This window comes from Stegodyphus dumicola, chromosome X2 (genome assembly GCF_044657685.1).
Source record: "Stegodyphus dumicola isolate Sdum_Otavi_A_Nest chromosome X2, ASM4465768v1".
Classification (NCBI taxonomy): Eukaryota; Metazoa; Arthropoda; class Arachnida; order Araneae; family Eresidae; genus Stegodyphus; species Stegodyphus dumicola.
Genome location: NC_140781.1, coordinates 202644255 through 202788433, shown reverse-complemented (window position 1 = coordinate 202788433; position 144179 = coordinate 202644255).

The following is a 144179-nucleotide window of genomic DNA, read 5'->3' as shown; positions in this document are numbered from 1 at the left end:
ACACGCACACACTCTCACACACACTCACACAGTCTCACACACACACTCACGCACACACACACTCTCACACACACTCACACACTCTCACACATTCTCACACACACTCTCACACACACTCACACACTCTCACACACACTCACACACTCTAACACATACTCACACACTCTCACACACAGTCACACACTCTCACACACACTCACACACTCACAAACACACGCTCTCACACACTCACACACTCTCACACACTCACAAACACACGCTCTCACACACTCACACACACTCTCACACACACTCTCACATACACTCACACACACTCACACACTTTCACACACTTTCACACACTCTCACACACACTCACACACAATAACACACTCTCACACAGACACACACACTCTCACACACACTCACACACTCTCACTCACACTCATTCACACACTCTCACACACACTCACACACACTATCACACTCTCACACACACTCTCACACTCTCTCACACTCTCACACACTCTAACACTCTCAAACAAACTCACACTCTCTCACACACACTCACACTCCCACACTCATTCACACTCTCTCACACACTCTCACACACACTCGCACACTCTCAGACACTCTAACACTCTCACACACTCTAACACTCTCACACACTCTCACACACTCTCACACACAGTCACACACTCTCACACTCTCAGACACACTCACACACTCTCACACACCCTCACACCCACATACTCTCACACACTCTCACACTCTCACACACTCTCACACACTCACACACACTCACACACTCTCACACACACACCCTCTCACCCACACACTCAAACACTCTCACACACACTCACACACTCTCACACACCCACACACTCACACACTCTCACACACACACACTCACACACTCTCACACTCTCACACACTCTCACACACACTCATACACTCTCACACACTCTCACACCCACATACTCACACACCCTCACACACTCTAACACTCTCACACACTCTAACACTTTCACACACATTCACACACACTCATACACACTCACACACACTCTCACACACTCACAGACACTCACACACACACACTCACACACTCTCACACACACTCTCACACACTCACACACAATAACACACTCTCACTCACACTCATTCACACACTCTCACACACACTCACACCCACACACTCTCAAACACACTCTCACACACTCTCACACACACTCACACACTCTTACACACTCTCTCATTCACACTCATTCACACACACTTACACACTCTCACCCCCACATACTCACACACTCTCACACTCTCACACACACTCACACACTCTTACACACTCACACACTCTCTCACACACTCTCACTCACACTCACACACACTCACAAACTCACACATTCTCACACACACTCACACACTCTCACACACACTCACACACTCTCACACACACTCACACAAACTCACACACTCTCACACACACTCACACACTCTCACACACACTCACACACTCTCACACACTCTCACACACACTCACACACTCTCACACACTCTCACACACACTCACACACACTTTCACACTCGCAAACACACTCACACACTCACACACACTCACACACTCTCACACACTCACACACTCTCACAATCTCTCACACTCTCTCACACTCTCACACACTCTCTCACACTCTCACACAAACTCACACTCTCTCACACACACTCACACTCTCACACACACTCACACAATCTCACACACTCTCACACACACTCTCACACACACTCACACACTCTCACACACTCTAACACTCTCACACACACTCACACACTCTCACACACTCAAACACACTCACACACTCACACATACTCACACTCTCTCACACACACTCACACTCTCACACACACTCACACACTCTCACACACACTCTCACACACACTCGCACACTCTCACACACTCTAACACTCTCACACACTCTAACACTCTCACACACTCTCACACACTCTCACACACTCAAACACACTCACACACTCACACATACTCACACACTCTCACACACACTCACACACTCTCACACACTCACACTCTCACACACTCTCACACACACTCATACACTCACACTCTCACACACTCTCACACACACTCTCACACACTCTCACACACACTCTCACACACTCACACACACTCACACACTCTCACACACTCTCACACACACTCTCACACTCTCACACAAACACTCTCTCACTCACACTCATTCACACACACTCACACACTCTCATACACACTCACACTCTCTCACACCCACACACTCACACACTCTCACACACACTCACACAAACTCACACACTCTCTCACACACACTATCTCATTCACAGTCATTCACAAACTCACACACTCTCACACCCACACTCTCACACACTCACACACTCTCACACACTCTCACACACACTCACACACTCTCACACTCTCACACACACTCACACACTCTCACACACACTCACACACACACTCACACACTCTCACACACACTCACACACAATAACACACTCACACACACTCACACACTCTCACACACACTCACACACACACTCTCTCATTCACACTCATTCACACACTCTAACACACTCTCACAGCCACATACTCACACACTCTCACACACTCTCAAACACTCTCACACACACTCACACACTCTCACACATGCTCTTACTCTCTCACACTCTCACATACTTCACACACTCTCACACACATTCACACACTCTCACACACTCTCACACACATTCACACACACTCACACAGTCTCACACATATTCACACACACTCACACACTCTCACACTCTCTCACACACACTCACACACTCTCAAACACACTCACACACTCTCACACACACTCACACACTCACACACACACTCACACACTCTCACACACACTCACACACAATAACACACTCACACACACTCACACACTCTCACACACACTCTCTCTCATTCACACTCATTCACACACTCTAACACACTCTCACAGCCACATACTCACAGACTCTCACACACTCTCAAACACTCTCACACATACTCACACACACTCACACACTCTCACACATGCTCTTACTCTCACACACTTCACACACTCTCAAACACTCTCACACACACTCACACACTCTCACACACATTCACACACTCTCACACTCACACACATTCACACACACTCACACAGTCTCACACATACTCACACACACTCACACACTCTCACACACACTCTCTCATTCACACACTCACACACTCCCACACACTCTCACACCCACACTCTCACACACTCACACACACTCACACACTCTCACACATTCTCACACACTCTCTCTCTCACACACTCACACACACTCTCACACATACTCACACACTCTCGCACACACTCACACACTCTCACACTCTCACACACACTCACACACTCTCACACACTCTCACACACACTCACACACACTCACACACTCTCACACACACTCACACACTCTCACACACACTCTCTCACTCACTCATTCACACACTCTCACACACACTCACACACTCTCACACACTCACACACACTCGCACACTCTCACACACTCTCTTACTCTCACACAATGTCACACACACTCACACACTCTCACACACATTCACACACTCTCAAACTCTCACACACATTCACACACACTCTCACTCTCACACATACTCACACACTCTCACACACTCAGACACTCTCTGACACTCTCACACACTCTCACACACACTCACACATACTCACACACACTCACACACTTTCACACACACTCACACACTTTCACACACACTCACACACTCTCACTCACACTCTCTCACTCACTCATTCACACACACTCTCACACACACTCACACACTCACACCCACATACTCACACACTCTCACACACTCTCACACACACTCACACACACTCACACTCTCACACACTCTCACACTCTCTCACACTCTCACACGATCTCACACACTCTCACACACTCTAACACTCTCACACACTCTCTTACACACACTCTCACTCACACTCATTCACACAAACCCACACACTCTCACACAAACTCACACACACTCACACACACTCACACACTCTCACACACTCACTCTCACACACACTCACACATTCTCACACACTCTAACACACACTCTCTCATTCACACTCTTTCACACACTCACACACTCTCACACCCACATACTCACACAATCTCACACCCACATACTCACACACTCTCTCACACACACACTCTCTCTCACACACACTCTCTCATTCACACTCATTCACACACTCTCACACAGACTCACACACACTCACACACTCACACACTCTCACACACTCTCACACATTCTCACACACACTCTCACACACTCACACACTCTCACACACACTCACACATTCTCACACACACTCACACACTCTCACACACTCTCACACACACACTTTCACTCACACTCATGCACACACACTCACACACACTCTCACACACACTCACACACTCTCACACACACTCACACATTCTCACACACACTCACACACTCTCACACACACTCACACACTCACACACTCTCAAACACTCTCACACACATTCATTCACACACACTCTCACACATACTCACACACTCTCGCACACACTCACACTCTCACACACACTCACACACACTCACACACTCTCACACACTCTCACACACACACTTTCACTCACACTCATGCACACACACTCACACACACTCTCACACACACTCACACACACTCACACATTCTCACACACACTCACACACTCTCACACACACTCACACACTCTCAAACACTCTCACACACATTCATTCACACACACTCACACACTCTCACACACACTCACACACTCTCACACTCACACACTCAAACACTCTCACACACACTCACACACTCTCACACACTCTCACACACACTCACACACACTCACACACTCTCACACACACTCACACACAATAACACACTCACACACTCTCACACACACTCTCTCACTCACTCATTCACACACACTCACACACACTCACACACCCACACACCCACACACGCACACACTCTCACACACACTCACACACTCTCACTCACTCATTCACACACACTCACACACACTCACACACCCACACACCCACACACTCACACACTCTCACACACACTCACACACTCTCACACACTCTCACATACACAGTTTCTCATTCACACACCCTCACACCCACATACTCACACACTCTCACACTCACACTCATTCACACACACTCACACTCTCTCACACACTCTCACACCCACACACTCACACACACTCACACACTCTCACACACACTCACACACTCTCACACACTCACACACACTCGCACACTCTCACACACTCTCTTACTCTCACACACTGTCACACACACTCACACACTCTCACACACATTCACACACTCTCAAACTCTCACACACATTCACACACACTCTCACTCTCACACATACTCACACACTCTCACACACTCACCCACACTCAGACACTCTCTGACACTCTCACACACACTCACACATACTCACACACACTCACACACTTTCACACACTCTCACACACACTCACACACTTTCACACACACTCACACACACTCACACACTCTCACTCACACTCTCTCACTCACTCATTCACACACACTCTCACACACACTCACACACTCTCACACACACTCACACACTCTCACACACTCTCACACACTCTCACACACACTCACACACACTCACACTCTCACACTCTCACACACACTTTCACTCACACTCATGCACACACACTCACACACACTCTCACAAACACTCACACACTCTCACACACTCTCAAACACTCTCACACACACTCTCACACACACTCACATACTCTCACACACACTCACACACACACTCACACACTCTCAAACACTCTCTCACACACTCATTCACACACACTCACACACTCTCACACCCACACACTCACACACTCTCACACACACTCACACACTCTCACACACACTCACACACTCTCTCACACACTCACACACTCTCACACACACTCTCTCATTCACACTCATTCACACACTCACACACTCTCACACACTCACACACACTCACACACTCTCACGCACACTCACACACTCTCACACACACTCTCACACACTCACACACTCACACAATCTCACACACACACTATCTCACTCACACTCATTCACACACACTGTCACACACTCACACACTCACACAATCTCACACACACACTATCTCACTCACACTCATTCACACACACTGTCACACACTCACACACTCTCACACCCACACAGTCACACACTCTCACACACTCACACCCACATACTCACACACTCTCACACACTCTCACACACACTCACACACTCTCACACTCTCTCACACTCTCACACGATCTCACACACTCTAAAAATCTCACACACTCTCACACACTCTCTTACACACACTCTCTCACTCACACTCAATCACACACACTCACACACTCTCACACACACTCACACACACTCACACACTCTCACACACTCTCACACACACTCAAACATTCTCACACACACTCACACACTCTCACACACTCTAACACACACTCACACACTCTCAAACACACTTTCACTCACACTCATGCACACACACTCTCACACACACTCACACACACTCACACACTCTCACACACACTCACACATTCTCACACACACTCACACACTCTCACACACTCTCACACACACTCACACACACATTCACACACTCTCAAACACTCTCACACACACTCATTCACACACACTCAGACACTCTCACACACACTCACACACTCTCACACCCACACACTCACACATACTCACACACTCTCACATACACTCACACACTCTCACACACACTCACACACTCTCTCACACACTCTCACACACACTCTCTCATTCACACTCATTCACACACTCACACACTCTCACACACTCACACACACTCACACACTCTCACACACTCTCACACACACTCACACACACTCTCACACATACTCACACACTCTCACACACACTCACACACTCTCACACACACTCACACACTCTCACACCCACTCACACACACTCACACACTCTCACACACACTCATACACAATAACACACTCACACACTCTCACACACACTCTCACACACTCTCACACACACACTTTCACTCACACTCATGCACACACACTCACACACACTCTCACACACACTCACACACACTCACACATTCTCACACACACTCACACACTCTCACACACACTCACACACTCACACACTCTCAAACACTCTCACACACATTCATTCACACACACTCACACACTCTCACACACACTCACACACTCTCACACTCACACACTCAAACACACTCACACACACTCTCACACATACTCACACACTCTCGCACACACTCACACACTCTCACACTCTCACACACACTCACACACTCTCACACACTCTCACACACACTCACACACACTCACACACTCTCACACACACTCACACACAATAACACACTCACACACTCTCACACACACTCTCTCACTCACTCATTCACACACACTCACACACACTCACACACCCACACACCCACACACGCACACACTCTCACACACACTCACACACTCTCACTCACTCATTCACACACACTCACACACACTCACACACCCACACACCCACACACTCACACACTCTCACACACACTCACACACTCTCACATACACAGTTTCTCATTCACACACCCTCACACCCACATACTCACACACTCTCACACTCACACTCATTCACACACACTCACACTCTCTCACACACTCTCACACCCACACACTCACACACACTCACACACTCTCACACACACTCACACACTCTCACACACTCTCACACACACTCACACACACTCACACACTCTCACACACACTCACACACAATAACACACTCACACACTCTCACACACACTCTCTCACTCACTCATTCACACACACTCACACACACTCACACACCCACACACCCACACACGCACACACTCTCACACACACTCACACACTCTCACTCACTCATTCACACACACTCACACACACTCACACACCCACACACCCACACACTCACACACTCTCACACACACTCACACACTCTCACACACTCTCACATACACAGTTTCTCATTCACACACCCTCACACCCACATACTCACACACTCTCACACTCACACTCATTCACACACACTCACACTCTCTCACACACTCTCACACCCACACACTCACACACACTCACACACTCTCACACACACTCACACACTCTCACACACTCACACACACTCGCACACTCTCACACACTCTCTTACTCTCACACACTGTCACACACACTCACACACTCTCACACACATTCACACACTCTCAAACTCTCACACACATTCACACACACTCTCACTCTCACACATACTCACACACTCTCACACACTCACCCACACTCAGACACTCTCTGACACTCTCACACACTCTCACACACACTCACACATACTCACACACACTCACACACTTTCACACACTCTCACACACACTCACACACTTTCACACACACTCACACACTTTCACACACACTCACACACTCTCACTCACACTCTCTCACTCACTCATTCACACACACTCTCACACACACTCACACACTCTCACACACACTCACACACTCTCACACACTCTCACACACACTCTCACACACTCTCACACACACTCACACACACTCACACTCTCACACTCTCACACACACTTTCACTCACACTCATGCACACACACTCACACACACTCTCACAAACACTCACACACTCTCACACACTCTCAAACACTCTCACACACACTCTCACACACACTCACATACTCTCACACACACTCACACACACACTCACACACTCTCAAACACTCTCACACACACTCATTCACACACACTCACACACTCTCACACCCACACACTCACACACTCTCACACACACTCACACACTCTCACACACACTCACACACTCTCTCACACACTCACACACTCTCACACACACTCTCTCATTCACACTCATTCACACACTCACACACTCTCACACACTCACACACACTCACACACTCTCACGCACACTCACACACTCTCACACACACTCTCACACACTCACACACTCACACAATCTCACACACACTATCTCACTCACACTCATTCACACACACTGTCACACACTCACACACTCTCACACCCACACACTCACACACTCTCACACACTCACACCCACATACTCACACACTCTCACACACTCTCACACACACTCACACACTCTCACACACTCTCACACTCTCTCACACTCTCACACGATCTCACACACTCTAAAAATCTCACACACTCTCACACACTCTCTTACACACACTCTCTCACTCACACTCAATCACACACACTCACACACTCTCACACACACTCACACACACTCACACACTCTCACACACTCTCACACACACTCAAACATTCTCACACACACTCACACACTCTCACACACTCTAACACACACTGACACACTCTCAAACACACTTTCACTCACACTCATGCACACACACTCACACACACTCTCACACACACTCACACACACTCACACACTCTCACACACACTCACACATTCTCACACACACTCACACACTCTCACACACTCTCACACACACTCACACACACATTCACACACTCTCAAACACTCTCACACACACTCATTCACACACACTCAGACACTCTCACACACACTCACACACTCTCACACCCACACACTCACACATACTCACACACTCTCACATACACTCACACACTCTCACACACACTCACACACTCTCTCACACACTCTCACACACACTCTCTCATTCACACTCATTCACACACTCACACACTCTCACACACTCACACACACTCACACACTCTCACACACTCTCACACACACTCACACACACTCTCACACATACTCACACACTCTCACACACACTCACACACTCTCACACACACTCACACACTCTCACACCCACTCACACACACTCACACACTCTCACACACACTCATACACAATAACACACTCACACACTCTCACACACACTCTCACACACTCTCACACACACTCACACACACACTCTCTCATTCACACACTCTAACACACTCTCACACCCACATACTCACACACTCTCACACACTGTCAAACACTCTCACACACACTCACACACTCTCACACACTCTCTTACTCTCTCACACTCTCACACACTTCACACACTCTCACACACTCTCACACACACTCACACACTCTCACACACATTCACACACTCTCCCACTCTCACACACATTCACACACTCTCCCACTCTCACACACATTCACACACTCTCACACATACTCACACACTCTCACACAATCACACACACTCTCATACACACTCACACATACTCACACACTCTCACACACACTCACACACTTTCACACACACTCACACACTTTCACACACACTCAGACACTCTCACACACTCTCATACACACTCACACATACTCACACACTCTCACACACACTCACACACTTTCACACACACTCACACAATTTCACACACACTCACACACTCTCACTCACACTCTCTCACTCACTCATTCACACACACTCACACACTCTCACACACATTCACACACCCACACACCCACACACTCACACACACTCACACACTCTCACACACACTCACACACTCTCACATACACACTTTCTCATTCACACACCCTAACACCCACATACTCACACACTCTCACACACACTCACACACAGTCACACACTCTCACACACACTCACACACTCTTACACACGCTCACACACTCTCACACACACACTCTCTCACTCACACTCATTCACACACACTCACACACACTCACACACTCTCACACCCACACACTCACACACTCTCACACACTCACACCCACATACTCACACACTCTCACACACTCTCACACACACTCACACACACTCACACACTCTCACACACTCTCACACTCTCTCACACTCTCACACGATCTCACACACTCTCACACACTCTAACACTTTCACACACTCTCACACACTCTCTTACACACACTCTTTCACTCACACTCATTCACACACACTCACACACTCTCACACACACTCACACACACTCACACACTCTCACATACACACACATTCTCACACACACTCACACACTCTCACACACTCTAACACACACTCTCTCATTCACACTCTTTCACACACTCACACACCCACATACTCACACACTCTCGCACTCTCACACACTCTCACACACACTCACACACTCTCACACACACTCACACACTCTCACACACACTCACACATTCTCACACACTCTCACACACACACTCAGACACTCACACACACTCACACACTCTCGCACACACTTACACACTCTCACACACTCACACACACACTCACACACTCTCACACACTCTCAAACACTCTCACACACACTCATTCGCACACACTCACACACTCTCACACCCACACACTCACACACACTCACACACTCTCACACACACTCACACACTCTCACACACACTCACACACTCTCTCACACACTCACACACTCTCACACACACTCTCTCATTCACACACTCACACACTCTCACACACTCACACACACTCACACACTCTCACGCACACGCACACACTCTCACACACACTCTCACACACTCTCACACACACTCATACACTCTTACACACTCTCACACACTAACACACACTCTCACAAACTCACACACTCTCACACACACTCACACACTCTTACACTCTCACACACACACTCTCACACGCACACTCTCTCACTCACACTCATTCACACACACTAACACACTCTCACACACACTCACTCACTCACACACACTCTCACACACACACTCACACACTCTCACACACTCTCACACACACTCACAAACACACACTCTCACACACTCACACACACTCTCACACACACTCTCACATACACTCACACACACTCACACACTTTCACACACTCTCACACACTTTCACACACTCTCACACACACTCACACACAATAACACACCCTCACACACACTCTCACTCACACTCATTCACACACTCTCACACACACTCACGCCCACACACCCACACAATCACACACTCTCACACACACTCACACACACTCTCACACTCTCACACACACTCACACGCTCTCACACACTCACACACACTCACACACTCTCACACACACTCACACACTCTCACACTCTCAGACACACTCACACACTCTCACACACACACTCACACACACACTCTCTCACTCACAGTCATTCACACACACTCACACACTCTCATACACACTCACACTCTCTCACACCCACACACTCACACACTCTCACACACACTCAGACACACTCACACACTCTGACACACACTCACACACTCTCTCACACACTCACACACTCACACACACACTCACACACTCTCACACACTCTCACACACACTCTCACACACTCTCACACACACTCACACACACACTCTCAAACACTCTCACACACACTCACACACTCTCTTACTCTCTCACACTCTCACACACTTCACACACTCTCACACACACTCACACACTCTCACACACATTCACACACTCTCACACACATTCACACACACTCACACACTCTCACACATACTCACACACTCTCACACACTCACACACACTCAGACACTCTCACACACTCTCACACACACTCACACATACTCACACACTCTCACACACACTCACACACTCTCACACACTTTCACACACACTCACACACACTCTCACTCACACTCTCTCCCTCACTCATTCACACACTCTCACACACTTTCACACACACTCACACACACTCTCACTCACACTCTCTCACTCACTCATTCACACACACTGACACACTCTCACACACACTCACACATTCTCACACACACTCACACACTCTAACACACACTCTCTCATTCACACTCTTTCACACACTCACACACTCTCACACCCACATACTCACACACTCTCACACCCACATACTCACACACTCTCACACACACTCTCTCATTCACACTCATTCACACACTCTCACACCCACATACTCACACACTCTCGCACTCTCACACACTCTCACACACACTCACACACACTCACACACACTCTCTCATTCACACTCATTCACACACTCTCACACCCACATACTCACACACTCTCGCACTCTCACACACTCTCACACACACTCACACACACTCACACACTCTCACACACACTCACACACTCTCACACACACACTCTCACTCACACTCATGCACACACTCACACACTCTTACACACACTCATACACTCTCACACACTCACACACTCTCACACACACTCACACATTCTCACACACACTCACACACTCTCACACACTCACACACTCACACACACACTCACACACTCTCAAACACTCTCACACACACTCTCACACACTCTCACACACGTTCACACACACTCACACACTCTCACACACTCACACACACTCACACACACTCTCACACACTCTAACACTCTCTCACACTCTCACACACTCTAACACTCTCACACACACTCACACACTCTCACACATACTCACACACTCTCACACACACTCACACACTCTCACACACTCTCTTACTCTCTCACACTCTCACACACTTCACACACTCTCACACACACTCACACACTCTCACACACATTCACACACACTCACACGCTCTCACACATACTCACACACTCTCACAAACTCTCACACACACTCAGACAATCTCAGACACTCTCACACACACTCACACATACTCACACTCTCAAACACACTCACACACTTTCACACACACTCACACACTCTCAATCACACTCTCTCACTCACTCATTCACACACACTCACACACCCACACACTCACACTCATTCACACACACTCACACACTCTCACACACTCTCACACCCACACACTCACACACTCTCACACACTCACACCCACATACTCACACACTATCACACACTCTCACACACACTCACACACTCTCACACACTATCACACTCTCTCACACTCTCACACACTCTCACACTCTCTCACACTCTCACACGACCTCACACACTCTCACACACTCTAACACTCTAACACACTCTCTTACACACACTCTCACTCACACTCATTCACACACACTCACACACTCTCACACACACTCACACACACTCACACACTCTCACACACTCACTCTCACACACACTCACACATTCTCACACACTCTAACACACACTCTCTCATTCACACTCTTTCACACACTCACACACTCTCACACCCACATACTCACACACTCTCACACCCACATATTCACACACTCTCACACACACTCTCACACACTCTCACACACACTCACACACACTCACACACACTCACACACTCACACACTCTCACACACACTCACACTCTCACACACACTCACACACACTCACACAGTCTCACACACACACTCACGCACACACACACTCTCACACACACTCACACACTCTCACACATTCTCACACACACTCTCACACACACTCACACAGTCTCACACACACACTCACGCACACACACACTCTCACACACACTCACACACTCTCACACATTCTCACACACACTCTCACACACACTCACACACTCTCACACACACTCACACACTCTAACACATACTCACACACTCTCACACACAGTCACACACTCTCACACACACTCACACACTCTCAAACACACACTCTCTCACTCACACACACTCACACACTCTCACACACACTCACACCCACACACACACACTCACACACACTCACACACTCTCACACACACACTCTCTCATTCACACTCATTCACACACTCTTACACACTCTCACACCCACATACTCACACACTCTCACACACACTCACACACTCTTACACACTCTCACACACTCACACACACTCTCACAAACTCACACACTCTCACACACACTCACACACACTCTCACAAACTCACACACTCTCACACACACTCACACACTCTCACACACACTCTCACACACACGCTCTCACACACACTCTCTCACTCACGCTCATTCACACACACTAACACACTCTCACACACCCACACACTCACACACACACTCACACACACGCACACACTCTCACACACACTCACACACACTCTCACACACACACTCACACACTCTCACACACTCACAAACACACGCTCTCACACACTCACACACTCTCACACACTCACAAACACACGCTCTCACACACTCACACACACTCTCACACACACTCTCACATACACTCACACACTCACACACACTCACACACTTTCACACACTTTCACACACTCTCACACACACTCACACACAATAACACACTCTCACACACACTCTCACACAGACACACACACTCTCACACACACTCACACACTCTCACTCACACTCATTCACACACTCTCACACACACTCACACACACTATCACACTCTCACACACACTCTCACACTCTCTCACACTCTCACACACTCTAACACTCTCAAACAAACTCACACTCTCTCACACACACTCACACTCCCACACTCATTCACACTCTCTCACACACTCTCACACACACTCGCACACTCTCAGACACTCTAACACTCTCACACACTCTAACACTCTCACACACACTCACACACTCTCACACACTCTCACACACAGTCACACACTCTCACACATACTCATACACTCTCACACACACTCACACTCTCACACACTCTCACACACTCACACACTCTCACACACTCTCACACACACTCTCACACACACTCACACACTCTCACACACACTCACACACTCTCACACTCTCAGGCACACTCACACACTCTCACACACCCTCACACCCACATACTCTCACACACTCTCACACTCTCACACACTCTCACACACTCACACACACTCACACACTCTCACACACACACCCTCTCATCCACACACTCAAACACTCTCACACACACTCACACACTCTCACACACCCACACACTCTCACACACACACACTCACACACTCTCACACTCTCACACACTCTCACACACACTCATACACTCTCACACACTCTCACACCCACATACTCACACACCCTCACACACACTAACACTCTCACACACTCTAACACTTTCACACACATTCACACACACTCATACACACTCACACACACTCTCACACACTCACAGACACTCACACACACACACTCACACACTCTCACACACACTCACAAACACACACTCTCACACACTCACACACAATAACACACTCTCACTCACACTCATTCAAACACTCTCACACACACTCACACCCACACACCCACACAATCACACACTCTCAAACACACTCTCACACACTCTCACACACACTCACACACTCTTACACACTCTCTCATTCACACTCATTCACACACACTTACACACTCTCACCCCCACATACTCACACACTCTCACACTCTCACACACACTCACACACTCTTACACACTCACACACTCTCTCACACACTCTCACTCACACTCACACACACTCACAAACTCACACATTCTCACACACACTCACACACTCTCTCACACACTCACACACTCTCACACACACTCACACAAACTCACACACTCTCACACACACTCACACACTCTCACACACACTCACACACTCTCACACACTCACACACTCTCACACACACTCACACACATATTCACACTCGCAAACACACTCACACACTCACACACACTCACACACTCTCACACACTCACACACTCTCACACTCTCTCACACTCTCACACAGTCTCTCACACTCTCACACAAACTCACACTCTCTCACACACACTCACACTCTCACACACACTCACACAATCTCACACACTCTCACACACACTCTCACACACACTCGCACACTCTCACACACTCTAACACTCTCACACACTCTAACACTCTCACACACTCTCACACACTCAAACACACTCACACACTCACACATACTCACACACTCTCACACACACTCACACACTCTCACACACTCACACTCTCACACACTCTCACACACACTCATACACTCACACTCTCACAAACTCTCACACACACTCTCACACACTCTCACACACACTCTCACACACTCACACACACTCACACACTCTCACACACTCTCACACACACTCTCACACTCTCACACAAACACTCTCTCACTCACACTCATTCACACACACTCACACACTCTCATACACACTCACACTCTCTCACACCCACACTCTCACACACTCACACACTCTCACACACTCTCACACACACTCACACACTCTCACACTCACACACTCTCACACACACTCACACACTCACACACACACTCACACACTCTCACACACTCTCACACACACTCACACACAATAACACACTCACACACACTCACACACTCTCACACACACTCACACACACACTCTCTCATTCACACTCATTCACACACTCTAACACACTCTCACAGCCACATACTCACACACTCTCACACACTCTCAAACACTCTCACACACACTCACACACACTCACACACTCTCACACATGCTCTTACTCTCTCACACTCTCACACACTTCACACACTCTCAAACACTCTCACACACACTCACACACTCTCACACACATTCACACACTCTCACACTCACACACATTCACACACACTCACACAGTCTCACACATACTCACACACTCTCACACACACTCTCTCATTCACACACTCACACACTCTCACACACTCTCACACTCACACACTCTCACACACTCTCACACCCACACTCTCACACACTCACACACACTCACACACTCTCACACATTCTCACACACTCTCTCTCTCACACACTCACACACACTCTCACACATACTCACACACTCTCGCACACACTCACACACTCTCACACACACTCACACACTCTCACACACTCTCACACACACTCACACACACTCACACACTCTCACACACACTCACACACAATAACACACTCACACACTCTCACACACACTCTCTCACTCACTCATTCACACACACTCACACACACTCACACACCCACACACCCACACACTCACACACTCTCACACACTCTCACACACTCTCACTCACTCATTCACACACACTCACACACCCACACACCCACACACTCACACACTCTCACACACACTCACACACTCTCACATACACAGTTTCTCATTCACACACCCTCACACCCACATACTCACACACTCTCACACTCACACTCATTCAAACACACTCTCACACCCACACACTCACACACTCACACACTCTCACACACTCACACCCACATACTCACACACTCTCACACACTCTCACACACACTCACACACACTCACACTCTCACACACTCTCACACTCTCTCACACTCTCACACGATCTCACACACTCTCACACACTCTAACACTCTCACACACTCTCTTACACACACTCTCACTCACACTCATTCACACAAACCCACACACTCTCACACAAACTCACACACACTCACACACACTCACACACTCTCACACACTCACTCTCACACACACTCACACATTCTCACACACTCTAACACACACTCTCTCATTCACACTCTTTCACACACTCACACACTCTCACACCCACATACTCACACACTCTCTCACACACACACTCTCTCTCACACACACTCTCTCATTCACACTCATTCACACACTCTCACACAGACTCACACACACTCACACACTCACACACTCTCACACACTCTCACACATTCTCACACACACTCTCACACACTCACACACTCTCACACACACTCACACATTCTCACACACACTCACACACACTCACACACTCTCACACACTCTCACACACACACTTTCACTCACACTCATGCACACACACTCACACACACTCTCACACACACTCACACACTCTCACACACACTCACACATTCTCACACACACTCACACACTCTCACACACACTCACACACTCTCAAACACTCTCACACACACTCATTCACACACACTCTCACACATACTCACACACTCTCGCACACACTCACACTCTCACACACACTCACACACACTCACACACTCTCACACACTCTCACACACACACTTTCACTCACACTCATGCACACACACTCACACACACTCTCACACACACTCACACACACTCACACACTCTCACACACACTCACACACTCACACACTCTCAAACACTCTCACACACATTCATTCACACACACTCACACACTCTCACACACACTCACACACTCTCACACCCACACACTCAAACACACTCACACACACTCTCACACATACTCACACACTCTCGCACACACTCACACACTCTCACACTCTCACACACACTCACACACTCTCACACACTCTCACACACACTCACACACACTCACACACAATAACACACTCACACACTCTCACACACACTCTCTCACTCACTCATTCACACACACTCACACACACTCACACACCCACACACCCACACACGCACACACTCTCACACACACTCACACACTCTCACTCACTCATTCACACACACTCACACACACTCACACACCCACACACCCACACACTCACACACTCTCACACACACTCACACACTCTCACACACTCTCACATACACAGTTTCTCATTCACACACCCTCACACCCACATACTCACACACTCTCACACTCTCTCACACACTCTCACACCGACACACTCACACACACTCACACACTCTCACACAAACTCACACACTCTCACACACTCACACACACTCGCACACTCTCACACACTCTCTTACTCTCACACACTGTCACACACACTCACACACTCTCACACACATTCACACACTCTCAAACTCTCACACACATTCACACACACTCTCACTCTCACACATACTCACACACTCTCACACACTCACCCACACTCAGACACTCTCTGACACTCTCACACACTCTCACACACACTCACACATACTCACACACACTCACACACTTTCACACACTCTCACACACACTCACACACTTTCACACACACTCACACACTTTCACACACACTCACACACTCTCACTCACACTCTCTCACTCACTCATTCACACACACTCTCACACACACTCACACACTCTCACACACACTCACACACTCTCACACACTCTCACACACACTCTCACACACTCTCACACACACTCACACACACTCACACTCTCACACTCTCACACACACTTTCACTCACACTCATGCACCCACACTCACACACACTCTCACAAACACTCACACACTCTCACACACTCTCAAACACTCTCACACACACTCTCACACACACTCACATACTCTCACACACACTCACACACACACTCACACACTCTCAAACACTCTCACACACACTCATTCACACACACTCACACACTCTCACACCCACACACTCACACACACTCACACACTCTCACACACACTCACACACTCTCACACACACTCACACACTCTCTCACACACTCACACACTCTCACACACACTCTCTCATTCACACACTCACACACTCTCACACACTCACACACACTCACACACTCTCACGCACACTCACACACTCTCACACACAGTCTCACACACTCACACACTCACACAATCTCACACACACACTATCTCACTCACACTCATTCACACACACTGTCACACACTCACACACTCTCACACCCACACACTCACACACTCTCACACACTCACACCCACATACTCACATACTCTCACACACACTCACACACTCTCACACTCTCTCACACTCTCACACGATCTCACACACTCTCACACACTCTAAAAATCTCACACACTCTCACACACTCTCTTACACACACTCTCTCACTCACACTCAATCACACACACTCACACACTCTCACACACACTCACACACACTCACACACTCTCACACACTCTCACACACACTCAAACATTCTCACACACACTCACACACTCTAACACACACTCACACACTCTCAAACACACTTTCACTCACACTCATGCACACACACTCACACACACTCTCACACACACTCACACACACTCACACACTCTCACACACACTCACACATTCTCACACACACTCACACACTCTCACACACTCTCACACACACTCACACACACATTCACACACTCTCAAACACTCTCACACACACTCATTCACACACACTCAGACACTCTCACACACACTCACACACTCTCACACCCACACACTCACACATACTCACACACTCTCACATACACTCACACACACTCACACACTCTCTCACACACTCTCACACACACTCTCTCATTCACACTCATTCACACACTCACACACTCTCACACACTCACACACACTCACACACTCTCACACACACTCACACACACTCTCACACATACTCACACACTCTCACACACACTCACACACTCTCACACACACTCACACACTCTCACACCTACTCACACACACTCACACACTCTCACACACACTCATACACAATAACACACTCACACACTCTCACACACTCTCACACACACTCACACACACACTCTCTCATTCACACACTCTAACACACTCTCACACCCACATACTCACACACTCTCACACACTCTCAAACACTCTCACACACACTCACACACTCTCACACACTCTCTTACTCTCTCACACTCTCACACACTTCACACACTCTCACACACTCTCACACACACTCACACACTCTCACACACATTCACACACTCTCCCACTCTCACACACATTCACACACTCTCCCACTCTCACACATATTCACACACTCTCACACATACTCACACACTCTCACACACTCACACACACTCAGACACTCTCACACACTCTCATACACACTCACACATACTCACACAATCTCACACACACTCACACACTTTCACACACACTCACACACTTTCACACACACTCAGACACTCTCACACACTCTCATACACACTCACACATACTCACACACTCTCACACACACTCACACACTTTCACACACACTCACACAATTTCACACACACTCACACACTCTCACTCACACTCTCTCACTCACTCATTCACACACACTCACACACTCTCACACACATTCACACACCCACACACCCACACACTCACACACACTCACACACTCTCACACACACTCACACACTCTCACATACACACTTTCTCATTCACACACCCTAACACCCACATACTCACACACTCTCACAGACACTCACACACAGTCACACACTCTCACACACACTCACACACTCTTACACACGCTCACACACTCTCACACACACTCTCTCACTCACACTCATTCACACACACTCACACACACTCACACACTCTCACACCCACACACTCACACACTCTCACACACTCACACCCACATACTCACACACTCTCACACACTCTCACACACACTCACACACACTCACACACTCTCACACACTCTCACACTCTCTCACACTCTCACACGATCTCACACACTCTCACACACTCTAACACATTCACACACTCTCACACACTCTCTTACACACACTCTTTCACTCACACTCATTCACACACACTCACACACTCTCACACACACTCACACACACTCACACACTCTCACATACACTCACACATTCTCACACACACTCACACACTCTCACACACTCTAACACACACTCTCTCATTCACACTCTTTCACACACTCACACACCCACATACTCACACACTCTCGCACTCTCACACACTCTCACACAAACTCACACACACTCTCACACTCTCACACAAACTCACACTCTCACACACACTCACACACACTCACACACTCTCACACACACACTCTCACTCACACTCATGCACACACACTCACACACTCTCACACACACTCATACACTCTCACACACTCTCACACACACTCACACACTCTCACACACACTCACACACTCTCACACACATTCACACATTCTCACACACTCTCACACACACACTCAGACACTCACACACACTCACACACTCTCACACACACTTACACACTCTCACACACTCACACACACTCACACACTCTCACACACTCTCAAACACTCTCACACACACTCTCACACACACTCACACACACACTCACACACTCTCAAACACTCTCACACACACTCATTCGCACACACTCACACACTCTCACACCCACACTCTCAAACACTCTCACACACACTCACACACTCTCTTACTCTCTCACACTCTCACACACTTCACACACTCTCACACACACTCACACACTCTCACACACATTCACACACTCTCACACACATTCACACACACTCACACACTCTCACACATACTCACACACTCTCACACACTCACACACACTCAGACACTCTCACACACTCTCACACACACTCACACATACTCACACACTCTCACACACACTCACACACTCTCACACACTTTCACACACACTCACACACACTCTCACTCACACTCTCTCCCTCACTCATTCACACACTCTCACACACTTTCACACACACTCACACACACTCTCACTCACACTCTCTCACTCACTCATTCACACACACTGACACACTCTCACACACACTCACACATTCTCACACACACTCACACACTCTAACACACACTCTCTCATTCACACTCTTTCACACACTCACACACTCTCACACCCACATACTCACACACTCTCACACCCACATACTCACACACTCTCACACACACTCTCTCATTCACACTCATTCACACACTCTCACACCCACATACTCACACACTCTCGCACTCTCACACACTCTCACACACACTCACACACACTCACACACACTCTCTCATTCACACTCATTCACACACTCTCACACCCACATACTCACACACTCTCGCACTCTCACACACTCTCACACACACTCACACACACTCACACACTCTCACACACACTCACACACTCTCACACACACACTCTCACTCACACTCATGCACACACTCACACAGTCTTACACACACTCATACACTCTCACACACACTCTCACACACACTCACACACTCTCACACACACTCACACATTCTCACACACACTCACACACTCTCACACACTCACACACTCACACACACCCTCACACACTCTCAAACACTCTCACACACACTCTCACACACTCTCACACACGTTCACACACACTCACACACTCTCACACACTCACACACACTCACACACACTCTCACACACTCTAACACTCTCTCACACTCTCACACACTCTAACACTCTCACACACACTCACACACTCTCACACATACTCACACACTCTCACACACACTCACACACTCTCACACACTCTCTTACTCTCTCACACTCTCACACACTTCACACACTCTCACACACACTCACACACTCTCACACACATTCACACACCACTCACACGCTCTCACACATACTCACACACTCTCACAAACTCTCACACACACTCAGACAATCTCAGACACTCTCTCACACACACTCACACATACTCACACTCTCAAACACACTCACACACTTTCACACACACTCACACACTCTCTCAATCACACTCTCTCACTCACTCATTCACACACACTCACACACCCACACACTCACACCTCATTCACACACACTCACACACTCTCACACACTCTCACACCCCACACTCACACACTCTCACACACTCACACCCACATACTCACACACTATCACACACTCTCACACACACTCACACACTCTCACACACTCTCACACTCTCTCACACTCTCACACACTCTCACACTCTCTCACACTCTCACACGACCTCACACACTCTCACACACTCTAACACTCTAACACACTCTCTTACACACACTCTCACTCACACTCATTCACACACACTCACACACTCTCACACACACTCACACACACTCACACACTCTCACACACTCACTCTCACACACACTCACACATTCTCACACACTCTAACACACACTCTCTCATTCACACTCTTTCACACACTCACACACTCTCACACCCACATACTCACACACTCTCACACCCACATATTCACACACTCTCACACACACTCTCACACACTCTCACACACACTCACACACACTCACACACACTCACACACTCACACACTCTCACACACACTCACACTCTCACACACACTCACACACACTCACACAGTCTCACACACACACTCACGCACACACACACTCTCACACACACTCACACACTCTCACACATTCTCACACACACTCTCACACACACTCACACAGTCTCACACACACACTCACGCACACACACACTCTCACACACACTCACACACTCTCACACATTCTCACACACACTCTCACACACACTCACACACTCTCACACACACTCACACACTCTAACACATACTCACACACTCTCACACACAGTCACACACTCTCACACACACTCACACACTCTCAAACACACACTCTCTCACTCACACACACTCACACACTCTCACACACACTCACACCCACACACACACACTCACACACACTCACACACTCTCACACACACACTCTCTCATTCACACTCATTCACACACTCTTACACACTCTCACACCCACATACTCACACACTCTCACACACACTCACACACTCTTACACACTCTCACACACTCACACACACTCTCACAAACTCACACACTCTCACACACACTCACACACACTCTCACAAACTCACACACTCTCACACACACTCACACACTCTCACACACACTCTCACACACACGCTCTCACACACACTCTCTCACTCACGCTCATTCACACACACACACTAACACACTCTCACACACCCACACACTCACACACACACTCACACACACGCACACACTCTCACACACACTCACACACACTCTCACACACACACTCACACACTCTCACACACTCACAAACACACGCTCTCACACACTCACACACTCTCACACACTCACAAACACACGCTCTCACACACTCACACACACTCTCACACACACTCTCACATACACTCACACACTCACACACACTCACACACTTTCACACACTCTCACACACACTCACACACAATAACACACTCTCACACACACTCTCACACAGACACACACACTCTCACACACACTCACACACTCTCACTCACACTCATTCACACACTCTCACACACACTCACACACACTATCACACTCTCACACACACTCTCACACTCTCTCACACTCTCACACACTCTAACACTCTCAAACAAAACTCACACTCTCTCACACACACTCACACTCCCACACTCATTCACACTCTCTCACACACTCTCACACACACTCGCACACTCTCAGACACTCTAACACTCTCACACACTCTAACACTCTCACACACACTCACACACTCTCACACACTCTCACACACAGTCACACACTCTCACACATACTCATACACTCTCACACTCTCACACACTCTCACACACTCACACACTCTCACACACTCTCACACACACTCTCACACACACTCACACACTCTCACACACACTCACACACTCTCACACTCTCAGGCACACTCACACACTCTCACACACCCTCACACCCACATACTCTCACACACTCTCACACTCTCACACACTCTCACACACTCACACACACTCACACACTCTCACACACACACCCTCTCATCCACACACTCAAACACTCTCACACACACTCACACACTCTCACACACCCCACACACTCTCACACACACACACTCACACACTCTCACACTCTCACACACTCTCACACACACTCATACACTCTCACACACTCTCACACCCACATACTCACACACCCTCACACACACTAACACTCTCACACACTCTAACACTTTCACACACATTCACACACACTCATACACACTCACACACACTCTCACACACTCACAGACACTCACACACACACACTCACACACTCTCACACACACTCACAAACACACACTCTCACACACTCACACACAATAACACACTCTCACTCACACTCATTCAAACACTCTCACACACACTCACACCCACACACCCACACAATCACACACTCTCAAACACACTCTCACACACTCTCACACACACTCACACACTCTTACACACTCTCTCATTCACACTCATTCACACACACTTACACACTCTCACCCCCACATACTCACACACTCTCACACTCTCACACACACTCACACACTCTTACACACTCACACACTCTCTCACACACTCTCACTCACACTCACACACACTCACAAACTCACACATTCTCACACACACTCACACACTCTCTCACACACTCACACACTCTCACACACACTCACACAAACTCACACACTCTCACACACACTCACACACTCTCACACACACTCACACCACTCTCACACACACTCACACACATATTCACACTCGCAAACACACTCACACACTCACACACACTCACACACTCTCACACACTCACACACTCTCACACTCTCTCACACTCTCACACAGTCTCTCACACTCTCACACAAACTCACACTCTCTCACACACACTCACACTCTCACACACACTCACACAATCTCACACACTCTCACACACACTCGCACACTCTCACACACTCTCACACACTCACACACTCACACACACACTCACACACTCTCAAACACTCTCACACACACTCTCACACACTCTCACACACGTTCACACACACTCACACACTCTCACACACTCACACACACTCACACACACTCTCACACACTCTAACACTCTCTCACACTCTCACACACTCTAACACTCTCACACACACTCACACACACTCTCACACATACTCACACACTCTCACACACACTCACACACTCTCACACACTCTCTTACTCTCTCACACTCTCACACACTTCACACACTCTCACACACACTCACACACTCTCACACACATTCACACACACTCACACGCTCTCACACATACTCACACACTCTCACAAACTCTCACACACACTCAGACAATCTCAGACACTCTCACACACACTCACACATACTCACACTCTCAAACACACTCACACACTTTCACACACACTCACACACTCTCACTCACACTCTCTCACACACTCATTCACACACACTCACACACCCACACACTCACACTCATTCACACACACTCACACACTCTCACACACTCTCACACCCACACACTCACACACTCTCACACACTCACACCCACATACTCACACACTATCACACACTCTCACACACACTCACACACTCTCACACACTCTCACACTCTCTCACACTCTCACACACTCTCACACTCTCTCACACTCTCACACGACCTCACACACTCTCACACACTCTAACACTCTAACACACTCTCTTACACACACTCTCACTCACACTCATTCACACACACTCACACACTCTCACACACACTCACACACACTCACACACTCTCACACACTCACTCTCACACACACTCACACATTCTCACACACTCTAACACACACTCTCTCATTCACACTCTTTCACACACTCACACACTCTCACACCCACATACTCACACACTCTCACACCCACATATTCACACACTCTCACACACACTCTCACACACTCTCACACACACTCACACACACTCACACACACTCACACACTCACACACTCTCACACACACTCACACTCTCACACACACTCACACACACTCACACAGTCTCACACACACACTCACGCACACACACACACTCACACACACTCACACACTCTCACACATTCTCACACACACTCTCACACACACTCACACAGTCTCACACACACACTCACGCACACACACACTCTCACACACACTCACACACTCTCACACATTCTCACACACTCTCACACACACTCACACACTCTCACACACACTCACACACTCTAACACATACTCACACACTCTCACACACAGTCACACACTCTCACACACACTCACACACTCTCAACACACACTCTCTCACTCACACACACTCACACACTCTCACACACACTCACACCCACACACACACACTCACACACACTCACACACTCTCACACACACACTCTCTCATTCACACTCATTCACACACTCTTACACACTCTCACACCCACATACTCACACACTCTCACACACACTCACACACTCTTACACACTCTCACACACTCACACACACTCTCACAAACTCACACACTCTCACACACACTCACACACACTCTCACAAACTCACACACTCTCACACACACTCACACACTCTCACACACACTCTCACACACACGCTCTCACACACACTCTCTCACTCACGCTCATTCACACACACTAACACACTCTCACACACCCACACACTCACACACACACTCACACACACGCACACACTCTCACACACACTCACACACACTCTCACACACACACTCACACACTCTCACACACTCACAAACACACGCTCTCACACACTCACACACTCTCACACACTCACAAACACACGCTCTCACACACTCACACACACTCTCACACACACTCTCACATACACTCACACACTCACACACACTCACACACTTTCACACACTTTCACACACTCTCACACACACTCACACACAATAACACACTCTCACACACACTCTCACACAGACACACACACTCTCACACACACTCACACACTCTCACTCACACTCATTCACACACTCTCACACACACTCACACACACTATCACACTCTCACACACACTCTCACACTCTCTCACACTCTCACACACTCTAACACTCTCAAACAAACTCACACTCTCTCACACACACTCACACTCCCACACTCATTCACACTCTCTCACACACTCTCACACACACTCGCACACTCTCAGACACTCTAACACTCTCACACACTCTAACACTCTCACACACACTCACACACTCTCACACACTCTCACACACAGTCACACACTCTCACACATACTCATACACTCTCACACACACTCACACTCTCACACACTCTCACACACTCACACACTCTCACACACTCTCACACACACTCTCACACACACTCACACACTCTCACACACACTCACACACTCTCACACTCTCAGGCACACTCACACACTCTCACACACCCTCACACCCACATACTCTCACACACTCTCACACTCTCACACACTCTCACACACTCACACACCACTCACACACTCTCACACACACACCCTCTCATCCACACACTCAAACACTCTCACACACACTCACACACTCTCACACACCCACACACTCTCACACACACACACTCACACACTCTCACACTCTCACACACTCTCACACACACTCATACACTCTCACACACTCTCACACCCACATACTCACACACCCTCACACACACTAACACTCTCACACACTCTAACACTTTCACACACATTCACACACACTCATACACACTCACACACACTCTCACACACTCACAGACACTCACACACACACACTCACACACTCTCACACACACTCACAAACACACACTCTCACACACTCACACACAATAACACACTCTCACTCACACTCATTCAAACACTCTCACACACACTCACACCCACACACCCACACAATCACACACTCTCAAACACACTCTCACACACTCTCACACACACTCACACACTCTTACACACTCTCTCATTCACACTCATTCACACACACTTACACACTCTCACCCCCACATACTCACACACACTCACACACTCTTACACACTCACACACTCTCTCACACACTCTCACTCACACTCACACACACTCACAAACTCACACATTCTCACACACACTCACACACTCTCTCACACACTCACACACTCTCACACACACTCACACAAACTCACACACTCTCACACACACTCACACACTCTCACACACACTCACACACTCTCACACACTCACACACTCTCACACACACTCACACACATATTCACACTCGCAAACACACTCACACACTCACACACACTCACACACTCTCACACACTCACACACTCTCACACTCTCTCACACTCTCACACAGTCTCTCACACTCTCACACAAACTCACACTCTCTCACACACACTCACACTCTCACACACACTCACACAATCTCACACACTCTCACACACACTCTCACACACACTCGCACACTCTCACACACTCTAACACTCTCACACACTCTAACACTCTCACACACTCTCACACACTCAAACACACTCACACACTCACACATACTCACACACTCTCACACACACTCACACACTCTCACACACTCACACTCTCACACACTCTCACACACACTCATACACTCACACTCTCACACACTCTCACACACACTCTCACACACTCTCACACACACTCTCACACACTCACACACACTCACACACTCTCACACACTCTCACACACACTCTCACACTCTCACACAAACACTCTCTCACTCACACTCATTCACACACACTCACACACTCTCATACACACTCACACTCTCTCACACCCACACTCTCACACACTCACACACTCTCACACACTCTCACACACACTCACACACTCTCACACTCTCACACACACTCACACACTCTCACACACACTCACACACTCACACACACACTCACACACTCTCACACACTCTCACACACTCTCACACACACTCACACACAATAACACACTCACACACACTCACACACTCTCACACACACTCACACACACACTCTCTCATTCACACTCATTCACACACTCTAACACACTCTCACAGCCACATACTCACACACTCTCACACACTCTCAAACACTCTCACACACACTCACACACACTCACACACTCTCACACATGCTCTTACTCTCTCACACTCTCACACACTTCACACACTCTCAACACTCTCACACACACTCACACACTCTCACACACATTCACACACTCTCACACTCACACACATTCACACACACTCACACAGTCTCACACATACTCACACACTCTCACACACACTCTCTCATTCACACACTCACACACTCTCACACACTCTCACACTCACACACTCTCACACACTCTCACACCCACACTCTCACACACTCACACACACTCACACACTCTCACACATTCTCACACACTCTCTCTCTCACACACTCACACACACTCTCACACATACTCACACACTCTCGCACACACTCACACACTCTCACACTCTCACACACACTCACACACTCTCACACACTCTCACACACACTCACACACACTCACACACTCTCACACACACTCACACACAATAACACACTCACACACTCTCACACACACTCTCTCACTCACTCATTCACACACACTCACACACACTCACACACCCACACACCCACACACTCACACACTCTCACACACTCTCACACACTCTCACTCACTCATTCACACACACTCACACACCCACACACCCACACACTCACACACTCTCACACACACTCACACACTCTCACATACACAGTTTCTCATTCACACACCCTCACACCCACATACTCACACACTCTCACACTCACACTCATTCAAACACACTCTCACACCCACACACTCACACACTCACACACTCTCACACACTCACACCCACATACTCACACACTCTCACACACTCTCACACACACTCACACACACTCACACTCTCACACACTCTCACACTCTCTCACACTCTCACACGATCTCACACACTCTCACACACTCTAACACTCTCACACACTCTCTTACACACACTCTCACTCACACTCATTCACACAAACCCACACACTCTCACACAAACTCACACACACTCACACACACTCACACACTCTCACACACTCACTCTCACACACACTCACACATTCTCACACACTCTAACACACACTCTCTCATTCACACTCTTTCACACACTCACACACTCTCACACCCACATACTCACACACTCTCACACCCACATACTCACACACTCTCTCACACACACACTCTCTCTCACACACACTCTCTCATTCACACTCATTCACACACTCTCACACAGACTCACACACACTCACACACTCACACACTCTCACACACTCTCACACATTCTCACACACACTCTCACACACTCACACACTCTCACACACACTCACACATTCTCACACACACTCACACACACTCACACACTCTCACACACTCTCACACACACACTTTCACTCACACTCATGCACACACACTCACACACACTCTCACACACACTCACACACTCTCACACACACTCACACATTCTCACACACACTCACACACTCTCACACACACTCACACACTCTCAAACACTCTCACACACACTCATTCACACACACTCTCACACATACTCACACACTCTCGCACACACTCACACTCTCACACACACTCACACACACTCACACACTCTCACACACTCTCACACACACACTTTCACTCACACTCATGCACACACACTCACACACACTCTCACACACACTCACACACACTCACACACTCTCACACACACTCACACACTCACACACTCTCAAACACTCTCACACACATTCATTCACACACACTCACACACTCTCACACACACTCACACACTCTCACACCCACACACTCAAACACACTCACACACACTCTCACACATACTCACACACTCTCGCACACACTCACACACTCTCACACTCTCACACACACTCACACACTCTCACACACTCTCACACACACTCACACACACTCACACACAATAACACACTCACACACTCTCACACACACTCTCTCACTCACTCATTCACACACACTCACACACACTCACACACCCACACACCCACACACGCACACACTCTCACACACACTCACACACTCTCACTCACTCATTCACACACACTCACACACACTCACACACCCACACACCCACACACTCACACACTCTCACACACACTCACACACTCTCACACACTCTCACATACACAGTTTCTCATTCACACACCCTCACACCCACATACTCACACACTCTCACACTCTCTCACACACTCTCACACCCACACACTCACACACACTCACACACTCTCACACAAACTCACACACTCTCACACACTCACACACACTCGCACACTCTCACACACTCTCTTACTCTCACACACTGTCACACACACTCACACACTCTCACACACATTCACACACTCTCAAACTCTCACACACATTCACACACACTCTCACTCTCACACATACTCACACACTCTCACACACTCAGACACTCTCTGACACTCTCACACACTCTCACACACACTCACACATACTCACACACACTCACACACTTTCACACACTCTCACACACACTCACACACTTTCACACACACTCACACACTTTCACACACACTCACACACTCTCACTCACACTCTCTCACTCACTCATTCACACACACTCTCACACACTCACACACTCTCACACACACTCACACACTCTCACACACTCTCACACACACTCTCACACACTCTCACACACACTCACACACACTCACACTCTCACACTCTCACACACACTTTCACTCACACTCATGCACCCACACTCACACACACTCTCACAAACACTCACACACTCTCACACACTCTCAAACACTCTCACACACACTCTCACACACACTCACATACTCTCACACACACTCACACACACACTCACACACTCTCAAACACTCTCACACACACTCATTCACACACACTCACACACTCTCACACCCACACACTCACACACACTCACACACTCTCACACACACTCACACACTCTCACACACACTCACACACTCTCTCACACACTCACACACTCTCACACACACTCTCTCATTCACACACTCACACACTCTCACACACTCACACACACTCACACACTCTCACGCACACTCACACACTCTCACACACAGTCTCACACACTCACACACTCACACAATCTCACACACACACTATCTCACTCACACTCATTCACACACACTGTCACACACTCACACACTCTCACACCCACACACTCACACACTCTCACACACTCACACCCACATACTCACACACTCTCACACACACTCACACACTCTCACACTCTCTCACACTCTCACACGATCTCACACACTCTCACACACTCTAAAAATCTCACACACTCTCACACACTCTCTTACACACACTCTCTCACTCACACTCAATCACACACACTCACACACTCTCACACACACTCACACACACTCACACACTCTCACACACTCTCACACACACTCAAACATTCTCACACACACTCACACACTCTAACACACACTCACACACTCTCAAACACACTTTCACTCACACTCATGCACACACACTCACACACACTCTCACACACACTCACACACACTCACACACTCTCACACACACTCACACATTCTCACACACACTCACACACTCTCACACACTCTCACACACACTCACACACACATTCACACACTCTCAAACACTCTCACACACACTCATTCACACACACTCAGACACTCTCACACACACTCACACACTCTCACACCCACACACTCACACATACTCACACACTCTCACATACACTCACACACACTCACACACTCTCTCACACACTCTCACACACACTCTCTCATTCACACTCATTCACACACTCACACACTCTCACACACTCACACACACTCACACACTCTCACACACTCTCACACACACTCACACACACTCTCACACATACTCACACACTCTCACACACACTCACACACTCTCACACACACTCACACACTCTCACACCCACTCACACACACTCACACACTCTCACACACACTCATACACAATAACACACTCACACACTCTCACACACTCTCACACACACTCACACACACACTCTCTCATTCACACACTCTAACACACTCTCACACCCACATACTCACACACTCTCACACACTCTCAAACACTCTCACACACACTCACACACTCTCACACACTCTCTTACTCTCTCACACTCTCACACACTTCACACACTCTCACACACTCTCACACACACTCACACACTCTCACACACATTCACACACTCTCCCACTCTCACACACATTCACACACTCTCCCACTCTCACACACATTCACACACTCTCACACATACTCACACACTCTCACACACTCACACACACTCAGACACTCTCACACACTCTCATACACACTCACACATACTCACACAATCTCACACACACTCACACACTTTCACACACACTCACACACTTTCACACACACTCAGACACTCTCACACACTCTCATACACACTCACACATACTCACACACTCTCACACACACTCACACACTTTCACACACACTCACACAATTTCACACACACTCACACACTCTCACTCACACTCTCTCACTCACTCATTCACACACACTCACACACTCTCACACACATTCACACACCCACACACCCACACACTCACACACACTCACACACTCTCACACACACTCACACACTCTCACATACACACTTTCTCATTCACACACCCTAACACCCACATACTCACACACTCTCACAGACACTCACACACAGTCACACACTCTCACACACACTCACACACTCTTACACACGCTCACACACTCTCACACACACACTCTCTCACTCACACTCATTCACACACACTCACACACACTCACACACTCTCACACCCACACACTCACACACTCTCACACACTCACACCCACATACTCACACACTCTCACACACTCTCACACACACTCACACACACTCACACACTCTCACACACTCTCACACTCTCTCACACTCTCACACGATCTCACACACTCTCACACACTCTAACACATTCACACACTCTCACACACTCTCTTACACACACTCTTTCACTCACACTCATTCACACACACTCACACACTCTCACACACACTCACACACACTCACACACTCTCACATACACTCACACATTCTCACACACACTCACACACTCTCACACACTCTAACACACACTCTCTCATTCACACTCTTTCACACACTCACACACCCACATACTCACACACTCTCGCACTCTCACACACTCTCACACAAACTCACACACACTCTCACACTCTCACACAAACTCACACTCTCACACACACTCACACACACTCACACACTCTCACACACACACTCTCACTCACACTCATGCACACACACTCACACACTCTCACACACACTCATACACTCTCACACACTCTCACACACACTCACACACTCTCACACACACTCACACACTCTCACACACATTCACACATTCTCACACACTCTCACACACACACTCAGACACTCACACACACTCACACACTCTCACACACACTTACACACTCTCACACACTCACACACACACTCACACACTCTCACACACTCTCAAACACTCTCACACACACTCTCACACACACTCACACACACACTCACACACTCTCAAACACTCTCACACACACTCATTCGCACACACTCACACACTCTCACACCCACACACTCACACACACTCACACACTCTCACACATACTCACACACTCTCACACACACTCACACACTCTCTCACACACTCACACACTCTCACACACACTCTCTCATTCACACACTCACACACTCTCACACACTCACACACACTCACACACTCTCACGCACACGCACACACTCTCACACACACTCTCACACACTCTCACACACACTCACACACTCTCACACTCTCACACACACTCACACACTCTCACACACACTCACACACACTCACACACTCTCACACACACTCACACACAATAACACACTCACACACTCTCACACACACTCTCTCACTCACTCATTCACACACACTCACACACACTCACACACCCACACACCCACACACTCACACACTCTCACACACTCTCACACACTCTCACTCACTCATTCACACACACTCACACACCCACACACCCACACACTCACACACTCTCACACACACTCACACACTCTCACATACACAGTTTCTCATTCACACACCCTCACACCCACATACTCACACACTCTCACACTCTCTCACACACTCTCACACCCACACACTCACACACACTCACACACTCTCACACAAACTCACACACTCTCACACACTCACACACACTCGCACACTCTCACACACTCTCTTACTCTCACACACTGTCACACACACTCACACACTCTCACACACATTCACACACTCTCAAACTCTCACACACATTCACACACACTCTCACTCTCACACATACTCACACACTCTCACACACTCAGACACTCTCTGACACTCTCACACACTCTCACACACACTCACACATACTCACACACACTCACACACTTTCACACACTCTCACACACACTCACACACTTTCACACACACTCACACACTTTCACACACACTCACACACTCTCACTCACACTCTCTCACTCACTCATTCACACACACTCTCACACACACTCACACACTCTCACACACACTCACACACTCTCACACACTCTCACACACACTCTCACACACTCTCACACACACTCACACACACTCACACACTCTCACACACACTTACACACTCTCACACACTCACACACACACTCACACACTCTCACACACTCTCAAACACTCTCACACACACTCTCACACACACTCACACACACACTCACACACTCTCAAACACTCTCACACACACTCATTCGCACACACTCACACACTCTCACACCCACACACTCACACACACTCACACACTCTCACACATACTCACACACTCTCACACACACTCACACACTCTCTCACACACTCACACACTCTCACACACACTCTCTCATTCACACACTCACACACTCTCACACACTCACACACACTCACACACTCTCACGCACACGCACACACTCTCACACACACTCTCACACACTCTCACACACACTCACACACTCTCACACTCTCACACACACTCACACACTCTCACACACTCTCACACACACTCACACACACTCACACACTCTCACACACACTCACACACAATAACACACTCACACACTCTCACACACACTCTCTCACTCACTCATTCACACACACTCACACACACTCACACACCCACACACCCACACACTCACACACTCTCACACACTCTCACACACTCTCACTCACTCATTCACACACACTCACACACCCACACACCCACACACTCACACACTCTCACACACACTCACACACTCTCACATACACAGTTTCTCATTCACACACCCTCACACCCACATACTCACACACTCTCACACTCACACTCATTCAAACACACTCTCACACCCACACACTCACACACTCACACACTCTCACACACTCACACCCACATACTCACACACTCTCACACACTCTCACACACACTCACACACACTCACACTCTCACACACTCTCACACTCTCTCACACTCTCACACGATCTCACACACTCTCACACACTCTAACACTCTCACACACTCTCTTACACACACTCTCACTCACACTCATTCACACAAACCCACACACTCTCACACAAACTCACACACACTCACACACACTCACACACTCTCACACACTCACTCTCACACACACTCACACATTCTCACACACTCTAACACACACTCTCTCATTCACACTCTTTCACACACTCACACACTCTCACACCCACATACTCACACACTCTCACACCCACATACTCACACACTCTCTCACACACACACTCTCTCTCACACACACTCTCTCATTCACACTCATTCACACACTCTCACACAGACTCACACACACTCACACACTCACACACTCTCACACACTCTCACACATTCTCACACACACTCTCACACACTCACACACTCTCACACACACTCACACATTCTCACACACACTCACACACACTCACACACTCTCACACACTCTCACACACACACTTTCACTCACACTCATGCACACACACTCACACACACTCTCACACACACTCACACACTCTCACACACACTCACACATTCTCACACACACTCACACACTCTCACACACACTCACACACTCTCAAACACTCTCACACACACTCATTCACACACACTCTCACACATACTCACACACTCTCGCACACACTCACACTCTCACACACACTCACACACACTCACACACTCTCACACACTCTCACACACACACTTTCACTCACACTCATGCACACACACTCACACACACTCTCACACACACTCACACACACTCACACACTCTCACACACACTCACACACTCACACACTCTCAAACACTCTCACACACATTCATTCACACACACTCACACACTCTCACACACACTCACACACTCTCACACCCACACACTCAAACACACTCACACACACTCTCACACATACTCACACACTCTCGCACACACTCACACACTCTCACACTCTCACACACACTCACACACTCTCACACACTCTCACACACACTCACACACACTCACACACAATAACACACTCACACACTCTCACACACACTCTCTCACTCACTCATTCACACACACTCACACACACTCACACACCCACACACCCACACACGCACACACTCTCACACACACTCACACACTCTCACTCACTCATTCACACACACTCACACACACTCACACACCCACACACCCACACACTCACACACTCTCACACACACTCACACACTCTCACACACTCTCACATACACAGTTTCTCATTCACACACCCTCACACCCACATACTCACACACTCTCACACTCTCTCACACACTCTCACACCCACACACTCACACACACTCACACACTCTCACACAAACTCACACACTCTCACACACTCACACACACTCGCACACTCTCACACACTCTCTTACTCTCACACACTGTCACACACACTCACACACTCTCACACACATTCACACACTCTCAAACTCTCACACACATTCACACACACTCTCACTCTCACACATACTCACACACTCTCACACACTCACCCACACTCAGACACTCTCTGACACTCTCACACACTCTCACACACACTCACACATACTCACACACACTCACACACTTTCACACACTCTCACACACACTCACACACTTTCACACACACTCACACACTTTCACACACACTCACACACTCTCACTCACACTCTCTCACTCACTCATTCACACACACTCTCACACACACTCACACACTCTCACACACACTCACACACTCTCACACACTCTCACACACACTCTCACACACTCTCACACACACTCACACACACTCACACTCTCACACTCTCACACACACTTTCACTCACACTCATGCACCCACACTCACACACACTCTTACAAACACTCACACACTCTCACACACTCTCAAACACTCTCACACACACTCTCACACACACTCACATACTCTCACACACACTCACACACACACTCACACACTCTCAAACACTCTCACACACACTCATTCACACACACTCACACACTCTCACACCCACACACTCACACACACTCACACACTCTCACACACACTCACACACTCTCACACACACTCACACACTCTCTCACACACTCACACACTCTCACACACACTCTCTCATTCACACACTCACACACTCTCACACACTCACACACACTCACACACTCTCACGCACACTCACACACTCTCACACACAGTCTCACACACTCACACACTCACACAATCTCACACACACACTATCTCACTCACACTCATTCACACACACTGTCACACACTCACACACTCTCACACCCACACACTCACACACTCTCACACACTCACACCCACATACTCATACACTCTCACACACACTCACACACTCTCACACTCTCTCACACTCTCACACGATCTCACACACTCTAAAAATCTCACACACTCTCACACACTCTCTTACACACACTCTCTCACTCACACTCAATCACACACACTCACACACTCTCACACACACTCACACACACTCACACACTCTCACACACTCTCACACACACTCAAACATTCTCACACACACTCACACACTCTAACACACACTCACACACTCTCAAACACACTTTCACTCACACTCATGCACACACACTCACACACACTCTCACACACACTCACACACACTCACACACTCTCACACACACTCACACATTCTCACACACACTCACACACTCTCACACACTCTCACACACACTCACACACACATTCACACACTCTCAAACACTCTCACACACACTCATTCACACACACTCAGACACTCTCACACACACTCACACACTCTCACACCCACACACTCACACATACTCACACACTCTCACATACACTCACACACACTCACACACTCTCTCACACACTCTCACACACACTCTCTCATTCACACTCATTCACACACTCACACACTCTCACACACTCACACACACTCACACACTCTCACACACTCTCACACACACTCACACACACTCTCACACATACTCACACACTCTCACACACACTCACACACTCTCACACACACTCACACACTCTCACACCCACTCACACACACTCACACACTCTCACACACACTCATACACAATAACACACTCACACACTCTCACACACTCTCACACACACTCACACACACACTCTCTCATTCACACACTCTAACACACTCTCACACCCACATACTCACACACTCTCACACACTCTCAAACACTCTCACACACACTCACACACTCTCACACACTCTCTTACTCTCTCACACTCTCACACACTTCACACACTCTCACACACTCTCACACACACTCACACACTCTCACACACATTCACACACTCTCCCACTCTCACACACATTCACACACTCTCCCACTCTCACACACATTCACACACTCTCACACATACTCACACACTCTCACACACTCACACACACTCAGACACTCTCACACACTCTCATACACACTCACACATACTCACACAATCTCACACACACTCACACACTTTCACACACACTCACACACTTTCACACACACTCAGACACTCTCACACACTCTCATACACACTCACACATACTCACACACTCTCACACACACTCACACACTTTCACACACACTCACACAATTTCACACACACTCACACACTCTCACTCACACTCTCTCACTCACTCATTCACACACACTCACACACTCTCACACACATTCACACACCCACACACCCACACACTCACACACACTCACACACTCTCACACACACTCACACACTCTCACATACACACTTTCTCATTCACACACCCTAACACCCACATACTCACACACTCTCACAGACACTCACACACAGTCACACACTCTCACACACACTCACACACTCTTACACACGCTCACACACTCTCACACACACACTCTCTCACTCACACTCATTCACACACACTCACACACACTCACACACTCTCACACCCACACACTCACACACTCTCACACACTCACACCCACATACTCACACACTCTCACACACTCTCACACACACTCACACACACTCACACACTCTCACACACTCTCACACTCTCTCACACTCTCACACGATCTCACACACTCTCACACACTCTAACACATTCACACACTCTCACACACTCTCTTACACACACTCTTTCACTCACACTCATTCACACACACTCACACACTCTCACACACACTCACACACACTCACACACTCTCACATACACTCACACATTCTCACACACACTCACACACTCTCACACACTCTAACACACACTCTCTCATTCACACTCTTTCACACACTCACACACCCACATACTCACACACTCTCGCACTCTCACACACTCTCACACAAACTCACACACACTCTCACACTCTCACACAAACTCACACTCTCACACACACTCACACACACTCACACACTCTCACACACACACTCTCACTCACACTCATGCACACACACTCACACACTCTCACACACACTCATACACTCTCACACACTCCCACACACACTCACACACTCTCACACACACTCACACACTCTCACACACATTCACACATTCTCACACACTCTCACACACACACTCAGACACTCACACACACTCACACACTCTCACACACACTTACACACTCTCACACACTCACACACACACTCACACACTCTCACACACTCTCAAACACTCTCACACACACTCTCACACACACTCACACACACACTCACACACTCTCAAACACTCTCACACACACTCATTCGCACACACTCACACACTCTCACACCCACACACTCACACACACTCACACACTCTCACACATACTCACACACTCTCACACACACTCACACACTCTCTCACACTCTCACACACACTCTCTCATTCACACACTCACACACTCTCACACACTCACACACACTCACACACTCTCACGCACACGCACACACTCTCACACACACTCTCACACACTCTCACACACACTCATACACTCTTACACACTCTCACACACTAACACACACTCTCACAAACTCACACACTCTCACACACACTGACACACACTCTCACAAACTCACACACTCTCACACACACTCACACACTCTTACACTCTCACACACACACTCTCACACGCACACTCTCTCACTCACACTCATTCACACACACTAACACACTCTCACACACACTCACTCACTCACACACACTCTCACACACACACTCACACACTCTCACACACTCTCACACACACTCACAAACACACACTCTCACACACTCACACACACTCTCACACACACTCTCACATACACTCACACACTCACACACACTCACACACACTCACACACTTTCACACACTCTCACACACTTTCACACACTCTCACACACACTCACACACAATAACACACCCTCACACACACTCTCACTCACACTCATTCACACACTCTCACACACACTCACACCCACACACCCACACAATCACACACTCTCACACACACTCACACACACTCTCACACTCTCACACACACTCACACGCTCTCACACACTCACACACACTCACACACTCTCACACACACTCACACACTCTCACACTCTCAGACACACTCACACACTCTCACACACACACTCACACACACACTCTCTCACTCACAGTCATTCACACACACTCACACACTCTCATACACACTCACACTCTCTCACACCCACACACTCACACACTCTCACACACACTCAGACACACTCACACACTCTCACACACACTCACACACTCTCTCACACACTCACACACACACTCACACACACTTACACACTCTCACACACTCTCACACACACTCTCACACACTCTCACACACACTCACACACACACTATCAAACACTCTCACACACACTCACACACTCTCTTACTCTCTCACACTCTCACACACTTCACACACTCTCACACACACTCACACACTCTCACACACATTCACACACTCTCACACACATTCACACACACTCACACACTCTCACACATACTCACACACTCTCACACACTCACACACACTCAGACACTCTCACACACTCTCACACACACTCACACATACTCACACACTCTCACACACACTCACACACTCTCACACACTTTCACACACACTCACACACACTCTCACTCACACTCTCTCCCTCACTCATTCACACACTCTCACACACTTTCACACACACTCACACACACTCTCACTCACACTCTCTCACTCACTCATTCACACACACTGACACACTCTCACACACACTCACACACCCACACACTCACACACTCTCACACACTCTCACACACTCTCACTCTCACACACTCACACATTCTCACACACACTCACACACTCTAACACACACTCTCTCATTCACACTCTTTCACACACTCACACACTCTCACACCCACATACTCACACACTCTCACACCCACATACTCACACACTCTCACACACACACTCTCTCATTCACACTCATTCACACACTCTCACACCCACATACTCACACACTCTCGCACTCTCACACACTCTCACACACTCACACACTCTCACACACACTCACACTCTCACACACACTCACACACTCTCACAGACAAACTCTCACTCACACTCATGCACACACACTCACACACTCTCACACACACTCACACACTCTCACACACTCTCACACACACTCTCACACACACTCACACACTCACACACACACTCACACACATTCTCACACACACTAAAACACTCTCACACACACTCACACACACTCACACACTCTCACACACACTTACACACTCTCACACACTCTCACACACGCTCTCACACACTCACACACACTCACACACACACTCACACACTCTCACACACTCTCAAACACTCTCATACACACTCTCACACACTCTCACACACACTCACACACACTCACACACTCTCACACACACTCACACACTCTCACACAATAACACACTCTCACACTCTCACACACACTCACACACTCTCACGCACACTCACACACTCTCACACACTCTCACACACTCACACACTCTCACACATGCTCACACTCTCTCACACACTCTCACACACTCTCAAACACACTCACACACACACTCTCACACACACTCACACACACTCTCTCTCATTCAGACTCATTCACACACTCTAACACACTCTCACACCCACATACTCACACACTCTCACACACACTCACACACACTCGCACACTCTCACACACTCTCTTACTCTCACACACTCTCACACACACTCACACACACTCACACTCTCACACACTCACACACTCTCACAGACACACTCTCACTCACACTCATGCACACACTCTCACACACACTCATACACTCTCACACACATTCACACACTCTCACACACATTCACACACACTCACACACTCTCACACATACTCACACACTACTCTCACACACTCACACACACTCAGACACTCTCACACACTCTCACACACTCTCACACACACTCACACATACTCACACACTCTCACACACACTCACACACTCTCACACACACTCACACACTCTCACACACTTTCACACACACTCACACACTTTCACACACACTCTCACTCACACTCTCTCACTCACTCATTCACACACACTGACACACTCTCACACACACTCACACACCCACATACTCACACACTCTCACACACACACTCTCTCATTCACACTCATTCACACACTCTCACACCCACATACTCACACACTCTCGCACTCTCACACACTCTCACACACACTCACACAGTCTCACACACACTCACACTCTCACACACACTCACACACACTCACACACTCTCACACACACACTCACACTCATGCACACAGACTCTACACTCTCACACACACTCACACACTCTCACACACACTCTCACACACACTCACACACTCTCACACACACTCACACACATTCTCACACACACTAACACACTCTCACACACTCACACACTCACACACACTCACACACTCTCACACACACTTACACACTCTCACACACGCTCTCACACACTCACACACTCACACACACTCACACACTCACACACACACTCACACACTCTCACACACTCTCAAACACTCTCATACACACTCTCACACACTCTCACACACACTCACACACACTCACACACTCTCACACACACTCACACACTCTCACACACACTCACACACTCTCACACACACTCACACACTCTCACACACTCTAAAACTCTCTCACACTCTCACACACTCTAACACTCTCACACACACTCACACTCACACAATCTCACACACACTCACACACAATAACACACTCTCACACTCTCACACACTCTCACACTCTCACACATACTCACACACTCTCACACACTCCCACACACTCTCACACACTCTCACACACACTCTCACACACTCTCACACACACTCACACACACACTCTCACACACACTCACACACACACTCTCTCATTCACACTCATTCACACACTCTAACACACTCTCACACCCACATACTCACAACCTCTCACACACTCTCACACACACTCACACACACTCACACACTCTCACACACTCTCTTACTCTCACACACTGTCACACACACTCACACACTCTCACACACATTCACACACTCTCACACACACTCAGACACTCTCTGACACTCTCACACACTCTCACACACACTCACACATACTCACACACACTCACACACTTTCACACACTCTCACACACACTCACACACTTTCACACACACTCACACACTTTCACACACACTCACACACTCTCACTCACACTCTCTCACTCACTCATTCACACACACTCTCACACACACTCACACACTCTCACTCACACTCACAAACTCTCACACACTCTCACACACACTCTCACACACTCTCACACACACTCACACACACTCACACTCTCACACACACTCACACACACTCTCACAAACACTCACACACTCTCACACACTCTCAAACACTCTCACACACACTCTCACACTTTCACACACTCTCACACACACTCACACACTTTCACACAAACTCACACACTTTCACACACACTCACACACTCTCACTCACACTCTCTCACTCACTCATCCACACACACTCTCACACACACTCACACACTCTCACACACACTCACACACTCTCACACACTCTCACACACACTCTCACACACTCTCACACACACTCACACACACTCACACTCTCACACACACTCACACACTCTCACACACACTCACACACTCTCACACACACTTTCACTCACACTCATGCACACACACTCACACACACTCTCACAAACACTCACACACTCTCACACACTCTCAAACACTCTCACACACACTCACATACTCTCACACACACACACACTCACATACTCTCACACACACACACACTCACACACTCTCAAACACTCTCACACACACTCATTCACACACACTCACACACTCTCACACCCACACACTCACACACACTCACACACTCTCACACACACTCACACACTCTCACACACTCTCTCACACACTCACACACTCTCACACACAATCTCTCATTCACACTCATTCACACACTCACACACTTTCACACACTCACACACACTCACACACTCTCACGCACACTCACACACTCTCACACACACTCTCACACACTCACACACACACACACACACACAATCTCTCACACACACACTCTCACACACTCACACACACTCACACTCACACACACACTCACACACTCTCACACACACTCACACACAATAACACACAATAACACACACTAACACACTCTAACACAGACTCACACACTCACACACACACTCACACACTCTCAAACACACACTCTCTCACTCACACACACTCACACACTCTCAAACACACACTCTCTCACTCACACACACTCACACACTCTCACACGCACTCACACACTCTCACACCCATACACACACTCTCACACACACTCACACACACTCTCACACACTCTAACACACACTCTAACACACACACTCTCTCATTCACACTCATTCACACACTCTTACTCACTCTCACACCCACATACTCACACACTCTCACACACACTGACACACTCTTACACACTCTCACACACTCACACACACTCTCACAAACTCACACACTCTCACACACACTGACACACACTCTCACAAACTCACACACTCTCACACACACTCACACACTCTCACACAAACTCTCACACACACACTTACACACACACACTCTCTCACTCACACTCATTCACACACACTAACACTCTCACACCCACATACTCACACACTCTCACACACACTGACACACTCTTACACACTCTCACACACTCACACACACTCTCACAAACTCACACACTCTCACACACACTGACACACACTCTCACAAACTCACACACTCTCACACACACTCTCACACACACACTCTCACACACACACTCTCTCACTCACACTCATTCACACACACTAACACACTCTCACACACACTCACACACACTCACACACACTCTCACACACACACTCACACACTCTCACACACACTCACAAACACACACTCTCACACACTCACACGCACTCTCACACACTCTCACACACACTCTCACATACACTCACACATTCACACACACTCACACACACTCACACACTTTCACACACTCTCACACACACTCACACACAATAACACACTCTCACACACACTCTCACACAGACTCACACACTCTCACACACACTCTCTCACACACACACTCTCACTCACACTCATTCACACACTCTCACACACACTCACACCCACACACCCACACAATCACACACTCTCACACACACTCACACACACTCTCACACTCTCACACACATTCACACACTCTTACAAACTCACACACACTCTCACACACACTCACACACACTCACAAACTCGCACACTCTCACACACACTCACACACTCTCACACAAACTCACACACACTCACACACTCTCACACTCTCACACACACTCACAGACACTCACACACTCTCACACACACTCACACACTTTCACACTCGCACACACACTCACACACTCACACACTCACACACACTCACACAATCTCACACTCTCTCACACTCTCACACACTCTAACACTCTCACACAAACTCACACTCTCTCACACACACTCACACACACACTCGCACACTCTCACACACTCTAACTCTCACACACTCTAACACTCTCACACACACTCACACACTCTCACACACTCACACACACTCACACACTCTCACACACACTCACACACTCTCACACACTCACACACTCTCACACACTCTCACACACTCTCACACACGCTCTCACACACTCACACACACTCACACACTCTCACACACACTCACACACTCTCACACTCTCAGACACACTCACACACTCTCACACACTCTCACACACACCCTCACACACACTCACACACTCTCACACACACTCACACACATTCTCACACACACTAACACACTCTCACACACACTCACACACACTCACACACTCTCACACACTCTCACACACGCTCTCACACACTCACAAACTCACACACACTCACACACTCACACACACACTCACACACTCTCACACACTCTCACACACACTCACACACTCTCACACACACTCACACACACTCACACACACTCACACACTCTCACACACACTCACACACTCTCACACACACTCACACACTCTCACACACACTCACACACTCTCACACACTCTAACACTCTCTCACACTCTCACACACTCTAACACTCTCACACACACTCACACTCACACAATCTCACACACACTCACACACTCACACACACTCACACACAATAACACACTCTCACACTCTTACACACACTCACACACTCTCACGCACACTCACACACTCTCACACACACTCTCTCATTCACACTCTTTCACACACTCACACACTCTCACACCCACATACTCACACACTCTCACACCCACATACTCACACACTCTCACACACACACTCTCTCATTCACACTCATTCACACACTCTCACACCCACATACTCACACACTCTCGCACTCTCACACACTCTCACACACTCACACACTCTCACACACACTCACACTCTCACACACACTCACACACTCTCACAGACAAACTCTCACTCACACTCATGCACACACACTCACACACTCTCACACACACTCACACACTCTCACACACTCTCACACACACTCACACACTCCCACACACACTCACACACTCTCACACACTCTCACACACACCCTCACACACGCTCACACACTCTCACACACACTCACACACATTCTCACACACACTAACACACTCTCACACACACTCACACACTCTCACACACACTTACACACTCTCACACACTCTCACACACGCTCTCACACACTCACAAACTCACACACACTCACACACTCACACACACACTCACACACTCTCACACACTCTCAAACACTCTCATACACACTCTCACACACTCTCACACACACTCACACACACTCACACACTCTCACACACACTCACACACTCTCACACACACTCACACACTCTCACACACACTCACACACTCTCACACACTCTAACACTCTCTCACACTCTAACACTCTCACACACACTCACACTCACACAATCTCACACACACTCACACACTCACACACAATAACACACTCTCACACTCTTACACACACTCACACACTCTCACGCACACTCACACACTCTCACACACACTCTCTCATTCACACTCTTTCACACACTCACACACTCTCACACCCACTCACACACTCTCACACACTCTAACACTCTCTCACACTCTCACACACTCTAACACTCTCACACACACTCACACTCACACAATCTCACAAACACTCACACACTCACACACAATAACACACTCTCACACACACTCACACACTCTCACGCACACTCACACACTCTCACACACTCTCACACACTCACACACTCTCACACATACTCACACATTCTCACACACTCACACACACTCTCACACACTCTCAAACACACTCGCACACTCTCACACACTCTCTTACTCTCACACACTCTCACACACACTCACACACTCTCACACACATTCACACACTCTCACACTCTCACACACACACTCTCTCATTCACACTCATTCACACACTCTCACACCCACATACTCACACACTCTCGCACTCTCACACACTCTCACACACACTCACACACTCTCACAGACACACTCTCACTCACACTCATGCACACACTCTCACACACACTCACACACTCTCACAGGCACACTCTCACTCACACTCATGCACACACTCTCACACACTCTCACACACACTCACACACTCTCACACACATTCACACACTCTCACACACATTCACACACACTCACACACTCTCACACATACTCACACACTCTCACACACTCACACACACTCAGACACTCTCACACACTCTCACACACTCTCACACACACTCACACATACTCACACACTCTCACACACTCTCACACACACTCACACACTCTCACACACTTTCACACACAGTCACACACTTTCTCACACACTCTCACTCACACTCTCTCACTCACTCATTCACACACACTGACACACTCTCACACACACTCACACACCCACACACTCACACACTCTCACACACTCTCACTCTCACACACTCACACATTCTCACACACACTCACACACTCTAACACACACTCTCTCATTCACACTCTTTCACACACTCACACACTCTCACACCCACATACTCACACACTCTCACACCCACATACTCACACATTCTCACACACACACTCTCACTCACACTCATTCACACACTCTCACACACCCACACACCCACACAATCACGCACTCTCACACACACTCTCACACTCTCACACACACTCACACACTCTTACACACACACTCTCTCATTCACACTCATTCACACACTCTCACACCCACATACTCACACACTCTCACACACACTCACACACTCTTACACACTCACACACACTCTCACACACTCTCACACACACTCACACACACTCACAAACTCGCACACTCTCACACACACTCACACACTTTCACACTCGCACACACACTCACACACTCACACACACTCACACAATCTCACACTCTCTCACACACTCTAACACTCTCACACAAACTCACACTCTCTCACACACACTCTCACACACACTCGCACACTCTCACACACTCTCACACACACTCACACACACTCACTCACTCTCACACTCTCTCACACACACACTCACACACTCTCACACACTCTCACACCCACACTCTCACACACTCACACACTCTCACACACTATCTCTCTCACACACACTCACACAATCTCACACATACTCACACACTCTCACACACACTCACACACTCTCACGCACACACTCTCTCACTCACAGTCATTCACACACACTCACACACTCTCATACACACTCACACTCTCTCACACCCACACACTCACACACTCTCACACACTCACACACTCACACACTCTCACACACTCTCACACCCACACTCTCACACACTCACACACTCTCACACACACTCACGCACTCTCACACTCTCACACACACTCATACACTCTCACACACACTCACACACTCACACACACACTCACACACACTCACACACTCTCACACACTCTCACACACTCTCACACACTCTCACACACACTCTCACACACACTCACACACTCTCACACACACTTACACACTCTCACACACTCACACACTCACACACACTCACACACTCACACACACACTCACACACTCTCACACACTCTCAAACACTCTCATACACACTCTCACACACTCTCACACACACTCACACACACTCACACACTCTCACACACACTCACACACTCTCACACACACTCACACACTCTCACACACACTCACACACTCTCACACACTCTAACACTCTCTCACACTCTCACACACTCTAACACTCTCACACACACTCACACTCACACAATCTCACACACACTCACACACAATAACACACTCTCACACTCTCACACACTCACACACTCTCACACATACTCACACACTCTCACACACTCCCACACACTCTCACACACTCTCACACACACTCTCACACACTCTCACACACACTCACACACACACTCTCACACACACTCACACACACACTCTCCCATTCACACTCATTCACACACTCTAACACACTCTCACACCCACATACTCACAACCTCTCACACACTCTCACACACACTCACACACACTCACACACTCTCACACACTCTCTTACTCTCACACACTGTCACACACACTCACACACTCTCACACACATTCACACACTCTCACACTCTCACACACACTCAGACACTCTCTGACACTCTCACACACTCTCACACACACTCACACATACTCACACACTCTCACACACACTCACACACTTTCACACACTTTCACACACACTCACACACTTTCACACACACTCACACACTTTCACACACACTCACACACTCTCACTCACACTCTCTCACTCACTCATTCACACACACTCTCACACACACTCACACACTCTCACTCACACTCACACACTCTCACACACTCTCACACACACTCTCACACACTCTCACACACACTCACACACACTCACACTCTCACACACACTCACACACACTCTCACAAACACTCACACACTCTCACACACTCTCAAACACTCTCACACACACTCTCACACTTTCACACACTCTCACACACACTCACACACTCTCACTCACACTCTCTCACTCACTCATTCACACACACTCTCACACACACTCACACACTCTCACACACACTCACACACTCTCACACACTCTCACACACACTCTCACACACTCTCACACACACTCACACACACTCACACTCTCACACACACTCACACACACTCACACACTCTCAAACACTCTCACACACACTCATTCACACACACTCACACACTCTCACACCCACACACTCACACACACTCACACACTCTCACACACACTCACACACTCTCACACACTCTCTCACACACTCACACACTCTCACACACACTCTCTCATTTACACTCATTCACACACTCACACACTTTCACACACTCACACACACTCACACACTCTCACGCACACTCACACACTCTCACACACACTCTCACACACTCACACACACACACACACACACAATCTCACACACACACACTCTCACACACTCACACACACTCACACTCACACACACACTCACACACTCTCACACACACTCACACACAATAACACACAATAACACACACTAACACACTCTAACACAGACTCACACACTCACACACACACTCACACACTCTCAAACACACACTCTCTCACTCACACACACTCACACACTCTCAAACACACACTCTCTCACTCACACACACTCACACACTCTCACACGCACTCACACACTCTCACACCCATACACACACTCTCACACACACTCACACACACTCTCACACACTCTAACACACACTCTAACACACACACTCTCTCATTCACACTCATTCACACACTCTTACACACTCTCACACCCACATACTCACACACTCTGACACACACTGACACACTCTTACACACTCTAACACACTCACACACACTCTCACAAACTCACACACTCTCACACACACTGACACACACTCTCACAAACTCACACACTCTCACACACACTCACACACTCTCACACACACTCTCACACACACACTCTCACACACACACTCTCTCACTCACACTCATTCACACACACTAACACTCTCCCACCCACATACTCACACACTCTCACACACACTGACACACTCTTACACACTCTCACACACTCACACACACTCTCACAAACTCACACACTCTCACACACACTGACACACACTCTCACAAACTCACACACTCTCACACACACCCACACACTCTCACACACACACTCTCACACACACTCTCTCACTCACACTCATTCACACACACTAACACACTCTCACACACACTCACACACACTCACACACACTCTCACACACACACTCACACACTCTCACACACACTCACAAACACACACTCTCACACACTCACACGCACTCTCACACACTCTCACACACACTCTCACATACACTCACACATTCACACACACTCACACACACTCACACACTTTCACACACTCTCACACACACTCACACACAATAACACACTCTCACACACACTCTCACACAGACTCACACACTCTCACACACACTCTCTCACACACACACTCTCACTCACACTCATTCACACACTCTCACACACACTCACACCCACACACCCACACAATCACACACTCTCACACACACTCACACACACTCTCACACACATTCACACACTCTTACAAACTCACACACACTCTTACACACACTCACACACACTCACAAACTCGCACACTCTCACACACACTCACACACTCTCACACAAACTCACACACACTCACACACTCTCACGCTCTCACACACACTCACAGACACTCACACACTCTCACACACACTCACACACTTTCACACTCGCACACACACTCACACACTCACACACTCACACACACTCACACAATCTCACACTCTCACACACTCTAACACTCTCACACAAACTCACACTCTCTCACACACACTCACACACACACTCGCACACTCTCACACACTCTAACTCTCACACACTCTAACACTCTCACACACACTCACACACTCTCACACACTCACACACACTCACACACTCTCACACACACTCACACACTCTCACACACTCACACACTCTCACACACTCTCACACACGCTCTCACACACTCACACACACTCACACACTCTCACACACACTCACACACTCTCACACTCTCAGACACACTCACACACTCTCACACACTCTCACACACACTCTCACACACACTCACACACTCTCACACACACTCACACACATTCTCACACACACTAACACACTCTCACACACACTCACACACACTCACACACTCTCACACACACTTACACACTCTCACACACTCTCTCACACACTCACAAACTCACACACACTCACACACTCACACACACACTCACACACTCTCACACACTCTCAAACACTCTCATACACACTCTCACACACTCTCACACACACTCACACACACTCACACACTCTCACACACACTCACACACTCTCACATACACTCACACACTCTCACACACACTCACACACTCTCACACACTCTAACACTCTCTCACACTCTCACACACTCTAACACTCTCACACACACTCACACTCACACAATCTCACACACACTCACACACTCACACACACTCACACACAATAACACACTCTCACACTCTCACACACACTCACACACTCTCACGCACACTCACACACTCTCACACACACTCTCTCATTCACACTCTTTCACACACTCACACACTCTCACACCCACATACTCACACACTCTCACGCACACTCACACACTCTCACACACACTCTCTCATTCACACTCTTTCACACACTCACACACTCTCACACCCACATACTCACACACTCTCACACCCACATACTCACACACTCTCACACACACACTCTCTCATTCACACTCATTCACACACTCTCACACCCACATACTCACACACTCTCGCACTCTCACACACTCTCACACACTCACACACTCTCACACACACTCACACTCTCACACACACTCACACACTCTCACAGACAAACTCTCACTCACACTCATGCACACACACTCACACACTCTCACACACACTCACACACTCTCACACACACTCTCACACACACTCCCACACTCCCACACACACTCACACACATTCTCACACACACTAACACACTCTCACACACTCTCACACACACTTACACACTCTCACACACTCTCACACACACTTACACACTCTCACACACTCTCACACACGCTCTCACACACTCACACACTCACACACACTCACACACTCACACACACACTCACACACTCTCACACACTCTCAAACACTCTCATACGCACTCTCACACACTCTCACACACACTCACACACACTCACACACACTCACACACTCTCACACACACTCACACACACTCACACACACTCACACACTCTCACACACTCTAACACTCTCTCACACTCTCACACACTCTAACACTCTCACACACACTCACACTCACACAATCTCACAAACACTCACACACTCACACACAATAACACACTCTCACACACACTCACACACTCTAACGCACACTCACACACTCTCACACACTCTCACACACTCACACACTCTCACACATACTCACACATTCTCACACACTCACACACACTCTCACACACTCTCAAACACACTCACACACACACTCTCACACACACTCACACACACTCGCACACTCTCACACACTCTCTTACTCTCACACACTCTCACACACACTCACACACTCTCACACACATTCACACACTCTCACACCCTCACACACACACTCTCTCATTCACACTCATTCACACACTCTCACACCCACATACTCACACACTTTCGCACTCTCACACACTCTCACACACACTCACACACTCTCACACACACTCACACTCTCACACACACTCACACACACTCACACACTCTCACAGACACACTCTCACTCACACTCATGCACACACTCTCACACACTCTCACACACACTCACACACTCTCACACACATTCACACACTCTCACACACTCTCACACACATTCACACACTCTCACACACATTCACACACACTCACACACTCTCACACACACTCACACACAATAACACACTCTCACACACTCTCACACAGACTCACACACTCTCACACACACTCTCTAACACACACACTCTCACTCACACTCATTCACACACTCTCACACACACTCACACCCACACACCCACACAATCACACACTCTCACACACACTCACACACACTCACACTCTCACACACACTCACACACACTCACACACTCTCACAGACACACTCTCACTCACACTCATGCACACACTCTCACACACTCTCACACACACTCACACACTCTCACACACATTCACACACTCTCACACACATTCACACACACTCACACACTCTCACACACACTCACACACTCTCACACACATTCACACACTCTCACACACATTCACACACACTCACACACTCTCACACACACTCACACACAATAACACACTCTCACACACACTCTCACACAGACTCACACACTCTCACACACACTCTCTCACACACACACTCTCACTCACACTCATTCACACACTCTCACACACACTCACACCCACACACCCACACAATCACACACTCTCACACACACTCACACACACTCACACACTCTCACACACACTTACACACTCTCACACACTCTCACACACGCTCTCACACACTCACAAACTCACACACACTCACACACTCACACACACACTCACACACTCTCACACACTCTCAAACACTCTCATACACACTCTCACACACTCTCACACACACTCACACACACTCACACACTCTCACACACACTCACACACTCTCACACACACTCACACACTCTCACACACACTCACACACTCTCACACACTCTAACACTCTCTCACACTCTCACACACTCTAACACTCTCACACACACTCACACTCACACAATCTCACACACACTCACACACTCACACACACTCACACACAATAACACACTCTCACACTCTCACACACACTCACACACTCTCACGCACACTCACACACTCTCACACACACTCTCTCATTCACACTCTTTCACACACTCACACACTCTCACACCCACATACTCACACACTCTCACACCCACATACTCACACACTCTCACACACACACTCTCTCATTCACACTCATTCACACACTCTCACACCCACATACTCACACATTTTCGCACTCTCACACACTCTCACACACTCACACACTCTCACACACACTCACACTCTCACACACACTCACACACTCTCACAGACAAACTCTCACTCACACTCATGCACACACACTCACACACTCTCTCACACACTCACACACTCTCACACACACTCTCTCATTCACACTCATTCACACACTCACACACTCTCACACACTCTCTCTCTCACACACACTCTCACACATACTCACACACTATCACACACACTCACACACTCTCACACACACTCACACACTCTCACACACACTCACACACACTCACACACTCTCACACACACTCACACAAAATAACACACTCACACACTCTCACACACTCTCACACACACTCACACACACTCTCTCATTCACACACTCTAACACACTCTCACACCCACATACTCACACACTCTCACACACTCTCAAACACTCTCACACACACTCACACACTCAGACACTCTCACACACTCTCACACACACTCACACACATTCACACACTCTCACACACACTCACACTCATTCACACACACTCACACACACTCACACACACTCACACACTCTCACACACACTCACACACACACTCTCTCATTCACACTCATTCACACACTCTAACACACTCTCACACCCACATACTCACACACTCTCAAACACTCTCACACACACTCACACACACACACTCACACACTCTCACACACTCTCACACACACTCACACACAATAACACACACTCACACACTCTCACACAGACTCACACACTCTCACACACACTCACACACTCTCAAACACACACTCTCTCACTCACACACACTCACTCACTCTCACACGCACTCACACACTCTCACACCCACACACACACACTCACACACACTCTCACACACACACTCTCTCATTCACACTCATTCACACACTCTTACACACTCTCACACCCACATACTCACACACTCTCACACACTCTTACACACTCTTACACACTCACACACACTCTCACAAACTCACACACTCTCACACACACTCTCACACACACTCTCACAAACTCACACACTCTCACACACACTCACACACTCTCACACACACTCTCACACACACACTCTCTCACTCACACTCATTCACACACACTAACACACTCTCACACACACTCACACACACTCACACACACAGACTCACACACTCTCACACACTCTCACACACACTCACAAACACACACTCTCACAAACTCACACACACTCTCACACACTCTCACACACACTCTCACATACACTCACACAGTTTCACACACTCTCACACACACTCACACACAATAACACACTCTCACACACACTCTCACACAGACTCACACACTCTCACACACACGCACACACTCTCACACACACACTCTCACTCACACTCATTCACACACTCTCACACACACTCACACCCACACACCCACACAATCACACACTCTCACACACACTCACACACACTCTCACACTCTCACACACACTCACACACTCTTACACACACACTCTCTCATTCACACTCATTCACACACTCTCACACCCACATACTCACACACTCTCACACACATTCACACACTCTTACACACTCACACACACTCTCACACACTCTCACACACACTCACACACACTCACAAACTCGCACACTCTCACACACACTCACACACTTTCACACTCGCACACACACTCACACACTCACACACACTCACACAATCTCACACTCTCTCACACACTCTAACACTCTCACACAAACTCACACTCTCTCACACACACTCTCACACACACTCGCACACTCTCACACACACTCACACACACTCACTCACTCTCACACTCTCTCACACACACACTCACACACTCTCACACACTCTCACACCCACACTCTCACACACTCACACACACTCACACACTCTCACACACTCTCTCTCTCACACACACTCACACAATCTCACACATACTCACACACTCTCACACACACTCACACACTCTCACACACACACTCTCTCACTCACAGTCATTCACACACACTCACACACTCTCATACACACTCACACTCTCTCACACCCACACACTCACACACTCTCACACACTCACACACTCACACACTCTCACACACTCACACACACTCTCACACCCACACTCTCACACACTCACACACTCTCACACACACTCACGCACTCTCACACTCTCACACACTCTCATACACTCTCACACACACTCACACACTCACACACACACTCACACACACTCACACACTCTCACACACTCTCACACACTCTCACACACTCTCACACACACTCTCACACACTCTCACACACACTCACACACACACTCTCTCATTCACACTCATTCACACACTCTAACACACTCTCACACCCACATACTCACACATTCTCAAACACTCTCACACACACTCACACACTCTCACACACTCTCTTACTCTCTCACACTCTCACACACTTCACATATTCTCACACACTCTCACACACACTCACACACTCTCACACACATTCACACACTCTCACACACATTCACACACACTCACACACTCTCACACATACTCACACACTCTCACACACTCACACACACTCAGACACTCTCACACACTCTCACACACTCTCACACACACTCACACATACTCACACACTCTCACACACACTCACACACTCTCACACACTTTCACACACACTCACACACTTTCACACACACTCTCACTCACACTCTCTCACTCACTCATTCACACACACTGACACACTCTCACACACACTCACACACCCACATACTCACACACTCTCACACACACCCTCTCTCATTCACACTCATTCACACACTCTCACACCCACATACTCACACACTCTCGCACTCTCACACACTCTCACGCACACTCACACAGTCTCACACACACTCACACTCTCACACATACTCACACACACTCACACACTCTCACACACACACTCTCACTCACACTCATGCACACACACTCACACACTCTCACACACACTCACACACTCTCACACACACTCTCACACACACTCACACACTCTCACACACACTCACACACATTCTCACACACACTAACACACTCTCACCCACTCACACACTCACACACACTCACACACTCTCACACACACTTACACACTCTCACACAATCTCACACACGCTCTCACACACTCACACACTCACACACACTCACACACTCACACACACACTCACACACTCTCACACACTCTCAAACACTCTCATACACACTCTCACACACTCTCACACACACTCACACACACTCACACACTCTCACACACACTCACACACTCTCACACACACTCACACACTCTCACACACACTCACACACTCTCACACACTCTAACATTCTCTCACACTCTCACAAACTCTAACACTCTCACACACACTCACACTCACACAATCTCACACACACTCACACACAATAACACACTCTCACACTCTCACACACTCACACACTCTCACACATACTCACACACTCTCACACACTCCCACACACTCTCACACACACTCTCACACACTCTCACACACACTCACACACACACTCTCACACACACTCACACACACACTCTCTCATTCACACTCATTCACACACTCTAACACACTCTCACACCCACATACTCACAACCTCTCACACACTCTCACACACACTCACACACACTCACACACTCTCACACACTCTCTTACTCTCACACACTGTCACACACACTCACACACTCTCTGACACTCTCACACACTCTCACACACACTCACACATACTCACACACTCTCACACACACTCACACACTTTCACACACTCTCACACACACTCACACACTTTCACAGACACTCACACACTTTCACACACACTCACACACTCTCACTCACACTCTCTCACTCACTCATTCACACACACTCTCACACACACTCACACACTCTCACTCACACTCACACACTATCACACACTCTCACACACACTCTCACACACTCTCACACACACTCTCACACACTCACACTCTCACACACACTCACACACACTCTCACAAACACTCACACACTCTCACACACTCTCAAACACTCTCACACACACTCTCACATTTTCACACACTCTCACACACACTCACACACTTTCACACACACTCACACACTCTCACTCACACTCTCTCACTCACTCATTCACACACACTCTCACACACACTCACACACTCTCACACACACTCACACACTCTCACACACTCTCACACACACTCTCACACACTCTCACACACTCACACACACTCACACTCTCACACACACTCACACACACTCACACACTCTCACACACTCTCACACACTCTCAAACACTCTCACACACACTCACATACTCTCACACACACTCACACACACACTCACACACTCTCAAACACTCTCACACACACTCATTCACACACACTCACACACTCTCACACCCACACACTCACACACACTCACACACTCTCACACACACTCACACACTCTCACACACTCTCTCACACACTCACACACTCTCACACACACTCTCTCATTCACACTCATTCACACACTCACACACTTTCACACACTCACACACACTCACACACTCTCACGCACACTCACACACTCTCACACACACTCTCACACACTCACACACACACACACACACACAATCTCACACACACACACTCTCACACACTCACACACACTCACACTCACACACACACTCACACACTCTCACACACACTCACACACAATAACACACTCTCACACACACTAACACACTCTAACACAGACTCACACACTCACACACACACTCACACACTCTCAAACACACACTCTCTCACTCACACACTCTCAAACACACACTCTCTCACTCACACACACTCACACACTCTCACACGCACTCACACACTCTCACACCCATACACACACTCTCACACACACTCACACACACTCTCACACACTCACACACTCTCACACACACTGACACACACTCTCACAAACTCACACACTCTCACACACACTCACACACTCTCACACACACTCTCACACACACACTCTCACACACACACTCTCTCACTCACACTCATTCACACACACTAACACACTCTCACACACACTCACACACACTCACACACACTCTCACACACACACTCACACACTCTCACACACACTCACAAACACACACTCTCACACACTCACACGCACTCTCACACACTCTCACACACACTCTCACATACACTCACACATTCACACACACTCACACACACTCACACACTTTCACACACTCTCACACACACTCACACACAATAACACACTCTCACACACACTCTCACACAGACTCACACACTCTCACACACACTCTCTCACACACACACTCTCACTCACACTCATTCACACACTCTCACACACACTGACACATTCTTACACACTCTCACACACTCACACACTCTCACACACACTCACACACTCTCAAACACTCACACACTCTCACACACTCTCACACACTCTCACACACGCTCTCACACACTCACACACACTCACACACTCTCACACACACTCACACACTCTCACACTCTCAGACACACTCACACACTCTCACACACTCTCACACACACCCTCACACACACTCACACACTCTCACACACACTCACACACATTCTCACACACACTAACACACTCTCACACACACTCACACACACTCACACACTCTCACACACACTTACACACTCTCACACACTCTCACACACGCTCTCACACACTCACAAACTCACACACACTCACACACTCACACACACACTCACACACTCTCACACACTCTCAAACACTCTCATACACACTCTCACACACTCTCACACACACTCACACACACTCACACACTCTCACACACACTCACACACTCTCACACACACTCACACACTCTCACACACACTCACACACTCTCACACACTCTAACACTCTCTCACACTCTCACACACTCTAACACTCTCACACACACTCACACTCACACAATCTCACACACACTCACACACTCACACACACTCACACACAATAACACACTCTCACACTCTTACACACACTCACACACTCTCACGCACACTCTCTCATTCACACTCTTTCACACACTCACACACTCTCACACCCACATACTCACACACTCTCACACCCACATACTCACACACTCTCACACTTACACTCTCTCATTCACACTCATTCACACACTCTCACACCCACATACTCACACACTCTCGCACTCTCACACACTCTCACACACTCACACACTCTCACACACACTCACACTCTCACACACACTCACACACTCTCACAGACAAACTCTCACTCACACTCATGCACACACACTCACACACTCTCACACACACTCACACACTCTCACACACTCTCACACACACTCACACACTCCCACACACACTCACACACTCTCACACACTCTCACACACACCCTCACACACGCTCACACACTCTCACACACACTCACACACATTCTCACACACACTAACACACTCTCACACACACTCACACACTCTCACACACACTTACACACTCTCACACACTCTCACACACGCTCTCACACACTCACAAACTCACACACACTCACACACTCACACACACACTCACACACTCTCACACACTCTCAAACACTCTCATACACACTCTCACACACTCTCACACATACTCACACACACTCACACACTCTCACACACACTCACACACTCTCACACACACTCACACACTCTCACACACACTCTCACACACTCTAACACTCTCTCACACTCTCACACACTCTAACACTCTCACACACACTCACACTCACACAATCTCACACACACTCACACACTCACACACACTCACACACAATAACACACTCTCACACTCTTACACACACTCACACACTCTCACGCACACTCACACACTCTCACACACACTCTCTCATTCACACTCTTTCACACACTCACACACTCTCACACCCACATACTCACACACTCTCACACCCACATACTCACACACTCTCACACACACACTCTCTCATTCACACTCATTCACACACTCTCACACCCACATACTCACACACTCTCGCACTCTCACACACTCTCACACACTCACACACTCTCACACACACTCACACTCTCACACACACTCACACACTCTCACAGACAAACTCTCACTCACACTCATGCACACACACTCACACACTCTCACACACACTAACACACTCTCACACACTCTCACACACACTTACACACTCTCACACACTCTCACACACACTTACACACTCTCACACACTCTCACACACGCTCTCACACACTCACACACTCACACACACTCACACACTCACACACACACTCACACACTCTCACACACACTCACACACTCTCACACACTCTAACACTCTCTCCCACTCTCACACACTCTAACACTCTCACACACACTCACACTCACACAATCTCACAAACACTCACACACTCACACGCACACTCACACACTCTCACACACTCTCACACACTCACACACTCTCACACATACTCACACATTCTCACACACTCACACACACTCTCACACACTCTCACACACTCACACACTCTCACACATACTCACACATTCTCACACACTCACACACACTCTCACACACTCTCAAACACACTCGCACACTCTCACACACTCTCTTACTCTCACACACTCTCACACACACTCACACACTCTCACACACATTCACACACTCTCACACTCTCACACACACACTCTCTCATTCACACTCATTCACACACTCTCACACCCACATACTCACACACTCTCGCACTCTCACACACTCTCACACACACTCACACACTCTCACAGACACACTCTCACTCACACTCATGCACACACTCTCACACACACTCACACACTCTCACAGACACACTCTCACTCACACTCATGCACACACTCTCACACACTCTCACACACACTCACACACTCTCACACACATTCACACACTCTCACACACATTCACACACACTCACACACTCTCACACATACTCACACACTCTCACACACTCACACACACTCAGACACTCTCACACACTCTCACACACTCTCACACACACTCACACATACTCACACACTCTCACACACTCTCACACACACTCACACACTCTCACACACTTTCACACACAGTCACACACTTTCTCACACACTCTCACTCACACTCTCTCACTCACTCATTCACACACACTGACACACTCTCACACACACTCACACACCCACACACTCACACACTCTCACACACTCTCACTCTCACACACTCACACATTCTCACACACACTCACACACTCTAACACACACTCTCTCATTCACACTCTTTCACACACTCACACACTCTCACACCCACATACTCACACACTCTCACACCCACATACTCACACATTCTCACACACACACTCTCACTCACACTCATTCACACACTCTCACACACCCACACACCCACACAATCACGCACTCTCACACACACTCTCACACTCTCACACACACTCACACACTCTTACACACACACTCTCTCATTCACACTCATTCACACACTCTCACACCCACATACTCACACACTCTCACACACACTCACACACTCTTACACACTCACACACACTCTCACACACTCTCACACACACTCACACACACTCACAAACTCGCACACTCTCACACACACTCACACACTTTCACACTCGCACACACACTCACACACTCACACACTCACACACACTCACACAATCTCACACTCTCTCACACACTCTAACACTCTCACACAAACTCACACTCTCTCACACACACTCTCACACACACTCGCACACTCTCACACACTCTCACACACACTCACACACACTCACTCACTCTCACACTCTCTCACACACACACTCACACACTCTCACACACTCTCACACCCACACTCTCACACACTCACACACTCTCACACACTATCTCTCTCACACACACTCACACAATCTCACACATACTCACACACTCTCACACACACTCACACACTCTCACGCACACACTCTCTCACTCACAGTCATTCACACACACTCACACACTCTCATACACACTCACACTCTCTCACACCCACACACTCACACACTCTCACACACTCACACACTCACACACTCTCACACACTCTCACACCCACACTCTCACACACTCACACACTCTCACACACACTCACGCACTCTCACACTCTCACACACACTCATACACTCTCACACACACTCACACACTCACACACACACTCACACACACTCACACACTCTCACACACTCTCACACACTCTCACACACTCTCACACACACTCTCACACACTCTCACACACACTCACACACACACTCTCTCATTCACACTCATTCACACACTCTAACACACTCTCACACCCACATACTCACACATTCTCAAACACTCTCACACACACTCACACACTCTCACACACTCTCTTACTCTCTCACACTCTCACACACTTCACATATTCTCACACACTCTCACACACACTCACACACTCTCACACACATTCACACACTCTCACACACATTCACACACACTCACACACTCTCACACATACTCACACACTCTCACACACTCACACACACTCAGACACTCTCACACACTCTCACACACTCTCACACACACTCACACATACTCACACACTCTCACACACACTCACACACTCTCACACACTTTCACACACACTCACAAACTTTCACACACACTCTCACTCACACTCTCTCACTCACTCATTCACACACACTGACACACTCTCACACACACTCACACACCCACATACTCACACACTCTCACACACACACTCTCTCATTCACACTCATTCACACACTCTCACACCCACATACTCACACACTCTCGCACTCTCACACACTCTCACACACACTCACACAGTCTCACACACACTCACACTCTCACACACACTCACACACTCTCACACACACACTCACACTCATGCACACACACTCTACACTCTCACACACACTCACACACTCTCACACACTCTCACACACACTCTCACACACACTCACACACTCTCACACACACTCACACACATTCTCACACACACTAACACACTCTCACACACTCACACACTCACACACACTCACACACTCTCACACACACTTACACACTCTCACACACTCACACACTCACACACACTCACACACTCACACACACACTCACACACTCTCACACACTCTCAAACACTCTCATACACACTCTCACACACTCTCACACACACTCACACACACTCACACACTCTCACACACACTCACACACTCTCACACACACTCACACACTCTCACACACACTCACACACTCTCACACACTCTAACACTCTCTCACACTCTCACACACACTCACACTCACACAATCTCACACACACTCACACACAATAACACACTCTCACACTCTCACACACTCACACACTCTCACACATACTCACACACTCTCACACACTCCCACACACTCTCACACACACTCTCACACACTCTCACACACACTCACACACACACTCTCACACACACTCACACACACACTCTCCCATTCACACTCATTCACACACTCTAACACACTCTCACACCCACATACTCACAACCTCTCACACACTCTCACACACACTCACACACACTCACACACTCTCACACACTCTCTTACTCTCACACACTGTCACACACACTCACACACTCTCACACACATTCACACACTCTCACACTCTCACACACACTCAGACACTCTCTGACACTCTCACACACTCTCACACACACTCACACATACTCACACACTCTCACACACACTCACAAACTTTCACACACTTTCACACACACTCACACACTTTCACACACACTCACACACTTTCACACACACTCACACACTCTCACTCACACTCTCTCACTCACTCATTCACACACACTCTCACACACACTCACACACTCTCACTCACACTCACACACTCTCACACACTCTCACACACACTCTCACACACTCTCACACACACTCACACACACTCACACTCTCACACACACTCACACACACTCTCACAAACACTCACACACTCTCACACACTCTCAAACACTCTCACACACACTCTCACACTTTCACACACTCTCACACACACTCACACACTCTCACTCACACTCTCTCACTCACTCATTCACACACACTCACACACTCTCACACACACTCACACACTCTCACACACTCTCACACACACTCTCACACACTCTCACACACACTCACACACACTCACACTCTCACACACACTCACACACACTCACACACTCTCACACCCACACACTCACACACACTCACACACTCTCACACACACTCACACACTCTCACACACTCTCTCACACACTCACACACTCTCACACACACTCTCTCATTTACACTCATTCACACACTCACACACTTTCACACACTCACACACACTCACACACTCTCACGCACACTCACACACTCTCACACACACTCTCACACACTCACACACACACACACACACACAATCTCACACACACACACTCTCACACACTCACACTCACACACACACTCACACACTCTCACACACACTCACACACAATAACACACAATAACACACACTAACACACTCTAACACAGACTCACACACTCACACACACACTCACACACTCTCAAACACACACTCTCTCACTCACACACACTCACACACTCTCAAACACACACTCTCTCACTCACACACACTCACACACTCTCACACGCACTCACACACTCTCACACCCATACACACACTCTCACACACACTCACACACACTCTCACACACTCTAACACACACTCTAACACACACACTCTCTCATTCACACTCATTCACACACTCTTACACACTCTCACACCCACATACTCACACACTCTGACACACACTGACACACTCTTACACACTCTAACACACTCACACACACTCTCACAAACTCACACACTCTCACACACACTGACACACACTCTCACAAACTCACACACTCTCACACACACTCACACACTCTCACACACACTCTCACACACACACTCTCACACACACACTCTCTCACTCACACTCATTCACACACACTAACACTCTCACACCCACATACTCACACACTCTCACACACACTGACACACTCTTACACACTCTCACACACTCACACACACTCTCACAAACTCACACACTCTCACACACACTGACACACACTCTCACAAACTCACACACTCTCACACACACCCACACACTCTCACACACACACTCTCACACACACTCTCTCACTCACACTCATTCACACACACTAACACACTCTCACACACACTCACACACACTCACACACACTCTCACACACACACTCACACACTCTCACACACACTCACAAACACACACTCTCACACACTCACACGCACTCTCACACACTCTCACACACACTCTCACATACACTCACACATTCACACACACTCACACACACTCACACACTTTCACACACTCTCACACACACTCACACACAATAACACACTCTCACACACACTCTCACACAGACTCACACACTCTCACACACACTCTCTCACACACACACTCTCACTCACACTCATTCACACACTCTCACACACACTCACACCCACACACCCACACAATCACACACTCTCACACACACTCACACACACTCTCACACACATTCACACACTCTTACAAACTCACACACACTCTTACACACACTCACACACACTCACAAACTCGCACACTCTCACACACACTCACACACTCTCACACAAACTCACACACACTCACACACTCTCACGCTCTCACACACACTCACAGACACTCACACACTCTCACACACACTCACACACTTTCACACTCGCACACACACTCACACACTCACACACTCACACACACTCACACAATCTCACACTCTCACACACTCTAACACTCTCACACAAACTCACACTCTCTCACACACACTCACACACACACTCGCACACTCTCACACACTCTAACTCTCACACACTCTAACACTCTCACACACACTCACACACTCTCACACACTCACACACACTCACACACTCTCACACACACTCACACACTCTCACACACTCACACACTCTCACACACTCTCACACACGCTCTCACACACTCACACACACTCACACACTCTCACACACACTCACACACTCTCACACTCTCAGACACACTCACACACTCTCACACACTCTCACACACACTCTCACACACACTCACACACTCTCACACACACTCACACACATTCTCACACACACTAACACACTCTCACACACACTCACACACACTCACACACTCTCACACACACTTACACACTCTCACACACTCTCTCACACACTCACAAACTCACACACACTCACACACTCACACACACACTCACACACTCTCACACACTCTCAAACACTCTCATACACACTCTCACACACTCTCACACACACTCACACACACTCACACACTCTCACACACACTCACACACTCTCACATACACTCACACACTCTCACACACACTCACACACTCTCACACACTCTAACACTCTCTCACACTCTCACACACTCTAACACTCTCACACACACTCACACTCACACAATCTCACACACACTCACACACTCACACACACTCACACACAATAACACACTCTCACACTCTCACACACACTCACACACTCTCACGCACACTCACACACTCTCACACACACTCTCTCATTCACACTCTTTCACACACTCACACACTCTCACACCCACATACTCACACACTCTCACGCACACTCACACACTCTCACACACACTCTCTCATTCACACTCTTTCACACACTCACACACTCTCACACCCACATACTCACACACTCTCACACCCACATACTCACACACTCTCACACACACACTCTCTCATTCACACTCATTCACACACTCTCACACCCACATACTCACACACTCTCGCACTCTCACACACTCTCACACACTCACACACTCTCACACACAGTCACACTCTCACACACACTCACACACTCTCACAGACAAACTCTCACTCACACTCATGCACACACACTCACACACTCTCACACACACTCACACACTCTCACACACACTCTCACACACACTCCCACACTCCCACACACACTCACACACATTCTCACACACACTAACACACTCTCACACACTCTCACACACACTTACACACTCTCACACACTCTCACACACACTTACACACTCTCACACACTCTCACACACGCTCTCACACACTCACACACTCACACACACTCACACACTCACACACACACTCACACACTCTCACACACTCTCAAACACTCTCATACGCACTCTCACACACTCTCACACACACTCACACACACTCACACACACTCACACACTCTCACACACACTCACACACACTCACACACACTCACACACTCTCACACACTCTAACACTCTCTCACACTCTCACACACTCTAACACTCTCACACACACTCACACTCACACAATCTCACAAACACTCACACACTCACACACAATAACACACTCTCACACACACTCACACACTCTCACGCACACTCACACACTCTCACACACTCTCACACACTCACACACTCTCACACATACTCACACATTCTCACACACTCACACACACTCTCACACACTCTCAAACACACTCACACACACACTCTCACACACACTCACACACACTCGCACACTCTCACACACTCTCTTACTCTCACACACTCTCACACACACTCACACACTCTCACACACATTCACACACTCTCACACTCTCACACACACACTCTCTCATTCACACTCATTCACACACTCTCACACCCACATACTCACACACTTTCGCACTCTCACACACTCTCACACACACTCACACACTCTCACACACACTCACACTCTCACACACACTCACACACACTCACACACTCTCACAGACACACTCTCACTCACACTCATGCACACACTCTCACACACTCTCACACACACTCACACACTCTCACACACATTCACACACTCTCACACACTCTCACACACATTCACACACTCTCACACACATTCACACACACTCACACACTCTCACACACACTCACACACAATAACACACTCTCACACACACTCTCACACAGACTCACACACTCTCACACACACTCTCTAACACACACACTCTCACTCACACTCATTCACACACTCTCACACACACTCACACCCACACACCCACACAATCACACACTCTCACACACACTCACACACACTCACACTCTCACACACACTCACACACACTCACACACTCTCACAGACACACTCTCACTCACACTCATGCACACACTCTCACACACTCTCACACACACTCACACACTCTCACACACATTCACACACTCTCACACACATTCACACACACTCACACACTCTCACACACACTCACACACTCTCACACACATTCACACACTCTCACACACATTCACACACACTCACACACTCTCACACACACTCACACACAATAACACACTCTCACACACACTCTCACACAGACTCACACACTCTCACACACACTCTCTCACACACACACTCTCACTCACACTCATTCACACACTCTCACACACACACACACCCACACACCCACACAATCACACACTCTCACACACACTCACACACACTCTCACACTCTCACACACATTCACACACTCTTACAAACTCACACACACTCTCACACAAACTCACACACACTCACAAACTCGCACACTCTCACACACACTCACACACTCTCACACAAACTCACACACACTCACACACTCTCACACTCTCACACACACTCACAGACACTCACACACTCTCACACACACTCACACACTTTCACACTCGCACACACACTCACACACTCACACACTCACACACACTCACACAATCTCACACTCTCTCACACTCTCACACACTCTAACACTCTCACACAAACTCACACTCTCTCACACACACTCACACACACACTCGCACACTCTCACACACTCTAACTCTCACACACTCTAACACTCTCACACACACTCACACACTCTCACACACTCACACACACTCACACACTCTCACACACACTCACACACTCTCACACACTCACACACTCTCACACACTCTCACACACGCTCTCACACACTCACACACTCTCACACACACTCACACACTCTCACACTCTCAGACACACTCACACACTCTCACACACTCTCACACACACTCTCACACACACTCACACACTCTCACACACATTCACACACATTCTCACACACACTAACACACTCTCACACACACTCACACACACTCACACACTCTCACACACACTTACACACTCTCACACACTCTCACACACGCTCTCACACACTCACAAACTCACACACACTCACACACTCACACACACACTCACACACTCTCACACACTCTGAAACACTCTCATACACACTCTCACACACTCTCACACACACTCACACACACTCACACACTCTCACACACACTCACACACTCTCACACACACTCACACACTCTCACACACACTCACACACTCTCACACACTCTAACACTCTCTCACACTCTCACACACTCTAACACTCTCACACACACTCACACTCACACAATCTCACACACACTCACACACTCACACACACTCACACACAATAACACACTCTCACACTCTCACACACACTCACACACTCTCACGCACACTCACACACTCTCACACACACTCTCTCATTCACACTCTTTCACACACTAGCACACTCTCACACCCACATACTCACACACTCTCACACCCACATACTCACACACTCTCACACACACACTCTCTCATTCACACTCATTCACACACTCTCACACCCACATACTCACACATTTTCGCACTCTCACACACTCTCACACACTCACACACTCTCACACACACTCACACTCTCACACACACTCACACACTCTCACAGACAAACTCTCACTCACACTCATGCACACACACTCACACACTCTCTCACACACTCACACACTCTCACACACACTCTCTCATTCACACTCATTCACACACTCACACACTCTCACACACTCTCTCTCTCACACACACTCTCACACATACTCACACACTATCACACACACTCACACACTCTCACACACACTCACACACTCTCACACACACTCACACACACTCACACACTCTCACACACACTCACACAAAATAACACACTCACACACTCTCACACACTCTCACACACACTCACACACACTCTCTCATTCACACACTCTAACACACTCTCACACCCACATACTCACACACTCTCACACACTCTCAAACACTCTCACACACACTCACACACTCAGACACTCTCACACACTCTCACACACACTCACACACATTCACACACTCTCACACACACTCACACTCATTCACACACACTCACACACACTCACACACTCTCACACACACTCTCTCATTCACACACTCACACTCATTCACACACACTCACACACACTCACACACTCTCACACACACTCACACACACACTCTCTCATTCACACTCATTCACACACTCTAACACACTCTCACACCCACATACTCACACACTCTCAAACACTCTCACACACACTCACACACACACACTCACACACTCTCACACACTCTCACACACACTCACACACAATAACACACACTCACACACTCTCACACAGACTCACACACTCTCACACACACTCACACACTCTCAAACACACACTCTCTCACTCACACACACTCACTCACTCTCACACGCACTCACACACTCTCACACCCACACACACACACTCACACACACTCTCACACACACACTCTCTCATTCACACTCATTCACACACTCTTACACACTCTCACACCCACATACTCACACACTCTCACACACTCTTACACACTCTTACACACTCACACACACTCTCACAAACTCACACACTCTCACACACACTCTCACAAACTCACACACTCTCACACACACTCACACACTCTCACACACACTCTCACACACACACTCTCTCACTCACACTCATTCACACACACTAACACACTCTCACACACACTCACACACACTCACACACACAGACTCACACACTCTCACACACTCTCACACACACTCACAAACACACACTCTCACACACTCACACACACTCTCACACACTCTCACACACACTCTCACATACACTCACACAGTTTCACACACTCTCACACACACTCACACACAATAACACACTCTCACACACACTCTCACACAGACTCACACACTCTCACACACACGCACACACTCTCACACACACACTCTCACTCACACTCATTCACACACTCTCACACACACTCACACCCACACACCCACACAATCACACACTCTCAGACACACTCACACACACTCTCACACTCTCACACACACTCACACACTCTTACACACACACTCTCTCATTCACACTCATTCACACACTCTCACACCCACATACTCACACACTCTCACACACATTCACACACTCTTACACACTCACACACACTCTCACACACTCTCACACACACTCACACACACTCACAAACTCGCACACTCTCACACACACTCACACACTTTCACACTCGCACACACACTCACACACTCACACACACTCACACAATCTCACACTCTCTCACACACTCTAACACTCTCACACAAACTCACACTCTCTCACACACACTCACACACTCTCACACACACTCACACACACTCACACACTCTCACACACACTCACACAAAATAACACACTCACACACTCTCACACACTCTCACACACACTCACACACACTCTCTCATTCACACACTCTAACACACTCTCACACCCACATACTCACACACTCTCACACACTCTCAAACACTCTCACACACACTCACACACTCAGACACTCTCACACACTCTCACACACACTCACACACATTCACACACTCTCACACACACTCACACTCATTCACACACACTCACACACACTCACACACTCTCACACACACTCTCTCATTCACACACTCACACTCATTCACACACACTCACACACACTCACACACTCTCACACACACTCACACACACACTCTCTCATTCACACTCATTCACACACTCTAACACACTCTCACACCCACATACTCACACACTCTCAAACACTCTCACACACACTCACACACACACACTCACACACTCTCACACACTCTCACACACACTCACACACAATAACACACACTCACACACTCTCACACAGACTCACACACTCTCACACACACTCACACACTCTCAAACACACACTCTCTCACTCACACACACTCACTCACTCTCACACGCACTCACACACTCTCACACCCACACACACACACTCACACACACTCTCACACACACACTCTCTCATTCACACTCATTCACACACTCTTACACACTCTCACACCCACATACTCACACACTCTCACACACTCTTACACACTCTTACACACTCACACACACTCTCACAAACTCACACACTCTCACACACACTCTCACAAACTCACACACTCTCACACACACTCACACACTCTCACACACACTCTCACACACACACTCTCTCACTCACACTCATTCACACACACTAACACACTCTCACACACACTCACACACACTCACACACACAGACTCACACACTCTCACACACTCTCACACACACTCACAAACACACACTCTCACACACTCACACACACTCTCACACACTCTCACACACACTCTCACATACACTCACACAGTTTCACACACTCTCACACACACTCACACACAATAACACACTCTCACACACACTCTCACACAGACTCACACACTCTCACACACACGCACACACTCTCACACACACACTCTCACTCACACTCATTCACACACTCTCACACACACTCACACCCACACACCCACACAATCACACACTCTCAGACACACTCACACACACTCTCACACTCTCACACACACTCACACACTCTTACACACACACTCTCTCATTCACACTCATTCACACACTCTCACACCCACATACTCACACACTCTCACACACATTCACACACTCTTACACACTCACACACACTCTCACACACTCTCACACACACTCACACACACTCACAAACTCGCACACTCTCACACACACTCACACACTTTCACACTCGCACACACACTCACACACTCACACACACTCACACAATCTCACACTCTCTCACACACTCTAACACTCTCACACAAACTCACACTCTCTCACACACACTCTCACACACACTCGCACACTCTCACACACACTCACACACACTCACTCACTCTCACACTCTCTCACACACACACTCACACACTCTCACACACTCTCACACCCACACTCTCACACACTCACACACACTCACACACTCTCACACACTCTCTCTCTCACACACACTCACACAATCTCACACATACTCACACACTCTCACACACACTCACACACTCTCACACACACACTCTCTCACTCACAGTCATTCACACACACTCACACACTCTCATACACACTCACACTCTCTCACACCCACACACTCACACACTCTCACACACTCACACACTCACACACTCTCACACACTCACACACACTCTCACACCCACACTCTCACACACTCACACACTCTCACACACACTCACGCACTCTCACACTCTCACACACTCTCATACACTCTCACACACACTCACACACTCACACACACACTCACACACACTCACACACTCTCACACACTCTCACACACTCTCACACACTCTCACACACACTCTCACACACTCTCACACACACTCACACACACACTCTCTCATTCACACTCATTCACACACTCTAACACACTCTCACACCCACATACTCACACATTCTCAAACACTCTCACACACACTCACACACTCTCACACACTCTCTTACTCTCTCACACTCTCACACACTTCACATATTCTCACACACTCTCACACACACTCACACACTCTCACACACATTCACACACTCTCACACACATTCACACACACTCACACACTCTCACACATACTCACACACTCTCACACACTCACACACACTCAGACACTCTCACACACTCTCACACACTCTCACACACACTCACACATACTCACACACTCTCACACACACTCACACACTCTCACACACTTTCACACACACTCACACACTTTCACACACACTCTCACTCACACTCTCTCACTCACTCATTCACACACACTGACACACTCTCACACACACTCACACACCCACATACTCACACACTCTCACACACACCCTCTCTCATTCACACTCATTCACACACTCTCACACCCACATACTCACACACTCTCGCACTCTCACACACTCTCACACACACTCACACAGTCTCACACACACTCACACTCTCACACATACTCACACACACTCACACACTCTCACACACACACTCTCACTCACACTCATGCACACACACTCACACACTCTCACACACACTCACACACTCTCACACACACTCTCACACACACTCACACACTCTCACACACACTCACACACATTCTCACACACACTAACACACTCTCACCCACTCACACACTCACACACACTCACACACTCTCACACACACTTACACACTCTCACACAATCTCACACACGCTCTCACACACTCACACACTCACACACACTCACACACTCACACACACACTCACACACTCTCACACACTCTCAAACACTCTCATACACACTCTCACACACTCTCACACACACTCACACACACTCACACACTCTCACACACACTCACACACTCTCACACACACTCACACACTCTCACACACACTCACACACTCTCACACACTCTAACATTCTCTCACACTCTCACAAACTCTAACACTCTCACACACACTCACACTCACACAATCTCACACACACTCACACACAATAACACACTCTCACACTCTCACACACTCACACACTCTCACACATACTCACACACTCTCACACACTCCCACACACTCTCACACACACTCTCACACACTCTCACACACACTCACACACACACTCTCACACACACTCACACACACACTCTCTCATTCACACTCATTCACACACTCTAACACACTCTCACACCCACATACTCACAACCTCTCACACACTCTCACACACACTCACACACACTCACACACTCTCACACACTCTCTTACTCTCACACACTGTCACACACACTCACACACTCTCTGACACTCTCACACACTCTCACACACACTCACACATACTCACACACTCTCACACACACTCACACACTTTCACACACTCTCACACACACTCACACACTTTCACAGACACTCACACACTTTCACACACACTCACACACTCTCACTCACACTCTCTCACTCACTCATTCACACACACTCTCACACACACTCACACACTCTCACTCACACTCACACACTATCACACACTCTCACACACACTCTCACACACTCTCACACACACTCACACACACTCACACTCTCACACACACTCACACACACTCTCACAAACACTCACACACTCTCACACACTCTCAAACACTCTCACACACACTCTCACATTTTCACACACTCTCACACACACTCACACACTTTCACACACACTCACACACTCTCACTCACACTCTCTCACTCACTCATTCACACACACTCTCACACACACTCACACACTCTCACACACACTCACACACTCTCACACACTCTCACACACACTCTCACACACTCTCACACACTCACACACACTCACACTCTCACACACACTCACACACACTCACACACTCTCACACACTCTCACACACTCTCAAACACTCTCACACACACTCACATACTCTCACACACACTCACACACACACTCACACACTCTCAAACACTCTCACACACACTCATTCACACACACTCACACACTCTCACACCCACACACTCACACACACTCACACACTCTCACACACACTCACACACTCTCACACACTCTCTCACACACTCACACACTCTCACACACACTCTCTCATTCACACTCATTCACACACTCACACACTTTCACACACTCACACACACTCACACACTCTCACGCACACTCACACACTCTCACACACACTCTCACACACTCACACACACACACACACACACACAATCTCACACACACACACTCTCACACACTCACACACACTCACACTCACACACACACTCACACACTCTCACACACACTCACACACAATAACACACTCTCACACACACTAACACACTCTAACACAGACTCACACACTCACACACACACTCACACACTCTCAAACACACACTCTCTCACTCACACACTCTCAAACACACACTCTCTCACTCACACACACTCACACACTCTCACACGCACTCACACACTCTCACACCCATACACACACTCTCACACACACTCACACACACTCTCACACACTCACACACTCTCACACACACTGACACACACTCTCACAAACTCACACACTCTCACACACACTCACACACTCTCACACACACTCTCACACACACACTCTCACACACACACTCTCTCACTCACACTCATTCACACACACTAACACACTCTCACACACACTCACACACACTCACACACACTCTCACACACACACTCACACACTCTCACACACACTCACAAACACACACTCTCACACACTCACACGCACTCTCACACACTCTCACACACACTCTCACATACACTCACACATACTCACACACTCTCACACACTCTCACACACACTCACACACTCTCACACACACTCTCTCATTCACACTCATTCACACACTCACACACTCTCACACACTCTCTCTCTCACACACACTCTCACACATACTCACACACTATCACACACACTCACACACTCTCACACACACTCACACACTCTAACACACACTCTCTCATTCACACTCTTTCACACACTCTCACACCCACATACTCACACACTCTCACACCCACATACTCACACATTCTCACACACTCTCACACACACTCACACACAATAACACACTCTCACACACACTCTCACACAGACTCACACACTCTCACACACACTCTCTCACACACACACTCTCACTCACACTCATTCACACACTCTCACACACACTCACACCCACACACCCACACAATCACACACTCTCACACACACTCACACACACTCTCACACTCTCACACACATTCACACACTCTTACAAACTCACACACACTCTCACACACACTCACACACACTCACAAACTCGCACACTCTCACACACACTCACACACTCTCACACAAACTCACACACACTCACACACTCTCACACTCTCACACACACTCACAGACACTCACACACTCTCACACACACTCACACACTTTCACACTCGCACACACACTCACACACTCACACACTCACACACACTCACACAATCTCACACTCTCTCACACTCTCACACACTCTAACACTCTCACACAAACTCACACTCTCTCACACACACTCACACACACACTCGCACACTCTCACACACTCTAACTCTCACACACTCTAACACTCTCACACACACTCACACACTCTCACACACTCACACACACTCACACACTCTCACACACACTCACACACTCTCACACACTCACACACTCTCACACACTCTCACACACGCTCTCACACACTCATACACACTCACACACTCTCACACACACTCACACACTCTCACACTCTCAGACACACTCACACACTCTCACACACTCTCACACACACCCTCACACACACTCACACACTCTCACACACACTCACACACATTCTCACACACACTAACACACTCTCACACACACTCACACACACTCACACACTCTCACACACACTTACACACTCTCACACACTCTCACACACGCTCTCACACACTCACAAACTCACACACACTCACACACTCACACACACACTCACACACTCTCACACACTCTCAAACACTCTCATACACACTCTCACACACTCTCACACACACTCACACACACTCACACACTCTCACACACACTCACACACTCTCACACACACTCACACACTCTCACACACTCTAACACTCTCTCACACTCTCACACACTCTAACACTCTCACACACACTCACACTCACAGAATCTCACACACACTCACACACTCACACACACTCACACACAATAACACACTCTCACACTCTCACACACACTCACACACTCTCACGCACACTCACACACTCTCACACACACTCTCTCATTCACACTCTTTCACACACTCACACACTCTCACACCCACATACTCACACACTCTCACACCCACATACTCACACACTCTCACACACACACTCTCTCATTCACACTCATTCACACACTCTCACACCCACATACTCACACACTCTCGCACTCTCACACACTCTCACACACTCACACACTCTCACACACACTCACACTCTCACACACACTCACACACTCTCACAGACAAACTCTCACTCACACTCATGCACACACACTCACACACTCTCACACACACTCACACACTCTCACACACTCTCACACACACTCTCACACACACTCACACACTCCCACACACACTCACACACATTCTCACACACACTAACACACTCTCACACACTCTCACACACACTTACACACTCTCACACACTCTCACACACACTTACACACTCTCACACACTCTCACACACGCTCTCACACACTCACACACTCACACACACTCACACACTCACACACACACTCACACACTCTCACACACTCTCAAACACTCTCATACGCACTCTCACACACTCTCACACACACTCACACACACTCACACACACTCACACACTCTCACACACACTCACACACTCTCACACACACTCACACACTCTCACACACTCTAACACTCTCTCACACTCTCACACACTCTAACACTCTCACACACACTCACACTCACACAATCTCACAAACACTCACACACTCACACACAATAACACACTCTCACACACACTCACACACTCTCACGCACACTCACACACTCTGACACACTCTGACACACTCACACACTCTCACACATACTCACACATTCTCACACACTCACACACACTCTCACACACTCTCAAACACACTCACACACACACTCTCACACACACTCACACACACTCGCACACTCTCACACACTCTCTTACTCTCACACACTCTCACACACACTCACACACTCTCACACACATTCACACACTCTCACACTCTCACACACACACTCTCTCATTCACACTCATTCACACACTCTCACACCCACATACTCACACACTCTCGCACTCTCACACACTCTCACACACTCTCACACACACTCACACACTATCACAGGCACACTCTCACTCACACTCATGCACACACTCTCACACACTCTCACACACACTCTCACACACATTCACACACTCTCACACACATTCACACACACTCACACACTCTCACACATACTCACACACTCTCACACACTCACACACACTCAGACACTCTCACACACTCTCACACACTCTCACACACACTCACACTCACACAATCTCACAAACACTCACACACTCACACACAATAACACACTCTCACACACACTCACACACTCTCACGCACACTCACACACTCTCACACACTCTGACACACTCACACACTCTCACACATACTCACACATTCTCACACACTCACACACACTCTCACACACTCTCAAACACACTCACACACACACTCTCACACACACTCACACACACTCGCACACTCTCACACACTCTCTTACTCTCACACACTCTCACACACACTCACACACTCTCACACACATTCACACACTCTCACACTCTCACACACACACTCTCTCATTCACACTCATTCACACACTCTCACACCCACATACTCACACACTCTCGCACTCTCACACACTCTCACACCCACATACTCACACACTCTCGCACTCTCACACACTCTCACACACACTCACACACACTCACACACTATCACAGGCACACTCTCACTCACACTCATGCACACACTCTCACACACTCTCACACACACTCTCACACACATTCACACACTCTCACACACATTCACACACACTCACACACTCTCACACATACTCACACACTCTCACACACTCACACACACTCAGACACTCTCACACACTCTCACACACTCTCACACACACTCACACATACTCACACACTCTCACACACTCTCACACACACTCACACACTCTCACACACTTTCACACACAGTCACACACTTTCTCACACACTCTCACTCACACTCTCTCACTCACTCATTCACACACACTGACACACTCTCACACACACTCACACACCCACACACTCACACACTCTCACACACTCTCACTCTCACACACTCACACATTCTCACACACACTCACACACTCTAACACACACTCTCTCATTCACACTCTTTCACACACTCTCACACCCACATACTCACACACTCTCACACCCACATACTCACACATTCTCACACACACACTCTCACTCACACTCATTCACACACTCTCACACACCCACACACCCACACAATCACGCACTCTCACACACACTCACACACACTCTCACACTCTCACACACACTCACACACTCTTACACACACACTCTCTCATTCACACTCATTCACACACTCTCACACCCACATACTCACACACTCTCACACACACTCACACACTCTTACACACTCACACACACTCTCACACACTCTCACACACACTCACACACACTCACAAACTCGCACACTCTCACACACACTCACACACTTTCACACTCGCACACACACTCACACACTCACACACACTCACACAATCTCACACTCTCTCACACACTCTAACACTCTCACACAAACTCACACTCTCTCACACACACTCTCACACTCTCACACACTCTCACACACACTCACACACACTCACTCACTCTCACACTCTCTCACACACACACTCACACACTCTCACACACTCTCACACCCACACTCTCACACACTCACACACACTCACACACTCTCACACACTATCTCTCTCACACACACTCACACAATCTCACACATACTCACACACTCTCACACACACTCACACACTCTCACGCACACACTCTCTCACTCACAGTCATTCACACACACTCACACACTCTCATACACACTCACACTCTCTCACACCCACACACTCACACACTCTCACACACTCACACACTCACACACTCTCACACACTCTCACACACTCTCACACCCACACTCTCACACACTCACACACTCTCACACACACTCACGCACTCTCACACTCTCACACACACTCATACACTCTCACACACACTCACACACTCACACACACACTCACACACACTCACACACTCTCACACACTCTCACACACTCTCACACACACTCTCACACACTCTCACACACACTCACACACACACTCTCTCATTCACACTCATTCACACACTCTAACACACTCTCACACCCACATACTCACACATTCTCAAACACTCTCACACACACTCACACACTCTCACACACTCTCTTACTCTCTCACACTCTCACACACTTCACATATTCTCACACACTCTCACACACACATACACACTCTCACACACATTCACACACTCTCACACACATTCACACACACTCACACACTCTCACACATACTCACACACTCTCACACACTCACACACACTCAGACACTCTCACACACTCTCACACACTCTCACACACACTCACACATACTCACACACTCTCACACACACTCACACACTCTCACACATTTCACACACACTCACACACACTCTCACTCACACTCTCTCACTCACTCATTCACACACACTGACACACTCTCACACACACTCACACAACCACATACTCACACACTCTCACACACACACTCTCTCATTCACACTCATTCACGCACTCTCACACCCACATACTCACACACACACACTCTCACACACTCACACACACTCACACTCACACACACACTCACACACTCTCACACACACGCACACAAAATAACACACTCTCACACACACTAACACACTCTAACACAGACTCACACACTCATACACACACTCACACACTCTCAAACACACACTCTCTCACTCACACACACTCACACACTCTCAAACACACACTCTCTCACTCACACACACTCACACACTCTCACACGCACTCACACACTCTCACACCCATACACACACTCTCACACACACTCACACACACTCTCACACACTCACACACTCTCACACACACTGACACACACTCTCACAAACTCACACACTCTCACACACACTGACACACACTCTCACACACACTGACACACACTCTCACAAACTCACACACTCTCACACACACTCACACACTCTCACACACACTCTCACACACACACTCTCACACACACACTCTCTCACTCACACTCATTCACACACACTAACACACTCTCACACACACTCACAAACACACACTCTCACACACTCACACGAACTCTCACACACTCTCACACACACTCTCACATACACTCACACATTCACACACACTCACACACACTCACACACTTTCACACACTCTCACACACACTCACACACAATAACACACTCTCACACACACTCTCACACAGACTCACACACTCTCACACACACTCTCTCACACACACACTCTCACTCACACTCATTCACACACTCTCACACACACTGACACACTCTTACACACTCTCACACACTCACACACACTCTCACAAACTCACACACTCTCACACACACTGACACACACTCTCACAAACTCACACACTCTCACACACACTCACACACTCTCACACACACTCTCACACACACACTCTCACACACACACTCTCTCACTCACACTCATTCACACACACTAACACACTCTCACACACACTCACACACACTCTCACACACACACTCACACACTCTCACACACACTCACAAACACACACTCTCACACACTCACACGCACTCTCACACACTCTCACACACACTCTCACATACACTCACACATTCACACACACTCACACACACTCACACACTTTCACACACTCTCACACACACTCACACACAATAACACACTCTCACACACACTCTCACACAGACTCACACACTCTCACACACACTCTCTCACACACACACTCTCACTCACACTCATTCACACACTCTCACACACACTCACACCCACACACCCACACAATCACACACTCTCACACACACTCACACACACTCTCACACTCTCACACACATTCACACACTCTTACAAACTCACACACACTCTCACACACACTCACACACACTCACAAACTCGCACACTCTCACACACACTCACACACTCTCACACAAACTCACACACACTCACACACTCTCACACTCTCACACACACTCACAGACACTCACACACTCTCACACACACTCACACACTTTCACACTCGCACACACACTCACACACTCACACACTCACACACACTCACACAATCTCACACTCTCTCACACTCTCACACACTCTAACACTCTCACACAAACTCACACTCTCTCACACACACTCACACACACACTCGCACACTCTCACACACTCTAACTCTCACACACTCTAACACTCTCACACACACTCACACACTCTCACACACTCACACACACTCACACACTCTCACACACACTCACACACTCTCACACACTCACACACTCTCACACACTCTCACACACGCTCTCACACACTCACACACACTCACACACTCTCACACACACTCACACACTCTCACACTCTCAGGTACACTCACACACTCTCACACACTCTCACACACACCCTCACACACACTCACACACTCTCACACACACTCACACACATTCTCACACACACTAACACACTCTCACACACACTCACACACACTCACACACTCTCACACACACTTACACACTCTCACACACTCTCACACACGCTCTCACACACTCACAAACTCACACACACTCACACACTCACACACACACTCACACACTCTCACACACTCTCAAACACTCTCATACACACTCTCACACACTCTCACACACACTCACACACTCTCACACACACTCACACACTCTCACACACTCTAACACTCTCTCACACTCTCACACACTCTAACACTCTCACACACACTCACACTCACACAATCTCACACACACTCACACACTCACACACACTCACACACAATAACACACTCTCACACTCTCACACACACTCACACACTCTCACGCACACTCACACACTCTCACACACACTCTCTCATTCACACTCTTTCACACACTCATACACTCTCACACACACTCACACACTCACACACACACTCACACACACTCACACACTCTCACACACTCTCACACACTCTCACACACTCTCACACACACTCTCACACACTCTCACACACACTCACACACACACTCTCTCATTCACACTCATTCACACACTCTAACACACTCTCACACCCACATACTCACACATTCTCAAACACTCTCACACACACTCACACACTCTCACACACTCTCTTACTCTCTCACACTCTCACACACTTCACATATTCTCACACACTCTCACACACACTCACACACTCTCACACACATTCACACACTCTCACACACATTCACACACACTCACACACTCTCACACATACTCACACACTCTCACACACTCACACACACTCAGACACTCTCACACACTCTCACACACTCTCACACACACTCACACATACTCACACACTCTCACACACACTCACACACTCTCACACATTTCACACACTCTCACACACTTTCACACACACTCTCACTCACACTCTCTCACTCACTCATTCACACACACTGACACACTCTCACACACACTCACACACCCACATACTCACACACTCTCACACACACACTCTCTCATTCACACTCATTCACACACTCTCACACCCACATACTCACACACTCTCGCACTCTCACACACTCTCACACACACTCACACAGTCTCACACACACTCACACTCTCACACACACTCACACACTCTCACACACACACTCACACTCATGCACACACACTCTACACTCTCACACACTCTCACACACTCTCACACACACTCTCACACACACTCACACACTCTCACACACACTCACACACATTCTCACACACACTAACACACTCTCACACACTCACACACTCACACACACTCACACACTCTCACACACACTTACACACTCTCACACACGCTCTCACACACTCACACACACTCACACACTCACACACACACTCACACACTCTCACACACTCTCAAACACTCTCATACACACTCTCACACACTCTCACACACACTCACACAAACTCACACACTCTCACACACACTCACACACTCTCACACACACTCACACACTCTCACACACACTCACACTCTCACACACACTCACACACACTCTCACAAACACTCACACACTCTCACACACTCTCAAACACTCTCACACACACTCTCACATTTTCACACACTCTCACACACACTCACACACTTTCACACACACTCACACACTCTCACTCACACTCTCTCACTCACTCATTCACACACACTCTCACACACACTCACACACTCTCACACACACTCACACACTCTCACACACTCTCACACACACTCTCACACACTCTCACACACTCACACACACTCACACTCTCACACACACTCACACACACTCACACACTCTCACACACTCTCACACACTCTCAAACACTCTCACACACACTCACACACACACTCACACACTCTCAAACACTCTCACACACACTCATTCACACACACTCACACACTCTCACACCCACACACTCACACACACTCACACACTCTCACACACACTCACACACTCTCACACACTCTCTCACACACTCACACACTCTCACACACACTCTCTCATTCACACTCATTCACACACTCACACACTTTCACACACTCACACACACTCACACACTCTCACGCACACTCACACACTCTCACACACACTCTCACACACTCACACACACACACACACACACACAATCTCACACACACACACTCTCACACACTCACACACACTCACACTCACACACACACTCACACACTCTCACACACACTCACACACAATAACACACTCTCACACACACTAACACACTCTAACACAGACTCACACACTCACACACACACTCACACACTCTCTCACTCACACACTCTCAAACACACACTCTCTCACTCACACACACTCACACACTCTCACACGCACTCACACACTCTCACACCCATACACACACTCCCACACACACTCACACACACTCTCACACACTCACACACTCTCACACACACTGACACACACTCTCACAAACTCACACACTCTCACACACACTCACACACTCTCACACACACTCTCACACACACACTCTCACACACACACTCTCTCACTCACACTCATTCACACACACTAACACACTCTCACACACACTCACACACACTCACACACACTCTCACACACACACTCACACACTCTCACACACACTCACAAACACACACTCTCACACACTCACACGCACTCTCACACACTCTCACACACACTCTCACATACACTCACACATTCACACACACTCACACACTTTCACACACTCTCACACACACTCACACACAATAACACACTCTCACACACACTCTCACACAGACTCACACACTCTCACACACACTCTCTCACACACACACTCTCACTCACACTCATTCACACACTCTCACACACACTGACACACTCTTACACACTCTCACACACTCACACACACTCTCACAAACTCACACACTCTCACACACACTGACACACACTCTCACAAACTCACACACTCTCACACACACTCACACACTCTCACACACACTCTCACACACACACTCTCACACACACACTCTCTCACTCACACTCATTCACACACACTAACACACTCTCACACACACTCACACACACTCACACACACTCTCACACACACACTCACACACTCTCACACACACTCACAAACACACACTCTCACACACTCACACGCACTCTCACACACTCTCACATACACTCACACATACTCACACACTCTCACACACTCTCACACACACTCACACACTCTCACACACACTCTCTCATTCACACTCATTCACACACTCACACACTCTCACACACTCTCTCTCTCACACACACTCTCACACATACTCACACACTATCACACACACTCACACACTCTCACACACACTCACACACTCTAACACACACTCTCTCATTCACACTCTTTCACACACTCTCACACCCACATACTCACACACTCTCACACCCACATACTCACACATTCTCACACACTCTCACACACACTCACACACAATAACACACTCTCACACACACTCTCACACAGACTCACACACTCTCACACACACTCTCTCACACACACACTCTCACTCACACTCATTCACACACTCTCACACACACTCACACCCACACACCCACACAATCACACACTCTCACACACACTCACACACTCTCACACACTCTCACACACTCTCAAACACTCTCACACACACTCACACACACACTCACACACTCTCAAACACTCTCACACACACTCATTCACACACACTCACACACTCTCACACCCACACACTCACACACACTCACACACTCTCACACACACTCACACACTCTCACACACTCTCTCACACACTCACACACTCTCACACACACTCTCTCATTCACACTCATTCACACACTCACACACTTTCACACACTCACACACACTCACACACTCTCACGCACACTCACACACTCTCACACACACTCTCACACACTCACACACACACACACACACACACAATCTCACACACACACACTCTCACACACTCACACACACTCACACTCACACACACACTCACACACTCTCACACACACTCACACACAATAACACACTCTCACACACACTAACACACTCTAACACAGACTCACACACTCACACACACACTCACACACTCTCAAACACACACTCTCTCACTCACACACTCTCAAACACACACTCTCTCACTCACACACACTCACACACTCTCACACGCACTCACACACTCTCACACCCATACACACACTCTCACACACACTCACACACACTCTCACACACTCACACACTCTCACACACACTGACACACACTCTCACAAACTCACACACTCTCACACACACTCACACACTCTCACACACACTCTCACACACACACTCTCACACACACACTCTCTCACTCACACTCATTCACACACACTAACACACTCTCACACACACTCACACACACTCACACACACTCTCACACACACACTCACACACTCTCACACACACTCACAAACACACACTCTCACACACTCACACGCACTCTCACACACTCTCACACACTCTCACATACACTCACACATTCACACACACTCACACACACTCACACACTTTCACACACTCTCACACACACTCACACACAATAACACACTCTCACACACACTCTCACACAGACTCACACACTCTCACACACACTCTCTCACACACACACTCTCACTCACACTCATTCACACACTCTCACACACACTGACACACTCTTACACACTCTCACACACTCACACACACTCTCACAAACTCACACACTCTCACACACACTGACACACACTCTCACAAACTCACACACTCTCACACACACTCACACACTCTCACACACACTCTCACACACACACTCTCACACACACACTCTCTCACTCACACTCATTCACACACACTAACACACTCTCACACACACTCACACACACTCACACACACTCTCACACACACACTCACACACTCTCACACACACTCACAAACACACACTCTCACACACTCACACGCACTCTCACACACTCTCACACACACTCTCACATACACTCACACATACTCACACACTCTCACACACTCTCACACACACTCACACACTCTCACACACACTCTCTCATTCACACTCATTCACACACTCACACACTCTCACACACTCTCTCTCTCACACACACTCTCACACATACTCACACACTATCACACACACTCACACACTCTCACACACACTCACACACTCTAACACACACTCTCTCATTCACACTCTTTCACACACTCTCACACCCACATACTCACACACTCTCACACCCACATACTCACACATTCTCACACACTCTCACACACACTCACACACAATAACACACTCTCACACACACTCTCACACAGACTCACACACTCTCACACACACTCTCTCTCACACACACTCTCACTCACACTCATTCACACACTCTCACACACACTCACACCCACACACCCACACAATCACACACTCTCACACACACTCACACACACTCTCACACTCTCACACACATTCACACACTCTTACAAACTCACACACACTCTCACACACACTCACAAACTCGCACACTCTCACACACACTCACACACTCTCACACAAACTCACACACACTCACACACTCTCACACTCTCACACACACTCACAGACACTCACACACTCTCACACACACTCACACACTTTCACACTCGCACACACACTCACACACTCACACACTCACACACACTCACACAATCTCACACTCTCTCACACTCTCACACACTCTAACACTCTCACACAAACTCACACTCTCTCACACACACTCACACACACACTCGCACACTCTCACACACTCTAACTCTCACACACTCTCACACACACTCACACTCTCACACGCACTCACACACTCTCACACACACTCACACACTCTCACACACTCTCACACACACTCTCACACACACTCACACACTCCCACACACACTCACACACATTCTCACACACACTAACACACTCTCACACACTCTCACACACACTTACACACTCTCACACACTCTCACACACACTTACACACTCTCACACACTCTCACACACGCTCTCACACACTCACACACTCACACACACTCACACACTCACACACACACTCACACACTCTCACACACTCTCAAACACTCTCATACGCACTCTCACACACTCTCACACACACTCACACACACTCACACACACTCACACACTCTCACACACACTCACACACTCTCACACACACTCACACACTCTCACACACTCTAACACTCTCTCACACACTCTAACACTCTCACACACACTCACACTCACACAATCTCACAAACACTCACACACTCACACACAATAACACACTCTCACACACACTCACACACTCTCACGCACACTCACACACTCTCACACACTCTCACACACTCACACACTCTCACACATACTCACACATTCTCACACACTCACACACACTCTCACACACTCTCAAACACACTCACACACACACTCTCACACACACTCACACACACTCGCACACTCTCACACACTCTCTTACTCTCACACACTCTCACACACACTCACACACTCTCACACACATTCACACACTCTCACACTCTCACACACACACTCTCTCATTCACACTCATTCACACACTCTCACACCCACATACTCACACACTCTCGCACTCTCACACACTCTCACACACACTCACACTCTCACACACACTCACACACACTCACACACTATCACAGGCACACTCTCACTCACACTCATGCACACACTCTCACACACTCTCACACACACTCTCACACACATTCACACACTCTCACACACATTCACACACACTCACACACTCTCACACATACTCACACACTCTCACACACTCACACACACTCAGACACTCTCACACACTCTCACACACTCTCACACACACTCACACATACTCACACACTCTCACACACTCTCACACACACTCACACACTCTCACACACTTTCACACACAGTCACACACTTTCTCACACACTCTCACTCACACTCTCTCACTCACTCATTCACACACACTGACACACTCTCACACACACTCACACACCCACACACTCACACACTCTCACACACTCTCACTCTCACACACTCACACATTCTCACACACACTCACACACTCTAACACACACTCTCTCATTCACACTCTTTCACACACTCTCACACCCACATACTCACACACTCTCACACCCACATACTCACACATTCTCACACACACACTCTCACTCACACTCATTCACACACTCTCACACACCCACACACCCACACAATCACGCACTCTCACACACACTCACACACACTCTCACACTCTCACACACACTCACACACTCTTACACACACACTCTCTCATTCACACTCATTCACACCCACATACTCACACACTCTCACACACACTCACACACTCTTACACACTCACACACACTCTCACACACTCTCACACACACTCACACACACTCACAAACTCGCACACTCTCACACACACTCACACACTTTCACACTCGCACACACACTCACACACTCACACACACTCACACAATCTCACACTCTCTCACACACTCTAACACTCTCACACAAACTCACACTCTCTCACACACACTCTCACACTCTCACGCACTCTCACACACACTCACACACACTCACTCACTCTCACACTCTCTCACACACACACTCACACACTCTCACACACTCTCACACCCACACTCTCACACACTCACACACACTCACACACTCTCACACACTATCTCTCTCACACACACTCACACAATCTCACACATACTCACACACTCTCACACACACTCACACACTCTCACGCACACACTCTCTCACTCACAGTCATTCACACACACTCACACACTCTCATACACACTCACACTCTCTCACACCCACACACTCACACACTCTCACACACTCACACACTCACACACTCTCACACACTCTCACACACTCTCACACCCACACTCTCACACACTCACACACTCTCACACACACTCACGCACTCTCACACTCTCACACACACTCATACACTCTCACACACACTCACACACTCACACACACACTCACACACACTCACACACTCTCACACACTCTCACACACTCTCACACACACTTTCACACACTCTCACACACACTCACACACACACTCTCTCATTCACACTCATTCACACACTCTAACACACTCTCACACCCACATACTCACACATTCTCAAACACTCTCACACACACTCACACACTCTCACACACTCTCTTACTCTCTCACACTCTCACACACTTCACATATTCTCACACACTCTCACACACACATACACACTCTCACACACATTCACACACTCTCACACACATTCACACACACTCACACACTCTCACACATACTCACACACTCTCACACACTCACACACACTCAGACACTCTCACACACTCTCACACACACTCACACATACTCACACACTCTCACACACACTCACACACTCTCACACATTTCACACACACTCACACACACTCTCACTCACACTCTCTCACTCACTCATTCACACACACTGACACACTCTCACACACACTCACACAACCACATACTCACACACTCTCACACACACACTCTCTCATTCACACTCATTCACGCACTCTCACACCCACATACTCACACACACACACTCTCACACACTCACACACACTCACACTCACACACACACTCACACACTCTCACACACACTCACACACAATAACACACTCTCACACACACTAACACACTCTAACACAGACTCACACACTCACACACACACTCACACACTCTCAAACACACACTCTCTCACTCACACACACTCACACACTCTCAAACACACACTCTCTCACTCACACACACTCACACACTCTCACACGCACTCACACACTCTCACACCCATACACACACTCTCACACACACTCACACACACTCTCACACACTCACACACTCTCACACACACTGACACACACTCTCACAAACTCACACACTCTCACACACACTCACACACTCTCACACACACACTCTCACACACACACTCTCTCACTCACACTCATTCACACACACTAACACACTCTCACACACACTCACACACACTCACACACACTCTCACACACACACTCACACACTCTCACACACACTCACAAACACACACTCTCACACACTCACACGCACTCTCACACACTCTCACACACACTCTCACATACACTCACACATTCACACACACTCACACACACTCACACACTTTCACACACTCTCACACACACTCACACACAATAACACACTCTCACACACACTCTCACACAGACTCACACACTCTCACACACACTCTCTCACACACACACTCTCACTCACACTCATTCACACACTCTCACACACACTGACACACTCTTACACACTCTCACACACTCACACACACTCTCACAAACTCACACACTCTCACACACACTGACACACACTCTCACAAACTCACACACTCTCACACACACTCACACACTCTCACACACACTCTCACACACACACTCTCACACACACACTCTCTCACTCACACTCATTCACACACACTAACACACTCTCACACACACTCACACACACTCACACACACTCTCACACACACACTCACACACTCTCACACACACTCACAAACACACACTCTCACACACTCACACGCACTCTCACACACTCTCACACACACTCTCACATACACTCACACATTCACACACACTCACACACACTCACACACTTTCACACACTCTCACACACACTCACACACAATAACACACTCTCACACACACTCTCACACAGACTCACACACTCTCACACACACTCTCTCACACACACACTCTCACTCACACTCATTCACACACTCTCACACACACTCACACCCACACACCCACACAATCACACACTCTCACACACACTCACACACACTCTCACACACATTCACACACTCTTACAAACTCACACACACTCTCACACACACTCACACACACTCACAAACTCGCACACTCTCACACACACTCACACACTCTCACACAAACTCACACACACTCACACACTCTCACACTCTCACACACACTCACAGACACTCACACACTCTCACACACACTCACACACTTTCACACTCGCACACACACTCACACACTCACACACTCACACACACTCACACAATCTCACACTCTCTCACACTCTCACACACTCTAACACTCTCACACAAACTCACACTCTCTCACACACACTCACACACACACTCGCACACTCTCACACACTCTAACTCTCACACACTCTAACACTCTCACACACACTCACACACTCTCACACACTCACACACACTCACACACTCTCACACACACTCACACACTCTCACACACTCACACACTCTCACACACTCTCACACACGCTCTCACACACTCACACACACTCACACACTCTCACACACACTCACACACTCTCACACTCTCAGGTACACTCACACACTCTCACACACTCTCACACACACCCTCACACACACTCACACACTCTCACACACACTCACACACATTCTCACACACACTAACACACTCTCACACACACTCACACACACTCACACACTCTCACACACACTTACACACTCTCACACACTCTCACACACGCTCTCACACACTCACAAACTCACACACACTCACACACTCACACACACACTCACACACTCTCACACACTCTCAAACACTCTCATACACACTCTCACACACTCTCACACACACTCACACACTCTCACACACACTCACACACTCTCACACACTCTAACACTCTCTCACACTCTCACACACTCTAACACTCTCACACACACTCACACTCACACAATCTCACACACACTCACACACTCACACACACTCACACACAATAACACACTCTCACACTCTCACACACACTCACACACTCTCACGCACACTCACACACTCTCACACACACTCTCTCATTCACACTCTTTCACACACTCACACACTCTCACACCCACATACTCACACACTCTCACACCCACATACTCACACACTCTCACACACACACTCTCTCATTCACACTCATTCACACACTCTCACACCCACATACTCACACACTCTCGCACTCTCACACACTCTCACACACTCACACACTCTCACACACACTCACACTCTCACACACACTCACACACTCTCACAGACAAACTCTCACTCACACTCATGCACACACACTCACACACTCTCACACACACTCACACACTCTCACACACTCTCACACACACTCACACACTCCCACACACACTCACACACATTCTCACACACACTAACACACTCTCACACACTCTCACACACACTTACACACTCTCACACACACTTACACACTCTCACACACTCTCACACACGCTCTCACACACTCACACACACTCACACACTCACACACACACTCACACACTCTCACACACTCTCAAACACTCTCATACGCACTCTCACACACTCTCACACACACTCACACACACTCACACACACTCACACACTCTCACACACACTCACACACTCTCACGCACACTCACACACTCTCAAACACTCTAACAGTCTCTCACACTCTCACACACTCTAACACTCTCACACACACTCACACTCACACAATCTCACAAACACTCACACACTCACACACAATAACACACTCTCACACACACTCTCACGCTCTCACGCACACTCACACACTCTCACACACTCTCACACACTCACACACTCTCACACATACTCACACATTCTCACACACTCACACACACTCTCACACACTCTCAAACACACTCACACACACACTCTCACACACACTCACACACACTCGCACACTCTCACACACTCTCTTACACTCACACACTCTCACACACACTCACACACTCTCACACACATTCACACACTCTCACACACACACTCTCTCATTCACACTCATTCACACACTCTCACACCCACATACTCACACACTCTCGCCACTCTCACACACTCTCACACACACTCACACACTCTCACACACACTCACACTCTCACACACACTCACACACACTCACACACTCTCACAGACACACTCTCACTCACACTCATGCACACACTCTCACACACTCTCACACACACTCACACACTCTCACACACATTCACACACTCTCACACACATTCACACACTCACACACTCTCACACATACTCACACACTCTCACACACTCACACACACTCAGACACTCTCACACACTCTCACACACTCTCACACACACTCACACATACTCACACACTCTCACACACTCTCACACACACTCACACACTCTCACACACTTTCACACACAGTCACACACTTTCTCACACACTCTCACTCACACTCTCTCACTCACTCATTCACACACACTGACACACTCTCACACACACTCACACACCCACACACTCACACACTCTCACACACTCTCACTCTCACACACTCACACATTCTCACACACACTCACACACTCTAACACACACTCTCTCATTCACACTCTTTCACACACTCACACACTCTCACACCCACATACTCACACACTCTCACACCCACATACTCACACATTCTCTCACACACACTCTCACTCACACTCATTCACACACTCTCACACACCCACACACCCACACAATCACGCACTCTCACACACACTCACACACACTCTCACACTCTCACACACACTCACACACTCTTACACACACACTCTCTCATTCACACTCATTCACACACTCTCACACCCACATACTCACACACTCTCACACACACTCACACACTCTTACACACTCACACACGCTCTCACACACTCTCACACACACTCACACACACTCACAAACTCGCACACTCTCACACACACTCACACACTTTCACACTCGCACACACACTCACACACTCAAACACACTCACACAATCTCACACTCTCTCACACACTCTAACACTCTCACACAAACTCACACTCTCTCACACACACTCTCACACACACTCGCACACTCTCACACACTCTCACACACACTCACACACACTCACTCACTCTCACACTCTCTCACACACACTCTCACACACTCTCACACCCACACTCTCACACAATCACACACACTCACACACTCTCACACACTATCTCTCTCACACACACTCACACAATCTCACACATACTCACACACTCTCACACACACTCACACACTCTCACGCACACACTCTCTCACTCACAGTCATTCACACACACTCACACACTCTCATACACACTCACACTCTCTCACACCCACACACACACACACTCTCACACACTCACACACTCACACACTCTCACACACTCTCACACCCACACTCTCACACACTCACACACTCTCACACACACTCACGCACTCTCACACTCTCACACACACTCATACACTCTCACACACACTCACACACTCACACACACACTCACACACACTCACACACTCTCACACACTCTCACACACTCTCACACACACTCTCACACACTCTCACACACACTCACACACACACTCTCTCATTCACACTCATTCACACACTCTAACACACTCTCACACCCACATACTCACACATTCTCAAACACTCTCACACACACTCACACACTCTCACACACTCTCTTACTCTCTCACACTCTCACACACTTCACATATTCTCACACACTCTCACACACACTCACACACTCTCACACACATTCACACACTCTCACACACATTCACACACACTCACACACTCTCACACATACTCACACACTCTCACACACTCACACACACTCAGACACTCTCACACACTCTCACACACTCTCACACACACTCACACATACTCACACACTCTCACACACACTCACACACTCTCACACATTTCACACACTCTCACACACTTTCACACACACTCTCACTCACACTCTCTCACTCACTCATTCACACACACTGACACACTCTCACACACACTCACACACCCACATACTCACACACTCTCACACACACACTCTCTCATTCACACTCATTCACACACTCTCACACCCACATACTCACACACTCTCGCACTCTCACACACTCTCACACACACTCACACAGTCTCACACACACTCACACTCTCACACACACTCACACACTCTCACACACACACTCACACTCATGCACACACACTCTACACTCTCACACACACTTACACACTCTCACACACGCTCTCACACACTCACACACACTCACACACTCACACACACACTCACACACTCTCACACACTCTCAAACACTCTCATACACACTCTCACACACTCTCACACACACTCACACAAACTCACACACTCTCACACACACTCACACACTCTCACACACACTCACACACTCTCACACACACTCACACACTCTCACACACTCTAACACTCTCTCACACTCTCACACACTCTAACACTCTCACACACACTCACACTCACACAATCTCACACACACTCACACACAATAACACACTCTCACACTCTCACACACTCACACACTCTCACACATACTCACACACTCTCACACACTCCCACACACTCTCACACACTCTCACACACACTCTCACACACTCTCACAAACACTCACACACACACTCTCACACACACTCACACACACACTCTCTCATTCACACACTCTAACACACTCTCACACCCACATACTCACAACCTCTCACACACTCTCACACACACTCACACACACTCACACACTCTCACACACTCTCTTACTCTCACACACTGTCACACACACTCACACACTCTCACACACATTCACACACTCTCACACACACTCAGACACTCTCTGACACTCTCACACACTCTCACACACACTCACACATACTCACACACTCTCACACACACTCACACACTTTCACACACTCTCACACACACTCACACACTTTCACACACACTCACACACTTTCACACACACTCACACACTCTCACTCACACTCTCTCACTCACTCATTCACACACACTCTCACACACACTCACACACTCTCACTCACACTCACACACTCTCACACACTCTCACACACACTCTCACACACTCTCACACACACTCACACTCTCACACACACTCACACACACTCTCACAAACACTCACACACTCTCACACACTCTCAAACACTCTCACACACACTCTCACACTTTCACACACTCTCACACACACTCACACACTTTCACACAAACTCACACACTTTCACACACACTCACACACTCTCACACACATTCACACACTCTCACACACACTCAGACACTCTCTGACACTCTCACACACTCTCACACACACTCACACATACTCACACACTCTCACACACACTCACACACTTTCACACACTCTCACACACACTCACACACTTTCACACACACTCACACACTTTCACACACACTCACACACTCTCACTCACACTCTCTCACTCACTCATTCACACACACTCTCACACACACTCACACACTCTCACACACACTCACACACTCTCACACACTCTCACACACACTCTCACACACTCTCACACACACTCACACACACTCACACTCTCACACACACTCACACACACTCACACACTCTCACACACACTCACACACTCTCACACACACTTTCACTCACACTCATGCACACACACTCACACACACTCTCACAAACAATCACACACTCTCACACACTCTCAAACACTCTCACACACACTCACATACTCTCACACACACTCACACACACACTCACACACTCTCAAACACTCTCACACACACTCATTCACACACACTCACACACTCTCACACCCACACACTCACACACACTCACACACTCTCACACACACTCACACACTCTCACACACTCTCTCACACACTCACACACTCTCACACACACTCTCTCATTCACACTCATTCACACACTTTCACACACTCAAACACACTCACACACTCTCAAACACACACTCTCTCACTCACACACACTCACACACTCTCAAACACACACTCTCTCACTCACACACACTCACACACTCTCACACGCACTCACACACTCTCACACCCATACACACACTCTCACACACACTCACACACACTCTCACACACTCTAACACACACTCTAACACACACACTCTCTCATTCACACTCATTCACACACTCTTACACTCTCTCACACCCACATACTCACACACTCTCACACACACTGACACACTCTTACACACTCTCACACACTCACACACACTCTCACAAACTCACACACTCTCACACACACTGACACACACTCTCACAAACTCACACACTCTCACACACACTCACACACTCTCACACACACTCTCACACACACACTCTCACACACACACTCTCTCACTCACACTCATTCACACACACTAACACTCTCACACCCACATACTCACACACTCTCACACACACTGACACACTCTTACACACTCTCACACACTCACACACACTCTCACAAACTCACACACTCTCACACACACTGACACACACTCTCACAAACTCACACACTCACACACACTCACACACTCTCACACACACTCTCACACACACACTCTCACACACACACTCTCTCACTCACACTCATTCACACACACTAACACACTCTCACACACACTCACACACACTCTCACACACACACTCACACACTCTCACACACACTCACAAACACACACTCTCACACACTCACACGCACTCTCACACACTCTCACACACACTCTCACATACACTCACACATTCACACACACTCACACACACTCACACACTTTCACACACTCTCACACACACTCACACACAATAACACACTCTCACACACACTCTCACACAGACTCACACACTCTCACACACACTCTCTCACACACACACTCTCACTCACACTCATTCACACACTCTCACACACACTCACACCCACACACCCACACAATCACACACTCTCACACACACTCACACACACTCTCACACACATTCACACACTCTTACAAACTCACACACACTCTCACACACACTCACACACACTCACAAACTCGCACACTCTCACACACACTCACACACTCTCACACAAACTCACACACACTCACACACTCTCACACACACTCACAGACACTCACACACTCTCACACACACTCACACACTTTCACACTCGCACACACACTCACACACTCACACACTCACACACACTCACACAATCTCACACTCTCTCACACTCTCACACACTCTAACACTCTCACACAAACTCACACTCTCTCACACACACTCACACACACACTCGCACACTCTCACACACTCTAACTCTCACACACTCTAACACTCTCACACACACTCACACACTCTCACACACTCACACACACTCACACACTCTCACACACACTCACACACTCTCACACACTCACACACTCTCACACACTCTCACACACTCTCACACACGCTCTCACACACTCACACACACTCACACACTCTCACACACATTCACACACTCTCACACTCTCAGACACACTCACACACTCTCACACACTCTCACACACACTCTCACACACACTCACACACTCTCACACACACTCACACACATTCTCACACACACTAACACACTCTCACACGCACTCACACACACTCACACACTCTCACACACACTTACACACTATCACACACTCTCACACACGCTCTCACACACTCACAAACTCACACACACTCACACACTCACACACACACTCACACACTCTCACACACTCTCAAACACTCTCATACACACTCTCACACACTCTCACACACACTCACACACACTCACACACTCTCACACACACTCACACACTCTCACACACACTCACACACTCTCACACACACTCACACACTCTCACACACTCTAACACTCTCTCACACTCTCACACACTCTAACACTCTCACACACACTCACACTCACACAATCTCACACACACTCACACACTCACACACACTCACACACAATAACACACTCTCACACTCTCACACACACTCACACACTCTCACGCACACTCACACACTCTCACACACACTCTCTCATTCACACTCTTTCACACACTCACACACTCTCACACCCACATACTCACACACTCTCACACCCACATACTCACACACTCTCACACACACACTCTCATTCACACTCATTCACACACTCTCACACCCACATACTCACACACTCTCGCACTCTCACACACTCTCACACACTCACACACTCTCACACACACTCACACTCTCACACACACTCACACACTCTCACAGACAAACTCTCACTCACACTCATGCACACACACTCACACACTCTCACACACACTCACACACTCTCACACACACTCTCACACACACTCACACACTCCCACACACACTCACACACATTCTCACACACACTAACACACTCTCACACACTCTCACACACACTTACACACTCTCACACACTCTCACACACACTTACACACTCTCACACACTCTCACACACGCTCTCACACACTCACACACTCACACACACTCACACACTCACACACACACTCACACACTCTCACACACTCTCAAACACTCTCATACGCACTCTCACACACTCTCACACACACTCACACACACTCACACACACTCACACACTCTCACACACACTCACACACTCTCACACACACTCACACACTCTCACACACTCTAACACTCTCTCACACTCTCACACACTCTAACACTCTCACACACACTCACACTCACACAATCTCACAAACACTCACACACTCACACACAATAACACACTCTCACACACACTCACACACTCTCACGCACACTCACACACTCTCACACACTCTCACACACTCACACACACTCACACACTCTCACACACTCTCACACGCTCTCTCTCTCACACACACTCACACACACTCTCACACATACCCACACACTCTCACACACACTCACACACTCTTACACTCTCACACACTCACACACTCTCACACACACTCACACACACTCACACACTCTCACACACACTCACACACAATAACACACTCACACACACACTCTCACACACTCTCACACACACTCACACACACACTCTCTCATTCACACACTCTAACACACTCTCACACCCACATACTCAGACACTCTCACACACTCACACACTCTCACACACACTCACACACTCTCACACACACTCACACTCTCACACACACTCACACACTCTCACAGACACACTCTCACTCACACTCATGCACACACACTCACACACTCACACACTCTCACACACACTCACACACATTCTCACACACACTAACACACTCTCACACACACTCACACACTCACACACACTCTAACACTCTCTCACACTCTCACACACTCTAACACTCTCACACACACTCACACTCACACAATCTCACACACACTCACACACTCACACACACTCACACACAATAACACACTCTCACACTCTCACACACACTCACACACTCTCACGCACACTCACACACTCTCACACACTCACACACTCTCACACATACTCACACACTCTCACACACTCTCACACACACTCTCACACACTCTCACACACACTCACACACACACTCTCACACACACTCACACACACACTCTCTCATTCACACTCATTCACACACTCTAACACACTCTCACACCCACATACTCACACACTCTCACACACTCTCACACACACTCACACACACTCGCACACACTCACACACACTCGCACACACTCACACACTCTCTTACTCTCACACACTCTCACTTACACTCACACACTCTCACACACATTCACACACTCTCACACACATTCACACACACTCTCACACATACTCACACACTCTCACACACTCACACACACTCAGACACTCTCTGACACTCTCACACACTGTCACACACACTCACACATACTCACACACTCTCACACACACACACACTTTCACACACACTCACACACTTTCAAACACACTCACACACTCTCACTCACACTCTCTCACTCACTCATTCACACACACTCCGAAACTCTCACACACACTCACACACTCTCACACACACTCACACACTCTCACACACTCTCACACACTCTCACACACACTCACACACTCTCACACACACTCACACTCTCACACACACTCACACACACTCACACACTCTCACACACACTCACACACTCTCACACACACACTTTCACTCACACTCATGCACACACACTCACACACACTCTCACACACACTCACACACTCTCACACACTCTCACACACACTCACACATTCTCACACACACTCACACACTCTCACACACACTCACACACTCTCACACACTCTCACACACACTCACACACTCTCAAACACTCTCACACACACTCATTCACACACACTCACACACTCTCACACCCACACACTCACACACACTCACACACTCTCACACACACTCACACACACTCACACACTCTCACACACACTCACACACTCTCACACACACACTTTCACTCACACTCATGCACACACACTCACACACACTCTCACACACACTCACACACACTCACACACTCTCACACACACTCACACATTCTCACACACACTCACACACTCTCACACACACTCACACACTCTCACACACTCTCACACACACTCACACACTCTCAAACACTCTCACACACACTCATTCACACACTCTCACACACTCTCTTACTCTTACACACTCTCACACACACTCACACACTCTCACACACATTCACACACTCTCACACTCTCACACACACACTCTCTCATTCACACTCATTCACACACTCTCACACCCACATACTCACACACTCTCGCACTCTCACACACTCTCACACACACTCACACACTCTCACACACACTCACACTCTCACACACACTCACACACACTCACACACTCTCACAGACACAATCTCACTCACACTCATGCACACACTCTCACACACTCTCACACACACTCACACACTCTCACACACATTCACACACTCTCACACACATTCACACACACTCACACACTCTCACACATACTCACACACTCTCACACACTCACACACACTCAGACACTCTCACACACTCTCACACACTCTCACACACACTCACACATACTCACACACTCTCACACACTCTCACACACACTCACACACTCTCACACACTTTCACACACAGTCACACACTTTCTCACACACTCTCACTCACACTCTCTAACTCACTCATTCACACACACTGACACACTCTCACACACACTCACACACCCACACACTCACACACTCTCACACACTCTCACTCTCACACACTCACACATTCTCACACACACTCTAACACACACTCTCTCATTCACACTCTTTCACACACTCACACACTCTCACACCCACATACTCACACACTCTCACACCCACATACTCACACATTCTCACACACACACTCTCTCATTCACACTCATTCACACACTCTCACACCCACATACTCACACACTCTCGCACTCTCACACACTCTCACACACACTCACACACTCTCACACACACTCACACTCTCACACACACTCACACACTCTCACACACTCTCACACACACTCACACACTCTCACACACACTCACACACACACTCACACACTCTCAAACACTCTCACACACACTCATTCACACACACTCACACACTCTCACACACACTCACACACTCTCACACCCACACACTCACACACACTCACACACTCTCACACACACTCACACACTCTCACACACACTCACACACTCTCTCACACACTCACACACTCTCACACACACTCTCTCATTCACACTCATTCACACACTCACACACTCTCACACACTCTCTCTCTCACACACACTCTCACACATACTCACACACTATCACACACACTCACACACTCTCACACACACTCACACACTCTCACACACACTCACACACTCTCACACACACTCACACACAATAACACACTCACACACTCTCACACACTCTCACACACACTCACACACACTCTCTCATTCACACACTCTAACACACTCTCACACCCACATACTCACACACTCTCACACACTCTCAAACACTCTCACACACACTCACACACTCAGACACTCTCACACACTCTCACACACACTCACACATACTCACACACTCTCACACACTCTCACACACACTCACACTCATTCACACACACTCACACACACTCACACACTCTCACACACACTCACACACACACTCTCTCATTCACACTCATTCACACACTCTAACACACTCTCACACCCACATACTCACACACTCTCAAACACTCTCACACACTCACACACACTCACACACTCTAACACATACTCACACACACTCACACACTCTCACACACTCTCACGCACACTCACACACTCTCACACACACTCTCACACACACTCACACACACACTCACACAATCTCACACACACACACTCTCACAAACTCACACACACTCACACTCACACACACACTCACACACTCTCACACACTCTCACACACACTCACACACAATAACACACACTCACACACTCTCACACAGACTCACACACTCTCACACACACTCACACACTCTCAAACACACACTCTCTCACTCACACACACTCACTCACTCTCACACGCACTCACACACTCTCACACCCACCCACACACACTCACACACACTCTCACACACACACTCTCTCATTCACACTCATTCACACACTCTTACACACTCTCACACCCACATACTCACACACTCTCACACACTCTTACACACTCTCACACACTCACACACACTCTCACAAACTCACACACTCTCACACACACTCTCACAAACTCACACACTCTCACACACACTCACACACTCTCACACACACTCTCACACACACACTCTCTCACTCACACTCATTCACACACACTAACACACTCTCACACACACTCACACACACTCTCACACACAGACTCACACACTCTCACACACACTCACAAACACACACTCTCACACACTCACACACACTCTCACACACACTCTCACATACACTCACACAGTTTCACACACTCTCACACACACTCACACACAATAACACACTCTCACACACACTCTCACACAGACTCACACACTCTCACACACACGCACACACTCTCACACACACACTCTCACTCACACTCATTCACACACTCTCACACACACTCACACCCACACACCCACACAATCACACACTCTCACACTCTCACACACTCACACACTCTTACACACACACTCTCTCATTCACACTCATTCACACACTCTCACACCCACATACTCACACACTCTCACACACATTCACACACTCTTACACACTCACACACACTCTCACACACTCTCACACACACTCACACACTTTCACACTCGCACACACACTCACACACTCACACACACTCACACAATCTCACACTCTCTCACACTCTCACACACTCTAACACTCTCACACAAACTCACACACACTCACACACACTCACACACTCTCACACACACTCACACACTTTCACACTCGCACACACACTCACACACTCACACACACTCACACAATCTCACACTCTCTCACACTCTCACACACTCTAACACTCTCACACAAACTCACATTCTCTCACACACACTCTCACACACACTCACACACTCTCACACACTCTCACACACACTCACACACACTCACTCACTCTCACACTCTCTCACACACACACTCACACACTCTCACACACTCTCACACCCACACTCTCACACACTCACACACACTCACACACTCTCACACACTCTCTCTCTCACACACACTCACACAATCTCACACATACTCACACACTCTCACACACACTCACACACTCTCACACACACACTCTCTCACTCACAGTCATTCACACACACTCACACACTCTCATACACACTCACACTCTCTCACACCCACACACTCACACACTCTCACACACTCACACACTCACACACTCTCACACACTCTCACACACTCTCACACCCACACTCTCACACACTCACACACTCTCACACACACTCACACACACTCACACTCTCACACACACTCATACACTCTCACACACACTCACACACTCACACACACACTCACACACACTCACACACTCTCACACGGTCTCACACACTCACACACTCTCACACACACTGTCACACACTCTCACACACACTCACACACACACTCTCTCATTCACACTCATTCACACACTCTAACACACTCTCACACCCACATACTCACACATTCTCAAACACTCTCACACACACTCACACACATTCACACACATTCACACACACTCTCACACACTTCACATACTCTCACACACTCTCACACACACTCACACAGTCTCACACACACTCACACATTCTCACACACACTCACACACTCTAACACACAATCACACACTCTCACACCCACATACTCACACACTCTCACACCCACATACTCACACACTCTCACACCCACATACTCACACACTCTCTCACACACACTCTCTCATTCACACTCATTCACACACTCTCATACCCACATACTCACACACTCTCGCACTCTCACACACTCTCACACACTCACACACTCTCACACACACTCACACTCTCACACACACTCACACAATCTCACAGACACACTCTCACTCACACTCATGCACACACACTCACACACTCTCACACACACTCACACATTCTCACACACTCTCACACACACACTCTCACACACACTCACACACATTCTCACACACTCTCACACATACTCACACACTCTCACACACTCACACACACTCAGACACTCTCTGACACTCTCACACACTGTCACACACACTCACACATACTCACACACTCTCACACACACACACACACACTTTCACACACACACTTTCACGCACACTCACACACTCTCACTCACTCATTCACACACACTCTCACACTCTCACACACACTCACACCCTCTCACACACACTCACTCACTCTCACACACATTCACACACTCTCACACACATTCACACACACTCACACACTCTCACACATACTCACACACTCTCACACACTCACACACACTCAGACACTCTCACACACTCTCACACATACTCACACACTCTCACACACTCACACACACTCAGACACTCTCACACACTCTCACACACTCTCACACACACTCACACATACTCACACACTCTCACACATTCTCACACACACTCACACACTCTCACACACTTTCACACACACTCACACACTTTCACACACACTCTCACTCACACTCTCTCACTCACTCATTCACACACACTGACACACTCTCACACACACTCACACACCCACACACTCACACACTCTCACACACTCTCACTATCACACACTCACACATTCTCACACACACTCACACACTCTAACACACACTCTCTCATTCACACTCTTTCACACACTCACACACTCTCACAGCCACATACTCACACACTCTCACACCCACATACTCACACATTCTCACACACACACTCTCTCATTCACACTCATTCACACACTCTCACACCCACATACTCACACACTCTCGCACTCTCACACACTCTCACACACACTCACACACTCTCACACACACTCACACTCTCACACACACTCACACACTCTCACAGACACACTCTCACTCACACTCATGCACACACACTCACACACTCTCACACACACTCACACACTCTCACACACTCTCACACACACTCTCACACACACTCACACACTCTCACACACACTCACACACATTCTCACACACTCTCACACATACTCACACACTCTCACACACTCACACACACTCAGACACTCTCTGACACTCTCACACACTGTCACACACACTCACACATACTCACACACTCTCACACACACACACACACACTTTCACACACACTCACACACTTTCACGCACACTCACACACTCTCACTCACTCATTCACACACACTCTCACACTCTCACACACACTCACACACTCTCACACACACTCACACACTCTCACACACATTCACACACTCTCACACACATTCACACACACTCACACACTCTCACACATACTCACACACTCTCACACACTCACACACACTCAGACACTCTCACACACTCTCACACATACTCACACACTCTCACACACTCACACACACTCAGACACTCTCACACACTCTCACACACACTCACACATACTCACACACTCTCACACATTCTCACACACACTCACACACTCTCACACACTTTCACACACACTCACACACTTTCACACACACTCTCACTCACACTCTCTCACTCACTCATTCACACACACTGACACACTCTCACACACACTCACACACCCACACACTCACACACTCTCACACACTCTCACTCTCACACACTCACACATTCTCACACACACTCACACACTCTCTCATTCACACTCTTTCACACACTCACACACTCTCACAGCCACATACTCACACACTCTCACACCCACATACTCACACATTCTCACACACACACTCTCTCATTCACACTCATTCACACACTCTCACACCCACATACTCACACACTCTCGCACTCTCACACACTCTCACACACACTCACACACTCTCACACACACTCACACTCTCACACACACTCACACACTCTCACAGACACACTCTCACTCACACTCATGCACACACACTCACACACTCACACACTCTCACACACACTCACACACATTCTCACACTAACACACTCTCACACACACTCACACACTCACACACACTCTAACACTCTCTCACACTCTCACACACTCTAACACTCTCACACACACTCACACTCACACAATCTCACACACACTCACACACTCACACACACTCACACACAATAACACACTCTCACACACACTCACACACTCTCACGCACACTCACACACTCTCACACACTCACACACTCTCACACATACTCACACACTCTCACACACTCTCACACACACTCTCACACACTCTCACACACACTCACCCATACACTCTCACACACACTCACACACACACTCTCTCATTCACACTCATTCACACACTCTAACACACTCTCACACCCACATACTCACACACTCTCACACACTCTCACACACACTCACACACACTCGCACACTCTCACACACTCTCTTTTTCTCACACACTCTCACTTACACTCACACACTCTCACACACATTCACACACTCTCACACACATTCACACACACTCTCACACATACTCACACACTCTCACACACGCACACACACTCAGACACTCTCTGACACTCTCACACACTCAGACACTCTCTGACACTCTCACACACTGTCACACACACTCACACATACTCACACACTCTCACACACACACGCACTTTCACACACACTCACACACTTTCAAACACACTCACACACTCTCACTCACACTCTCTCACTCACTCATTCACACACACTCCGAAACTCTCACACACACTCACACACTCTCACACACACTCACACACTCTCACACACTCTCACACACTCTCACACACACTCTCACACACACTCACACTCTCACACACACTCACACACACTCACACACTCTCACACACACACTTTCACTCACACTCATGCACACACACTCACACACACTCTCACACACACTCACACACACTCACACACTCTCACACACACTCACACATTCTCACACACACTCACACACTCTCACACACACTCACACAATCTCACACACTCACACACTCTCTCACACACTCACACACTCTCACACACACTCTCTCATTCACACTCATTCACACACTCACACACTCTCACACACACTCACACACACTCTCACACATACTCACACACTCTCACACACACTCACACACTCTCACACTCTCACACACACTCACACACAATACCACACTCACACACTCTCACACACACACTCTCTCATTCACACACTCTAACACACTCTCACACCCACATACTCACACACTCTCACACACTCTCAAACACTCTCACACACACTCACACACTCTCACACACATTCACACACACTCACACACTCTCACACATACTCACACACTCTCACACACTCACACACACTCAGACACTCTCACACACTCTCACACACACTCACACATACTCACACACTCTCACACACTCTCACACACACTCACACACTTTCACACACACTCACACACTCTCACTCACACTCTCTCAGTCACTCATTCACACACACTCACACACTCTCACACACACTCACACAACCACACACCCACACACTCACACACTCTCACACTCTCACATACACACTTTCTCATTCACACACCCTAACACCCACATACTCACACACTCTCACACACACTCACACACTCTCACACACACTCACACACTCTTACACACGCTCACACACTCACACACACACACTCTCTCACTCACACTCATTCACACACACTCTCACACTCTCACACCCACACACTCACACACTCACACACTCTCACACACTCACACCCACATACTCACACACACTCACACACTCTCACACACACTCACACACACTCACACACTCTCACACGATCTCACACACTCTCACGCATTCTAACACTCTCACACACTCTCTTACTCACACTCTCTCACTCACACTCATTCACACACACTCACACACTCTCACACACACTCACACACTCTAACACACACTCTCTCATTCACACTCTTTCACACACTCACACACTCTCACACCCACATACTCACACACTCTCACACCCACATACTCACACACTCTCTCATTCACACACTCTCACACCCACATACTCACACACTCTCGCACTCTCACACACTCTCACACAAACTCACACACTCTCACACACACTCACACTCTCACACACACTCACACACTCTCACACACACTCTCACTCACACTCATGCACACACAATCACACACTCTCACACACACTCACACACTCTCACACACACGCTCACACAAACACACTCTCACACACACTCACACATTCTCACACACTCTCACACACACACTCACACACTCACACACACTCACACACTCACACACACACTCACACACTCTCACACACTCTCAAACACTCTCACACATACTCACACACTCTCACACACTCACACACACTCAGACACTCTGTGACACTCTCACACACTGTCACACACACTCACACATACTCACACACTCTCACACACACACACACTTTCACACACACTCACACACTTTCAAACACACTCACACACTCTCACTCACACTCTCTCACTCACTCATTCACACACACTCCGAAACACTCACACACACTCACACACTCTCACACACACTCACACACTCTCACACACTCTCACACACACTCACACACTCTCACACACACTCACACTCTCACACACACTCACACACACTCACACACTCTCACACACACTCACACACTCTCACACACACACTTTCACTCACACTCATGCACACACACTCACACACACTCTCACACACACTCACACACACTCACACACTCTCACACACACTCACACACTCTCACACACACTCACACTCTCACACACACTCACACACTCTCACACACACACACACAATAACACACTCACACACTCTCACACACTCTCACACACACTCACACACACACTCTCTCATTCACACACTCTAACACACTCTCACACCCACATACCCACACACTCTCACACACTCTCAAACACTCTCACACACACTCACACACTCTCTTACTCTCTCACACTCTCACACACTTCACACACTCTCACACACTCTCACACACACTCACACACTCTCACACACATTCACACACTCTCACACTCTCACACACATTCACACACACTCACACACTCTCACACATACTCACACACTCTCACACACTCACACACACTCAGACACTCTCACACACTCTCACACACACTCACACATACTCACACACTTTCACACACTCACACACTCTCACTCACACTCTCTCACTCACTCATTCACACACACTCACACACTCTCACACACACTCACACACCCACACACTCACACACACTCACACACTCTCAAACACACTCACACACTCTCATTTACACACTTTCTCATTCACACTCCCTAACACCCACATATTCACACACTCTCACACACACTCACACACTCTCACACACACTCACACACAGTCACACACTCACACACTCTTACACAGGCTCACACACTCTCACACACACACTCTCTCACTCACACTCATTCACACACACTCACACACACTCAAACACACCCTCACACCCACACACTCACACACTCTCACACACTCACACCCACATACTCACACACTCTCACACACACTCACACACACTCACACACTCTCACACTCTCTCACACTCTCACACGATCTCACACACTCTCACACACTCTAACACTCTCACACACTCTCTCACACTCTCTTACACACACTCTCTCACTCACACTCATTCACACACACTCACACACTCTCACACACACTCACACACACTCACACACACTCACACACACTCAGACACTCTCACACACTCTCACACACACTCACACATTCTCACACACACTCACACACTCTCACACACTCTAACACACACTCTCTCATTCACACTCTTTCACACACTCACACACTCTCACACCCACATACTCACACACTCTCACACCCACATACTCACACACTCTCACACACACTCTTTCATTCACACACTCTCACACCCACATACTCAAAGACTCTCGCACTCTCACACACTCTCACACAAACTCATACACACTCACACACTCTCACACACACTCACACTCTCACACACACTCACACACACGCACACACTCTCACACACACACTATCACTCTTACTCATGCACACACACTCACACACTCTCACACACTCTCACACACACTCTCACACACACTCACACACTCTCACACACACTCACACATTCTCACACACTCTCACACACACACTCACACACTCTCACACACACTTACACACTCTCACACACTCACACACACACTCTCTCATTCACACACTCTAACACACTCTCACACCCACATACTCAGACACTCTCACACACTCACACACTCTCACACACACTCACACACTCTCACACACACTCACACTCTCACACACACTCACACACTCTCACAGACACACTCTCACTCACACTCATGCACACACACTCACACACTCACACACTCTCACGCACACTCACACACATTCTCACACACACTAACACACTCTCACACACACTCACACACTCACACACACTCTCACACACACTTACACACTATCACACACTCTCACACACGCTCTCACACACTCACAAACTCACACACACTCACACACTCACACACACACTCACACACTCTCACACACTCTCAAACACTCTCATACACACTCTCACACACTCTCACACACACTCACACACACTCACACACTCTCACACACACTTACACACTATCACACACTCTCACACACGCTCTCACACACTCACAAACTCACACACACTCACACACTCACACACACACTCACACACTCTCACACACTCTCAAACACTCTCATACACACTCTCACACACTCTCACACACACTCACACACACTCACACACTCTCACACACACTCACACACTCTCACACACACTCACACACTCTCACACACACTCACACACTCTCACACACTCTAACACTCTCTCACACTCTCACACACTCTAACACTCTCACACACACTCACACTCACACAATCTCACACACACTCACACACTCACACACACTCACACACAATAACACACTCTCACACTCTCACACACACTCACACACTCTCACGCACACTCACACACTCTCACACACACTCTCTCATTCACACTCTTTCACACACTCACACACTCTCACACCCACATACTCACACACTCTCACACCCACATACTCACACACTCTCACACACACACTCTCATTCACACTCATTCACACACTCTCACACCCACATACTCACACACTCTCGCACTCTCACACACTCTCACACACTCACACACTCTCACACACACTCACACTCTCACACACACTCACACACTCTCACAGACAAACTCTCACTCACACTCATGCACACACACTCACACACTCTCACACACACTCACACACTCTCACACACACTCTCACACACACTCACACACTCCCACACACACTCACACACATTCTCACACACACTAACACACTCTCACACACTCTCACACACACTTACACACTCTCACACACTCTCACACACACTTACACACTCTCACACACTCTCACACACGCTCTCACACACTCACACACTCACACACACTCACACACTCACACACACACTCACACACTCTCACACACTCTCAAACACTCTCATACGCACTCTCACACACTCTCACACACACTCACACACACTCACACACACTCACACACTCTCACACACACTCACACACTCTCACACACACTCACACACTCTCACACACTCTAACACTCTCTCACACTCTCACACACTCTAACACTCTCACACACACTCACACTCACACAATCTCACAAACACTCACACACTCACACACAATAACACACTCTCACACACACTCACACACTCTCACGCACACTCACACACTCTCACACACTCTCACACACTCACACACACTCACACACTCTCACACACTCTCACACGCTCTCTCTCTCACACACACTCACACACACTCTCACACATACCCACACACTCTCACACACACTCACACACTCTTACACTCTCACACACTCACACACTCTCACACACACTCACACACACTCACACACTCTCACACACACTCACACACAATAACACACTCACACACACACTCTCACACACTCTCACACACACTCACACACACACTCTCTCATTCACACACTCTAACACACTCTCACACCCACATACTCAGACACTCTCACACACTCACACACTCTCACACACACTCACACACTCTCACACACACTCACACTCTCACACACACTCACACACTCTCACAGACACACTCTCACTCACACTCATGCACACACACTCACACACTCACACACTCTCACACACACTCACACACATTCTCACACACACTAACACACTCTCACACACACTCACACACTCACACACACTCTAACACTCTCTCACACTCTCACACACTCTAACACTCTCACACACACTCACACTCACACAATCTCACACACACTCACACACTCACACACACTCACACACAATAACACACTCTCACACTCTCACACACACTCACACACTCTCACGCACACTCACACACTCTCACACACTCACACACTCTCACACATACTCACACACTCTCACACACTCTCACACACACTCTCACACACTCTCACACACACTCACACACACACTCTCACACACACTCACACACACACTCTCTCATTCACACTCATTCACACACTCTAACACACTCTCACACCCACATACTCACACACTCTCACACACTCTCACACACACTCACACACACTCGCACACACTCACACACACTCGCACACACTCACACACTCTCTTACTCTCACACACTCTCACTTACACTCACACACTCTCACACACATTCACACACTCTCACACACATTCACACACACTCTCACACATACTCACACACTCTCACACACTCACACACACTCAGACACTCTCTGACACTCTCACACACTGTCACACACACTCACACATACTCACACACTCTCACACACACACACACTTTCACACACACTCACACACTTTCAAACACACTCACACACTCTCACTCACACTCTCTCACTCACTCATTCACACACACTCCGAAACTCTCACACACACTCACACACTCTCACACACACTCACACACTCTCACACACTCTCACACACTCTCACACACACTCACACACTCTCACACACACTCACACTCTCACACACACTCACACACACTCACACACTCTCACACACACTCACACACTCTCACACACACACTTTCACTCACACTCATGCACACACACTCACACACACTCTCACACACACTCACACACTCTCACACACTCTCACACACACTCACACATTCTCACACACACTCACACACTCTCACACACACTCACACACTCTCACACACTCTCACACACACTCACACACTCTCAAACACTCTCACACACACTCATTCACACACACTCACACACTCTCACACCCACACACTCACACACACTCACACACTCTCACACACACTCACACACACTCACACACTCTCACACACACTCACACACTCTCACACACACACTTTCACTCACACTCATGCACACACACTCACACACACTCTCACACACACTCACACACACTCACACACTCTCACACACACTCACACATTCTCACACACACTCACACACTCTCACACACACTCACACACTCTCACACACTCTCACACACACTCACACACTCTCAAACACTCTCACACACACTCATTCACACACTCTCACACACTCTCTTACTCTTACACACTCTCACACACACTCACACACTCTCACACACATTCACACACTCTCACACTCTCACACACACACTCTCTCATTCACACTCATTCACACACTCTCACACCCACATACTCACACACTCTCGCACTCTCACACACTCTCACACACACTCACACACTCTCACACACACTCACACTCTCACACACACTCACACACACTCACACACTCTCACAGACACAATCTCACTCACACTCATGCACACACTCTCACACACTCTCACACACACTCACACACTCTCACACACATTCACACACTCTCACACACATTCACACACACTCACACACTCTCACACATACTCACACACTCTCACACACTCACACACACTCAGACACTCTCACACACTCTCACACACTCTCACACACACTCACACATACTCACACACTCTCACACACTCTCACACACACTCACACACTCTCACACACTTTCACACACAGTCACACACTTTCTCACACACTCTCACTCACACTCTCTAACTCACTCATTCACACACACTGACACACTCTCACACACACTCACACACCCACACACTCACACACTCTCACACACTCTCACTCTCACACACTCACACATTCTCACACACACTCTAACACACACTCTCTCATTCACACTCTTTCACACACTCACACACTCTCACACCCACATACTCACACACTCTCACACCCACATACTCACACATTCTCACACACACACTCTCTCATTCACACTCATTCACACACTCTCACACCCACATACTCACACACTCTCGCACTCTCACACACTCTCACACACACTCACACACTCTCACACACACTCACACTCTCACACACACTCACACACTCTCACACACTCTCACACACACTCACACACTCTCACACACACTCACACACACACTCACACACTCTCAAACACTCTCACACACACTCATTCACACACACTCACACACTCTCACACACACTCACACACTCTCACACCCACACACTCACACACACTCACACACTCTCACACACACTCACACACTCTCACACACACTCACACACTCTCTCACACACTCACACACTCTCACACACACTCTCTCATTCACACTCATTCACACACTCACACACTCTCACACACTCTCTCTCTCACACACACTCTCACACATACTCACACACTATCACACACACTCACACACTCTCACACACACTCACACACTCTCACACACACTCACACACTCTCACACACACTCACACACAATAACACACTCACACACTCTCACACACTCTCACACACACTCACACACACTCTCTCATTCACACACTCTAACACACTCTCACACCCACATACTCACACACTCTCACACACTCTCAAACACTCTCACACACACTCACACACTCAGACACTCTCACACACTCTCACACACACTCACACATACTCACACACTCTCACACACTCTCACACACACTCACACTCATTCACACACACTCACACACACTCACACACTCTCACACACACTCACACACACACTCTCTCATTCACACTCATTCACACACTCTAACACACTCTCACACCCACATACTCACACACTCTCAAACACTCTCACACACTCACACACACTCACACACTCTAACACATACTCACACACACTCACACACTCTCACACACTCTCACGCACACTCACACACTCTCACACACACTCTCACACACACTCACACACACACTCACACAATCTCACACACACACACTCTCACAAACTCACACACACTCACACTCACACACACACTCACACACTCTCACACACTCTCACACACACTCACACACAATAACACACACTCACACACTCTCACACAGACTCACACACTCTCACACACACTCACACACTCTCAAACACACACTCTCTCACTCACACACACTCACTCACTCTCACACGCACTCACACACTCTCACACCCACCCACACACACTCACACACACTCTCACACACACACTCTCTCATTCACACTCATTCACACACTCTTACACACTCTCACACCCACATACTCACACACTCTCACACACTCTTACACACTCTCACACACTCACACACACTCTCACAAACTCACACACTCTCACACACACTCTCACAAACTCACACACTCTCACACACACTCACACACTCTCACACACACTCTCACACACACACTCTCTCACTCACACTCATTCACACACACTAACACACTCTCACACACACTCACACACACTCTCACACACAGACTCACACACTCTCACACACACTCACAAACACACACTCTCACACACTCACACACACTCTCACACACACTCTCACATACACTCACACAGTTTCACACACTCTCACACACACTCACACACAATAACACACTCTCACACACACTCTCACACAGACTCACACACTCTCACACACACGCACACACTCTCACACACACACTCTCACTCACACTCATTCACACACTCTCACACACACTCACACCCACACACCCACACAATCACACACTCTCACACTCTCACACACTCACACACTCTTACACACACACTCTCTCATTCACACTCATTCACACACTCTCACACCCACATACTCACACACTCTCACACACATTCACACACTCTTACACACTCACACACACTCTCACACACTCTCACACACACTCACACACTTTCACACTCGCACACACACTCACACACTCACACACACTCACACAATCTCACACTCTCTCACACTCTCACACACTCTAACACTCTCACACAAACTCACACACACTCACACACACTCACACACTCTCACACACACTCACACACTTTCACACTCGCACACACACTCACACACTCACACACACTCACACAATCTCACACTCTCTCACACTCTCACACACTCTAACACTCTCACACAAACTCACACTCTCTCACACACACTCTCACACACACTCACACACTCTCACACACTCTCACACACACTCACACACACTCACTCACTCTCACACTCTCTCACACACACACTCACACACTCTCACACACTCTCACACCCACACTCTCACACACTCACACACACTCACACACTCTCACACACTCTCTCTCTCACACACACTCACACAATCTCACACATACTCACACACTCTCACACACACTCACACACTCTCACACACACACTCTCTCACTCACAGTCATTCACACACACTCACACACTCTCATACACACTCACACTCTCTCACACCCACACACTCACACACTCTCACACACTCACACACTCACACACTCTCACACACTCTCACACACTCTCACACCCACACTCTCACACACTCACACACTCTCACACACACTCACACACACTCACACTCTCACACACACTCATACACTCTCACACACACTCACACACTCACACACACACTCACACACACTCACACACTCTCACACGGTCTCACACACTCACACACTCTCACACACACTGTCACACACTCTCACACACACTCACACACACACTCTCTCATTCACACTCATTCACACACTCTAACACACTCTCACACCCACATACTCACACATTCTCAAACACTCTCACACACACTCACACACATTCACACACATTCACACACACTCTCACACACTTCACATACTCTCACACACTCTCACACACACTCACACAGTCTCACACACACTCACACATTCTCACACACACTCACACACTCTAACACACAATCACACACTCTCACACCCACATACTCACACACTCTCACACCCACATACTCACACACTCTCACACCCACATACTCACACACTCTCTCACACACACTCTCTCATTCACACTCATTCACACACTCTCATACCCACATACTCACACACTCTCGCACTCTCACACACTCTCACACACTCACACACTCTCACACACACTCACACTCTCACACACACTCACACAATCTCACAGACACACTCTCACTCACACTCATGCACACACACTCACACACTCTCACACACACTCACACATTCTCACACACTCTCACACACACACTCTCACACACACTCACACACATTCTCACACACTCTCACACATACTCACACACTCTCACACACTCACACACACTCAGACACTCTCTGACACTCTCACACACTGTCACACACACTCACACATACTCACACACTCTCACACACACACACACACACTTTCACACACACACTTTCACGCACACTCACACACTCTCACTCACTCATTCACACACACTCTCACACTCTCACACACACTCACACCCTCTCACACACACTCACTCACTCTCACACACATTCACACACTCTCACACACATTCACACACACTCACACACTCTCACACATACTCACACACTCTCACACACTCACACACACTCAGACACTCTCACACACTCTCACACATACTCACACACTCTCACACACTCACACACACTCAGACACTCTCACACACTCTCACACACTCTCACACACACTCACACATACTCACACACTCTCACACATTCTCACACACACTCACACACTCTCACACACTTTCACACACACTCACACACTTTCACACACACTCTCACTCACACTCTCTCACTCACTCATTCACACACACTGACACACTCTCACACACACTCACACACCCACACACTCACACACTCTCACACACTCTCACTATCACACACTCACACATTCTCACACACACTCACACACTCTAACACACACTCTCTCATTCACACTCTTTCACACACTCACACACTCTCACAGCCACATACTCACACACTCTCACACCCACATACTCACACATTCTCACACACACACTCTCTCATTCACACTCATTCACACACTCTCACACCCACATACTCACACACTCTCGCACTCTCACACACTCTCACACACACTCACACACTCTCACACACACTCACACTCTCACACACACTCACACACTCTCACAGACACACTCTCACTCACACTCATGCACACACACTCACACACTCTCACACACACTCACACACTCTCACACACTCTCACACACACTCTCACACACACTCACACACTCTCACACACACTCACACACATTCTCACACACTCTCACACATACTCACACACTCTCACACACTCACACACACTCAGACACTCTCTGACACTCTCACACACTGTCACACACACTCACACATACTCACACACTCTCACACACACACACACACACTTTCACACACACTCACACACTTTCACGCACACTCACACACTCTCACTCACTCATTCACACACACTCTCACACTCTCACACACACTCACACACTCTCACACACACTCACACACTCTCACACACATTCACACACTCTCACACACATTCACACACACTCACACACTCTCACACATACTCACACACTCTCACACACTCACACACACTCAGACACTCTCACACACTCTCACACATACTCACACACTCTCACACACTCACACACACTCAGACACTCTCACACACTCTCACACACACTCACACATACTCACACACTCTCACACATTCTCACACACACTCACACACTCTCACACACTTTCACACACACTCACACACTTTCACACACACTCTCACTCACACTCTCTCACTCACTCATTCACACACACTGACACACTCTCACACACACTCACACACCCACACACTCACACACTCTCACACACTCTCACTCTCACACACTCACACATTCTCACACACACTCACACACTCTCTCATTCACACTCTTTCACACACTCACACACTCTCACAGCCACATACTCACACACTCTCACACCCACATACTCACACATTCTCACACACACACTCTCTCATTCACACTCATTCACACACTCTCACACCCACATACTCACACACTCTCGCACTCTCACACACTCTCACACACACTCACACACTCTCACACACACTCACACTCTCACACACACTCACACACTCTCACAGACACACTCTCACTCACACTCATGCACACACACTCACACACTCACACACTCTCACACACACTCACACACATTCTCACACTAACACACTCTCACACACACTCACACACTCACACACACTCTAACACTCTCTCACACTCTCACACACTCTAACACTCTCACACACACTCACACTCACACAATCTCACACACACTCACACACTCACACACACTCACACACAATAACACACTCTCACACACACTCACACACTCTCACGCACACTCACACACTCTCACACACTCACACACTCTCACACATACTCACACACTCTCACACACTCTCACACACACTCTCACACACTCTCACACACACTCACCCATACACTCTCACACACACTCACACACACACTCTCTCATTCACACTCATTCACACACTCTAACACACTCTCACACCCACATACTCACACACTCTCACACACTCTCACACACACTCACACACACTCGCACACTCTCACACACTCTCTTTTTCTCACACACTCTCACTTACACTCACACACTCTCACACACATTCACACACTCTCACACACATTCACACACACTCTCACACATACTCACACACTCTCACACACGCACACACACTCAGACACTCTCTGACACTCTCACACACTCAGACACTCTCTGACACTCTCACACACTGTCACACACACTCACACATACTCACACACTCTCACACACACACACACTTTCACACACACTCACACACTTTCAAACACACTCACACACTCTCACTCACACTCTCTCACTCACTCATTCACACACACTCCGAAACTCTCACACACACTCACACACTCTCACACACACTCACACACTCTCACACACTCTCACACACTCTCACACACACTCTCACACACACTCACACTCTCACACACACTCACACACACTCACACACTCTCACACACACACTTTCACTCACACTCATGCACACACACTCACACACACTCTCACACACACTCACACACACTCACACACTCTCACACACACTCACACATTCTCACACACACTCACACACTCTCACACACACTCACACAATCTCACACACTCACACACTCTCTCACACACTCACACACTCTCACACACACTCTCTCATTCACACTCATTCACACACTCACACACTCTCACACACACTCACACACACTCTCACACATACTCACACACTCTCACACACACTCACACACTCTCACACTCTCACACACACTCACACACAATACCACACTCACACACTCTCACACACACACTCTCTCATTCACACACTCTAACACACTCTCACACCCACATACTCACACACTCTCACACACTCTCAAACACTCTCACACACACTCACACACTCTCACACACATTCACACACACTCACACACTCTCACACATACTCACACACTCTCACACACTCACACACACTCAGACACTCTCACACACTCTCACACACACTCACACATACTCACACACTCTCACACACTCTCACACACACTCACACACTTTCACACACACTCACACACTCTCACTCACACTCTCTCAGTCACTCATTCACACACACTCACACACTCTCACACACACTCACACAACCACACACCCACACACTCACACACTCTCACACTCTCACATACACACTTTCTCATTCACACACCCTAACACCCACATACTCACACACTCTCACACACACTCACACACTCTCACACACACTCACACACTCTTACACACGCTCACACACTCACACACACACACTCTCTCACTCACACTCATTCACACACACTCTCACACTCTCACACCCACACACTCACACACTCACACACTCTCACACACTCACACCCACATACTCACACACACTCACACACTCTCACACACACTCACACACACTCACACACTCTCACACGATCTCACACACTCTCACGCATTCTAACACTCTCACACACTCTCTTACTCACACTCTCTCACTCACACTCATTCACACACACTCACACACTCTCACACACACTCACACACTCTAACACACACTCTCTCATTCACACTCTTTCACACACTCACACACTCTCACACCCACATACTCACACACTCTCACACCCACATACTCACACACTCTCTCATTCACACACTCTCACACCCACATACTCACACACTCTCGCACTCTCACACACTCTCACACAAACTCACACACTCTCACACACACTCACACTCTCACACACACTCACACACTCTCACACACACTCTCACTCACACTCATGCACACACAATCACACACTCTCACACACACTCACACACTCTCACACACACGCTCACACAAACACACTCTCACACACACTCACACATTCTCACACACTCTCACACACACACTCACACACTCACACACACTCACACACTCACACACACACTCACACACTCTCACACACTCTCAAACACTCTCACACATACTCACACACTCTCACACACTCACACACACTCAGACACTCTGTGACACTCTCACACACTGTCACACACACTCACACATACTCACACACTCTCACACACACACACACTTTCACACACACTCACACACTTTCAAACACACTCACACACTCTCACTCACACTCTCTCACTCACTCATTCACACACACTCCGAAACACTCACACACACTCACACACTCTCACACACACTCACACACTCTCACACACTCTCACACACACTCACACACTCTCACACACACTCACACTCTCACACACACTCACACACACTCACACACTCTCACACACACTCACACACTCTCACACACACACTTTCACTCACACTCATGCACACACACTCACACACACTCTCACACACACTCACACACACTCACACACTCTCACACACACTCACACACTCTCACACACACTCACACACTCTCACACACATTCACACACTCTCACACACATTCACACACACTCACACACTCTCACACATACTCACACACTCTCACACACTCACACACACTCAGACACTCTCACACACTCTCACACATACTCACACACTCTCACACACTCACACACACTCAGACACTCTCACACACTCTCACACACACTCACACATACTCACACACTCTCACACATTCTCACACACACTCACACACTCTCACACACTTTCACACACACTCACACACTTTCACACACACTCTCACTCACACTCTCTCACTCACTCATTCACACACACTGACACACTCTCACACACACTCACACACCCACACACTCACACACTCTCACACACTCTCACTCTCACACACTCACACATTCTCACACACACTCACACACTCTCTCATTCACACTCTTTCACACACTCACACACTCTCACAGCCACATACTCACACACTCTCACACCCACATACTCACACATTCTCACACACACACTCTCTCATTCACACTCATTCACACACTCTCACACCCACATACTCACACACTCTCGCACTCTCACACACTCTCACACACACTCACACACTCTCACACACACTCACACTCTCACACACACTCACACACTCTCACAGACACACTCTCACTCACACTCATGCACACACACTCACACACTCACACACTCTCACACACACTCACACACATTCTCACACTAACACACTCTCACACACACTCACACACTCACACACACTCTAACACTCTCTCACACTCTCACACACTCTAACACTCTCACACACACTCACACTCACACAATCTCACACACACTCACACACTCACACACACTCACACACAATAACACACTCTCACACACACTCACACACTCTCACGCACACTCACACACTCTCACACACTCACACACTCTCACACATACTCACACACTCTCACACACTCTCACACACACTCTCACACACTCTCACACACACTCACCCATACACTCTCACACACACTCACACACACACTCTCTCATTCACACTCATTCACACACTCTAACACACTCTCACACCCACATACTCACACACTCTCACACACTCTCACACACACTCACACACACTCGCACACTCTCACACACTCTCTTTTTCTCACACACTCTCACTTACACTCACACACTCTCACACACATTCACACACTCTCACACACATTCACACACACTCTCACACATACTCACACACTCTCACACACGCACACACACTCAGACACTCTCTGACACTCTCACACACTCAGACACTCTCTGACACTCTCACACACTGTCACACACACTCACACATACTCACACACTCTCACACACACACACACTTTCACACACACTCACACACTTTCAAACACACTCACACACTCTCACTCACACTCTCTCACTCACTCATTCACACACACTCCGAAACTCTCACACACACTCACACACTCTCACACACACTCACACACTCTCACACACTCTCACACACTCTCACACACACTCTCACACACACTCACACTCTCACACACACTCACACACACTCACACACTCTCACACACACACTTTCACTCACACTCATGCACACACACTCACACACACTCTCACACACACTCACACACACTCACACACTCTCACACACACTCACACATTCTCACACACACTCACACACTCTCACACACACTCACACAATCTCACACACTCACACACTCTCTCACACACTCACACACTCTCACACACACTCTCTCATTCACACTCATTCACACACTCACACACTCTCACACACACTCACACACACTCTCACACATACTCACACACTCTCACACACACTCACACACTCTCACACTCTCACACACACTCACACACAATACCACACTCACACACTCTCACACACACACTCTCTCATTCACACACTCTAACACACTCTCACACCCACATACTCACACACTCTCACACACTCTCAAACACTCTCACACACACTCACACACTCTCACACACATTCACACACACTCACACACTCTCACACATACTCACACACTCTCACACACTCACACACACTCAGACACTCTCACACACTCTCACACACACTCACACATACTCACACACTCTCACACACTCTCACACACACTCACACACTTTCACACACACTCACACACTCTCACTCACACTCTCTCAGTCACTCATTCACACACACTCACACACTCTCACACACACTCACACAACCACACACCCACACACTCACACACTCTCACACTCTCACATACACACTTTCTCATTCACACACCCTAACACCCACATACTCACACACTCTCACACACACTCACACACTCTCACACACACTCACACACTCTTACACACGCTCACACACTCACACACACACACTCTCTCACTCACACTCATTCACACACACTCTCACACTCTCACACCCACACACTCACACACTCACACACTCTCACACACTCACACCCACATACTCACACACACTCACACACTCTCACACACACTCACACACACTCACACACTCTCACACGATCTCACACACTCTCACGCATTCTAACACTCTCACACACTCTCTTACTCACACTCTCTCACTCACACTCATTCACACACACTCACACACTCTCACACACACTCACACACTCTAACACACACTCTCTCATTCACACTCTTTCACACACTCACACACTCTCACACCCACATACTCACACACTCTCACACCCACATACTCACACACTCTCTCATTCACACACTCTCACACCCACATACTCACACACTCTCGCACTCTCACACACTCTCACACAAACTCACACACTCTCACACACACTCACACTCTCACACACACTCACACACTCTCACACACACTCTCACTCACACTCATGCACACACAATCACACACTCTCACACACACTCACACACTCTCACACACACGCTCACACAAACACACTCTCACACACACTCACACATTCTCACACACTCTCACACACACACTCACACACTCACACACACTCACACACTCACACACACACTCACACACTCTCACACACTCTCAAACACTCTCACACATACTCACACACTCTCACACACTCACACACACTCAGACACTCTGTGACACTCTCACACACTGTCACACACACTCACACATACTCACACACTCTCACACACACACACACTTTCACACACACTCACACACTTTCAAACACACTCACACACTCTCACTCACACTCTCTCACTCACTCATTCACACACACTCCGAAACACTCACACACACTCACACACTCTCACACACACTCACACACTCTCACACACTCTCACACACACTCACACACTCTCACACACACTCACACTCTCACACACACTCACACACACTCACACACTCTCACACACACTCACACACTCTCACACACACACTTTCACTCACACTCATGCACACACACTCACACACACTCTCACACACACTCACACACACTCACACACTCTCACACACACTCACACACTCTCACACACACTCACACTCTCACACACACTCACACACTCTCACACACACACACACAATAACACACTCACACACTCTCACACACTCTCACACACACTCACACACACACTCTCTCATTCACACACTCTAACACACTCTCACACCCACATACCCACACACTCTCACACACTCTCAAACACTCTCACACACACTCACACACTCTCTTACTCTCTCACACTCTCACACACTTCACACACTCTCACACACTCTCACACACACTCACACACTCTCACACACATTCACACACTCTCACACTCTCACACACATTCACACACACTCACACACTCTCACACATACTCACACACTCTCACACACTCACACACACTCAGACACTCTCACACACTCTCACACACACTCACACATACTCACACACTTTCACACACTCACACACTCTCACTCACACTCTCTCACTCACTCATTCACACACACTCACACACTCTCACACACACTCACACACCCACACACTCACACACACTCACACACTCTCAAACACACTCACACACTCTCATTTACACACTTTCTCATTCACACTCCCTAACACCCACATATTCACACACTCTCACACACACTCACACACTCTCACACACACTCACACACAGTCACACACTCACACACTCTTACACAGGCTCACACACTCTCACACACACACTCTCTCACTCACACTCATTCACACACACTCACACACACTCAAACACACCCTCACACCCACACACTCACACACTCTCACACACTCACACCCACATACTCACACACTCTCACACACACTCACACACACTCACACACTCTCACACTCTCTCACACTCTCACACGATCTCACACACTCTCACACACTCTAACACTCTCACACACTCTCTCACACTCTCTTACACACACTCTCTCACTCACACTCATTCACACACACTCACACACTCTCACACACACTCACACACACTCACACACACTCACACACACTCAGACACTCTCACACACTCTCACACACACTCACACATTCTCACACACACTCACACACTCTCACACACTCTAACACACACTCTCTCATTCACACTCTTTCACACACTCACACACTCTCACACCCACATACTCACACACTCTCACACCCACATACTCACACACTCTCACACACACTCTTTCATTCACACACTCTCACACCCACATACTCAAAGACTCTCGCACTCTCACACACTCTCACACAAACTCATACACACTCACACACTCTCACACACACTCACACTCTCACACACACTCACACACACGCACACACTCTCACACACACACTATCACTCTTACTCATGCACACACACTCACACACTCTCACACACTCTCACACACACTCTCACACACACTCACACACTCTCACACACACTCACACATTCTCACACACTCTCACACACACACTCACACACTCTCACACACACTTACACACTCTCACACACTCACACACACACTCTCTCATTCACACACTCTAACACACTCTCACACCCACATACTCAGACACTCTCACACACTCACACACTCTCACACACACTCACACACTCTCACACACACTCACACTCTCACACACACTCACACACTCTCACAGACACACTCTCACTCACACTCATGCACACACACTCACACACTCACACACTCTCACGCACACTCACACACATTCTCACACACACTAACACACTCTCACACACACTCACACACTCACACACACTCTAACACTCTCTCACACTCTCACACACTCTAACACTCTCACACACACTCACACTCACACAATCTCACACACACTCACACACTCACACACACTCACACACAATAACACACTCTCACACACACTCACACACTCTCACGCACACTCACACACTCTCACACACTCACACACTCTCACACATACTCACACACTCTCACACACTCTCACACACACTCTCACACACTCTCACACACACTCACACACACACTCTCACACACACTCACACACACACTCTCTCATTCACACTCATTCACACACTCTAACACACTCTCACACCCACATACTCACACACTCTCACACACTCTCACACACACTCACACACACTCGCACACACTCACACACTCTCTTACTCTCACACACTCTCACTTACACTCACACACTCTCACAGACATTCACACACTCTCACACACATTCACACACACTCTCACACATACTCACACACTCTCACACACTCACACACACTCAGACACTCTCTGACACTCTCACACACTCAGACACTCTCTGACACTCTCACACACTCACACACACACTCTCACACACTCTCGAACACTCTCACACACACTCACACACACTCACACACTCTCACACACACTCACACACTCTCACACACACTCACACACTCTCACACACTCTCACACACTCTAACACTCTCTCACACTCTCACACACTCACACACACTCACACACTCTCACACAATCTCACACACTCACACACACTCACACACTCTCACACATACTCACACACTCTCACACACACTCACACACTCTCACACACTCACACATTCACACTCTCACACACACTCTCACACACTCACACACACACTCACACACACTCTCTCACTCACAGTCATTCACACACACTCACACACTCTCATACACACTCACACTCTCTCACACCCACACACTCACACACTCTCACACACACTCACACACACTCACACACAATACCACACTCACACACTCTCACACACACACTCTCTCATTCACACACTCTAACACACTCTCACACCCACATACTCACACACTCTCACACACTCTCAAATACTCTCACACACACTCACACACTCTCACACACATTCACACACACTCACACACTCTCACACATACTCACACACTCTCACACACTCACACACACTCAGACACTCTCACACACTCTCACACACACTCACACATACTCACACACTCTCACACACTCTCACACACACTCACACACTTTCACACACACTCACACACTCTCACTCACACTCTCTCAGTCACTCATTCACACACACTCACACACTCTCACACACACTCACACAACCACACACCCACACACTCACACACTCTCACATACACACTTTCTCATTCACACACCCTAACACCCACATACTCACACACTCTCACACACACTCACACACTCTCACACACACTCACACACTCTCACACACACTCACACACTCTTACACACGCTCACACACTCACACACACACACTCTCTCACTCACACTCATTCACACACACTCTCACACTCTCACACCCACACACTCACACACTCACACACTCTCACACACTCACACCCACATACTCACACACACTCACACACTCTCACACACACTCACACACACTCACACACTCTCACACGATCTCACACACTCTCACGCACTCTAACACTCTCACACACTCTCTTACTCACACTCATTCACACACACTCACACACTCTCACACACACTCACACACTCTAACACACACTCTCTCATTCACACTCTTTCACACACTCACACACTCTCACACCCACATACTCACACACTCTCACACCCACATACTCACACACTCTCTCATTCACACACTCTCACACCCACATACTCACACACTCTCGCACTCTCACACACTCTCACACAAACTCACACACTCTCACACACACTCACACTCTCACACACACTCACACACTCTCACACACACTCTCACTCACACTCATGCACACACAATCACACACTCTCACACACACTCACACACTCTCACACACACGCTCACACAAACACACTCTCACACACACTCACACATTCTCACACACTCTCACACACACACTCACACACTCACACACACTCACACACTCACACACACACTCACACACTCTCACACACTCTCAAACACTCTCACACACACTCTCACACACATTCACACACTCTCACACACTCTCACACACACTCACACACACACTCACACACTCACACACTCTCAAACACTCTCATACACACTCATTCACACACACTCACACACTCTCACACACTCTCACACACTCTCACACCCACACACTCACACACACTCACACACTCTCACACCCACACACTCACACACACTCACACACTCTCACACACACACACACACTCTCACACACACTCACACACTCTCTCACACACTCTCACACACTCACACACACTCACACACTCTCACACACACTCACACACACTCTCAAACATACCCACACACTCTCACACACACTCACACACTCTTACACTCTCACACACTCACACACTCTCACACACACTCACACACTCTCACACACACTCACACACAATAACACACTCACACACACACTCTCACACACTCTCACACACACTCACACACACACTCTCTCATTCACACACTCTAACACACTCTCACACCCACATACTCAGACACTCTCACACACTCACACACTCTCACACACACTCACACACTCTCACACACACTCACACTCTCACACACACTCACACACTCTCACAGACACACTCTCACTCACACTCATGCACACACACTCACACACTCACACACTCTCACACACACTCACACACATTCTCACACACACTAACACACTCTCACACACACTCACACACTCACACACACTCTAACACTCTCTCACACTCTCACACACTCTAACACTCTCACACACACTCACACTCACACAATCTCACACACACTCACACACTCACACACACTCACACACAATAACACACTCTCACACTCTCACACACACTCACACACTCTCACGCACACTCACACACTCTCACACACTCACACACTCTCACACATACTCACACACTCTCACACACTCTCACACACACTCTCACACACTCTCACACACACTCACACACACACTCTCACACACACTCACACACAAACTCTCTCATTCACACTCATTCACACACTCTAACACACTTTCACACCCACATACTCACACACTCTCACACACTCTCACACACACTCACACACACTCGCACACACTCACACACTCTCTTACTCTCACACACTCTCACTTACACTCACACACTCTCACTTACACTCACACACTCTCACACACATTCACACACTCTCACACACATTCACACACACTCTCACACATACTCACACACTCTCACACACTCACACACACTCAGACACTCTCTGACACTCTCACACACTCAGACACTCTCTGACACTCTCACACACTGTCACACACACTCACACATACTCACACACTCTCACACACACACACACTTTCACACACACTCACACACTTTCAAACACACTCACACACTCTCACTCACACCCTCTCACTCACTCATTCACACACACTCCGAAACTCTCACACACACTCACACACTCTCACACACACTCACACACTCTCACACACTCTCACACACTCTCACACACACTCACACACTCTCACACACACTCACACTCTCACACACACTCACACACACTCACACACTCTCACACACACTCACACACTCTCACACACACACTTTCACTCACACTCATGCACACACACTCACACACACTCTCACACACACTCACACACACTCACACACTCTCACACACACTCACACATTCTCACACACACTCACACACTCTCACACACACTCACACACTCTCACACACTCTCACACACACTCACACACTCTCAAACACTCTCACACACACTCATTCACACACACTCACACACTCTCACACCCACACACTCACACACACTCACACACTCTCACACACACTCACACACTCTTCAAACACTCACACACTCTCTCACACACTCACACACTCTCACACACACTCTCTCATTCACACTCATTCACACACTCACACACTCTCACACACACTCTCTCTCACACACACTCACACACACTCTCACACATACTCACACACTCTCACACACACTCACACACTCTCACACTCTCACACACAATACCACACTCACACACTCTCACACACACACTCTCTCATTCACACACTCTAACACACTCTCACACCCACATACTCACACACTCTCACACACTCTCAAACACTCTCACACACACTCACACACTCTCACACACATTCACACACACTCACACACTCTCACACATACTCACACACTCTCACACACTCACACACACTCAGACACTCTCACACACTCTCACACACACTCACACATACTCACACACTCTCACACACTCTCACACACACTCACACACTTTCACACACACTCACACACTCTCACTCACACTCTCTCAGTCACTCATTCACACACACTCACACACTCTCACACACACTCACACAACCACACACCCACACACTCACACACTCTCACACTCTCACATACACACTTTCTCATTC